Genomic DNA, 142,603 nt, shown 5'->3' on the forward strand with positions numbered 1-142,603 from the left:
CGATAAAGATGAAGATAAAGATAAATTATATGGATGCAAATTTTGTTATGTGTATAATGAACTGGAGTTGAAGGCTAGTGGTGTCACCATAAAAGATGCATGGCTTTGGTTTTACTACTATGACAAAGGACGCGTTGAAGGTGATGATGACGGTGATGATTTTAGCAACGCAACACATGAAGATGATCTTATCAAGTCTTGCTTCGATAGAGGGGATTATTTAAGAGAAGAGCTTAAAGAAGCTATTACGAAAATACTCGGTCATATCAACACGTTACACTTCTCGCGCCCTTTGGGGATAGTCCAATCACAGAGTATCCTCAACAAGTTGTTAAACTTATAAGCATAGCATACCTTTACAAAGATGAATACCTATGATTCCATCTTGTTTCTGCCTTAGGAGATGCGGGGCGGGGCGAGTCTAGGGGCCGTGATCAAAGATGGGAATGGGGCTTTGCTGTTGGCAGGAAACTTGGGGTATAGGGACTTGGTGCTTGAGTGTGATGATGCCATCAATGTGGTTCGTGTGATTAAACAACTAGCAACAGGAAGGAGCTGCTCTTATCTTCTTATTCTTTGAGGATATTTTCGGAATTTGAAATTCTCTTTATAGCTTCAATTGCATTTATGTTAAATGATCCGGTAATACAGTTGCCCACTTAGTTGGGACGATTTAGGTATATTTACAAAATTATTGTCCACGTAGGATCGAAAGTACGTTTAGGTCTATTTTATTTTTTAAAAGACAAACCGCTACTTTAGATAGTGGTATTCTAAGTAGCAGTTTTCCTTAATTTTTTATAATAGATCTTGTTAGATTCGTCTCATCATAAACTTTTTCAAACATGTAATTTTTATAATTTTTTTTTAATACGTAATAACAATAAGTAAATGATAATCAAAAGTTATGTTCTGGTCTGATCTGATCTGATCTGAATCTTTTTGATTTGGTCTGATCTAATCTAAATTTATTAAGCAATAAGCAATCTAATATATATAAATAAAATAGGCATTTTTGAAGAGCATTGGGAGCGCCACATAAGAAATGGTATATTTTCGACCAATTAAAAATTAGATTTCTATTTTATTTTAGAATTAAAAAAATCATTCGCCACCTAAACAAAAGTGACGAATGAAATTTAAATTTTTTGCCACGTAGGTAAAAACGACGAATAGTAATTTATTAAAATTTTAATTATTTAAGAACACTAAATTTTTTCATTTTTATTTGTTACAAAACTAACAATTATCTTTATATATAAGGATTTATATTATTTAAAAAACTAAAAATTATATTTTGATATTTAAAAAATATAAATTATCATTTGATGTTAATTGGTTAAAAGACATAATATTTTCATACAAAATTTTAAAATTATAATGCAAGAAAAAAAAAATTAAGAGTATCACCAAAAAAATATTTATATAAAAAAAGGAATATAAAAATTTCTGCATCGCACGCCACATAAGCAAAAAAAATATTTCAACCAAAATTAGAATTATATATTAATTTAGAATTTAAATTTTCATCGCTATTTAAGAAAAAATTAACAAATGAAATTTGAAAACAAAAAAAATAGTAATTTAAGCTTTAAATTATGAAAAAAAAATTATGAAAAAAAAAACAAAAATTATCTTTTTTATTATCTTTTACATTAGGATTTATATTATTTTAACAAATAATTAGAAATTAAAAAATATATTTTGATTTAATGATTTTATCTAACTATCCGATGAATGAGATAATATTTATTTCAATTTAAATTATAAATTCAAGTTCTATATATGTAAAATTTGAATAAGAATAATTTAAAACTTAACAAAATTTTTTACCATAAAAACAAAAAAATATTAAGAATTACAAAAAAAAATATATACAAAATGAAATATTTAAAAATCGTGCAACGCATGAAATTAAAAAATCACTCGCCACTTAAACAAAAGTGACGAATGAAATTTTAAATTTTTGCCACGTAGGTAAAAACGACGAATAGTAATTTATTAGGATTTTAATTATTTAAGAACACTAAATTTTATCATTTTTATTTGTTACAAAACTTAAAATTATCTTTAGATATTAGGATTTATATTGTTTAAAAAACTAAAAATTATATTTTGATATTTAAAAAATATAAATTATCATTTGATGTTAATGGTTTTAGGTAAATATCTAATGATATGATATTTTCATACAAAATTTTAAAACTTATAATGCAAGAAAAAAAATTAAAAGATCACCAAAAAAATTATTTATATACAAAGGTGTATTTTCGACCAATTAAATATTAGATTTCTACTTTATTTAATTAAAAAAATCACTCGCCACTTAAACAAAAGTGACGAATGAAATTTTAAATTTTTGCCACGTAGGTAAAAACGACGAATAGTAATTTATTAGGATTTTAATTATTTAAGAACACTAAATTTTATCATTTTTATTTGTTACAAAACTAAAAATTATCTTTAGATATTAGGATTTATATTATTTAAAAAACTAAAATTTATATTTTGATATTTAAAAAATATAAATTATCATTTGATGTTAATGGTTTCATGTAAATATCTAATGATATGATATTTTCATACAAAATTTTAAAACTTATAATGCAAGAAAAAAATTAAGAGATCACCAAAAAAAAATTTTATATACAGAATGTATATAAAAATTCGTGCATCGCACGCCACATAAGCAAAAAGTAATATTTCGACCAATGAAAAATTAGATTTATATATTAATTTATAATTTAAATTTTCAGTCGCCATTTAAGAAAAAATTAACAATAGAAATTTGAGAATTGAAAAAAAACAAAAATTATCTTTTATATTATCTTTTACATTAGGATTTATATTATTTTAATAAATAATTAGAAATTAAAAAATATATTTTGATTTAATGACTTTATTTAACTATCCGATGAATGAGATAATATTTATTTCAATTTATAAATTCAAGTTCTATATAAGTAAAATTTGAATAAGAATAATTTAAAACTTAACAAAATATTTTACCTTAAATTAATGTTAAAATAATAGAATAAAAAATAAAAACAAAAAAATTAAGAAATTACAAAAAAAATATACAAAATAAAATATTTAAAAACCGTGCATCGCACGGGCTTATATCTAATAAGCATCTAAAATAAGTTGAAGAGAACAAGTTTTTAATTTATGCATTAAAATTGAATAGTAAAATTGAATTGTCTCGCCAAAAGCTACAATTGTTTTTTTTTTTTTTTAGTACGGAGTAGTAAAACAATTTGCTTTCTTTAGCTGCCTTTATTTACCAAAAATGGGAAAGAGAAATAAAAAATAGTCATTTACTCATTTTGCAACAAGAAATGTCAATCAATTTTTATTTCTTAACGATGAACATTTGACTCTGGGTTCATAAACTCCAAATTACTTGATTTTCTTCTAAATTTTCTTCAAATTATAATCTTTTCTATGATTTTCTGAAGGAGGAAATATCCTACAAAATTATGGAGGATGAAAATACTTTAGTTGCAGAAAATTCGACCTTGAATGACCATTTTAATGGCGAATTATCCGAATTAAGCTCCTCTGTATTCCTGGATCGTGTTGGCGAAGTCAATTTCTCTCTTAATTCAACTGGATTATCTTGGAAACCTGCAGATTATTCGATTGATGTAAGCCCCTTTCTCTTAATAAAAAAAAAAACAATTAATTGGGTGAAAATTATTTGTCTTCTGGTTTATATCATGGAAATTATGATTCATGGAATAATGGGTATTGTTGATATGATCATATAGATTTCATAGTTCTTCATTTTTCACTCTATGATTTTCTAGGTGTGTTTAAAATTTCAATTTTTATTGCCAATTTAGTTTTACTTAAGCCTGTGTAATCACTAATTATGGGCTGTTAGAGTTATGTAGATTAGAGAATGAGTACTTTCCAATTTTCAATGATGTATGTAATACAGGAATTAATAGAAATTTAGAATTTCCCAGCTTATTGTTTGCCATTGCCTTAGGCTTCTATCTTGTTTTGAACATGGTGCAATGAGGAATTTGTGGTTAGGGTGAGGGTTGAACAAAATAAGGAATGAGAACAATCAATTCTAGGTTTATGCTCTCTGGCTCACTAAGCACCCATTTTAAAACAATAGCCCATTAAACATGCGCGCCTCACTAATCTAATTTGAGGACAAAGGTTTGTTAGACCTTACATCTCACTCCAGTCATTGGAAAAATAAGGGTCCAAATTTTCTCTCCCCTTCCCAAAATACATGAATTACTTGGGGTAAAGCTAAAGTCTCACCATGTTGGAATCTCCATGGTTTTGTTTAATGCCATAACATACCATTACCATGATACCTCACATCAAACTCCTTAATCTAGCAGGATATGGACAATGGAGTGGTCAATTGTATGCATTTTTACCTCTGCCTCTACGATTGCAGAAAGGTTGGGAAGTTACTTATTATAACAGTCTCTGTGCTACTAATTAAAAAAAATGTGGTGGTTCATGTTCAATGTAAACATTGATCTAGCTATCTATTTCACTCAAGATATTTTTGACTCAAGATATTTTTGTTGACTTAATAGTTTTTATATTGAATTTTGAACTGGATTCTGTGGGATTCTCGCTTAACCACCATCTTTGTGAAAGCTCATTTGTACAGTGAAAAGCTGTCTTTTTTCCCTACTTATGTAGTGGGGAAAGGTTTTGGTGTTATGATTGTTTTAGTTAAGTTATTCCACTGGGAATTAATGCTTTCCAAAGGGTTCCTTCATGATACCTTAAGGCTATGTATGCCATGGATTCTATAAATCCTGCTAGTGCTGTGATCTTGACTTGGTCATTTTATTGTTTATTCCAAGTTTACAGCTATTCAGAGTGGTGGCTCTAGTTTTTCCATTGGGATAGCAGTCTATTATTCTGTTGAGATTAGCAATTGAGTAAATAAACGTACTTGGATTTGCCATTATCTTTTGATGCGCTTCTGTTTGTATTTTTATTTCAATGTAACTGTGTACTCATGGCTGGAAGTTGATGATGGACTGTTTCACAGAATAAGTCATCATGTATTGGCCGTAAATATCACATTGAAAGTGCTGCAGAAATAAACTTTTCTGATGTATATGCTGTTGAGTCGGCTGATTGGGGATCAGTTCGTCAATCAACTAGATGCTGCTTTATGCATCGGGATTCAGAGGTTAGTTTCTTGTCTTCCAACTGTAGGTTTTTTTATTTTTTAACCATGATAGTTCGTTTATCAGTCTATATGTTATATTGCAGATGTACCTTTTTGTGGTACATGCTATGCAGAGATCAAAGGCCAAGGCATCTCTCTGGCACTTGGCAGAGTACACTTTTGGTCACAGCGATCAGCTTGTATGTAAACTGATAGTGAACAAAATAAAGTCGTATCTTGCAAAGCAAATTGGAAGACCAAAGAGCCTGTTGGTATGGTTTTCTTTAAATCTTTTTCTCTTGAAGCTCATCTACAAAAAGCTGCAAACTTATTATGCTTCTTTAATGTCCTAGGTCTTTGTCAATCCTAAAAGTGGCAAGGGGAATGGTCAAAATATATGGGGGATTGTAGCTCCAATATTTTCTCGTGCTAAAGTGAGAACTCAGGTTTGTCTTTTGATCTATTTGTTTAGTTACTTTCACTGACCTATATATTCTATTGGAATTTTTGAGATAATTGTTATTGTGTTATCTATGTTGATGCATGAAGACACTTTGTTTTTTGTATCTTAACATTGTAACATATGTATGACACTATGACCATCTTTGCCATTTTATACACATTCTAAATTCTTGTTATGGTTTGTTTTTTCAAATTTTCATGTTGGCTCTTCTTTCCAATCTTTTCGTCTTTTCTCTCCCTCCCAACTGAACCTTGTCTTTCCTCTGTCACTGTCTTCTCTCCGGATATGTTGTATTATGCTAGTCTCTACCTCAAGTGCTCTTCTATGCCTTAATTTCCTTTTGAGGTGAGGATGGAGGACAGAACTAGGTGGCTGGATTTGTTTAGTATTATTGTTCAGTAAATTGGATGCAACAAATTTGGTGTGTGTCTGGTCACATAGACAGTGAGGTATATTGATCCCAGTCTTTCTCATGTAAGATGACTTTCATGCGTACTCCAGTACCCCTTATAAATTTCTGATTACAATAATCATTTTAGTTGTTGACATTCTTGACACTTATTATTTAGAAATTTCTCTGTCAGAGGTGTCTTAGGTACTTGCAGGCTTGTTCTATGATGAATGTTAATATTAGGAACAATGATGTATCATGAATCTTGATGATGTTGAACAACAACACACCTTCATTTGATACTTTGAGTCTTTTTTTAGCTGAAGTATTTGGTCTGCAGCTAACATCTTCTTTTGTCTACCATCTGTTAGGTAACAGTGACAGAGAGGGCAGGACATGCTTTCGATCTAGTGTCGTCTATGACAAACCGTGAACTGATTTCATTTGATGGTATTTTGGCTGTTGTAAGTTTGTGATTTGTTCTTTAAAGTCTTGTTAACTGATCTCCAGGCGTCCTTGAACATTTGAATGGAACCAAACTGTTACCTTAGGGCTTTTTTAATTCCAAAGTTTCAAATTTCTCATATCTGTGAGGACTTTCTTTGTCTTTTTTTTCCCCTGTTTGGTTATGATGCCAATTGCCAAACATTAATTTTCTTATCTATAATGCCATTGGCGGATCTTAGCTGAAAATATTAGAGGAGCCGGGATTTAAATCTTTTACATCTCGCTTAAAACTAATCACTATTTCCCAGTATTTTATAGATAAAATAAGGTTATTTAAGTTCATTAACTAAATTTCTGAAAAAAAGTTCATTAACTAATTATTTATCTCCGTGAAAAAAAAAGCATTAACTAATTTATTACAATAATTTACTGGGGTCGAGCCCCGAATGGCCCCGGTGGAAAGCATTCTCTCGTTATTATAAACTTCAGTTTATTTTGGTTGATGCAGTTTCTAATTTCTATGCATGTACCATTGATTTGTGTGCTCATGGGGTAATCCTATCTTTATCCTCAATTGACTATATAATTCTTGTTTCTATTGTTTGCAGGGTGGTGATGGCTTATTCAATGAAATCTTAAATGGGCTTCTCAGGTCCAGGTTCAAGACCAAATATACCCCCCTTCCTCCAGATTTTATGGCTTCTCCAGGGGAAGAATCAAGTGCCTCAGTCCCTTATCCAAGTGAAATTAATGCAGGTACTTTTAACCCCAATGAAGACCAGTCCCCTCTGCTTCCAACTTCAAGACATTATGAATCTCAATTTCCAAGTTCCAGTATGTACCATAATTAGTTATATCATTGTAATGATGTATCCCAATTTCGGCTTTGTTCAACTTATTTAGGTGCTTCTTTGTGAATGGATGTGTCTAAAAATTGCAGGAATTGAAGATGGTGTATGCAGCACAGGTTGGTTTACACCAGGCTGACTTCATGTTAACTTTTAGTGCCTCACCTTAAGTCTTTTATGTGCTCTAGGGCTTTAGCTCTTTATAGAAGTTTATGTTGGCCAATTCTTTGACTACTTTCTTGCTTGTAATTTCAGCTGATGAAGATGTTGAATTTTCTTTTCCTCATGAAAGATTCAGATTTGGACTCATTCCAGCAGGCTCGACTGATGCTATTGTGATTTGGTAATCTTCGGGGAATTGTTACATTTCATAATGTAATTCTTTTTTTTTGTAGAAAATAATCTCTTTGTTTATTTTCTTTGCCTTTTTCCTATCTGTTTTCCCCTTCACTTTCTTTCTTCTTATTGAAAATGGGGTGGTTGGGGGGTTATGTGATTCTTTGTAGTGGGGAACACCTAGGATTGCTTTCAGGGGAGTAAACCAACAAGCCTGATATTCCTTTACCTTTTCTCCGATTTTGACCGTGTTGGTCAAGGTTATGACAGTGTAGTTTAAGTGTACCTTTCTATCTTAATCTCCTTTGATTTGCTCTAGATACAATTTTCATCCAAGCCAAGTCAATATGATCTCTAAATGTTTATTTCTGCTCTCAGTAAGTTGATTAATTGTCAGTCGATGACGCATGATGGTGCTAGTCCGTACTGTTGGTCCCTTTTAAATCACAGGCTTTGCAGATCGCCTTATCTATTTTGTCATTTCTGTGTGTCTTTTGTTGTGCTTGATTTATCTGAGGATGGAAAACATGTACAACATTATGTATGCTCCATGAATACTGATACTAACTTCACATATTCCCCTTACAATTTTTTTGGATAATGTGTAACTTGGTGCCCTTTGCAAGCTTCTAATTGTTCATTCATATCTGAATGTTTATGTCCACTTTTTTCCTTAAGAGTTATGATATGATTGAAACTTTGTGCTTCACTCTTGTATGCAGTACAACAGGAGTGAGAGATCCCATAACATCAGCATTACACATTGTCCTTGGGAAAAGGATTGGTCTTGATATAGCTCAAGTTGTTAAGTGGAAAACAACCATAAAGTCAGACATTGAACCCTCTGTACATTACACAGCCTCTTTTGTTGGGTAATTTACAAATGCTTATATGCTTTCAGATTTCTTTTCTTAAAGTCCCTGATTATTTTCCTGGCCTTTATATAAGATTTCCAGCATGTTGTGTCCTAGGTATTATGCATTTGTTCTTGTTTTATTGGGTTGTGGAAGAATCGGAATGGCTAGGTAGAGGCTTTATCTGTATATATTGTTCAGATCTTCTTTATATGTTGATGGCACTTTACTGAAGGACTGAAAAATTAAGTTTTGCATTCTTGTACAATCTTACACTCTCCATCCGTCTAAGACGTGTTTTCTTATAATCTTATACTGCACCAATTTTGTCTGCATGCCATATCAGTACTTCACATGCATGTAACTAAATTAGTTATAAAGAGAAAGTTTTCCAGCTGTTCGCTTGTTCATATGTTGCTCTGGTGAAGATTCTTTCTCTGATCAGTGAGCACCTTCTTGGCTTACTCTGATTCGAGATCTTAGGAGCTAGATCTTGTTTATATATAAACCGGCTATCATTCAAATTTTGATGCTTTGTATGTTGTGCATGGGAACCTTGCCTAGTCGTGGTCAATCATGGTAAATTATGAGAGTTCAGATGAGAAAACACTCGGGAGACTGCTCACCTGTTGCCAATCAAGGAGACTTAAGGAAATTTATGGGAAGTAATAGGTAGTTCTGTTCAATCACCTTATTTTCAACCTATCGTCCAGATCAAGGCACCTAATCCCTATCTGTTGAATCATTTACGTTTGAAGAACAGAGACTGAAGGTTTTAGAAACCTCGCTGAAAACACATTTCTTGCCATTTTGCATACTCCTTAATTTATTGTAAATTATACTGCTTAATAAATTGCTTCAAAGCAACCATTACAGGGTTAGTTAGACCTTGTTAAGCTAAGAGACTTTTCTGAATTTATACTACAAGAATAAAATTCATACCGAATAACTGAACCAACCACCCTGCATTGATGTAGGATTTTCACTTTTCTTAAATTGTCTCATCTATTACTATTATTATCATTTTCGGCTGTCTATTGTGAAAGCATTTGTTATAACCTGTGGATGTGTATTGTGATGCACCGTGACCTCATAGCCTTGGCCTTAGTTTCTTTTATGCTTTTGTGAGAGTGAAGTTTATTGTATACTTCAATTCTTCATCCTTCTTGTTGAACTAATATTAGCTAGAAAAATGTTGTAAAAAAAGAGAAGTTTCTTGGTATTCCTTCTTTATGCTATTTGACATTTTTTATGCAATTAAAGTATTTTTTAATGACAAAACGCTAAAAGCCTTGCAGTTATGGATTTTATGGAGATGTCATTACAGAGAGTGAGAAATATCGCTGGATGGGTCCAAAACGTTATGACTTTGCAGGGACAAAAGTTTTTCTCAAACACAGGTAGCTATCTTAGTTGTTTCAGTATAGCATGCATGCCCCCAGTGGACTGATTGTAAATTTTATAATGCGGTCTAAAACACTGGTTCTGCGTCGACTATACACTGGTTTAGCCTCACCGAGTATGAAATTAGGGCTTCCTATGAGCGGAGTTAAGCCAAACAAAAATCATATATGAGCAGGCTTGATTCTGTGGTCCCAATTTCAAGCTTGATAAAAGCCAAGCAGTTAGCCTGCCTCAGCATTTTATTTTAGATTTCAATTGTTTTTTTTTTCCCTTAAAATTCCCTTCTTAATTTCAATAAATCTCCACTCATTTTATTTCAAATTGATTCTCTTCATCTCTTGTGTGTTAGACGCATTGGCATAATCATATTTTTCTTGTAGTTGTTTCCTCCCTTTAGTTTAGTTTATGTTAATATACTCCTAAATATTGTTGGCGCTGCAAATATATTGTCAACCTGTCTATTTTAGTTTGTTTATTTGGTCAATATGTGCAAATCTAACCAATCAACTACTCCGAATTTATTTTCACTACACTACGATTTTATTGGTTAGTTTTAACTCATTAATTAGACTTGTTAATATTTGTTAAAAACCAAATATGGAAAATGTCCATAGGATGGGAGAATCTATTATCCTCCCATGCCACGAAGTAATTTGTTTCTATTGATATTTATATATATATATATATATATATATATATATATATATATATATATATATATATATATATATATATATATATATATATATATATATATATATATATATATATTCACAAGATTTCTATTGATTTTTTTTTTTATTTCATATATTTTTATTTAATCCTCTTAAAGGTCAAATGAATTAGCAACCCCATAAAGTAACTCATAATTTTTTAATGGAAAAGAAATGGCAAAATATGGTTGAATAGGCCTATGAGCTTTAAATTTTAACAACTTGTTTAAATAATTGCCAAGCCAAGCTTTTGACAGAGCTGAGCTAGAACAACTAGTGAGCATTTTGGCTTGCTGCCTTTTCTAATGAATGTTGTCATATAGTATGATATCTTGGATTTAACCACAAAAACAAGTATACAAAACATGAATTGTAAGGATAAATAAAAAAAAAAAAAAAAAAGTCTGGGTTCAATCCCTCTGCATGCTTGATAATTGATATAGCTTTTCACACTATCCTGCATTCTCGTTGATTTATTGATTATTTTTTAGGTCATATGAGGCTGAACTATCATACTTGGATGTCAAGTCTGAGAATACAGATCCAGATTCCAAAGATGATTTGATTGGGGGCGTGGAGTCATGCCAGGGCCTTAAGAGAAAATGTGAGCGAATAATTTGCAGAGCTAATTGCAAAGTCTGCAACACACCATACACGGGCATGATGAAATCAAAATGGTTGAAAACTAGAGGAAATTTCCTTAGCGTAGGTGCTGCTGTCATGTCTTGTCGAAATGAAAGAGCTCCTGATGGTTTAGTGGCTGATGCACACCTTACAGATGGTCTCCTGCATCTTATCTTGGTGAAAAATTGCTCGCATGCACTATATTTGTGGTAAGTTTGGGTCTCTTTTCTTGGCATGATTTTTTTTTTTTTTTTTTCGTGGGAATAAGCCATATGGGCAGTAGAAATTACAAATGGGGTGGTGGCATTTACACAATCCCTCAATCTTAACCACTAGGTCAAGCCCTCATTGGTACTGAAATTTTGTTTTGCAAATGACCATTTAGTGTACAACGGTCTAATCATTCTGGATTCTTTAGGTGATAGATCCTACAAAAAAATATCTGAGCAGGTCATCAGCTGTTAATGTATGTTGATATAGTCTGTATAAATTGTAGTATCAGTATCATAGGCAGAAAATCATCCCTATAATTCACAGATGCATCCCTAAGAGCTTAAGTTTTATTGAACACCCTTAAGCAACTATTAGACATTTGTTTTCCGCGAGCTGACAATTTGAATGGCGAGATCCTACAATCTCATAAATTGTAATAATCATGCATTTAGGTGGAGGGAGCATGTGAACTATATAAAGTGTAACTGTGTAAACTATTAGCCTTATGCCCTTGTTAGGTCTTATTTTAAACGCAAATTTTATCTGGTTCTTTGTAATATCTGCCTCAGAGGTTGGTTTCCTGACTAATCAGCTCATTTGGGGGGAATGATGTTTCTGCAATTTCTGAATTGAAAGTTCGAAGTTGAATACTGAATATTGAAAAGTTGCCACATGATTAAAATTATGTATTGATGCTGTTGCATGATCTTTGCAGGCACCTAACCCATCTAGCTAAAAAGGGTGGATCTCCCCTTGATTTCAAGTTTGTAGAACATTACAAGGTATTGTGCTCTGAATCTTTCATAATTTCCAGTTTCTTCTTATTCTCAAATGGATGCCTTCCTTATCAGTTTTTTTTTTTTTGTTTTTTGTTTTTTGTTTTTTTGTTTTTTGTTTTTTTTTTTTACAGACTCCTGCATTTGCTTTTACATCTTATGGCAAAGAGGGTGTTTGGAATTTGGATGGCGAGATCCTACGAGCTCATAAACTGTCAGCTCAGGTTTTCCGCGGTCTTATCAGCTTATTTGCGAATGGCCCTGAAGTGTAACTGAATACTGTACACTGTAAAGTTGTGACCATATTCTGTTATATACCAATATTAGAACACTTTAGTTGATAAAAGATGCACAGGTAGCAATTTGTGCTGAAATTTTGCCTGAAAATAAATCTCAGTTTTCACTTTGAGATAAATCTGTAATTCCAAGTTTCTGATTGGGCACAGTGCTTCAGGATTCTCATCAATAAGCTCTAAAGTTGTCAAAATTCAAAGTCGATTGTCTTGTACTCTTATTGTCTATTATTGTACCAAATCTCATTATGCGTGACACAAAGGTTATGGGTTCAGATCTCATCCACCTCCCTCCCCCCCCCCTCCAAAAAAAAAAACCACTTTCAAGTGGATTATTAAGCGATGGGTATGAAAAGACCTATGTTAAAGGACCATTTTAGCCATCAACTTAAGCTTTAGGTTGAAGTCCACGAATATGCTTTATATACTCTATCAGCATTTGACCATTAAGAAATTATAATTAAATTGCACTCCTTACATGATTATGAATTTATTAAATGGTTGTTAATGTACATGATGTAACTTAATTAGTAGGCGTTTATTTGTCCGTGCCCTTAAACATACTTACATAATTTTATACCAGTATATTACTATAGCTGATTACAATCTCATATGGTTCTACTAGTAGTATAATAGTAAAGTATTGAGTTTGTAACTTGTACTTTTCTTTTCATATTGTAAGCATCTATCAGCTGAATGGTGCTTAATCATTGAATAAACATTTCTTAATCATGAATATATATTAATTAAGCTCAAGTAGAGAACTTTCAAACTAAATATAAAAATAAAAAGAAAAGTGAAGTAGACAGGATAAAATTAGAATATTCCAATATTTTTTTGATGACATTTTATTTGGGTTGCATGTTGGCATAATATTGTGATTAAACGTACTTTCTATGCTAATATATACTTTAGCTTATGTTGTCACTAAACGTGCTAGCACTAATGATAGTCATTTTGTCAAACAAATCGTTGTCTTTGATTAATTATAATTCTTCAGAAAATGCTACTCATCCATATTTGACATAAACTTTGTAATGTATTTATTTAATTCTTTCTAATGTCATTTTCAGTGTTTGTAGTTTCTATAGTTTCTCAATTTTATATTATTTGACCACTTCCTTAATTTTTTTTTTATCCATCGCATATTAATGTGTTTTGTTAATACTTAATAACAACAACTGTTATTTATACTACAAACTAGTCATTTTTAAAACCAATACAATAGCTAACAAATTCTAATGATTTGTGTCCTTAAAAAAGCCAACTAAGCTACTTTGTAATAGAATGAGCAAAGATTATACAAAAATTGTTATATACATCCGGATGCACGGTGCATCCAAGTTTTTTTATTTTTTATTCTTTTTAAGCTTATTTTGATAATTAAAGATCGATGATTATTTCTCATTTAATCATCAAATGAGCAAAAACTAATTTTGAGTGCATCTTTTACTAGGATGTAAATAAAAGTTTTCAAAGATCATACTTCGTATTGTGGGTACGTAGGAGTATAATTTTTTTCAATTACATACATCTATCTAATTATATTGACATGCATTTTAGGTCAATTACCAGGGAATTGCTAGCAGCAAATTAGAGTAGTAATGAATGAACAATTACTCTAGAGGTTTTATACACCTTGGCTAATTTTTTTAAAAAATTCTCCATCCGTTACATATTACTCGCAACAAAGGAATATTATATGTCTCATAAATAATACCCCTTTAGTGCGAGTAATTCATAACGGAGGAAGTATAAGTTTATAATGAATAAATGAACGTGCCAATTTGTTTTTCCTTATATAATGCTGTAATACAAGAGTGCTAACCTTTAATCTTTAACCAGGTATCTTTGACAGTTCAACTAAGAAACTGTCAGAAAATTATAGCTGAAAATATGGAGGGAAATAGGGGGAAAAAATTAGTAAATATCAAAGAAAAGTCAGATCAGATGACCACTGGAGTAAATTCTCTAATAATAATGAAATGGTCATACTTCTCTTATACATAGTGTTAAGTTATGAATAATGGTAGTTTTCAAATTATCCTGCATGGTTCTGAGTTTGGGTTTCAGTAGCTAGTTTGAGTCAAACTTGTCCCTCATACTACATCATTAATATTAATATTGGGACGGATCAGATGACAATTCTTTAGAACGGAGGGAGTAATGCATAACGAACTAGCTCTCTAATACTTAAGTCAACAATTTGATCGACATAACTTGTTTGTAGTTAAAGGTTGGAATTCAGTATAAGGTGTGTTCTCGTAAGCAAAAAAAAAAAAAAAAGTTTCTTACCCAAAAATTGTATTATAAGGGTTTTTGGCAAAATTTTCCAATATATTAAGGTAAAATGAGATTTTTAGGTCGAGACAAGATTTATTAGTAGAATAAGACTTTTATTTTAAGACGGAGGGTGTAACTACTTTAATTTATTTTTAGGTTATTATTATTGTTACAACATAGTTTAATATTTTACGATATGGTGTTATTAATCAAAATCTGAACACGTAACCTAGTTTGCTAAGACAATTATTAGAAGGTTATTAATTACCAGTCAAAGTATTTGAGGACCACTTCATATCATGCAAGAGGTTACATTGCTCCCAAAAACTATTAAAAAAAAAAAACTATTGTTGGAATAAACAATTTTTTTTTAACAAACAAAAGGGTCATACACTTGTACATTAATTATTTTTAGTAATCAATTTACTTAACTAGTCTCTCTCCTTTTAGCTTAAGCTTTTTTTTAATTAATAATATATTAATATGCACTTGGAATGTTATATTATTTTTTTTTTAAAAAAAATGATGGCCTGAAAAAAAACTGAATGTGTTAAACTGCTCATTGTTCGTTAAGATTGTCTAATCTGCTAATTAGTAATCACAATCAAAGAATCTAACTTAATTTTTTATTTCATCCATATAATACATACCATATATTTCAGAGTGAAAACTTTAGTGAAATTCCGGTAGAGTTAGGTCGTATTTTAGATGAGGATACTAGAGGTGTGGCATTTCCACGATTTGTCCCTCTGTAGGTAGTATTTTTAAGGTGGTTTAGTTTTTTATTATTTGGTTATTTTGTTCCTCTGTTCTGGTTGGAATTAATTTCCTCTTTTGAATCAAAAAAAAAAAAACATACCATTATTTCATATTTTCATACTCAAGTAGCATCTCAAACTAACTATTAACAACCAAAAAAGACCTTATTAACCGCCCAATATATGGGTTGTGCTTTTCCATCTATATATATGATCTCAAATATGTCTCAGTGTATGTCCATCATGTATAATTAAATGATTAAACGTTATTTAGTAATGCACCTGTCTCACACTCATTACTGCTTTACTAATCTTATAAATGATGACTAACTACTAAATTGTAATCCTAATCCATATTTATTCATTTTTTTTTTTAAAAAAAAAAAGAATTAATATTCATAGTATGTAGTAAGGCAACTCTCCGACAAACTCAGGCATAGTGATGTTAGAGAAGTCCTTGACTTTTAATTAATTACCATTTTAATACCATTAATTTTTATCCATTTCAAAGAAATAAATAAAATTAAAATCTAGTTTATAACTAGTTGTGGCATGGAAACTAGGCAGTTAGTCACTAAATTAAAATTCCGTTAGACTAGTCGTTATCCGTTATAATATTCCCGCCAAAAATAATAAAATATTTTTAAAATGAAACAGTCAACTGTCCCCTGTTTACATTAGCATTCAACCATTAAATTAATTCATAAAAATTCATGGCATTTTTAAGAACGACGTGCTAAGATTTTTTCCTAAATACGTCATTAATGTCGTCATTATTCTTCCTTACTTAATAGTTTTATTCTTCAGCATTTCAGAATCTTCGTTTTTTTGGGGGGATTTTTTGAAGAATTCTCTCATTTCTCAAAACAGAGGAGAGTGAGAGTTTTATTTTATTTTTATATTGCTAATGTTTGATCATATAATTATTTTTCAATCTTCTTGTACTTTTTAATTTTAATATTGAGAGAGGAATTTCTCCAATTTTGATCAGGTTTGTAATTTTCTTCATGATTTCTTCAATTTATGGGTTTAGAATTGAAAATTGATATCTGGGTTTGCTGTATTAATCATGGGTTTTATTTAATTTTGTTGAATTTGTAATACCCATTTGCATTTTACCAAATTTTGAGTGAATTTATATGTTGTGCATTTGAAAGCTGAATTTTACTGGGTTTTTGGTGATTCCACTTGTTTCCAAATCACCAATGTAATTTGGTTAATCAGAAATCTTGTAATTATAATTACCATTGATTGATTCATGCTCATATTTTGGGTGCAATCCATGCTTTTGTTAGCTTCAATGTCGCGGTATATAATTTGCACATTAAATGTTTGTTGAATTGCCTGAGTGATAAAATGTTAGATTTTGAGCTATCATGCAAGCTATAAGTTAACACGATTATATAACAAATATGCAGTATTTGACATATAATGTGAACCCAAATACTCTATACATGAATTTAGCTGAAATATTTTGGTTGCTTGCAGGGTTTTTGTTAGGTAAATTAGGCTCAAATAGAGCACATAAATATGGATAAAGGAAAAGGATCGTCTGGTTCACGTGTGATTGCGATAGCCTTGAATGGGGGTGCTAAAAGCAAGTATATAGTACGATGGGCAATCGAGAAATTTATACCTGAAGGAAATGTTGCATTCAAGTTGTTCCATGTATTCCCTAAGATAACTGGTGTACCTACACCAAGTAAGTTTAACATCATCATTCCTTCCATTTTGAAATTAGTTATTGAGACAGAAATTTGGATGAAACTAAATGAATTATGTATGCATTTTTACACTGATGATCTCATATAGACTTTTTTCTTGACTGGTTTATTGCTACTAGTGGGGAATTTGATCCCTCTTCCACAAGTGCGAGATGATGTAGCAGTCGCTTATAAAAAGGAAATAGAGTGGCAAAGAACGGAGATGATTATGCCTTTCCAAAGGTTGCTCAATTCTAAAAAGGTTTGCACAAAATTTCAATGGAATTTCATCCTGAAGTTATAAGATAGATGAACATATGTCTAATTTTCCCCTTGCTTTATATAGGTTCAAGCTGAACTTGTCTTGATTGAATCAGAAGATGTTGCAATTGGAATAGCAACGGAGATTACTCGACATGGAATAAAGGAACTTGTCATAGGGGCATCTTCTAATGGCTTGTTTGCAAGGTATGGCCTGTCATTGCTGTTAATTTCCATGTTTCTATTTGATGACATAGCAATTGTTACTCTTGAACATAAAATAGAACCAATCAACTTTCCTCTCATAATATGCAGGAGAGTGAAAGGACAATTACTGTCATCTGTGGTGTCAGATTGTGCTCCAAAATTCTGCACAGTCTATGTTGTTTCAAAAGGAAAACTAGAGGCTCTGCGTCCATCAAATACAAATATGGAAACGAATGGGAACATTGTAGAACATGAAAGCACTGCAACTAATTCTACTAACAGTTCATCAAGATACACAAACAGCACATTTGGTAAATTTACATATAATAACCTCCCTCTTTAATTTCTAGCTGCAACAAATGCATGCCATCTTAATCTTATTGGTGTTAATTGTAATCAGAATTGTGAGGTATCTGAATTAGACCCTTCCCTTAATAGAGCCAAAATTGTTGGATTTTGTTACTATGTACTGCACACATACCAGCTCCTTCCTTTTCTCGAATTTGTTACTTTTAATTAAACCATAAAAAAACAGGCACTGATTTTTCTTGTAACTCAAATTTAATGATGGAAAAGGATCTTTACCATATAAAAATAAAATAAAAAAATAGAAGCAATGATCTAGCTCTTTTCTAATTTGGGAAGGGTTGAATCTCTAAGGATTTCTTATAGTAGGTTGCTTCTTAATTTTAAGACAAACATTACATTTACATTTGTAGTATTACTCTTATTTGGTTAAAATAACTCCCTAATCCCTATATAAACGATTCTAACAGACCCTGGATCGACCTATTCAGAGTCTCCTTCTTCCTCTCCTATTGGGTCGCTCAAGCACCCTGATTCTCTTTCCTGTGTGAAAAATGGATATAATAATTCAGGGATATCTTCAGCAGAACTTGCCAGTTTTCAATCTGCTAATACAAGGAATGTAGATGATGCTTCGATTTCATATGTTGGAACACTTACAAGTCAAAGATCTACTTTTAAAACCGTTGAAGCTGATACTGAGTCCTGGATCACAGATCAAGCATCCACCAGGATATCTAGTTCCTGCTGTGGTCAAGCATCTGCCTCAAGATCTCTACCAGCTTCATCTGTAACACAGGTCAGCCTTTCATATTGTGAATACCTCGTGTACTAGGAGAGTAGGGAGGATACAAAATCTTTTCTAGATGTTATTGGATATTTGTTCTTGTTTGTCCTGCAACTGTAATATATTTTGCATCTTTATAGGGGAATGTCAATTTAGAGCTTGAGAAGATGAGAATTGAATTGCGTCACATACGAGGAATGTATTCTATAGCTCAAAATGAAGCAATAGATGCTACACGGAGGGTGAGATTTTGAGCATCTTCTTTAGCAATTCTGATACCATACTAGTCAAATATGAGCTTTAAAAAAACAAGAAAATATTTATAGATGTTCTATCTATTACCAGCTAGGTGATCTAAGCAAGCTACGGAATGAGGAAGCAATGAAACTCAAGGAGATAAATGAAAAGGAGGAGAAAGCCAAAGAGTTGGCAAAAGTAGAAAAGGAAAAATTTGAAGCTGCAAAAAGGGAAGCTGATTATGCTAGGGAACGTGCTCATAGAGAGGTAATGCAGAGGAGAGAAGCAGAGCATAAGGCTGCCCGGGATGTCAAGGAAAGAGAAAAGCTTAAAAATGTGCTTGGAGAACCTGTGTACAATTACCAGAAATTCTCATGGGAAGAGATAGTATCCGCTACCAACTCATTTGATGAAGAACTTAAAATTGGAGAGGGTTCATATGGATCTGTGTATAAATGCAAGTTGCATTACTCAACAGTGGCAATAAAGGTCCTCCACTCTAAGGAAGGCGCTGAGAGCAAGCAATTCCATCAGGAGGTACCCTTATTTCCCTTTTAACTCTTCTCAGTAAGGAATTTAAATACTAAAATTGATTTTTAACTTAATTTTTTTCGATTTTAGTTGGAGATCTTGAGTAAAATCCGTCATCCTCATCTGCTACTGCTGCTTGGGGCATGTCCAGAACAGGGTTGCCTGGTATACGAATACATGGAAAATGGAAGTTTGGAAGATCGGTTGTTGCGAAAAAATGACTCTCCTCCCATACCATGGTATGAGAGGTTTAGAATAGCATGGGAGGTTGCATCTGCCCTTGCATTTCTTCACAACAACAAGCCAAAAGCAATCATCCATCGTGACCTAAAACCAGCTAATATCTTGCTAGATCAGAATTTGGTAAGCAAGATTGGTGATGCTGGTCTCTGTACAATGCTAAATGTGGATCCATCCTCCCTTTCCACGTTGACCTTGTATAAGGATACAAGCCCTGTAGGTACACTTTGTTACATAGATCCCGAGTATCAAAGGACAGGACTTATCTCTATGAAAGCAGATGTTTATGCTTTGGGAATGGTCATTCTACAGCTGTTGACAGCAAAACCTGCTGTTGGCATAACCCATGTGGTTGAGGATGCCATAAAAGGAGGCCGTTTAATGCAAATATTGGATAAAAACGCTGGAAGATGGCCCCTAAGAGAGACAGCTGAAATGGCTCTACTAGGAATTCAATGTGCTGAGCTGAGGCGTAAAGATAGACCAGATTTGAAAAATATTCTTCCTATACTTGAAAGAATGAAAGATATTGCAGAAAAGGCCCGTAATTTGGTTGCTATGATCCTAGTCGCACCACCAAGCCATTTTATCTGCCCTATACTTAAGGTATGTCCCTCTTGATCTTCCTTCCTTTCTTATAACCTAAGTAAGTCTCAGAAATTTAGTGGGAAATTTGTATTTGTAAAAACAAGATCGAGTTTCACTGCATTGCTGTAAGCTATTCATCATTTTTGATGAAGTCCAATGCTTCTTTTAGAACTAAGGTTTCAGAACATTGTCATTGAGTTGTTTGACCTTTTCTGGAAACAGGATATCATGGATGACCCTTGTGTAGCCTCAGATGGATACACTTATGACCGCAGAGCAATAGAGATGTGGCTTAAAGACAATGACACTTCTCCAACAACAGATTTTCCACTGTCAAACAAAAACCTCATACCAAACCACACTCTTTCGTATGCAATTACTGAGTGGAAGTCTAAAAGAAGAATACGAAATGGTAATTGTTGATAATTAGTGAAGATTCTAGTGCTACAGTTTTGTAGATGCCCTGCCTGCACAGATTGTAACCTTCATATTGATTTTATCAAGTATGATTGTTTGCTGTGATATTACAGCAACGAAATGGTCATTGTACAGTAGCCAGTCGCTCCTTTGTAACTGAAACCTGATTCTTAGAACTTCTTATACATAACCCGGTAGATGTTTGAACCCTTTATCTTTGTGGGAACTGGGGGGTTCTTTTTTTAATCCCACGTCTAAGCACAAAGGTTGTAGAATATCATGTACATCTAATACGAAGTACTCGTATATTTTTTTTATATGAAAGAGGAATTAATTGGAATAGTACTCTTCATATTAAGCTCTGCTGCAAATGGTGATATGATGAATATAACACAGGGCACACTGCACGTCTGCACCACAGTTGAAGTTGGACTCGGATACTTGATCAACCTCAGGAGACCCTCTAAGCAACGAGACCTCCACGCTAGCCACAACTGTATATGTGCCACCCACCCCTCTGATGATAACATTGATATACAAGTATGACTTGTTTTTGTAAGAATATTTTCAATCATCCCTTACTTTAATTTGTAAGGGTTGATTTTCTGAATTCTAATATTCATATTGTGGGTGATGATCAATTCCAAGCCCTCATAGTCCTAGATAAAGTCGTACTTTGAATACTAATGCTGTTGTCAATGTGATAGGGTTTACTATCCATTTTAGAGGTTTGTCACTGATGTGCAGTTGTGAACAATTCTCTTTCCTTATTCTCAAGATCAAAGAAGAAAACTCAATCACCAATCGATGATTCATATAGTGCTATCTTGGTATGATAACTGAAGTCCGTCTGTGGCACTAAATCAGCTACGATGATTTAAGTCTCAAGTCTGAACTTTATACTATTCTATGTCGTATTTGTTATGGTGTGTTGTATGATAATAAATTGAGGAGATATCCTTGCAAGAATCACTTGAAAGATCAAGTTTCTTAAGTGATATCTTTACCTGACGTGAGAATCAATATGAAAATCATAGACAATACCTCGTATATTCCAAATTGAAGGCTTCTACTTGAGCTCTAGGCAACATCTTAGCAAGTAATATTGGAATCAAAAGGATAATGATTAGTCAAGAACATAATATGGAGCACAATATTACAGAAAGTACTTTCACATGATCTATCTTAATTAGCTGATAAATATTAGCGGAGTCAGATAGGGACAAGGGAGGACAATTGCCCCCCAACTTTTTTTTTAACATAAAGAATAAGAGGTGGTCTAGTCAGGGGTTACTCGATATTTTTTTTTTTTTGAAAGAATGGACGGGGTTACTCATTCGGTCAGGGGTTACTCCGTCACTCATGGGCTACTTTGTTTGAGGTTACTCGGTTAGTCAGTGGATACTTAGTAAGAGGTTACTTGGTCGGTCAGGGATTATATTACCTGCAGGGGTTACTCGTGTGTTAGCTGGTCACATGGGGTGGTAAGCCACATACAAAAGTTGTTGTAAGTTTTCTTCATGGTCATGAGTCATGACTCATGGGTTCAATTCTTATGTCTAGCATTTATTGACTAATAGAAAAAGTGATGCATCTAAATTGACACTTTCATACATAAAAAGTGACGCATCTAATATCCCTTTGGAGGAAGTATAACTTTAAACCTATATACATTATTTGATAATTTGCATTGTATATGATTTGGTAGCTGATTCACATTTCAATTTAATTATTGATTGCTTAAAAAGAAAAAAGGCTCGAAAAATTAAAGAATTTGTAATTTATGTTTTTTTTTTAATTTCTTGGATTGTATGATGGCATTTTATGAGGTTTAGGGTTGTAATACATAATTATGAATATTAAACATACAATTTATGTTTTTAAGTATTTTTGTAAGGGTTTTAGTCAAATTATAGAACAACATTCTTAGACCGTCCCTCACGATGAAAAACCTAGCTCTGACACTACTGATAACCCATCAATATTGAAGGATAATCAACCACCAATATGGAAAATCAAATATATCAACAGGACACACATATCTTGTAGAAATACAAAAGAACAACATACATCATTTGTCTCACAAATAAAATGTCACAAGAAGATAATTACACCCTTACTTATTTTTCACACGCACGCACATTGCATAGACAATGACATAACAACCTGAACCTTAATATTCGATAGAGAATAATAAGGTTTTTAAAATATGACATATATATATATATATATATATATATATATATATATATATAATATATATATATATATATATATATATATATATATATATATATATATATATATATATATATATATATATGATCAGCCGCACTTAAAGTAGCAAAAGCAAGCCATCCCAAAACCATCCCAGTGGCAAGTTCCACTGTGTGCATTTTCCTTATTTTTGCAAGTTTTATTGCACTTTGAATCGCTCCCACACCATCCACTCCAGTTTTCGCTGTACTCCTTGCAGTACTTGACGCCTTCCACTTCCACTTCTGCATTACATCAAACCACAACACTTTTACCTCTGCTATAACAAATATAATGACGTATAGTACACATATAAAATATGACTAGCTCCTACATACTTGGTAGCCAAGATGATGAATATAGTACATGATGTAAGCCTAATCGATCAAAAGAACTAGGGATCAGAACACGGTTTAGATGGTGTTCCCTTTGTCTCATACTACCTCCGTTACAGGTTATGTGCAACGATTTGACATAAAGCAGAGAGGGAAAATGTCTAATCGTTGCACATAACCTGTAACGGATGTAGTAATAAATGACACTGTCAAAGTTTGTATACATGCATGCTGATGCACTAATTTTACTTTGTTTTCACATAAAGAAATACTAATGAAAATTATATATATAAAAAAAATTATATTATAAAACTTTATATCAAGAGCTATCTAATAACATATTTTATGATAACAGTTGTTGTTATGACAAAAGACATAACAGTTGTTGTTATGATATCATATAAATAACATATTTTATGATAATATTTGTTGCTATTATGATATCATATAAATACCTATATGAATAGCGAAATCTAAAAAAAGTCCAATGTGTCAATTATTTTAGGATAGATAAAGTACAATACAGACAAATATAGGTGCATACTTGAAACGAAAGATAAACTTATTACGACTTACCCATGTTGGAAATGAGAAAAAACGAGGCATAAAACCAAGAAATTGAATGAGCTACGACGAGAAGCCATTATTGTACTTACACTATTTTTTTTTTACTTGAATTGTAGTTTGAGGTGTGTATAACATGGCTTTAAGTGCTCGTATTTATAGGGGAGGATCTGCTAATCAGTCACACAATTTCTTGATTAGTTTATTATGTAGAACTAGTTTAAATTCCATCTCAAATTATTTTAATTATTAATTCAACATTTGACTTTCTCCCTTAGATGCTAAGTCTTATCCATGAGTGACGCCCCCTGTTCAAAATATGAATATACTTTTTTTTAAAGATGCCCATGTCAGTATCCGACTGGGATAGCGCATTTGGTTTATGATGGGCGAGTCTTCCAACAAGAGTTTGGGCATACAGCGAGGCTCGAATCCAGGATTTCCCTTAAGGAATATTAAGTTGCTTACCATTTGAGCAACTCTTGTTGGTGTTCAAAATATGAATATGAAAGATAAGAACAAGTTAAGTTTTGCACGTAAGTCTACTGTGTCATTCTTAAAAAAAAGACGTCATAACATGATGATGTGTCATGTTATAATTGGTCAATTTTTTAATTTATTTTAAAAAGCCTAAGTATAATTTTTTTTTTTGGAGGCAAGCCTAAGTATAGTATACATGTATTATGTAATTGTTAATACATGTATTTTTTAAAGAATACGTAACATGATGTGTCCTTTTTTTTTAGTCAAAAAAAAAATCTATTTTTATCTTTTTAAAGTCATTTTTGAAAATTTAATTTTAATTAAAATTTAGAAATTAAAAAATTATCATTATTCTTCATTCATGATCTTAATTAATCACTCCCAAAATCTTGTATAATCTATTCGAAACTTAGACCAAAATTCCGACCAAAACTACGTCCAAAGATCTTATTTTTTGGGTTATGAATCTGCTTCGTTCCATGATCCGTATACAAATTTCATTTTAGGGTATGATTGATAATTTTGATTTAGGTAAGAAATTAAGTTGTTTGATAGTTTTGAGGAAGAATATAGCCTTAGAAGCGTGTATTATGATGATCTAAAACAAAGATCTTTCAATTTTTTAACGATCAATGGACAACGAGTGTGTGCTCTGAAATTTACAGTTCAAAATTATTTTTTTTCGCAAACCAGTTTGATCCAAAATTGAGATCTGCAAAAAAAATTTAATTTATTTTTGGTTAGGTAATTACCTAACCCACAAACAAGTTCGATAAAATTTTATTACATTTTTCGCATCAATCAAGGGTTGCAAACAAAATAAAATGCGACCACTTCATCTTCTACTAACCTGATACTCTTTGTTCTTTGACAAAATTGCATAATTTGAGTCCACATAAATCAAATTTTCAAACCATTTAAAGCGGAACAAAAACCTAAAATCAAAAAGTGAAAAAAAAAAAAAGCAAAAACACAATTTGTTTTTGAATTTTTATCCCAGTTTTACTCCGAGTTTACGAATTTATCAACAACTAATATTGATTTTGGGAATGGGAGGATAATCTATGACATGATTGATGAACATACATGAACAATGATGAACAATTTATTTTTTGATTTTTAGTTATATATATAAATTTAAAAATTAATTAATATTATAAATATATATTTTCATAATTTATAATTATGTATTTCTTAAAAAATTACATGTATTTAAAAATACATAAAAAAAATACAATTTAATACATTATGGACATTAAAAATAATTTAAAATGAAAATAAAAATACTAAATACAGACCAATCAAATTTCGCCACATTAACAAGTTGTGGTGTTATTTTTAAAGAATGACATAGTAGAATTTTCAACATAGGTTTTAAGATCACTTTATTAATTCGAAGATTTGAATCTTTATTAGTGGCATCACATATGGGATGTGACAGATTAGCACAATTATGGACTAATTAAGTTGATGATGATCTAATTAAGGTCAGCATTAGGATCAATTCAAATTTCTCACCCAAAAAAAAATTAATTAAATAATGTAATTACTAATGTTATACTAATTCTATACTGTACTACTTTTCCTCAAAAAAAAAAAAACAAAAAAAAATCTAGTAGTTCTTTACTTCCCTTTCAAAAGAAAAATAAGCATTATACTAGATCTCCACGCATATCAAAATATTTCAATAAATATGTAGAAAATGATATAACATATTGAATAATTAGGGAACTTAAAGTGAAATTATAAAGCATAATTTAGCAATAATAATAAATCGAACCAATTTTATCATACATTCTTAAATTAATATTCTGTATCATATTAAAAAAATATTTACTATATGTTTAGCTCAAGTGGTTAGAGCTTTCCTCCTGATCCTAGGAGGTCTTAGGATCGATTCTCACCCCACCCTGTGGTTCTCTAAACACAAAAAAAAAAAAATATATATATATATATATAGTGATTGTATATATATTTTTTTATATAGATCTTATTGTGTGCAAATGTTTAAGTAACAAACTGTCACTCACCCACTCAACAAGGGAAAGTGTACTTCATGGCTCATGCACCTCTAACATCCCTGGTGTTCAACGAGAGCAATAATTTGTATTGTATAACCGGTTGTACACTTGTATGATGTAATATATATTTTCTATTCATATTTGTTATAAATATTGGAGGATTGGAGAAACTCCAAATGAGCGCAAAAGAATGAGTTTACATTGTGTACGTTACATTCATCGCTACTATATATCAAAAATTTTAATATAACGACTATACAAGGACAATTTAATTGTTCTTTATTACTATGACCAAAATTATTAACCAAACTCAGAGTTAACCATTTCAATGGATATATCAACTTTGGTGAAAACATAAAACCAATATTAGAGTATCAACTCACCAATCATCTAACAGGGTTGTTACAACAATTTTTAAGTTTGTACACCAAACAAAAAAATAAAAATAAAAAAAATCTAAATCTGTTGTTCTATGTTACATCTAATTCATCAAAAAATCACAAACAATGTGAATGAAAAATAAATCACATGTAAATTTATATATATATATATATATATATATATCAAGGGAATGTGAATCCTGTACCACCTGAACCCTGAGAAGAAGCTGAAGGTGGATTTATAGCAATGTAAAGTAAAGAGATTGTGATAGCAATTAGTCCTGACCAAACAAACACAATTGTAGGTGTTTTCCTCCTTCTTCCCATCAAACCTTTAGCAAAAGGGTACAAATGAGCCAACACCCAGAAGCTAAAGAACGCGCCGCCCAAGAACTTACTCCATGATGGGACTGAGCTATATATGGTCCTGGCAAATGCATAGCATACTGCTATTATGTTTACCATTGCTATTACTATGGGTGGGAGCATCAGTGAACTCCATTTCACTAGGTAAAGCTCTGCAAACACGTCGTCTTCATCTTCTGATGCTGACTTTGAGGTCAATGTGAATGAAATCTCGATACCTATATGACATACATTACCATATATGAGTTGTCCCACATTCAATAACGACGAGACATTGATATAGTTATAATGAATTGTGTACTTTTCATGGATTATGAGCAGGAAATTTATTGATTAATATGAAATTTATACCTGCAATAACTTTGAGAAGGCCTTGAATAACAGCAGCAAGGTGAGAACTAGTCCCGGAAATGAGCCAAAATTGTTCATTTCTCCACCATTCCTCCAACTCGATCCCTGACCATTTTACCTCCAAAATGGCCAAAAATATCAAACAAAGTGTCATGATCAACAAGTATATCAAGAATGTAATGCTAAGCGTCTGCACGATGAACTGTCCTGAGAAAAGTGACAGCGCCGGGAGGAAGCAGTACATGATGAGGAAAAGAGAGGTGAAAGGGTATATCCCAACATTGATGTAGGCCAACCTCTGTAGCAGCTTTAGGCGGCGAGTTCCTAAGAAGGCGTTGTTTCTTGAGAAAAAAATTTCTACTGACCCTGTAGCCCACCGCAGCACCTGGTGCAGCCTGTCTGTCAGATTAATTGGAGCAGACCCTCTGAAGGAGTCTCGTTTTGTGATGCAGTAGACTGAACGCCACCCACGGTTGTGCATCCGATAGCCGGTCACCACGTCTTCTGTTACTGAGCCGTAAATCCATCCTACTCTGTCTCCCCATTCTGTTTTATCTTCATACCTGTGTGTGCATATTTTTACAAAAGAGCTAGTATAATGACTTCTTTTTCATTAGTAATGCTAAAATACTGCCTGTGTTTGTTTCTGATACTAATTCTGACTTTTTTTTTCTGATGTAACCTCAAGTATGGAGTATATAAATTAGTGTAAGACGATCTTACCAGCAAGAGATAACGGATACAGCTTCAGCAACAATGCTAGAATCAAGGGGCTCGCGAGGTACTCTAAGAGCACCCGGAGGCCTTCCATACTTAACTGCAGGATGATCAGCCAAGGGACGCCCTTGATACTCCGCAATAGGTATTGATTCTGACAGCATTGTTGAGTTTCCGAACCTCTTAGGCAGCAAATTCACGTCCAATTCCGGGTCAAGTTCTGAAGAAGTTAGTGCTTGAGTCTCAGAATCTTTGTTGGTGTTAGCTATCCTGTCTGGATTCGGTGGGTCAAAACCATACAACGCGAATCTCCTGAACATAGTACCAGTGCCTACATAAACTGGACCCTGCATCAAGGAACAAAATTAATGGTTACAATTTTAAACATCATTTACTGAAATTAGCATGTTTATAATGTTACAATACAATAAAATACATTAGAAACTGCTAATTCAGGAAAAATTGGACCAGACTAGCTAAGGGATAATTATGTTAAATAGGTACTTAATTAGAAATCCGAGTGTTTAAACCTGAAGACCATCAAGAGCACGCATGTTCCCATCGAAGAACACGTTGTTTCGATTAGCATATCGATCAGAAGGATCAATACCTTCGAACCTTTGAGGGAACTGTATGTAACATATGTCTTCACCACCTCGATCAAGCATGAAGCACATACCTTCACGAATGGCCTTACAGTTGTAAATGTAGTGATCACAATCAAGATTAAGGATAAATGGACCGTTAGAGAGGATGGCAGATGATCGCACCAACGCGTTCATAGCTCCAGCCTTCTTGTTGTGATCATACCCTGGCCTCTTTTCACGTGACACGTACACGAACATAGGTAGGCGTATGTCAGTTTCAGAAAAGTCTAGGAGTTTGTCATCTGGTGTTCCCAATATTGGGTCTGGTGGTGGTGGCTTCAACATTACCTGCATTCCATTTGTGTTATCTTAATGGTATGTAACCTCATCACTAACTCTTATAGTTTCGTAAATAAATCAATAACTTTTTGTTAAATATAATACCATAAATATTGATTTATTTATGAAAATGTCATGCTATTTGGTATATATATATATATATATAAACGGTTTTTTTGTTTATTATAATGATGGGTCTTCAGTCTTCTTCGAAATAAAGTTAGTAGGCAAACCTGAAGGATTCCTGCATGATCACCCTTAGCATGTTCACCAGCAGAGACAACCCAAGTACCAGGCCAATGAGTGCCATCAGCCATCCAAGTAGCCTTTTGGGCTCGAATATGTTCGGACCGATCTCCACCATTATCCCTCATTTGTTTCATCATCTTCATCTCCTCCCTAGCATTAAACGCATCAGACCGCCTCCTAATAGAGTCAGGTAACCCATTAATTCGAACCTTAAACTCGCCGTATTCCCTCTTAATCTTCCTCCTATCTTTAACAAAATCAGGTTGCAGCTTATTTTTAGTAGGGTCACCCTTCAATGTAAAATAAGTCTCAGGATTCCTAGGCTCAATGTCATGTTTCCTACAAAATGGCACCCATAACTCAGCAAAGCTAGCTGCCTCGGCCATTGCCTCAAACGTTAGGAGCGCGCCACCATCATCTGACACGTAACATGCTATCTTCTCGACAGGATAATCAACTGATAAGATCGAAAGGATGGTGTTTGCTGTAACAAGAGGCGGTTCTTTTTCAGGGTCAGCGGTTGAAACAAAAAGATCAACACCAGGTAAGTCAGACCGCCCGGTCGGGTTCGATGGGGAAGGTAGCTCGAATTTTTCCCTTAGGGCGTGGAGGTCCGTGGACCGGTTTATAGGACATATTTTAGGAATGATGTCAAGAAGCCAAGAAAAGGCAAACCATATTTCACAAACAACGGACATTAGCCAAAGCCATACTGCTTCTTCATTTGGATTTTTTACACGCCATGCTAAGAATAGGCCTAAAAAGACCAAACGTATCACGATTAATAACCTGCAAAATTAAAATAAAAAGATTGATTAGAAATGGCAAATATATAAATATCTTAAAGACTACATTAATTGGATTATATGGATTATCAACCAAATCAATAATAGATAAAATTGTTACCAAATGAAACTAGTATAGGGACATAATGTGGTGCTACTAAACAATCTTGTGCCATTTTTTTATAATTATTTTGATGAATTGTTTTTACCTTTGACGATAAACAAGTTAACATGGATGATGTGGTGTTTAATTTTATGCTAAAAAATTATTGCTATTGCAAATTTACAACAAGTAATAAGTATTACGTGATAATCAAAGAAAATGGTCACGATAGTTAAATAAAGAATTAACCTGTAAGGGCTAATGATGCCACTAGGAATAGGAATAATCCTACTAAGAGGCTTAAAAGGCTTATCAGCAGCTTCAAGCACACCACTCATTCCATCTCCGTCGCCATCGTAAGCATCCTCGGGTGGCCAATAAGCTGTCCCATGTCCATAAGTCCCCTGTGTCTCATTGAACAACCACTTGTTATGGTCGAAATCACCACCTTTCTTCCTGCTCATCATTCGCCGGTCTTCATTCCCCTTGTTTGGAGCTGGCAATGGGAGAGCTCCACCTGAGAAATCCGGGTGTTCATCATCGTAGTCTTCTAGTCTATAGGGTTCCTTGCATCCTGGACACACTCCACTTCCTTTTTGAGCATCGATGAAGCAATCATTGCATATTGTAAATCTACATACAAAAATAATTTAGAAATTGGATATATAACACGGTCCAAATAAACATTCCAAACCAATAACGTACAATACATTCAAAGCCCTTTTTTTTAAAAAAAAAAATGTAAGAATAGCACGTTTCATTTTGTTAGCAACTTCTGAATATTTCGTATTTTATATCTTACAAATAATACCTTAACGTTGCAAATAATAAGAAACGGAGATTGATAAATACCTGCATTCACAAGGGTAGACACGATTTCCACGATCATCTTTCATGCCCTCACCATCACACACAGGCATTTGACAATAACCCGCCTTACCACGAGCCACATGATCCGGTGGGCATGAATCAGAATCAGTCACCTTATCCATAAGATGAGCCCTTGTAACACTATTGAACCCACCCGTAAATAAGGAATTAGACACGTATTGTTCCTCGGCCTTAGCTGCCACGGACGAGCCATCCATGGGTTGATTGTCGGGTGTAGGAGGAATATGCACGGTATAATTCATGTAATCCCCTGAAAAATCCCCTGACATGTCAAGATCCTCCCTCGAAAGAGTTACATACTTCCCACTTGATGTCCTCCTCGCGAACTTGACTGCTTGACCATTGCCACCGGAGGAGGTTCTCGTGTTTTGGGATCCGCCACTACCCGAGCTCCCTTGGCTTCGGATAGCCTTCTTCGAAGGGTCGGAAGATGGCATCATCTTGCTCTATACACCCTCTTGTTTTATGTTGTTGCTAGAGAGTGTGTAATAACATGAAATAATTAAATTAAACTATAGGATAATAGAGAATAATTATGTAAGTTAAATTATCTCCATGTTATTGTTGTTAATTTTTTTTGGAGAAATTATGGTTTTGGTGAAAATGAGGAGAACAAAGTTAGGGAGAAGACAATGAATTGAATGAGAGAGAATTGCATGGGGGGGGGGGGGGGGGGGGAGATTAATCCTAGTTGTTTTTAGTTTGTGCTTCCGCTAATTTTAAGGATTGACATTAGTGGACAAAAATATTTAGAAAGCTAAATAAAAATTTTCAACGTGAATCTAGGTTTCAAAATATTTGTTGGTTTTTAGCATTGCATGAAATCTTCTTGCTTATAATAATTATGCTATTTTAATGGTAAACTATGAACGTATATATTAGTGAATTGTGACGCCAAAATTTAGATGGTCAAACCTTTTTGTCATGATTCATGAAGATGAATAAAAAAAAGTTGCTTTTTTTAATTATTATAAATGATATAATTAGCTTAGGAAAAAAATTAAGTTCACAACAAAAACATTCTACAAAAAATATAGAGCAAAAACATTTGTTATATTAACACATTTTTTTACACATGTTTTTGTATAAAAAAAATAAATAAACATTATCTACACTAATTTATTTGTGTATATGTCGTCAATTTCAAAGTTTAGTGTGACAGGGGTTACTTATTCCAGGGTTACTCGGTCGGTTAGCGGTTAGGAGTTACCCTCACCCTCACCCTGAAAATGTGCTAACTGACTGAGTAACCCTAGAATCAGTAACTCTTGACCTACTAAATAACTCCTCCCTTAAATAAGTAACCCTGATCACACAGCGTGGCCAGCCACATAGAAAAAAATTCCAAATGTTTTTACCCTTAATTCTTTTTATATTTAGGAAATTTTGATATTTGCTAACACTAAAAACACTATGTTTCATATTTTCTTCCTATTTATTTTTTTTATTTTTTTTTACTTTACTACCAACCAAATCACACATTGTTAAATTTAGGGAAATTCCCATTGATACACTCCAGGTATTGACTTTTCTCAGCGGTACCACTTTTTTTTTTTGACTTCCTGCTGATACACTTGAGGTTTTGACTTTATAATTGACGTGATTAAGTCTGTTAATAAGACGTTAATAACTTATTTTATTCACATTTTAGGCTTAGTAATAGATGAAATGACTAATATACCCCCATTTTTTTAATCATTTCCCTCCAAAATTTCCCCCTTAATGTTGCTGTTATTTCCCTCCAACTTCCCAACCCTTATTCTCTCCCTATAAAACCCCACTTTCCCTCTTCTATTCTCCATAAAATTTCCCCTCCATTTTTTCGAGCTCACCTCTTCTTCTTTTCTTTTTATTTCTGTTGGTCCCTGCTGTTCTGACATGGCTGGTTCTGCAGGCAGTGGTTCCTCTTCTAGCAGCAGATTTGGGAGGTCCATGTGGGTGAGACGAATTCAATGCAATTGTAATCCACCAAGACTTGCTGATATTAGGGTGTCTGACTCAATTTCGAATCCAGGGAGGTCATATTACAAGTGCAGGCATTGTGGTTTGTTTATGTGGGTTCCTGAAGATCAAATTATAGCCAATCATGAAGAATCATCCAATTTGAGAGTATTAAGAGAGGAATTTATTGATTTCACAGACAAAGCATATGAGTTTGCAAGCTATGTTTATATGGTTGTTAGAATTACTCTTGTGATGTATCTTAGTTTACTGTTTGTAACCCTGAAATGAGCATTGTGTATTTAGTTGTCATGTACTTCAGAGACTAAGTGTACTAGGAACAAATTATAAAAGTAAGGTTGTATTTTCTTGGTTTTGAATGAAAATGGAAAAATAATTTGCATTTTGATTGAGTAAGGTTGTATTTTCTTGGTTTTGAATGAATCAATCATTGAGATCAATTTGAGGGGGTTGTTCATTTGAGGGTGCAGTATCAGAAGGTTGATCAATATGGAGTGGTTCAGATTGGGAAGGTGCAGCAAAAGGTTGTGCAGATTTGGACTTGTTCCTTAGCCTATTGGTCATTCTATTCAAGGCACTTGGTTTCTTAGCAAAACCTACCCAAATGTGATAAATCTCACACTCACCTAGGGTGTGAATCATCTTAAAAAGATCAGCATCATCTAGTAAAGGGTGATTCTTTTCATTGAAACCATAACCAAATGATGGGTTGACTATAGGAAACTCAGAGTTTACTGCAGCAGTGTCCTCAAAATCCATAACCAAATCAAGCAAATTACATCTATCTAAGTCAACAGCAAGATCAACATGCTTATCAAAGTAATGAAACCTTAACACAACATCACTCATTCTGCAAAAGAAGGTAAACAGTATACACACTTACAACATGCATATAAATTCAAAATCATATCCAACAATCCACAACATTCAAATAAATTCCAAATCAGGTATCCAATTACCTATAACATGCACATAAATCCCAATTCAGGTATCCAACAATCAATCAAATAAGCAAATACATTCCAATTCAAGTAAATCAATGAAACAGGATCATGCCATTTCATCCAAATTAAATACATACTCTACATAAATAATTGAACACACATAATCACGCACCTAATATACCTAAAAAAAACCCTAAAATCGCACAAATATACAACATTTACATCATGAATTTAACTTAAAATCGCAAAGAAAAAAGAACATCACAACTGCACCAAATCATGCAAAAATGAACAGTAGTAGTGCTAAAGTACCTGAATTGTGCTAGATTATCCTCTAATGATTTTGTAGACCAAAAAGATCAGCGCAATTCCCTTGCAAAACCCTTGGACTTCGTCGTGAATGATGCAGAGAGCAGAGGAGAGAGAGATTGAAATTAGAACAAGGAGTTTGTTTTGTGTCAAATCGACATAAATGGAAGGGGAAGGGGTTTAATTATGGGTGATGGAGGGAAGGATTAAAAGGGGGCATTTTAGTCTTTTCACCTAATCTCAACTTTTAACCTAGAATTACTAAGTTATTAACGTCTTATTAACAGACTTAATCACGTCAATTATAAAGTCAAAATCTCAAGTGTATCAGCAGGAAGTAAAAAAAAATGTGGTACCGCTGAGAAAAGTCAATACCTGGAGTGTATCAATGGGAATTTCCCTTAAATTTATTCAAAAAAGATTAAAATTTTTTTTAAAAAATAGTAACCCAACCACTCTCAACTACTAGTCCCATCCCGTAAGCCACCCCTCCCGGCCCCCTCCCCCCTGCTGGTGGCTGGCGCCCAAAGTTTCGGCCGGCGCCGGCGACCCCTTCCCTCCCTTTTCCCCACCTACACAACCCATTTGTTGTTGTTGAAGAAGCACGAAGATCCAATTGATTCGAAATAAACGCACCCACAAACCCTAATCTCCATTATTGTTGATTTAAGAAATAGATGACGACGGCGATGGTTGTAGTTGGTTCGAATTGACATCGATTTTCGAAGGAGAATCTAACAGAGAAAAGAGAGGGAGAGATAAAGTGGGCTGGCAGTGAAAGGGGGGGTGGTGGTGGAAGCTCAAGAATGGTGGTGATGAAGCTAAGGAGTGGCAGGGTAGGGGAAGGGGGTCATTTCCAATGGAGGGAACGGGGAGGGAAAATGGGAAGAGGATGGCTTTCGATTCGGGGCAGCAAGAAGGGGAAAAGGGAGGGGGAGTTGGATGCGTCGGATGCCAACAGAGGGGAGGGATGGCTAACGGGGAGAGTTGGCTAACGGGGAGGGGGTGGCTAGACTGTGGTTGGGTCCCACTAACAAAAATAGTAACGGTATTAGGTATCAGATAGTTAAATTTAACAATGTGCAAAAAGACTTGCGTGGACCTGGTCCACAATAATATTATTGTGGACCCGAGGTCTATACACACGCAACTGACATTATATTGAACATAGTGACCATTATTTTTAACATAGTAACCTTTATTAAAACTACTACAACGTTTAATAATATTGTGAACTTGAAATACGACGCTATTATCTTAATATTAACATAGTGGCCTTTATTATTCATATTGATCAGTATATAAAATATTTCATTACAAAAATAACCACTTAGGCCTATATATTACCAAAATGATTTTTATTTCAACATAGTGACCTTTTTTTAAATTATAGTGACCCTTTTTTTTATTAATAAAACAACCATATTTTCTTTAATGTTAGTGGTCCACAATAAATTAATGTGAACCAGGTCCATTTAAGAATTTGCAAACAATGTGTGAATTAGGTGGTAGTAAAGTAAAAAAAAAAAAAAAAATTAAACAAATAGCAAATGTGAATCAAGTTGTTTTTACCGATAACATATGTTAAAATTTCCTTATACGGAGTATTTATTTACCCTTAATTCTATTTATTTTATTTCATTTAAGAGTAGATCTGACGGTTGATATTATATGCGAGTCATTAATCGATTAATCGTCCTCTCATGCTTTGATTATTTTACCCCTTTGAAGCTGTTCGCTTAAACGCTGCACCTCCCTCCCTCCTCCATTGCAGCCTACATTGAGTTCTCCATTGAAGCAGCTTCTTAGCTTTCCTTCCTCCATTGAAAAAGCTCCTAAGGTAAGATGCAATTTTCTGTTTTTTCAATCATTTAATATATCAATTTCACAATCTAGGGTTTAGTTTCACGCTATTCTTAGTTTAATTGTCACTATAACCAATTTAGGGTTCTTCCAAGGTGGGTTATTGAACTATTGGTTGTAATTACTGAAGTAATGAAAGATTGTAACGAGCGATTGTGTTGCTAAAATTTACTATAGTGATATTCTTAAGCGAGAAGAATTTGTGTGATTTTTTTAGCCTAATTTGATAATTAAGTCTAATTTGGTTTCTAATTTGTTGTATTATTCATGTTTGATCGATTCAACAAGCTGAACCGAGAAATGCTTGGTTTGAGGCTCTTCGAGCTCGAACCGAGTCTACTTATATTCTGGTTTGTCTCCAAGGTTTAGCACCCCTAACCCCTCTTAAGAAGTTTGATGATTAGCAATTCCCCAATACCATTGAACCAATTTGATTGATTATACAGCCGAATCGCAAGCATTTGTTTATAACTCTTTAATGCTATTTTGGATTAATAAAAATGGGATTTCCTATTTATTCACCCTAAGTTTGATAATTAATGTTAGGCTGAGAGCTCTGGTAATATGTTTTTGACACTGTGAAGTTGTGTGATTTGTTGAGATAGATAGAAGGAGAAAATGAAGCCAGTTGTGGGGGTGGTGGTCTCAAACAAGATGCAGAAATCGGTAGTGGTGGCAGTTGACCGTCTTTTCCATCATAAGCTCTTCAATCGGTATGTTAAAAGAACTAGCAAATTCATGGCACACGATGAGCAAAACGAGTGCAACATTGGTGACCGGGTAATTCACTTATCTCACACGAGTATTCTCTTACTTGCATTGTTTTTATTCTTACATTTGGCTTATTTATTAGTTGCTTTGTGTAAGGTGCATTTAGGACAAAGAGAATTAAGACTAATTGTTCTTTTTCCCGTTGCTGATTTAGGTCCTCTTTTGTATGTGGATTGTTATACTGCCATTTCTCTGTTTGAGGTGTCCTACTGAAATATTTTGTGTTATCATCAAATCAAGTTTGTGTGATGAGAATGGCATATATTCTACCTTCGTAGTGGCATTGTAGTAGTATTGTCAAACAAAAGGCGGAATTTGTTAGGGCTGGATGGATTCTGGGCCTTCTGGGCCTCCTAAACTTTAAGTAGTCAAAACCTATATAATTCTGCAATTTTTGTCCCTGCTAATTGTTGGTGTAAGAAGCATTGGCATTGTCGCCAGTATCAACTTCGTTATGACCCATGACATCACCAAGATCACGACTTCATTAGTAGTCATAAATTTTTGTATGAGATTGCATAGTTCAAATTATTGACTCAGTGATTAGGTCTCCTGGTGAAGTGCTGGAGAAAGTATATGAAGTAAGTATATAAATGAGTAGCTGTAATTTTAAGGCATATTTACAACCAGATATAATACTAATTTATCATTATCAGTAAACTGTGCTGCTGTATATTATTTGTTCCTCAATCCAAGATCTTTGGCTTTGCAAGGAGATTATCCACTTCAAATTATTTATGGGCCTTTGCTGAACTTGACTAGGTTGAAAATTTGTAGCTTTAACATAGATTATATAAATGTACTTGTGGATCCTGCTTGTTATGCAGTGAAGGCACTTTTTTGGCTTTTTTTCCCCATAAGTAGTCCTGAAGCCTTGTATGGCCCTTGCATGTGGTAAGGGTCAATATGTTGTTCAGATTGCATTTTGCATTAATTGGGTCTCAGACATAGAGTCTTATTGAACATAATCTACCTTTGTGGTGATTGTGCTCTACATTAATTGGGCTTCAAAGTTCAAACATATTTCATATTTATCATAATGTTGAATAGGTCAGCTAATCTTTCAAATGAGTATTGAGCTATTAATGACTCGATAAGTAGATCTATAAACCATGGAAGTTTCCTTTGGACATTATCTTCTTTTTATCTGTTAGTTTGGAATTCAGTTGATTTATGAGTACCCATGCAAGGTTATTTGTAACTGCCTCTGTGTGGTTTAAACAAGCTGGACATTTGAATTTTCTAGGTGAAACTATTGTGATTTGTGAATTGGAATTAGCTTGTTGATATTTTTGTAATTGAAAGCACTTCTCATCAATAAGTGGCTGAAATGATGAATAGAGTTTGCATAGCAGTCTCTCTGCTTGTCTAGATCGGCCTCTAATGTTAGACTCAGCTAGACCTTCCAAGAGTCACTGCCAACAGTAAAATCATTACAGGGTGTTGTTTTTAGCTGGCTGTTTCTCTTCAATGACTGCCAAGATGAAATCCTTACGTTCTACTATGATTATACTCTTGTTATTTACAGAGTACTTCTTATGTTTTCTTTTAATGTACCTTGTTCGGAGAGGTGAGTGACTGTAGGAAAAAGGTGAAATAAAAATTAGAGAGAAAGGTGAGTGAGTGTAAGAAAACAGTGGAAAAAGTAAGAGAGAAGATGTAGAAAGGTGTTAATAATGTAGGTTTAGGAGGTAAGATGGTAAAATTTATTTGCCAAAAACTAAAATAAATTTTGAAGTGGGTACATCAAGTTAAAACACCTCAAAATAGAAAGTGGGTGCATCAATATAAATCTGAGGGAGTATGCTATATCATCAGCCAACTTTTTCTTTTTTTCTCCTGTTGAAGCTTCTTTATTTTGTCTGAAACCTTTTTAAAGATCTACTGTAAAATTTACTATGATGAGCATAATTGTATTTTCATGGTAATAGCATGCTTGTGTTGCCTTCCGAGTCATAGATGCTCTGTTTTAATTCGTTGTTCTTACCTAAAACTGTCATTTCTTTCCCCTTTTACCATACTGCATTGGTTGGAGTACGGTGCATTGATACAGTGTTTGAAACTATCTTGACTTGCAGGTTCGACTGGATCCCTCAAGGCCACTCAGTAAACGAAAAAATTGGACTGTAGCTGAGATTCTGAAGAAAGCACGGATATATACACCACCACCATCAGCAGGCAAATTTCCTCGATCAAACAGCAATACTGAAGCTTCCTCAACTCCTTCAGTATAACTTTTTTCAACCGTGTTTGTTTGCTACAGTGGTCTTGAGAGCATTTCTAGGCAATACGGCTGTACTTGGAAGTCTCAAAGAAGCAGATTGCGCTCTCTTTATTTTTATTCCTTAGAGAAGTGCCTTGAATTCTCTCAGCAGCAGACTGGATTTTTCAGTCTTTGTTCCGATTTTAGTAGTTCAACCTTGCGTATATTGTATTAGTAGGAGCTATATCTTTTGTGCTTTTAATGAATGTGTTTTGAGCTCACAAGTGCAATTTTCCGATTCTCTCTAGATATGAACAGAGCAACAAGTATGTTGTATTAGAATAAATAATTATCCTTAGATATGGATTAGATTGTTTGTTTAGCTGGTAAGACAAAGCCAACTGCATATCAATCCAAAACAAGACCTTCCTCTAAACAGAGTAAAAGACTGAATGAGGTCTAAATCAGTGTGCAACCTAAATCGCATTCCTTATAATATGGTATCAAAGTCTAATTTTGTTATAAAATCTAAATCCAGTAGTTAACAATTCAAGTACAGAGATTTTATTAAAAGTAAGCACTTAGCACTGCGATTACTTTCTTGTGATATGTAGAGAGATCTAAAATTAAAAGGATGATACAATTGCTTACTAAAGAGCCGTGTGAACGTAAACTACTGTAAAATAACAAATCTCTTGGTATAATTTACATCTTTGCTCTAACAGCTAGCCTTGCTCTCAGCTCCTGAGCCACAGCGTCAATGAATTCTTCAGTGTTCAAATATTGAGATCTCTTGACTCTGAAGTAGTGAATTGCACAAGTAAGACTCAGTGTTCAAATAAAGGTTTAAAGAGCATGGCATATTTAATTTCAGAAAATTTAGCAATTTAGCAGTTAACCACACACACACAAGAAGCTGCTTTCAATCAGACAACCACAAACACACAAAAGAAGAAGAAGAAACTGCTTTCAATCAGTCAGCCACCATTAACAGCAAAAATTATATAAAACCATAAGTAAGCTATTCCATAAAAAATCAGTACTTGACTGCAAAAGTTTGAAAGATAACTTGGAAAAAAATGGGAGTAGAGAATGGTTCCATGTAATTCTGCAGTTCCCCTCAAAAAAAAATAAAAAAAATAAATTTCTGAAGTGAATGTATTTCTGATGAGTTCAACTAATCGTGTAGCTGTTTGGCGCTGAACATAGGGATGAAATATCACTTGAGTTTAATTACTGCTCTTTCATTCCAGGTTTACAGTATAAATGACATATAACATATTTCCCTCTATTTAGTTACCTAGCTAGTTAGGCTAACAGACTGACATTTCCGATTGAAAACCCCGCCCCAAAATTTTAGGTGATTGTCTGCAAAACTATCTTGTGAAACTTACTTGGGCCCATGAATAAGGAGTGCCAGATCTTTAGTCATCTTCCCTGATTCAACAGTTCCGATACATGCTGCTTCAAGCTTACTTGAAAAGTCCGAGAGCTGAACATTGTCATCTAACTTGGCCCTGGTAATGTCTCCAACTCTCCATTCAGTTAAGTGTCATAAATTTGGAAACATAATTATTAAAACTTTTTGATACCTGTGTGCAAGCCCGCGCGTCCATGCAAAGATGGATGCTATACTATTTGTGCTGGTTTCACCTCCTTTCTGGTGAACACGAAAATGGCGAGTTACTGTTCCATGGGCTGCTTCAGCTTCAATAGTCCGTCCATCTGGACACACCTGGAGCAGAAGATTAAATGTTCAACAAATTTAATGATGAACACAGATGCAAAATTGAGGACGAATATCCATATATAAATGAGCACAAGTATCGACTATGGCACAAACCAAAACAGAGGTCATCAACCCAAGTGATCCAAATCCTGCAATAGTTTTACAAAAAAAATGTAAGAGGAAGTTAGAAAAATTAGTTCATGGGCTTCACACAAGCAGCTTAAGTTTACAGCAGAGCTGATTTCAAACCTTGAGCCAAAAAATCACTTTGGACATCTCCATCATAGTTCTTGCATGCCCAAACATAGCCCCCTTCACTCTTCATAGCATAAGCAACCATGTCATCTATAAGACGATGTTCATACCTACATGTTACAGAATATTAGCTACATTACCAGTCAAAAATTTAGTTTAATGCATGATGCAGACTGAGAAAGAGAAACAGGATCTCACCATATTCCCGTAGTTTCAAATTTTGACTTCCAATTTGCTTCATAAACTTCCTGGAATATATCCTTGAATCTTTAATGAAGAAACCAAAATCAACAGACTAAGTAAATGAGATTGTAATTTGCATGGAACAGACTTAGGGGGAAAAGAAACAGATATTGAATAGTCACCTCCCGTCATATTTCTTCAGAATAGTGTTTTTGGTGCTAAGATAAAGTGGCCAGTTCTTTTGAAAAGCAGTATTCATTGAAGCCTCAGCAAAAGCTCGTAAGACTGTCAAACAGATAAATTACATTAAAATAAGATATGGCAAACAGCTAGGATAAAGTGGTAGTAACGCAATACCTACCTCATCAGTATTATACATCGACATTGCAACTCCTCCTGGATGTTTAAAATGATAAACTTCTAATTCTGTCTTGTCACCTTCCCCGTCTGGAACTGCACATAGTATCACACTATTCTCACTTGAAGATTTTCAAGTAATGAAAAAGCAGCATATATTAAAAAGATTTCCAAAAAAAAAAAAAAAAAAAAAAACTGACAGAGAAATGGAAGAAGGCTAAATATTGCACTGGACAAAATTGTCAACTCAATTAACAGATTACATTCTTCAAACTTCTGCCGAGATGTGAAAAACAGTAAAATCTCAGCCAAGGTAGGAATTTACCAAATACCATTTTAAGAGTTCCTGCTCCTCGAATGATCTGTTCGGATGCACGGTACTGATCCCCAAAAGCATGTCTCCCAATGCATATTGGTTTTGTCCAGCCTGATACAGTTGGTTTTAGCATGTGAATATGAAGATGATTAGATATAAATTAGCACAAAAGGACTTTTTAGTTTTGATTACCTGGAACAAGCTTTGGAATGTTTTTGCATATTATTGGTTCCCTGAAAACCGTACCTGAAAGGACGATACAACATATCAGTGAGAATGATCCTAAAGCCTGATTATTCCAGTTGCAAAATAAGACAATGTCATCAGAAGTGAAGGGAAAGTTCAGCATGATGTCAAGAAGTTCCTGCTTCTAGTGGATCTTATTAACAATAAATGTGTTTGCAAAGAAGAGGACTTCAGGGAGAAAATAAATTTCTTATTACTATCCTTTTCTAGAAGGTAATGAAAGAAGCAGAAAAGAAATTAAATGAAACCTCCTTCTCACTGGATAGAAAATTTGAACTCAGGATCCCAAAAGGCAGACGTAGTTCAATTTTTCCTCAAAAAACAAATTTATACACCTCATGAATCTTCACTGACCCCACAAAGTGATTTAGACGTGGAGAGCAGACACTCTTTTCCTAACTGATCTACGGAAGACAGAAGACAGAAGACATATAGCTAGATATAGAATTAAAAAATGATGAAACATACAGTGTACTAAATTTCATCACTACCGTTCAAAAAAAAAAAAAAAAAATCACTATAGAAGCCACAAAAGCTAGACCTTGAAACAAGCAAATATGACCCTAGATAGAAGACTTAGCAAAAAAAAAAATCATGAGTATGAAAACATAGTCAGTAACTAGATGATTGCACATTGGGAAGTGAAGAAAAGATTATCACCGTTTAGGATGTTTCTGATAGTTCCATTAGGACTTTTCCACATCTGCTTCAAGTTGAATTCCTTAACACGTCCTTCATCTGTTGGACGACAAAGATACTTAAATACTAACACTATAGTATATATGTTCAACATGGAATTACATGGACAAACTCTAAAAACACTTTACGTTAAAGGTGTTGGAACATTCAATTCCAATATATAAATAGTTTTTTAGATAAGGAAATATTTTAATGAGACAATAAAAGAAACAAGAAGTCCTCCCTCCACCCCTTCATCTCTCTCTCTCTCTCTCTCTTCTACGTGATGCCTCCAATATTTTTCAAGATAAGAAAATAATTACTGAGACAACAAAATAGGATAAATAATCAAAGAAACGAGGGATGAATAATAGCAAAAGAATTTATTCCAGCCTCATTTCACATCATCAAAACATCACAAATTTAAACATCATCATTTCTCTATAGCCACAAAATGGACATGATGACGAGGCAAGCCACAAGCCTATCACCAAAGGAACATCGACCAACCCCTAGTTCCTCCCAAATCTAACTTAATTTTACCTTGGGATGGTAAGAAAAATTCAAATTCACCATTGATTATTTTCACTAATATCTAACAGATTGCCTCGCTAGTGTCGCTAACCAACATCATGTTACTCAATCCTAAGATAAATCCACTTTAGCACCAAGAGCATCATACTCAATAGTGCTGCACTCTGACTAAGCCTCCAGGCCCCATGCTGCCATGCATCACTAAATTCTGAGGCAGACCACCGTTTTCCCTGCTATATTGCCTTTGAAAACAAACCCAATTAATTCATTCCTAGATCAATAGTGAGCTTCCCATAACTATTGGTAGTTAAGAGAGTTTTGGAAACTGTACAAAGACAACGAGAGAGTAGTTTCAAACTAAATTCAATAGTGTCTTTTTATGGTGAAAGTAAATGTGGATCAAAACATTAGCACTATTAAAGTACTTATCCAGAGAAGTAAAAAAAAAATAGATACCTGGTGTTATAGTTGCACATTTGATTGCAACATTGTACCTGAAACAGCGAAATCAATACACCATTGTGCTAAAATCACAGACAACAGGAACAAATTTATCATAGTACAGGCATTTTAACAGTAACTGAAAGCTAACAGCATAGTTGAAACTTGAAAGTACATAGATAGTTTGGCATAATCAGCTTATAGCAATACAACTGTGCACAAAAACAGATCGGAATAGAAGATCCAATGAATAAGTCATATTATCTACTTGATCCTGCCGCAAATGTTTATGACTTAGGAGACAATTTTCGGTTGATTAACTCATCAAAGAGACTGTAATTGTAGCTTCCTCTAAACTTTACTGGTCTGCCAGTTCAAATGTTTTTAGTGCCAGCAAAGAAAATATGAAGCTTTTGTATCATATCAGAACAAATGAATAAAGAGTCTATTCCTTAAAAGTATACTCATGGTACTATGTGATTTGTACGGGAAATAAATAGTAAGATACTATATAGAGATATACTTGAGTGTAGCTTCTGCACTTTCGACTGTGACTTTATCATTGGTGGCCTCACGATTTGGGAGACCAAGATCAAAGTACTTTATATCAAGCTCCAGAAAAGGATATATAAGCTGCTCAACATCGGAAAAAATTGTAATTAGACGTCTTACAAAATTAAACTTCATATGAAGAAAGTGATGGAACTATTCAACCAGAGTGAAAATATATTCCCGACCTTCTCTTTAATGGAATTCCAAATAATCCTAGTCATTTCATCTCCTGACATGTTAAAAAAGCAAGATTAAGATTTATGGAGACGAATTCAAAAGGAATGAGCATCTTGTAAGCAATTTAAGGCCACTTGACAATCAATGTCGGCATCAGTTTAAGATCTAACTCAGTATGTCGTGTAGAACGCGCTCTAAGGCCTCTATGGCATATTGCATTGTTAAGGAAACCCAGATTACCAGAAAGAAACCCATATGAAATTGACTAACTACTAGCAGATCAGTCAGCTTCAAGGAAAAGCAGCGCCTTTCAATGTCGGAAAATCCGATAAACATTCTTCACTCACTCACAAACATACACTCCATACTAGTTTTAATAGAATGAGTTCATTATACTACACAATACAATCATACAACACCAAACATACATATTAATACCAAAATGAACAAAATAGCTGCAGAGTTAAATAATGCCTAGATTAGAACACATTAGGCAAATCAATAGATAATTAAATCTTCCAATTCTGGCTAATCGACCTAATAGGCCCAATACAATGTAAAAATTCCGACCTTATATTATATTGGATTGAATCAAAAAATAATCTATATTGTTATGAAGTAGTATGCCAACGAGGGTTCGTGCTTCAAAGTTCAATCTATGAAACAGAAGAAACAATCTTTCTCTAACAATAAACCATTTTATTAATTCCTGCAAATCATTCAAAAATTCCCAAAATGTAATATTATAAGCTCTCTCCAAGAATAAATTGAGCTAGATTAATTTGTTCAATTTGGATTCAATAACCCATTTCATATGTCAATTTCTAAGCTCATATTATCAAAGTAATCATCTTTATCAAGATTTTATACAAAGAAGGAATGAAACAACAAGAACTATAGTGTATGATTTACCCAAAATTGAATTCTTGCAGATTGGATTATTAATAAAAAAAAAAATAAATAAATAAAGGAAGAACAAGATAGAATTTTGAAGAAATTACCATCCATTTCAACGATTGGATTGGTGACTTTGATCTTCTGGGAAGCCATTGTTTTTCTCTGTTGATCGTTCGTTCTCTTTCTCTTTCTCTTTCTCTTTGTTTGTCTGACTGAAATTAATCAGTTGAGAGTCAACAGTCAACAACTCCTTAATTAGCTACATAATAAATCTAAACCCCATTTGGGTGGGATACACAGCCATTTTTCTCCATCCTGGATATTAAAATGTGTCATTGGGTTGGCACAGAGAGAATACAAGTTTATCTTTGTGATTATTAGAGGACAAAAGCATAATTTTTTGTAATTTTGCCTAAAAAATGTTAAAATCGCTATTTGATGTAAACAAATTTTGTTTATCATGGAGATTAATTGGGGCATCGCCGGCCATCGGTTGGCACAACGGCATGATTGTTTGGATTTTAAGTCTTAATTGATTTGACTTGGCTTGTGTAGATTTTTTTTTTTTTTTTTTTGAAACCATATACTGCGTATTTCTTTTAGAGTGATTTCTCAAAATAATGTAATAATATAAGCTAATTCCTTATATACATTGGTTTAAACATTATTTTCTACAATACCGTCTACGCAGGCTCGGTTTCAAAGTTCGATAATTGCAAGTGCATTGTTGGCGGTTTTAACTAATATAGAACCTATGTTTTAATTACCATCCATCTAATTTGGTTTTAATTGCGGTTTTACCATTAGTGATATTATATAAACTACCAGAAGTGCAAGCTAAAGTAAACGAGGTAAGCTTCAACTTAGGGCCTGTTCACATTTACTGAACTGAGCTGAACTGAACTGAACTGAACTGAACTGAACTGATTGGAGCTGAACTGAACTGAACTTAACTGAATTGAGCTGAAATGAATATTTTATGAGAGAGAGAAATTAGAAGCTGAACTGAACTGATTGGAGCTGAACTGAACTGAACTGAATTGAACTGAAATTAAGTAAATGTGAATAGGCCCTTAGAACTGCTTATGGTATTAGAGGTTCTGTATAAGCGGTTTTATATTGCAAAATTTCAATCCTAAGAGCCAATCCTACATGGACAATATTGCGAGAAATAATTTCTAAACCAAATTATATAAGGAATAAATTAGTAGTTTAGCATTATTTAGGAAAATCGCTCTTTTATTTTATTTAAAACTATCATTATAATTTGGAATCGCATAACTTTTTGGATTAAAGTCTCATATTATTATTTTTTGAATCAATTGAAATCTCATATTAATTGACTTGTTTTGTTTATATTTATTTTATGATTTAAAATTATCATAGTTTGATCCTGTTTCCATAATCTATTACTCCCGTATATTATACAAGGGTGATATTTGTTTAAAATTTTCTCAAAAAAAAAAATGAATATTCACTGTAAAATAATTTTGTCTAAAAAATTATTGGATATTTTATGTCAAATTATTTATGGAACAAAATCTTTTACTAATGTAATTTTGCTAGTTTTAATTTCACACCTTAACATTTATTATATATATTTTAACCTAGTCTTGTACCACGTAGTAAGCAGTTTTTCTTTTAAAGTAGTCATTATTGCCATTATACGTAGATGTAGTATACGACCCTTAATTTGAATGAACAAAATTCATTTAAAAAAAAAATATTTTTTAGAGTAGCAAAATAAAATAAAATTACAATGATATGGAGCTAAGGTAATAATAATAGATCCTAATCTTTCCCCTTATTAATTGTGATCCACTAGATGTATGACTTTTTTTTACAATATATTTATCGTTATTTTCATGACAAAGTTGCTACTTAACATATGTCATATGTGCGATAATTTATTAATTTATTCTATATCAAAGTGATAAGCGGAGACTTTCGTGATAGGTCATAGACACATAGTCGGTTAGGTAGAATGTTGATTTGCAAATTCTTTGGATATATAGAGAATTAAAAGTCAGCAACTTGCAGAAGAGTTTTCTAATGAAATATGGAAATTAATATGGAAATTGGGTATTTCATCAATTAACACACCACCACAAACAAAGTTTTTTAAAAATCGGAAAACAAGAAAGAAAGAAAAAGAACCGGCCAAATTGAACCCACACTCCCACGGTTCCTTTAAGATGACGTGATTATGTAAAAGTATGATTCTAAATTTCCCAAAAATATTGACTTTCCCACAATTTTTTTAATGAATAAAATCTAATGTATAGTTTTTCATGAATATACAATTAATACAAATATACTTTCTTTATTCTCCATTAGAATATGTTTGAGCTTGACCAATCCTGTTGATCACCATTTTCGGCCAATTAAATTTCTTCTATCCCAAGCAAATTTACTCTGTCAAACATACTCTGCAAAACTGCATTTCTCCCATTATTTTTTATCAATTTTAAACGCGTTTGATTTTATTATCAAATCCTAAACTATTTAAAACCTCATTATTCTATCTTTCATACAATTTGTATTCAATTTAAACCCCTTTTAAATTCCGATTTTCCCAAATTTTCTGATACCCAAAATTTCAAATACTCAATTTTACAAAACCCAAATCCCCAAATTCCCAAATTTTGAGATACCCAAATTCGTAAAGATGAAATCTTTGATGAAATTTCTTGTGTTTTCTCTGCTTTTTTCTCTGTCTCTTTGTTTCCAAGAATCATCTAACAGTCATCAACTCCCAAGAAACATGATTCTGGAATACCCAGATGATGGAGGAAAAGCAGACCAGGAAGAAGTGAATTTACAGTGTACAAGTTGGAGGTTTGCAGTGGAGGCTAATAACTTGAATTCATGGAAAACAATCCCACAAGAATGTGCTGATTATGTCAAAAATTATATGATGGGTAAAGGTTATTTATTGGATCTTGAAAGGGTTTCTAATGAAGCTGCTGTTTTTGCTAGAAGTGTGAATGTTGAAGAAGATAGCAAAGATGCTTGGATTTTTGATATTGATGAAACTTTGCTCTCTAATCTTCCCTATTATACTGATCATGGTTATGGGTAAGTCCTTTTTATGTTAATTATTTTGATATTATATTGTTTAGGATATTAATGTTTCATGAGTCATTGTCCTAATTGATGTGCCTTATGGAAATTGAAAGGTCTCAAAATTGTGTGTTTATGGATACTAATGTTTCATTGAGTCATTGAGTTTAGCTTCATTGTTTGGAGTCATTGTCCTAAATGATGTTCCTTATGGGAATTGAAAGGTCTCGAAATCGTGTGTTTATGGATGTTAATGTTTCATTGAGTTTAGCTTTATTTTTAGGAGTCATTGTCCCAACTGATTGTGCCTTATGGGAATTGAATGGTCTCAAAATTGTGCGTTTATATTAATATATCATTTGAGTTTAGCTTCATTGTTAGGAGTCATTGTCCTAATTGATGTGCCTTATAGTGAATTGAATGGTCTCAAATTCGTGTGTTTCGATGAATTGTTTCGATTTTGTTTTGTGTTATAATGCTGTATGTTGATGGTGGTATTGATGGATATATGATACGTGCAATGGTTTGTGAAAAATTGTAGTTTGGAGGTGTTTGATGGAGTGGAGTTTGATAAGTGGGTTGGCAAGGGAATGGCTCCAGCTATTGAACCCAGCTTGAGGCTCTATGAGGAGGTTTTAAGTCTGGGATTCAAGGTTTTCCTGCTGACTGGACGTAGCGAAAAGATGAGGGATGTTACTGCTCAGAATTTGATGAATGTAGGTTATAAGAACTGGGACAAGCTTATATTGAGGTAAGAATTTGATCACTATTCATTCTCATACTACTTTATGATTATTTTTAAAATGGGGTGAGAATTTGGCTGTCACATATCAATACATGTAGCTGTCTTTACTTTCTGCTATCTGTTTTTGGGTTAACTTCCAAGTTATTCTGGACAATGATGTATCATCAAAATTTATTTAGTTGACTCGTTTATTGACTATGCTATAATCAATCTACAGAATGAGATTGTGTAGGCCAAAACTAGCTTATCAGGTGTTTCTGATCCTTATTTGTTACAGTTGCTAAGTTAGCCTTATGAGGGATTGCTTTTATGTTATTGTTCTGAGGGTCATGTTTTTTACATTTAGCTGCTGCAGATCAATGTGCACAGTATGCTCTGACTTATCTTGTAGAAGATGATATGTGAAACACAGGAATTTTACAAAGAAATTTATCAAGAGGGTAGTATGATTTGGGTGTTTTGTTTCACTTATCAAAATGCTTGCTTGAGATTGAGCTTTCAACCTAGACTTTACCTAACGTCCTTGTTATTCTGATGTCTAGAATGATGAATTTTGAGGTTCTTATGTTGAATTCAACGTTGATGGACTGAGGATAGATTGGGAATATGAGAACTAGCAAATTTCCACTTCCTTCCTATGCTTGCAAGATTCAATAGAATACGTAACCATTAGGCCAACCATTATGATGTCTAATATGTGAAATACAATGCCGTATCACTGCCTGATCCCCACTTAGCAAATAACCTGAGTAGTTATCATTGGTAGAGTGTATACTTACCCTAGAAAAAGTTTATCTGGCCTAAGTCCCTAATCATCTGAATTCTGAGAGGCATTAGTAAGCATTGTTTATCTACCCTAGAATACCAAGTCCTTCTGCCCTAAACCCCTATATACTTTTGTAAAGATAGAGTTTGATTTGGTTTTGAGGCACATATTTATAAGTTAAATACGGGATTGGGACACCCTAATCCTAATATGATGTAAAAGTTAGATGACCGTTGGAGTCAATTTCTGACAGCGCCTGCATCTTGGATTTCTTTGTTTCCTGCTAAATGCTGCTAATATCCTGTTCAGTTGATTACTCGGTATTTGGTATTACATTAATTTGAGGGGCTAATATGAGTATATTATTAGAACATTGTGGTGCAGTGATGCACTTGGTTAATTTTCCATATCACAAGCTTTCGTAATTAAGGATATGAATCACTTAATTAATCAAACATTGTAATGTAATATGATTAGAACCCTGTTTTGGAGGAAGTGGGGATTAAGGGCCGAGAAGTTTATGAACAAAAAAAAAAAAAAAATTGAACTCCAATAGGGTCTAGGTAAGGGAGAGAAGTTGTTCCACTATACGTAATCAGCTAAGCAGGTTTGATACACTGCTCTCAGCTGCCTTCCCTGATTTGGAAACACAAGCATATATCGTAGCATTAATATCTGAAGTATTAATGCTGCTGGTTGATCATAAATCTGTCCTTATGTTTCTCTGTTTAGCTCAGCATGTTTTCTTTTTCGTTATCTTCTGAACATCAAGCTCTTCGATAACACACAAAAACCTTCATTTTCCTTGCAAAATGCTTGGACTTAAATTATCCCTTGCTTTTAAAAGTGCAGAAATTATGTTCTGATCTTTTGGTTCATGCTTGTTTGAACACTGATTTCTTTGTATAACATCCCAGGGACACGGAAGACCATGGAAAATTAGCAACGATATTCAAATCAGAGAAGAGGAGTGAGATGATGAAGGAGGGATTCAGGATCCAAGGCAACTCCGGGGATCAGTGGAGTGATCTGTTGGGTTTTCCAATGTCCACTCGTTCGTTCAAGCTCCCTAATCCTATGTATTACATTCCCTAGTGAAAGACCAAATTTATAATTATAAGTAAAACTTTAATAATGAAAATACTAGTCTAAATATTGGAGTACAACAATTGTACATTGTATAGAAATTAATGGATTGAATAGTAAGGACCTCTTATATAACTAGAGGTGCATTCTGTATATTGTGTTAGACTGTTAGCTGATTTGGTGAAATAACAGAAAATATCAAAACAATTGACTTCCATCAATCAGGTGTACTTCTTTACCTTGATGAACAAATGGTCTTAGTGAGAGGGATAAAGATCTTATTGATCATTTTATGATTATGTTTTATCTTAGTGATAATTTCTTAGACGAGGTAATAATAGAGAGAAATGTTGTCTGTAGGTCATAAAAAGAGATGTCCGTTGAATGATACGGAGTAATTTTTTATATACAAGTTACTGAGTTTCTAAAGTGTGTCCATGTTTTTTCAAAATTACAATTTGTGCCCTCCAACTTAAATTGTTTATCCAACAAAATATCTGTAAATCAATAATTAGTAAATACAAACCGCTACTTCAAGTAGCGGTTTCTAATATGTAAACCGCTACTTAAAGTAGCGGTTTTCAGTAGCACACCGCTACTTGAAGTAGCGGTTTTCTAATAAACCCGTTTTTTTTTGTTAAATTCCCACTGAACCGGTGACGTGGACGGTATGGTGGTAATTAAAAAAAGTCTAGCTGTAATTTGGGAATTAGATAATTTCCCAACATTATTAAGGGAAAGGAAAATAAAAAAAAAGTTGCTTTAGAAGGACAAAAGAAGCTTTTAATAGTGAATGCTGACTGGCATTTACTCATACACATCCAGTCAAAAATAATTAAATGCTAGCCTAGGACCATTTGGTCATTTACCAACTAAATTAATTTAGTCAGAAAAAACAAAAACGATGATTTTTTATGGGTAGATTTTGTCAAAAAGTTGACCAGATTCATGTTTATATCATTATATAATTTTGTTGAATCTAAGACAGACTGTAAGAATTACTACAATTCTCTATTTTATGTACTGCTAGGTTTTGTATTCATCACTAGAGACCAAAATCTGAAAACTAATTTACTTAAAAACAATGTAACCACCATTAAGTTGACAATTTCTTTAATTATGTTTAGTTCAATAGAATAACAAAGTCAGGAATAGATAACAACATTTCACCTACATCAGAGGATATCAGCCTCTCAAATTATTTGCATTGCCAGCCAAAGTATAGATTTCACCGAATTAGTTGGAGTTATCGTCCTTTCAAATGAGATCGAGATCCTAACTAATAATTGGACGGACCTATTAGTAATGTTGAAGACGAACATAACAATTTGTCGTCGAGTGGAATGAGAGATTCAAATGATCAGCATAGATTTAAACTACTACAGAGTAACACTTTACAACATAGTTCGAGTTTCCTGTGCTTTTGTTGTACAAGAATTTACTTCATTGCTCGAATTTGGATAGTTCGAGTTGAGTATAAATATCTACATCCCACAAAAAATACTATGCAGGCTTTGCCTCACCACCCCTAAAAAATGAATAGAGCAAAAATCATTCTGTTAAACATCATCATTAGCAAGATCTTGTTAAGCTTTCCTTTAGCCAAATTCTTGGGTAATCTCCAGACAAGAAGATCATCATGAGGGCCCCAATAAAATCCAGCATCCCATGTTTCCCTGATACTAGGCAATTAAATAAATCTTGGAAATTCCAGCAGCCTGAGAACAATTCCAATGGATTTCTTTGCCATCTGACTCAAACCTTCAACTTTGTTAAGATTGTGGGCACATCAGATTCATCAAAAGTTTGAAACTTTCCCTACAACAAGATCTTTGTTGTCCCTGTCCCGGCGTGCCCTGATTTTTATGACAATGAAAAAAATTGCCATAATATGATGTTAATCATTCATCAATCATTAGTGAACAAATGCCTGTGTTAAGTTCTTTTGTGTTGTAAAGCTGGTTCCTTCCCAATTTCCTCGATTTTCCTTAGGACTTCATTTGCTGGTGGTCTAAGAGAAGGCGATGCTGAACAGCAAGACATTGCAAGCTGAACTAACTTCAGGGCACGATCTTCTGTCCTGTGCCTTTGTTTTCCTGTTTGATTAGATACAATGTTGGGATGATACATGTCCTTGATCCGATGGTCCAAAATTGCAGTTCGGATGACATTAGGCAAGAAAAATTCCTGAGAGTCTGACGAGTTTACACTAATAGGCTCTCTGCCAGTAAGCAATTCTAGCAAGAGTATTCCAAGACTGTATATATCAGTACTTTCACTAACATCCTTCATTTTCATAAGCTCAGGCGCCTTATAGCCCTGAGCTGCAGAAGTCTCGAGCATTTCTAGTCCTGCTGTTGGGTTCAATACCAGATATAGACTGTAATCTGATATACATGGCTGAAAATCTGGCCCCAACAATACGTTTTTAGACTTGAGATTTCCATGTAGTAGGGGTTTGTGAAATCCCGTGTGAAGATAAGCCACTCCCTTTGCTAAACCGAGGACAATGCTATAAATCACATCCCATTTGTAGGACTCATTGTTGCTATCTGTTCATAAAAACACAGATACTTAAAATGCATGCTTTTGGAATATTGGAGTTAAAAGTTTTAGAACTTTGAACAACTCAACAACCCAAAAGTAACTAAATATTATGCATTAGGAATCAGGACAGGCAGCATGTAAACTGCAAAGAAGGCAACTAATTATCTATAGTGAGGGCAGAATATGAAGACGGGTCGGTTCAGCATGTGAATCCCTTTTTTGCTTCAAATATCAAACAAAATTTAGTAGAAGTCATAATTTATTAGAATACTAAATGTCAACAACAGAAAAGATGGGCTACGAAAAAGTTGTTAGCTTTGACCTAGTGTTTAATAAAGAATTACATCCCCACAACTAAGTTGAGCCGTCCTGAGACGGATGGTTCTTTAATGCATAAATTACTCAATAAAATGAGGATCAGAAACTTCGACACAAAGTTTAGGATAAAGTGGAAGACCAGTACAGAAATGATTGGGTTCAAAAGAATAGGTCCGGTTGACCTACCAAGCCAGATAACCTGCTGATCATAAATCACAGATTCATGGGCAAGGAATCGTTCAATGGAATGAAAACAAGGTAATTTGTTCAATAAGAGAGAAGGCCAAAAACACCCAAAAGGACCCCAGATTCTAAAACTTGACAAATCTGATTTTGACAGTAGCAGAGTTAGCTGGACTGAAAGAACATATTCAACAAAATATCAACATTAATGACATGAAGTGAATTAATGAGATGATTAGGACAAGTGACTAACAGCAAACCAGCAAGTAGTATATTTATCTTCGATTCACGGTGTAATTGTGTATAGATTAACAACAGAAGAAGAATCTTATGCTTTTTTGAATAGCTTAACCTTACAGCCAAATCTCAGAAGCAAAGTACTAAAACCAACATTGAAATAAGCATGGTTTATGACCAAGAAAAGAATAAAACAGCAAGGAATTCAAGCATTACAAAGATTCACTAATAAAGTCCCTTTTTTATATCACCAAAGGAAAATTATTCCTTTGTATGGGAAAATTTTGAGGAAAATGTGCCCGGATTTAATTAAAAAATGTTTGCCAATTTCTGAACAGACCATAATCTGCTGCATAAGGAAACCCACATAAATCAAAAGAATACAGGATCCATAGGATCAAATTCCGTCTACATCATTACTCTTTGTGCCTCTCTAAGCACCAAAAAAAACATTTTCAACAATTTGCCAATCAAACAAGATGATTAAAACAATCAACTTCAGCAACAAACATGTTTCAAACAAAAACCCAGCTCAAATTCAATTTTTAAGAACAAAATTAACAAGCAAGAACACTCTTCAGCAGAGAAATCCAGCTCAATCAAACTCCCAACCATACAAGAAAATTAAAAAGAACCCACTTCATTAAAAGCAACAAACAACAAATTAAGCCAAAACCCAGCTGAAATTGAAGTAGAAAATTGCAAAATTAAAGAAGAAAGAATCAAGAAAAATTACCTTTAATAAACTGAGCAAGATTTCCATGAACATAAAATGGATGAACCAAAAGCTTCTCACCTCTGGGACCCATATAAAAAGCCTTAAGAGGGACCAAATTAGAATGCCTGACCAAACCAATTGCATGCACTACAGGAATTACTTCTCTAATGGACCCACTACAAGCAGGTCTCAAAAATCTAAGCAACAAAACTGAATTACAATTATTATTTTTCCTAAATAAATCAGCTTTGTACAATGTACCATAGCTTGATTTTCCAATCACTTCACCAGGTGCATCTAAAATGTCAGAAACAGCTAGATCTTCACCCCCTTCAAAGCACATCAACTGTTCATCATTACTAATACTGTTAATTATGTTTCCTAATTCTGGGTCATTATCTGATTCACCACCTTCTTTCTGATTTTCTGGGTTTTTTCTCTTGAACAAGCAGATAAAGAGTATGAAGATGATGATTATAGATAATGGGATTATTAGAAATAAGAATTTGAGAATTTGGGTGTGTTTCATTTTTTTTTTTTTTAGGAGAGAGAAAAAAGGTGAGGTGTTGAAGAATGAGAATGCAAATGCAAAATCACATTTTGTTAAAGAATGTGGAAGTGTGGGGTGAGTTTAAAGAGTAGGCCATAAAAGGTAGAAAAGGGTGTTATGATCTGGGAATTCTGTATTGATTATGATAGCCTTGAATTGATAGGGGAAGTAGGGACATTTTTTCTTGTTGCCATGGTTTGGATTTTATATGCCACTACTAGTACTTGAACAAATATTTATTACCATTTAAACTTATTTTTGAGATTGATTTATTGCTTTATTTTAACTCTTTTCTTTGATGAGTTTGTGTTGTCAGAAAATTAATCAAATAAACTCTTGCCTGCCATATCCATTATCATAATGGCTTAATTCTCACTAAAAGAATGTTTCTTTTAAGTAATAAGATTGGAACTGAAATCTAGGATCGAATCCCGTCTATGTTATTGTTTTGTGTTAATAGCCTCGTTCTTAAATACATGGAATTAAATTCAGTCAATATTTTTGTTCTATATTAATCAACTCGTTCTTAAATATGCTTTTTTTTTTTAAAAAAAAAAAGGTAGGTCTATATCAACTATTTTGGATGCAATAGGTACAAAAATGCACTCCACGTCCATTCTTCCAATAGTTCATAGTAGTGTTTTAGACTCTTAGATAAATGTCAACTTACAAAGTTACAAGTTGAGGACCAATTTCTTGGAAATGAATACTAGTTGAAACTTGAAAGTGTAGGTTGTTAAACATTCTTAGTTAAGTACGGATAGATGTAAAGTGTGCTCGTTGTATTAAGAGTGTATAGTGCTCATTGTGCAACAAAAGAACACAGTCGATTGTATATTACAAAAAAAAAAAGAAAAAAAAAAAGTTTTGTAATCTTTGTAAAAGAACATAAAATACTACGTATATTTTTATAATTATAAATAGAAATAAGTACATCCATATTCTTATATTACATTTTGATGTTCTTAAACACGAATTTGTGTTTTTAGAATGCACTCTCACTCTCTAGCTTATACCATCTAAATTGCGCTTACTTTTTTTTTTTTTTTGGCTAAAGTTAGACTCACTCTATACTATCTACTTTCTTATTATCGACTTCCTTTGATAATATTGTAAAAAAAAAAAGAAGGTAGAGTAATAAACTGAATGGGAGTGAATTATACATACGTGTATATTTTATTTTTAAAATTTGATAGACTATTGAATTTTCTTCCCCAAAATAATGTTTATTTCACATAAAAATATCCTTGTAATATTTTTGGCTTCTGGTCCATATATCCATTATCCATAATCTTATAAAATCTCAAATAAATAACCAAATCATGTTATTCACACCCCCACCCAACTTTGGCCATACTAGTACTTTCCGTCTCAGTTATGCACTCCTCTGTGATGACATCGTATTCCTATAGTTTCCCTTTCTTTTCTGAAAGGAACAACACCCCCTGCTTAACTGCCAAAATATTGCTTACCTCCATGCCCTCATACTAAGCTTTCAACCCGATTCTCACCGGAGTTCCAACATCGCTCCCATCACCACCACTAGTTGTTGCTGCTCTGCATCTTGTTCCAAGTTCGTGTTGTAATCATACTTCTCAATCGTTCCCTAGTGATAAGGGAGACGGATTTTCTCATATAAGATTCAAAGTCATTATACTCATCCATCATCACAAGATTTTTTCACCCGTATATATATTAACGATTTTACATGTTTAAAAATGAAAGCAGATTTTTCTTTATTACAGACTTGGTGTAAATTCTCACCATAAATTGGATAACACTGATCTCACAAAACACCAGTTGTGATATAACCAACAAAAGAACCTAATAACATCAGTGCTAAATAAAGCAAATAAGTTTATCCGAACAAATTGAACGAGAAATATGGAATATAAACTACAAAGCAATGGGGCATCTTTGTTGCAAAAGTGACGTCTTATAAAAGATCATGTACATAGATTAAAGTATATGGAACCATATAATTAAAGAAACCCTACATCATGATTAAGGAAAATAACTTCTATCAGTGTCAAAAAAAACACTACATATATGCTGTTAAAAACCTTTACTACAAAAATATGACAAATCCATTATGAATTCTAAATGTCGGAGCAACAAAACATTGTCTATAGTTCTAGCATCATAACTTCAACGCGCATGATTGTTCAACCCAAATTCTATGCCATTATTATTTTGTTGAATTGAGAAGAGGATTCTCTAGAGGGCTGAACTTGAAGTTTCCGGAGAATATGGCTTCTTTATCTGCAAGAGTAACCATAAAATTGTATCATAAGATCAACGGGGATTAATGGTTTGTTTGGATAAAGAAAAGGGAAGGAAAAGAAGGGGAGGGAGGAGAAGAGGAGGGGAGGGAAGAAGGATGAGTTTTCCTTCCAAATCTCTCCATTGTTGGAGGGATCAATTTCCTACAATTTAATCCTTCCATTTCTCTCCCCTCCAATTCCCTCCCTTCCTCATTTGCTATCCAAATGAAAGATACTCCATCTCTCCATTTCTCTTCCCTTCCTTTCCCTCCATTTCCTTCAATCCAAACACACCGTAAAGTTCGTATACTAAGAGTATCATAAGATCAACAGAGCTTATGATAGACATGGTGATACTTTTGACATTGCTACATCCTATAGAACATCCTTACTTAGGAAATTGTAGGCCTGAGTTTTGATAACTGGATCAAAACACCTATGAATAATCAACTAGAGAATGCAAGTTTTATTTTGTTCAGACAACCCAGGACAGAAAGCAACTACTTAAGGACAAAACAATCATTGGATTTAAAAGAACAAGAGCATCTCAATCTATCAGCAGTAACACCTTCCTAAGTACCTAGCACACGCTAATATAAAGTATTCCGGCTCATCAAGGATCATGCAATACCCTTAAGAGCTTAGCACAAAGATGAAGCTATGATCTTCCTTCTCCTATACTATAGGGAATACACATAAGGCTGCCTGCTGCCTCATTATGCACAGTCGAGGTTAAAGCATTTATGTATATTGTGTATACAGTACCTTTCACCATATTTATTTGTTGAAGAAATAGAAAAAGGTGCTTCAAGGTGAATGTAAATAGAAACTCAGACTAATTGAGATAATACAAGTCACTTACCAGTCAGGGAGAGGCAACTAACTTCACGACGAACATACCGAGCCATTGCCTGCAAAGATTGAAAAACCCAAAAAAAGAGTATAAGAATGACTGAATGAGCCATATACACTGAGAAATATATACCATCAATTGTAGGACTTTGTGTTGTGGGTTTTAGAGAAAGGCAAAATGCTCACTTCCATTTTATCAGTAACATTTTACAAATTAATGTCATCAAGTCTACTCTTCAATAAGAGAATGAGAATGCACCTGAACAGGACGTCTAGCAGCATCACTTGGTTCTGACTCACCATCATCGGAAAACACATTCCTGCACCGTAAAGAAGTTCAAGTATACATACAGAATCAGAGAACTTTGTATCAATAGCAAAGACTTTTTAAGAGTAGTTGGTCTTATATACTCAATTTTTCAGAAATTTTACTTCATGAAACAAATTAATACAGTGAATCTGTGAATGGAGTAAATATTTGCTTAAGAATGGGGCCTCGACACTTCAACATGGGTATGGATGCTTGACACATCATTTTAAACCAAAGTCATAGAAATTTTTATAAATAGTTGAGCTGAAACTGGCATTTGACAATACGTGATTTGTGTAACATCACAGCAACAACATTAGGACAACTTCTGAATAATGCCAAGATTTCAAACCAACATTAGACAGAAGAGGAAGAATGAAATTACATGGTATTAAAGCTTCTACCTGAAAGAGATATAAATAAGAGTACTAGGTATAGAGATCTGGAAAAAATAAGGATTAAACGAAATCAAGTGGATAAGAGAGCCAAACACAAAGACTTGGTTAACAGTCAAAGATTTAAGCCCACTCATAAATAGCTACTTCCCATAAGTTGCCTTTTATCTCCTCAAAAACATCCTCTGGTCTTACAATTATTAAATTTTTGTCCCTCTTTACTTCTAATTTCTGTAGCTATTCCATATAGGGAAGAGATGAATAAAACTTAATGAAGTTCAACTAGTATAATGCCCTTGAGTGAACAATGAGGAGGCAAGATATTATTTCACTCATTACAGCTCATCTAGATTATGTACTTTCAAACTTCAAACACCCTTAGTACTCTCATTAGCCTCACCAATTTTCATCCTATTATAACGTTCATATAACTTGAATTCCTACCCATCCCTACATTAGCACCATTTCCTCATATTGATTACAAGGTCTTAATCCTACTGATATATGTGATTTATATTTACTGAACGGTACACCAACAGTCAAGCACAAGTAACTCGATAAGAAAACCCTTGCTTTTGGAAGTCAAAATGATACAATGCGATCAGTGTCACAACACACAAGACAATTGATTCCCAACGTTGAGAAGTTCCAGATCATCTTTTTCTGATACTATGTAAATGGAAGAATTCAGTGACAAATTTCAGGTGTTTATTCATTCAGCTTAGGGCCCCACACAAGAAACTTAAAAAAAGTAGACCACAACTCTATTGTAAGTGAGCTCCAAACTTAGGCCAATACCTCCATATGACATTCGAAAGATCATCTTTTCCAGCTTCGGAAAGTAAGGCAGCATCATATGCAACAAGGTTTCCATAGAATATCTTCTCCAAATCCTTCATCCACTTAGTCAATAGCAAGTTAACCTGACAATGCAGTAATATAAAGGAAAGAATTAAGCATCAATTAAATAAATAAGTACTTATATAAGAACATGATGACCTAAGCAAAATAATAAACAAATACCAGGAGGGATGTTATAATCTTGTTTACATAGTATCAACAGAGCCTTATTTACTTATTAAAAGATGAAAAGAAAAGAGTAACTAAGGCCTTGTTAATAGAGGTAGAGAGAGTCTTAAGGCTGGTTGTACAAGGAAAAGAACCTCCAACATTCATAAGATAATAAGATAGCTTTATCACCCTCTGTTTTCTTTAGTTCTTCCTATTAGAAAAAAGGACGAAGAATCAATGAAAACATTAAAGAATGGTAAGATTCCCACTTCGTAATAAAACGAAATTTTAAAAAAAAATCCAACAAAATAAGGCTTCATGAGATACTTTTCCATCAAGGCTTCTCATTATTATAACCCATGCATGCATCAAAAATACAATGATAATGAATGGGTGAATTTGGGCTTAATAACCCTAGGATTCTGTCAACTTAGATGTCAAGTTCGTGATTGGAACTACCTCTTATAGCTCTTCACAATCAAATCCAACAACAAATTCCAAAATAGTTATGTAATTAAACTAACCTCATTCTCAAGGCTATATAGACCTATTGGCAGGCCATTTATGGTTCCAAACCAACTTTTATGACCCAAGGGATGTCCCCCACAATTACTTCAATTTTGAAAAAAATTCCCAAAATTGAACCGAAAACGTGGGTTATTGCCTATTTAATTTTGGAAAATTTTCGATTTTTCCTTCCCTAAAAATGAAAGAGGTCGAAAACTTCCCACAAACCCCAAGAGACATCGTGAAGCCATTTGGCTGCTTGGAACCATCTATTAATCAATTATGTTTTTAAACAATCAATTTAGCCGATTACGTACACGCCTCCCTTCATTAACTCAAAGTCACAAACAACCTTAATGTGATTGACTGGTGACCATATTTGGTTTCAAACAACATTACATGACCCCAAAATGCTTCTCCTACCATCACTTTCGACACCAAGTCCCAAATTTCCGAACATGGCCCAATTTTGTTTAAGCCTTCAAATTTAACCTTTAGGGATTATTTTTGGATCTAACAATGTTATCCATTAAGGTGCTTTTGGCGGTTCTCAAAAGGCCTTGGGAAGCCTAGTTAATGCATGAAATCATCTAATTCATGTCTTAGCTCACTCGTCATTATCATTTCTTAAGATGCACTATTTTATGTTGTCTTGCCTTGATTTGGCCTTATGATCCCTTTCCTTGGCCCTAAGGCAAGCCAAGATGCTACTCCACCTAATAATGCCCTCCACCCATATCAACACACAAAGTGAACCTTAGGTCTAAAAGGAAGGGCATTGCTTTCACGAAGTAAAATAACATTAAAAGTAGAGGTATTTCCCTTGTGCCAAAATCCCACTTATACTACACCTCTCAAGTCATTTCAAACATTCAGTTAATCCTAGGCTACCATCAACAACTATCATAGTATCATACACTCCCTTCATTCCTTTTTATTCTTTAAGTATTCTATTTAGGGCGTTCCTATTCATTCTTAACGTTTTCTCCTATAAAATACATATATTCCAATTTAATCTCTACATTCCCACAAAAAAAAAATGAATCAATGATTATATTTTTCTTGTTCATCCATTACTTTATTTAATTAAAGTAATCATAAAAGCAAAATCTATAATTTTTGAACAAAATATATGTAAGTACTATTATCATTTGTTAATTCAATTGCATGATACCACATGTAAATAATTAAAAGGAATAGAGGGAGCCATACTAGAATGAGATTATTAAAATAAATTATTTTAAAAGAATTATGTAAGGAAATTTTAATAATCAGAATGCAAGGGACTGCATAGGGACTTTGATCATTTGCATTTAAATTTCTTGAATACATATTAAAAATTGAGTTATGATATGTAAGATGCACTAACCCCAGCCTTGGATACTCTCAACTCCAAATCATGATTGTAAATTTCGTACACGTACTGACCAAATTCAACACCTTCTTGCCCTTCCTCTTTCAACCGTCGCAAGCACATCCACATATGAAGCACCAGCAGGGAAAACGTAGTTTTAAAAGTCTTCTCTATGTTAAAAACTGCAAGAAAGATTCACCTTTAGAGCCATACAATGATACATACCCATGACCAAATAAACTCATCCTCTTAGAAAAGGAGGTGTGCATGGTCACAGTAAGAAAATTGCTCCTCCTAATACAGTTAGATTGCTGTTCATGAACTAAATAGGAGTGTATTGATCATAAAATTGTGTTTGCAATGTACACTATCTGACTAGCAAGGCTACAACTAATAGGAATTTTTGAAAAAAAATAGTGCAACAGTTTTACAAATGAATTATATGCTACCTTCATTCACAACAGTACCTAAGAAAAACTCTTGTTTCAGGACAGAGTATCTCAAAATATGTGATGGCAACAGATGTTTCACATTTGCAGTGTTTGTGCATGCACTGTTAGTCTGTTACATGATCAATTGACCACGAACACAACAATAATGAGCCTTGAATTTCAAGTCATTACCTTTTTACTACTATGGATGACAAAACTGAATTAAAAACCTAAGAAAGTAGCTTAACATACTCACAATTTCACAAAAATCAGATATGTTTTACAGAGAACAATATCAAGTTATGCATAACAAGTTATTTGTATCTCTTACAATATAAATGGTAAGAAACAAAGAGAGCAGTTTAAGCTCACCATTGTAAATAGCAGGTTTATCAGCCTGTGTAATTATGCGTCTGTAAACCACATTTGCCCCTCGAATAGATTTGCTTTGTTTACTGTAAAAGAGCATCAATTTTAGGAAGAAGCGACGGATGCCCTGATAGTCTGGCTCTTCAATCCTCAAAGGTGAATCCTTGGCCAAAGCTAATGAACATGGCTTAGACCAAAACAACTTATCTAGCTTTACCTTAACCAACAGAAATTAAACAGTCACTATCAGATTTAGAAGCAGCAAAACTATACACACACATCCGAAAATCTAACAGAAACAAAAAGTCTTTCCTTTCAACCAATGTACCCTCACAAAACAATCCGTGTTTGATAACCAAAAAATAACAGTCCAGACTATTATAGAACGTGTCGAATACATTCGATTCCATCCACCAAAAATCAAGCTACTGTAGGGCACTAATATTAAAATCAATCATACCCAATTACTCATTGTTTGCACAAGTCCAGATTATTAAACCAACAGTCCAGATTATTAAAAAAACGCATCGAATACATTTGATTCCATCCACCAAAAATCAAGCTAATGTAGGGCACTTATATTAAAATCAATCATACCCAATTAACCATTGTTTGCACAAGTCCAGATTATTAAACTAACAGTCCAGATTATCAAATAACGCATTGAATACATTCGATTCCATCCACCAACAATCAAGCCAATGTAATGCATTATTATTATTATTGAAATCAATCAATCAAAAGAAGAAGAATAAGAAAGTCATACAGTGGGAATGTTGGTGTTGTTGAAATCATTGGAATCAAGCGAAGAAGAAGAAGAAGGCATTGAAAAAGCAGCAACTTTAGCATAATTTTGAGTGTTTGAAAACCCTCCTAAAATCCTGCTTTGTGATCCACCTTTAGATATCTGAGCAATTGCTCTGCTCCATCTTGCCAACATTTTTATGACCTAAATCAATCAACCAAATCAAATTAAAATTATCAATCAAAGAAATAATCAATTGGGAAATTGGTAAATTAGGGATTTTAGAATTGTATACCCAAAAAAATTGCAGAGGAAGAAGAGAGAGAATTGAAATAAGGAGAGAGAATAGGAAAGCGTAGTGAAGTTGAAGGTGGAGTTGTGGACTCCTCTCAGCCGGAGAAGCTCGGAATCAATACTACTATGTGGTAATTACTAATTACTGATTTTTATTAAGTAGCAATTTTTGCATTATTAGGACTTTCATCATGTAATCAAAATCCAATTAATTGATTTTTTATTAGCAATTGCACCCAAAAATATATCCAATGAAAGGATAAAAAAAAAAAAAAAAAAAAAAAAAACAGATATCCAGTGAAAGGATAATTTTCTTTTTTAAAAAAAAAAAAAACAGAAGCGGAAAACCTACAAGTGAGGGTAATTACTAATGTAATAAAATTAACATTAACATATGATTATCAAAGAAATTTACCATAGGACTATGGTTAAGGAGTCTGATTATCGATTTGATAAACATAGGTTGTTTATTAAAGGAAATGTTTTAGGGTTTTACCCTAAAATTGCTAATAGTGTAGCAAGAACAATGCTAATATAGACTATTTATTTACGTGTTTTCACTAATGTCTATCAAGATGATAAATTTATATAGCCTCTAAGATCTAACCCTAGAAGTTATACACTTTTGTACAAACTACAAAGTAAGAAGTAGGGCATGTTCTCATTAACTGAACTTAGCTGAATTGAACTGAGCTGAACTGAAATGAATATTTTATAAGAGAAGGAAGTTAGGAGCTGAACTGAACTGAGCTGAACTGAATTTTAACGTATGAGAAAAGACCCGTACTATGATACGATCCAAATTTGACAATTTACAATGGGTAACATGAAATATATGTTATGCGCACGATATTCTTTACAATCGGACTTAATTGGTTCATATAACTAACATATTTACTCATATTTGCTATTTGTTTGCATTTTTACCTAGTAAAAAAATAAGTATAACTATTAAATTCTTTGGGTAGTCTTTACCCATGATAATATTACTCTAGTTTGGTGATTAGAGAACCGTCTTATACGAAATTGTGTTTTTATAAGACACCGTATATGAAACATAAACTTAAATTCCTTTCTTGTGCCACTTGTTTTCTTTTGCAACAAAAAATATGTCTTCCAACTTTCCAATGAAATTAGCATTCCATCTTTCTAAATGATGCCTTAAACTCTCTATCCTAACTTAACTCTCCCCCTAACTAATTGGGCTTTTAATACTTGTTTTAACTCATTTCTCAACTACTTTATCTTTCGCCAAATCATCATCTCTTTTGCCATGGCGTGATCAATCACATCATCAATTAAACACCCTCTACATGATATTGTCTTCGTTTGAACTTAACAAGTGACAAAACTTGTTCAATAAGAACTCTAGCAGTTCACGACTAATATTGCAGTTGTACATAAGGTTGAGAAATTCAATCTCACCCCTTTGTTAAATTTCTTTTAAACAAACCTTAGTTTCTTGTCTAACACGTTCGACCTTTATTGATTTCACATACTAACGCATTGTTTGGATACAGTTTTAGGAGGGAAAAGGGAGAGAAGGGGTAAGGAGGGGAGGGAGGAAAAAATTCACCTCCCTTGTTTGGATAGAGGAGAAAAGAAAGGTTAGGAGGGAAATCAATATTCGTAAGAATTCCAGTTTCCCCCAAGTTGAGGAGAGAGAAAATTTAAGCTGTTTTTTTAAAAAAAAAAAAAATTCAGTTTGTATATTTTATTTTCCTTTTAAATCCGTTTTGTATAATTTTATTTTCCTTCCAAATCTTTACTATTTTGGAAAGATTTTATTCCTAAGCAATTATTGAAATATTTTCTCCCCAAATCCTTTCCTTCCATTTCCTTCCCCTCCATAATTTACTACCCAAACTGAGGAAATTGCATCTCCCCCTTTCCTTTCTCTTCCTTTCCCTCCAAATCTCTCTATCCAAACAAGTTGTAAGTAATAATCTGGGCAATCACTTGTGTTTCGGGGTTTTTTGATGTGTCCTGCGGGAGAGTTACAATTCCAAGAATGCCCTTCGACGCCTGTGCCTGCAAAATCACGAAGACTCCTGGGGGTAGGAGCTCCGCCTCCGACGATAAAGTTAGTAAAGATACGGGAGATAGAATGCACGTAATGTAGAAGTTACTTCTCGCGTAATGGGAGAATTCTGCAATTAATATTGCTCGGGGTAAGTGTTTTTCTTTTTGAGGAGTATTCAATGTGAACAACAAATGTTCCAGCCTCCCATGGGATTTGTTAAACATCGCCCACAAATTACTACATAAAGCCCACAAAATTCACTTGGTTTCCCAAAATTGCCCTTGACCTTAAAAAAAAACACTCACACTCTCATCACTCACACTCTCATTGCTCATCTTCTTTCAACCTCTCTAAAAAAAAAAATTCAAAATAACGGCAATGTCGAGGCGGCAAGGCAAGGAAGTGGCGGCGGCGGCGGAGGGAAGGATGTCCCAAGGAGGAAAGGTATATTTTGTTTAAAAAAAAAAAAAAAAAAAGGGGAAAACCGCCGTGAACGCGGTGGGGCGCCCTGGCTGGACGCCCAGCCGGCGGTGGTGGCGCCAGATGCAGACGCCGCCACCAGTTGGCTGGCGCCTGGGCTGGACGCCACCGCCACGGTTGTGGCGTTTAGTCTAGGCGCCGCAGCCGTGGCTGTGGCGTCCAGCCCAGGCGCCAGCCAACTGGTGGCGGCGTCTGCATCTGGCGCCACCACCGCCGGCTGGGCGTCCAGCCAAGGCGCCCCCCCCCCTTTTTTTTTTTTTAATTTTTTTAAAAAATTGTTTTTAATTTTTTTTTTTTTTTTTTGTAATATAATTTTGAATTGTTTTTATATTTTGTTGTTTATTTTTATAATTTTTTTCAATTTCGTTGTATTTTTTCTACGTTTATATTTTGTTTACAATTATTTGTATGTTTTTAGTGTATTTGATTTGCGATGATGATTATTTATCGTATAAATTTTTGTATGTTTATATATTTTAAAATTTTGTGTAGGGTCGTCATGGTGGGGGGAAGAATATAGAGCTTCTTAGTAGAAGTTATTCAGTGGAGAGGTCGGGGCATAGACATGTCAGATCCCGTGGTATTTCGGCCTCAGTTCGTAGAGAACGGATCCACCGTCGGGATGAGGATGACGATGACGATGATGATGCTGAGGAGGGTGACCAGGAGGAGGAGCAGGAGGAGGGCGCAGATGAGGATGAGGATGTGGACGATGGCAGTGGACCGTATGATGATTACGGTCCATTCAGTCAGAGGGTTGATGACATGTACGAGACGCATATGGTGGAGGTGCGTAAGGGTAGGGGTGGTAGGTTTGTTAGTAGATCTGGCACATCATCTGCGTCCACTGTATCTGGGGCAAGCAGGAAACGGTCGAGGGCGGGTAATGATTCTTGGGTTGTTAGGAGTGAGGTGCCCGGTGGGCCTGTTGACGGGAGTGTGATTCCTAGCTTTCTAGGACACATAGCTGCCCGTATTTGGGAGGACCAGGAGAGGCCTTCAGTTACGGGGTTGTTGAAATGTCATACCCGGGAAAAGACTTGTAGTTTTTTGCGTACATGGGCTGAGGCCTGGCCGGCGGAGAGCGAGATGTTCGAGCGACTGGAGGGCACTGGGGTGAAGCACGTTCCTGCCACCATGCACGATAAGATTGACAGTACGCTGATCACGGCTTTCATTGAGCGATGGCAGCCGGATACAAACTCTTTTCACCTTCCGTTCGGTGAGATGACGATCATGTTACATGACGTCGAGGCCATTCTGGGGATTCGTGTTGAGGGTAAACGACTTTGTGCTGTGGCTGATGCGGATCAGGCAGATTCGCTGGCGGAGTTGTTGGCGGTGGACAGGGCTGCACTGTACACCGAGGCGCTAGGTGTTTGGGAACACGGAGGTGTGAAGATCGCATCCGTGTTGCAGCGGTGTTTGTACCCGAGTGCACGTAGGACGCCCGACGCACAGCTGAGTGCTTATGTTTTTCTACTCCTCGGATGTACCTTGTTTCCGGATAAGAGCGGCGGAAACAAGCTCAAGCCACGCGACATCGTAGAGGCGTGTGACCCCGACAGTGTAGGCCAGTTTTCCTGGGGATCGGCTACGTTGGCGTATTTGTATCGCCAACTAGGATTTGCGAGTCGGGCTGACGCGGCAGGTATCACTGGGTGTCTGACTCTATTGCAGACTTGGATATACGAGTATTTTCCTGCATTGCGACCACATCGTGACCCAGTTCCTATTGATGAGGGGATGCCGCGTGCTTGTGCGTGGAGTCCCCGCTCGGAGAAGAAGTCCGTTGACCGCCTCCGATCGATACGGTTATTGCTGGACAGGCTGTCCCCCTTAGAGGTAACGTTTATTTATAGAGTCTACATTTTATTATTTGCACATATTATATTCATGTTATTATATTTTATATGTTGTAATTGTACAGGTGAACTGGATGCCTTTCGGCCCGAACCCTAGTGTTAGGGTACCCAGGACCCTGTACACGGGACTCATTCAGTATCGTGACATCGTCGAAGCGTACATGCCCCAGCGATGTCTTCGCCAACTTGGATTTGTCCAAGTTGTCCCTCCTCCCCCGGCGTGCCCGATGAAGGCGGTCCGACCTGCATCGTCGAGGGAGTACGTCGTGGAATGGCCGGATATCATGACCGGGACGTGGGACCAGTTTCCGATGGTGGCTCGATTATGGACAGCGGAGTTGCAGCGGCCGCCCTCTGGGGTTACTCCCATGTGTGACCATTACTACATGGAATGGTTCAACCGGTATTCGCACCCGAGGTTGATCGCTGATCTCGACCACAGCGATGATGATTATGTGCCACCGCCTACTGCCACGGAAGCGGTATGTCTTTTATTATATTTATCGTTGTCTTTTAATTAAGTTTTATTTGTTGTTATTGTATTTCATCTTCTGTTTTTTGTTGTATGCAGTGGATGGGAAAGATAATGCAAGACGTTCAGAAACTCTCTCTTGAGAAGGACAGCATGAGTGCAACAGGGAGAGCTGTTGTTGATAGTCTGGAACAGACCCTTGCGCAGTGGGAGTCGTCGTCGAGGAGGGATTACTGATGGTTATTGTATTTTATTTATAGAGCATTATGTTGGACATTATGTTGTAAAATTGTAACATTTTAGATTGTTCTTTTAGCTTCCAACTTAAACATATTATCAGTGCTGTTTTTAAATTTTGATATAACCGTTCGTGGATCCGCGCAACTTACCCATGCAACATATAGAATGCAGTAAGCAATACAATATAAAATATTAATGTTCTCATTAAAAGAGCAACGTACAAATAAGATTACAAATAAAGAATGTAAACAAGAAAAACTAAAATGCAGCTAGGGTGTTCCATTCGTGGATCCGGTCATTATATAGCGCATCCCAACCCTCTACGCTCGCTGTGCGAATGTTGTACCACCGAGGTATAATCGGTGGCACCGGAAAATCGGTTGACATGTCTAGTCGGATGAAATGTATGTATGACGACCCAAGAAACGCAATAGCTAGCTCTCTGACCGGTGTGGTGACAGTCTCACGCGACCGCCAAGGGAGAACCGTGGTACAAGGATAATAAGCTTGACTATGCACTCCCAGGCCGAAATGCATGACTGCGCATTTGTAAATGTTTGCAACGGCAAACAGATCTAGGGGCGCGTCAAAATAATGATTTTCGCCGCAAGGTCCACCTCCCCACCGGATACGCCGGAGAGCGCCATCCAAGTCATCCTGGTACACATGACGATAAACATTTCGTTTAGAGGCAATTTCGCTGTACATCAACTCACGCACCAAACCGTAGTTGTCTTCGCCCATTTGAAAAACATCAGCCACGACCCGGAATCCGCAGTTACCATCTCCGATTACATCATTCCACCCTTCCAAGTACGACATGATGATCGCAGGTATCCTTTCCTTGTACGGAAACTGATCAACATCGTTTCTTCCTATTCACCAAATAATTAATTATAGACAGTTAAGAAGACAGGAGTAACACTTTAAAACTATGTGCAATAAAAACAACCAAAACGTACCAGTTCTCAGGGGCATATTCACAGACGATGAAGATTGACTACGACTAGATGACGATGTCCGACCACGAGAACGACCACGACCAAGACCACAGATATACTCAAACGCACTCCTGTTCCGCCGTTGTCGACCTCGAGGACGGTCAACTCCTTCGGGTTCCTCATAATCTAAGTTAGACGGGTGGAACATGTCATGAAGCACATGAGTAGCGTCACGAATAATAGAAGGATGGCTGGAGGACACTCGGTCGTACATCGAACGGAACTGCTCCAACTCTTCCTGTTCACGGTCGGCCGTTTGATTGTCTGCATGCTCACCAATAACAAGCGTCCTCCAGAATGAATGGACCTGATCAACATGTAACGACGCCCTTTCTTCTGTAATAACGCGATGAATGGTGCATGCGCAAGGTAATCCATGAGTTACTGAAATAGTACACCCACACCGAGTATACACTTCGTCAGCCAAGTCCCTCACCCTGTCCAGCTCAGTGAGAATCAACCCCAAGCAGTAGTGCGACACACGACCATGGAGAATCTTAAATATAAAATGGCTATACATCGTACCATGTCGTCGTCTGGAGTCCTCTAGAGAGTTCCTGATGTCGTTCTTCTGAGTTTCAATTGACTTGTTCAGTCTAGCGAACAGTGTATCCAAAGCAGCGGTCGATGAATAAATCCAGTCCTTGGTAGCTCTATGAGCGCTCTCAACTCTACATGTTGTAGTGTTCCCAAAATGAAGTACCTGGTTTGTCCAATATTTGACAAACTTTTCCCTATGAGGGACCCATTGATGCATCACATAGTCCACCAGTGCCGGACACCACTGGTACGAATCCCTGAAGTTAGCCAATGCTCGCTCATACGCTTCCTCTGTGGTAGCCTGTAGGATCTTCCGCCACTTACCATTCACCAATCTCTCTGCCATTTCCAAATTCTTCTTGAAAAGGTTGTAGGCTTTCACTTTCACGCAGTTGTTGATGTGCCATGTGCACAATAAGTGGTTCGATTCGGGAAACAGCTCTGCTATGGGGGCAAAGAGACCTCCCTCACAGTCGCTGACGATGGCTGCTGGATGAACATTAGGCCCGATGTAGTTTCTCAGCTTCTCCAAAACCCAATAATAACTTGGAGTCGTCTCATCCCTGATGATTGCATGACCAATCAGAAAGTTCTGGTTCGTTGGAGCCATCCCAACCATCTCAACCAGAGGGAACTTGTACTTGTTTGTCTTGTACGTTGACTCGATCAAAATCACAAATGGCCAAGACTTGATCATATCAGCAAAATCAGGATGCACAAGGAAAAGATGAGTCACCTCCGCTGTATCTTCATCAGAATCAAACCAGAACAGGTAACCACGTGATTGTGCCTGGTGTAGCAGCTGTTGTATAGGGTTCCTTCCCTCTGACCGTTCAAACCTGAGTTGCTGTCTGACGTTGTAGATGTGTCTTCGGTTTAGATGGTCTTCTGGAAATTTCTCTAACACAGATGCTAATATTTTAGCAGGCTTCACTTGAGCATCACTCATTTCTTTCACAACTAGTTTCGCAGCAGGACTTAAGCCGCTCAGTTGTCGATGACCCTCTTCATATACTATCATCTCATGGTTGTGATACCCCCATTTAGAGTAACCTATCACTTCCCAACCGTCACGACTCCGTAGTTGTCGAACCTTTACTCTGAACTCACACCCATAACCTTTCCGCTTTGTGTCAAACCGAGTGGCTGTACGAAAATGTCTTTCTTCTCTTTTGCGATAACGGTCACATATCAAAATGCGATCCATTCTACCATCCCGTTGAGATTTATGAGTTGCTACTACCAAGCAAAATCCAGCTGCAATTGCAACCTGTTTTGCCCAATCAATCGCCTGTTGAGCTTCTTCAAATGGACCATCATGTCCAAATATCTCACTGTAATCATTTCCGTCTCCACCATATTCCTGCATCAATTATATATTACAATAAATACATTTAACGGATAATACATTTAATTTCTATATTTTCACATAATTAACACAAAAAAAAACATAATTATATATAATCAAACTTAATTTTTATAAAAACCCAATTCGAATTTTCAAACTAAATTTAAAAATATACCATTTCGAATTTTCAAATTTAATTTTAAAAAAACCTATTTCGAATTTTCAAATTTAATTTACAAAAAACCCATTTCGAATTTTTTTAAAAAATCATTTTCGATTTTTTATTTTCACAAAAAAATTAAATAAAAAACAACAACAAAATCAAAAAGGAAAAAATAAAAATTAATTATTAAAGGTGGCGTCTGCCAGGGCTGCCACACCCACTGGACTGGCGCCTGGCAGGGCCGCCTCACCCAGTGGAGTGGCGTCTGCCCAGGACGCCAGTCTGGTGGTCTGGGCGTCTGGGCTGGACGCCACTCTGGTGGTCTGGGCGTCTAGCCTGGACGCCACTCTGGTGGTTCTGGCGTCCGGCTTGGACGTCCAGGCTACGGTTTGGGCGTCCACCCTAGGCGCCGGAGCCACTACGACGGTAAACCGTGAATTTTAGCGGTCACTTACCTCGTTTGCCGTCGACGACGACGTACCTCCGGCGTCCCCCGCATCTCCGGCCTGCCATCCGGTCTCCCCCGGCGAGCCAGCACGGCTCCACATTTTTTACACCGAGATTATCTCAATTTTAGCAAAAGGGCATAATGGTCAAATCATAACATATTTGTGGGATTTATATGGTAAATTGCGGGCGATGTTTAGCGTTTCACCCCATTAATGAGGGTCCTTCCACTATTTATAGTGGGGAAGGGATGGTTTCCCTTTTAGGGTTTAGAGGACACGTGTCAGCAGAGGATTGGAGCCCTGCTGACCAACGGCTGGATGCCACGTGTCACTAGGCCATTGGGCCACGTGTTTAGGGTATTTTTACCCCAAACATTTGCCCCTCACTGGTGCTGACGTGGCAGGGTGCCACGTGGCGCCAGTGAAAGTTTTTTTTTTTTTTTTTTTTTTTTTTTACAACTCTTCAGATTCTTTTTGAAGGATGGAAAAGCAGAAGGCGAAGAGTCACGACTTTTCACCTTCTGGGACAAATTCTATAAATAGGAGAAGATGTCCCCCGAGCTCTCATTTACAAACTTTGCCAAATTTCTGAAAATTTGAGAGCAGCCGGCAATTTGAGAGTTGAGAGCATTCGGAGTTGAGATTCGTTGAGAGCAACCGGTCTACAGACCGTCTGGTTCGTTGCAAGCTAGCCAAAGGTTTTCGAGAGGGTAATCAGAGAAACCCAGCCGGATTTTGAACCGCGTGCGTCTTCGCAAGCATCCCAAAGAATTTCCAGATTTTCTTCTAGGTACCGTCTCTATTCTTTCTAGCTTTTTCATGTATTTCCGTTTGAGTCTTTTACTCGCATTTTTGTTCATTGGTCCCATAAGTAGATGGACCCCTTATACCCATACCCGGAACCTAGCTGTGAACTCAGCCGGTTTATTAGTACGGCTGAGTCTAGAACTGGGTCTGCCGCCTCTGTTCTTTGGGACAACCCTTTTTCAACACCCATATCGACCGACTCTGTGTCTGTGCAGGACACAATGGCCAGAATCCGGTCTACTGCCAGAGATCCCAACTACAGAAGTGGGAGCTCAGATGAGCAGCCGCCTGAGGTCCCAGCTTCAGGCGGTGAAGTAGAGCAAGGAGAGGTAGAGCAGAGAGGCTCACCCGGGGGCGCTCCTAGCACCCCGGGTGATAGCATTTTAAACGAAGAGACTGCTCCCCTCCAGGAGACCAGAGAGCAGGTAGGCTCTGATAAGGAGGTCTCCAACTCCCCAGCCGGCTCTGATGCCGGTCACGTTTAAAGTAGCAGTAGCAGCTACTTAACCGAATCTGAGGATAGCGAGGAGGCGGAGAGGCCTTCTTGGGATAATAGGAACGATCCTCTCATGATCGCCGTCTCCTCTAAGGACTGCGAGCTCATGCGGGCTACGCTGCCAGATTTTATCAAACGGCGGCCGCTGGGGGGTGACTATACAATAAAAATCCCGGCTGCTCTGGGAACAATATGGTGGGAGGATGGACAACCGAACGCGAACGCTTGGTTCGGGTGCTACGAGGCGGCCTTCGTGGCCGGAGTCCGCTTCCCTCTCCACGACACAATAAAAGCCATACTTAGGGGGTATGGCCTAGGTCTCTGGCAATTAACCCCCAACTCATGGGTAAATATTTTAGGGTATATCGCCGCCTGCGAGATGCAGGGCCTCAACCCCGGCTGGGAGGCGTTTGCCCACATGCATTACTTGAGTAGGAGCCCAGGCGGCTGGAGAGCCTGGTATACCTTGACCACCCAGCCCAAATACCTTATGACCTTGGACAAGCCATCCAAATGGTCGGACTGGAAGCACCGGTTCTACTTGGTTAAGGCCCCAACTACGGCAGAGAACAGAGAATTCCGGATCTACAACCGGAAACCAAAACTCTTGGGGACCAAGTGATGCCTGCCCCCCGTCCCGGAGGATGATAGAGAGACCATCCTTGACTCCGGGTTTTTTGAGTTAGTTCCTGACACCCTCTCATCCGGAGAGATAGTAAGGGTACCTAGAAACTGGGTGCCCAAACATGAATTTTTTAGGGACGAATGCTTCTTGTCCGCTTGTGGTCTAAGCAGCATGTTTAAAAAACGTATGTATTCGGAACTCCGGCGGTTTCTTTCGAACCGGATGCTTTTATTTCCTTTCTTATTTATTATTCTAACCGTGTGCCTTCCTCTGCAGAAGAAGCCAAGAAAATGCTGCCCACCGAGAAGACACCGGCTAGGTCGGCTGCCGACATCCGGAAAGCCAATCTCGAGAAAAAACTTGCTGCCCATGCGGCGAGGAAGGTATAACCGTCTGATCCTTCTCGTTTATTTCAATCCTTTTATCCCATAACTTATATTTTTCTCGTTTACAGGACGGGAAGCAGATGCCCCGGTCCCTTCAAAAACAGGTCAGGCCTCCGCCGACCCAACAAGAGTTTGCATCCAAGGTGCAGAAGACAGCCGACCGGCAAACTACCGGCGGCAAATCAATAAAGGTCCCAGGCGGGCCTGGATCTGCGGATGTGCTTTCTGCCATCCCATTGAGGACCGCAACCGGTCCCTCTGAAGGCCGTTCGGGCCGCCAAGGTAACTTCGACCTTACACTGCTTGACCTGCCCATGCGGGTCAAGTCTTATTCACAGTCTCGATCGCAGCCGGGGGATTCTCCAATCAGCCGGCAATCTATAGGCAGAGCATATGCGAGTTTCTCACCGTCTGTTTCTGGTGCAGATAATTCTCCCCGCTGGCCGGACGGGGCACAATATGCCCGGGCCATGCTGAAAGCCGTCCCCAGGGACGAGAAGGAGGCGATCCCTGGGATCAACTCCTTTAATGCCGAACGGGTGTTGGTCGACCTGGCCGACGTATGCTCCAACAACCATGCGGTAATTTTCTTGACGTGCATTTTTAAATATGCAGTATTAACCGGCTGTATTTTTGCAGGCTATGCTGCGCGTAGAGGGGCTCAAACGAGCTTATACCCGCAAGTCTGAAGAGGTAAGGAGAAGCAAACGGGCTGTTGATGACGCCCATAATGTTGCTGACTACTCTTTGTACATGCATGGCTTAGAATCTAAATCTATACGCATGGAACAGGCGGAGAAGACCAAGGCCCTCCAACAGCAGATTGATCAGCTGAAAAACCAAGTTGACCAACTGCAGGCGTCCCTGGATGATGCCAATAAAAAGTTGGAGGAACAGAAAGAGCCCCTCCAACGGCTGAGCAAGGCGGAGACTGAAAATGGCCGCCTTGCCAAAGAGAATGAGCGCCTGCGCAAAGAGGCGGCTGCTGCCAATGAGAACTTCAAGGCCACCTTGGAGTCGGAGCAGGAGAGGCTCATTGAAGAGAATGAGCATGACTGTGCAAACCGGATGCAACGGGCGTTTTCCCTCATCCACCCGGAGGCGGACTTCACCGTCTGGGAACTCGCCTTCAAATATTCTGATCTTGCCATTCTGGCCGAGGAGGCGAATGAGCCGGGGCCCGGACCCTATGACGCTTGGGTTAGGGAGGAGATTGCGCGACGGCAGGCGGAGGCTGCTGAAGAGGAAGAAGTTGTTCCTGAAGCCGACGCAGCCGCTCACCCTGATCCAACCCAGAACCAACTGGAAGAGGACCGGTTCACTGTTCGCCTGGAGTAGCAACTACTTCCCGGCCTGCGCGCCTTGCATTATCTTGTAATAGCACCGGATGAGATGGGCTAAGCTGTAATAATTTTTATTTTGAATATTAACATTTTCACTGGCTGAGCCGGCTTTTGAATGCTTTTTATGTTTCTGCACTTCAATACTAGAATTCTTGTTATTTTTTTATACATATTTCTGCGAGGATAACCAAAAGAACCCGCCGGTAACACTACCGCTTGGGTCTTCGCAAACAGCAAAGAAATTTGCAAAGGTTTCCAAGAGGACCCCACCGGTAACACTGCCGTTTGGGTCTTCGCAAACTAGGCGAAGAAATTTGCAAGGGTTGCCAAGAAGACCCCACCGGTAATACTTCCGTCTGGGTCTTCGCAAACTAGGCGAAGAAATTTACTAGGGTTGCCAAGAAGACCCCACCGGTAACACTGCCGTCTGGGTCTTTGCGCAAACTAGGCGAAGAAATTTACTAGGGTTGCCAAGAAGACCCCACCGGAACACTGCCGTCTGGGTCTTCGCAAACTAGGCGAAGAAATTTACTAGGGTTGCCAAGAAGACCCCACCGGTAACACTGCCGTCTGGGTCTTCGCAAACTAGGCGAAGAAATTTACTAGGGTTGCCAAGAAGACCCCACCGGTAACACTGCCGTCTGGGTCTTCGCAAACTAGGCGAAGAAATTTCGACCCAAAACCAAACCGGATGGCGTCTGGGTAATTGCCCCTGGATAGCGGTCTGGGTCTTTGCAAGCCAGGCGACTATCCATATGATATAGCTCGAATATACACTAAGTTCCAACATTAGATTCGGGAGCCAGTCGGTTTATACTGAATTACCGGTCGGGACTTCGCAAAAGAATCACGCCAGATTAGGATGTCCATTCACCGGTTGGGCTTTTGCAAGCATACCCCTGAATGAATTATGGCCTAGGCCAAATGTTTTTAGGCCTGCTCTTAGAGAGTCAGGCGGCGGTATTGAGTACCGGCTGTCCTTCCAAAAAGTGAGTCGGCTGCAAGTTTGGGGTTGCTAGCCTGCCCTTTTTTGGTGCGAAGGATCGTCAGGCGGATTTGTCCGCCTGTGTGATCGCTTAGAACAATTTACCACCCAAATGGGAGATGTTCTCTTCGATGAATTCACCCGTATGGGTGTCACCGGATGAAAAAATTAGTTACTGGTGCCGCTTGTGGTAGGCACAAGACATGGCGGCTGTATACAAAATTGAATGTAATTCTCATTAATCATTTGAAAATTTTCAAAAGATGTACAATACTTAGAAGTAGTATTTTTTGAGGTTATCTACATTCCAAGTTCTAGGCAACTTTCTTCCGTCTGGAGTTTCCAGGCGGTAAGTGCCGTCTCGTACTTCTTCAAAGATCCGGTAGGGTCCCTCCCAATTTGGGGTTAATTTGCCTTGTTCATTGGCCCTACCGGTTGCCTCCATTTAGCGAAGCACAAAATCTCCTTCTTTCAAAGGTCTTTTACGAACCCGCTTGTTGTAGGCTCTAGTCATACGCAGACGGTAGATCTCATGACGCAAGGCAGCATTCCCCCTTCGCTCTGGAAGAGCGTCTAATGCCAACCGCATGGCTTCCCAGTTAGCCTCCTCATCATATAACATAATGCGTAGAGTAGGCTCATAATGTTCAATGGGAAGAACTGCTTCAGTGTCGTATGTCATGAGAAATGGGGTCTCACCGGTTGCCCCCTTTTCGGTTGTCCGGATAGCCCAAAGGACATGAGGTAATTCCTCTGCCCATAGTCCACCGGCTCTTTCTACTTTCTTCTTTATCCCGTCTGAGATCAACTTGTTAAAAGCCTCAACTTGACCGTTTGCCTGAGGACGGCCAACGGATGCAAAACAATGGGAAATTCCTTGGTCTCCCAACCAGGTCTTCAGGACAGGCGTTTCGAACTGCGGTCCGTTGTCGAAAACCATGGACATTGGAACCCCGAACCGGGTGATGACGTTTCTCCAGATGAAAGAAATCACGTCTTTCGTTTTAATCCCTTTTACCGCCTCTGCCTCAACCCATTTGGTGAAGTAGTCTACTGCTACAAGAATGTAGCGGCGGCCGCCTGATGCAGGCGTATAAGGTCCCAAAATGTCCATGCCCCATTTAGCAAACGGAACCGGACTATGGATTGCCGTGAGTTCTGTTGCCGGTTGATGTATCAACTTAGCGAATTTTTGGCACTTGTCGCATCTCTTTACTAGATCCATGGCATCCGCTTCAAGAGTGGGCCAGAAGTACCCTTGCCGTCTGGTTCTTCTGGCCAGGGACCTGCCGCCAATATGCGAGGAACAAAACCCCGCGTGCAGATCTTCCAAAACTTCTCTCCCCCTATCCGGGGTTACACATTTCAAAAACGGCTGCAGGTATCCCTTCCGGAGGAGTTCCCCTTGATGCATAACAAAACTTGAAGCACGCTTCTTGAGCGCTGATGCTTCTGAAGGGTCATCCGGCAAGGTACCATCCGTCAAAAAGGACCGGATGGGATCCATCCAGGTAGCAGTTCTGTCCAAGTCTCCAATGGGATCATTCTGAATACTTCGTTTTTCAATGACTTCCCAAAAGACCGTCCTAGGAGCATCACCGGAGGCTGATGATGCCAACTTTGAGAGGGCATCCGCCTGATTGTTTTCAGACCGGGGCACCTGTCGCAGATGAAATTCATCGAAGGACCCAGCCTCCTCTTTGACCGCCTGCAAATATTTGATCATAGCCGGATGGGTGGCTTCGTAGTCACCAAGGTATTGGCTAACGATCAGCTGTGAATCTGAGCAGGCGTCGACCTTTCTTGCACCGGCTGCCTTACACATGCGCAATCCGGCTAGCAGGGCTTCATACTCTGCCTCATTGTTGGAGGCTTGGAACTTAAACCGTAGTGCATATTCAAACTTATCCCCTTCCGGGGAATGACAGATAACACCTGCACCACAGCCGTTCACCGTAGAGCTGCCGTCTACAAATAACTTCCAGACCTGATCAGGGTTTTCCGGGTGCACCGGCCTAGTCATCTCGACAATAAAGTCGGCAAACGCCTGACCTTTCACTGCCCGCCTGGGTTCAAAAGTTATCTCAAGGCCTTGTATTTCAACAGCCCACTTGATCATTCTACCGGATGACTCTATAGCAGTCATCGTACGCTTGAGCGGCTGATGTGTGTATACCACAACCGGATGTCCCAAAAAATAAGGCTTCAACCGCTTGACTGCTACGAATAAGGCCAACCCAAATTTTTCGATCATGGGGTACCGGAGCTCAGCATTTTTAAAGACATGGCTGATGAAGTACACCGGCAGCTGAATGCCGTCTCTCTCAGCGAGGAGAACGACACTAAGGGCGTGATCAGAGACGGCTAGGTACATGTACAGAACCTCCCGGGGTAGGGGGCTCACTAGCCTTGGCAAAGAATGCAAGTGCTGCTTAAGCCTCTAGAATGCCGCCTCTGCTTCTTCACCCCATTCAAACCTTGACCTCTTCCTGATTGCCTGGAAGAAATAGAGGCACTTGTCACCTGACCGGCTGAGGAACCTCCCCAATGCCGCCAGACAACCGGTCAACTTCTGGACCTCTTTTACAGTGCGGGGAGACTTCATGTCAATTACCGCCTGTATTTTTTCCGGATTAGCTTCGATGCCTCTTTGGTCAATCAAGAATCCGAGAAACTTCCCAGACTCAACACCAAATACGCATTTCTTTGGGTTAAGCATGACCCGGTGCCGCCTGAGTGTGGTGAAGGTTTCTCGCAGGTCTGCTAGGTGATCCGTCTGTAGCTTGGATTTGACTATCATGTCATCGATATACGCCTCTACATTCCTGCCAATCTGGTTGATAAAAACGGTGTTTATCATGCGCTGGAATGTAGCCGGTGCATTCTTCAACCCAAACGGCATCACCGTATAGCAGAATAACCCCTGATCAGTGACAAAAGCCGTCTTCTCCTGATCTTTCTTCCAGAAAGGTATTTGATGGAAGCCGGAATAAGCATCCATAAAGCTCATTAACGCATGGTCGGCTGTTGAGTCGACTAGGCTGTCAATCTTTGGAAGCGGGTAGCTATCTTTTGGGCATGCTTTGTTCAGATCTGTGTAATCCACACACATCCGCCAAGTACCGTTCGGCTTCTTTACTAGAACGACATTTGCCACCCAATCCGGGTAGTAGCATTGCCTAATGAACCCAGCATCCAACAGCTTTTTGACCTCAGCCGCTGCCGCTTGAGATCTTTCTCCACCATGATCCCTCTTTTTCTGCCTAACCGGCTTCTTTTTGGGATCTACGGCTAGCTTGTGGACAGCAAGATCCGGGCTGACGCCTGGCATCTCTTCCACTTCAAAGGCAAAGATGTCTTTGAATTCCTTCAGCAGCTGGAGCAAGCCTTCTCCCAACCGTTCGAAGGCTACCGTCCCGACCTTGACTGTTCTTTCAGGACGGCTGTCATCTAGGATGACATCAAGGCAGTCACCAGCCGGCTGAGGTCGTTGGTCATCTGACCTTTCCCCGGCTAGTGATTGCTATTTCTCCTTTTTGACGGGTGCCAGTTGGTCCGCCTTTCTTTTCATACCGGCTGCCCTTGGAGCCGGGACTGCTGGGTCGCAGTTATCAATATCTATGGGCTCGCCCTGGCCGGCTGCACCCATAGTTGTCTTGACGTCAGAGAGATAGCACTCTCTTACCGTCTTCTGGTCCCCGCTTAGGGCACCGACTGTACCATCATCCTTTTGAAATTTGACCAACATGAGGGACGGGATGATGACAGCCTTAGATGCGTTGAGGGTAGGACGGCCAAATATCATGTTGTAGGCGGACAACTCCTCCACAACTAAAAACTTGACTATCATGTGGCGTCCTTGCCCCTTTTCACCCAGCCGGATCGGAAGATCTATGCTTCCGACCGGATGCACTACTCCACCCCCAAAACCGACTAGTGGGTGAGGAGCCTGGTGCATGTTACCGGATGTGTACTTGAGCTTGGTCAAGCACTGATAACTGATTAGGTCAGACGAGCTCCCGGTGTCTATTAGGATTCGGCCAACCTTCTGGTTGGCAACCTTGCATTCGATGACGATGAGGTCATCATGAGGCCGCCTGACCTTGCCCCGGTCCTTTTCAGAAATAAGGACCTCAGGAAAGATGTCTTTCGACGCCTGGCCCTCATCCACTGAGTTGACCAGCTTCTTGATGTTGTCTTTGGTGCCCCGGATGGTAGGACCCCCTCCGGCAAAACCGCCTGCTATTGTGAAGATGGTCTCTTCATCCGTCTCGGAGTTTGCTGGGCCGGTTTTTGCCGCCTGCCCTTTCTTGGCCTGGGTATTACCCTTAGCCTTGGGTAGGTAGGATTTTAGGGCCCCCTCATCTGCCAGACGGTCCAATAGCCGCCTGAGGCTATAGCAGCCATCGGTGTCGTGGCCGACATCCTCGTGGTATTGGCAATACTTGCTCTTGTCCCGTTTATTCACGGGGCTTTTCATTTCAGCCGGTTTGTCGAGAGACATCCGACCTTTGATTTCCAGGAGGATGGTGGAGCAATCTTTTGCGAACTCGTATTTGGGAGCATACGATTCTGACTTCCGCCTGATCTTCTGGGCCGGCTGTCCTGATCGGTCAGCTGCCCAGACCCCTTTTCTCTTTTCTTCCTTTCTTGCCGGCTGATGCTGTTGCCGGCTCTCTTTTTTGTCAGACTTTTTATAATCTGACGGCTGCTTGACAGCACAAAGCTCCGTCGCCTGTATATAGGCTTCAACTTCAATTAACGCCTCTTGGAGGGTAGCAACCCTCTTCCGGACGAGGTCAAACTTAAAGGTCGACCCATCCTTCAGACCTCGAAAGAAGTGTGTATAGGCCACTTCGTCTGATAGTCCTGGAATCTGAATTCTCATCAGATTGAACCGTCTGACGTATGACCGGAGGCCCTCCCGGTCGCCCTGCTGTATTGCCCCTAGGTCGAGGCTAGTCTTTTTGGCAGGAATATTCATTGAGAAATTTGACGTAAACAAGTACGCCAAAGTTCGAAAGCTGTTGATGCAACCGGCTGGTAGGTTACCAAACCACCGCTGGGCTATGCCCTTGAGGGTAGCTGGGAAGCATCGACACCAGACGGCATCATCTAACCCCTGGAGGTACATGAGGTTAGAGTAGGCCATTAGATGGTCTTCTGGGTTGGTGGTGCCGTCATAGGCCCCCACCAAAACATTCTTGATCTTAGGCGGCTGTGCCGCCTGGGTTATCTCTGGTGAGAACGCCGTTGGCTGTTCCCCCAAATTTAGCAGGCGCAGCTGCCAGTCCGTGGGTTGGAACGGCTGCTGCGCTTGCCCACCGAAAAGACCCGGTGACATAAAAGGGGATCCACCCAACCCATTCGGTGTGCCGAATAGGCCAGGCTGGATCACTTTGGGTCCAGACCGGGCAGAAGCTTCGCCCGTCTGGCTCCCAAGGTTCGTTCCCGTACGCCTGTGTGAGACGTCATGGAAACTGTCCGGGAAGGTCGACGTTGAGGCCGACGCAGACGCCTGACCTCGCTTCTCTTGGAGAAATGTGCGGGCGTCTGAGAATGTTTTCTTGGAGCCATCCGGCTGTACGTGCCGGATGGCCTTTCGCAGCTCCCCTTGAGGAAAACGGAGTCTGCTTGGATCAAACCTTAAGCCCTCCCCCTCCTTTGGCTTGGGATGAGGGGTAGGAACTCGTTCTTTGACCGCCTTCTTTCCAGAAGGCTTCTTGGCCGGCTGACCCTTCTTTGGAGTAGCTGACCGGATGAGGCTCTTGATCTCACCCTTGAAACTATTCATGAAAGACATGAGTTCGTTTCTTGTAACGGGGGCTGAGCCCTCCACCGTTTGGGCAATTCCAGCCGGTTGCCCGGCTGGGTTGCTGGGAGCAGCTTGGCTGATTTTCCGTTCTCTTCTATCTTTAGCACGAGGGTGCTTCGTTCTGAAAGACCCATCCGGGGCCACATATGTTTCAATTTTGTCTCCACTTTCATGGTCCGTCTGGACCTCAGGCTCGACCACAGGCCGTTTGCCCTGATTCGGTGACACAGTATCAGAAGTCATCTTAGAAGTACTCTCCCCACAGACGGCGCCAAATGTTTCGGGGTTTTTTTATGTGTCCTGCGGGAGAGTTACAATTCCAAGAATGCCCTTCGACGCCTGTGCCTGCAAAATCACGAAGACTCCTGGGGGTAGGAGCTCCGCCTCCGACGATCAAGTTAGTAAAGATACGGGAGGTAGAATGCACGTAATGTAGAAGTTACTTCTCGCGTAATGGGAGAATTCTGCAATTAATATTGCTCGGGGTAAGTGTTTTTCTTTTTGAGGAGTATTCAATGTGAACAACAAATGTTCCAGCCTCCCATTAATGAGGGTCCTTCCACTATTTATAGTGGGGAAGGGATGGTTTCCTTTTAGGGTTTAGAGGACACGTGTCAGCAGAGGATTGGAGCCCTGCTGACCAACGGCTGGATGCCACGTGTCACTAGGCCATTGGGCCACGTGTTTAGGGTATTTTTACCCCAAACAACTTGTATTTGTTATTGATGATCATGGATCAACAAGTCAAATGTCTCTCTATAACGATTACTTCAAGATAAGATGATGATTCCAATAAAATTACTACCATTATGTCATTTTAGGTAATTTCTTCACGCTCTTTTAAATTATTAATCAAGCCATAGGCTAAAAATACAACGTTAATAATCGTTTAAAGTTGCTTGAACTTGAATCACTCAACTCGTCAAAATTTGATAAACCTAAAATTTATAGTATACTGAGTATTAAATTACTAATGATAATACGGAGTAATTATTTTGATTAAATTGATGCAAATTTACACATTATCTACCGCTAAAAAATAAGTAAGAATTCAACAACATTATATCCCTTAGCTTGATATATCAAATTTAAATATGTTATATATTATGTGCAACAATTAGGTATTTTTGTATTCCAATTAATTGTTGCACATAATGTGAAACATCGGTAACTGATACTTGAAGCTTTTTAATGTTTAAGGTCAAACTAAAATACGTAGTAAAAGGGAAATAATGCAAGCACTCAATGCCCTGTTTGTTAATTAGCGGTTAGCTGATTGATAAAAAGCTGGTTGCATTAGCTGGTTTGACTAGCTTATTGTATTAGCTGTTTTAATTGACTAGCTGATTGAATTGGTAAGAGCTTATTATGTAGAGTTGTTTGGTAAAATTAGCTTATTAATTGTAGTTGTTTGTTAGTTGAACACATGAAATGACAATTTAGGACATTGACATTTTTTTTACTTGTAAATAATAATATCATTGCAAACTATAATACCATATATATATCCTAAAAAAAATTACTTTTTTACAAAGCATTTTATATGGTTCCATAATTGACAAATTAAAAAAAAATTAAAAAAAACTTGCTTAATACAATTATACAAGCAATTATTTTTTAACTTCCATAGACCTTCAGTAGCTTCATGGAGGAAAGAAGGAGAAATGCTTTGGTAAAAAAAAACGGCTGAAATGCTTCATGGTTGAATAGTTTTAGGGTAAGAATTTGGGAGGGCAGCGCAAAAATGTCATTTGACTTTTATTATTCAATCAGCTAACTCAAAAAGCTCTATTTTTTACTAGTTTTTTACAAATTAGCTGTTTTGCCCCAATCAGCTCATTTAAAAAGCTTTTTTTTTTTTTTTTTACCAAACACCCAAAATAGATGATTGGGGTAGTCAAACCTCTAAATTGGTCAAATAAGCTCTTTTACGGTCAAAACTCTAATTACCAAACATCCCCAATATATATCAAATCAAATTGCTATTTTACCTTTTTTTTTTGAATAAATATGTATTTTTTTTAAATAGAATAAATATGTACTTCCTTCTATTAAAGTCTTTAATACTACGTAGTTTATTCGATACAAAATATTAAAATTTGTCAAAAAAAAAACAAAATATTAAAATAAAATTTTTGTCTTTGTTACCGACTTAGGCCCCGTTCTTTAGAACTGCTTTGCTCTGCTTTGCTGAAATATGCTTTTCTCTGCTCTGCTTTGCTGAAATCTGCTCTGCTATGCTCTGCTCTATTCTACTTAAAATTAATACTTAATATTGAATTATTAAAATAATAATTAATATTTAATAATAATAATAAATAATAAATATTTAATAATAATAATTAGTATTTAATAAGAATAATAATAAATAATTAATATTTAATAATAATAATTAATATTTAATAAGAATAATAATAAATAATTAATATTTAATAATAATAAATAAATAATATTTAATAATAATAATTAATACTTAATAATAAAAATAATAATAATAATTAATTATTAATATTTAATAATAATAAAAATAAATTAATAATATTTAATAATAATAAATTATTAATAATAATATTATTAATAATAATAATTAATATTTAATAATAATAATAATAGTAATAATAATAATAATTAATATTTAATAATAATAATAGTAATAATAATAATAATTAATATTTAATAATAATAGTAATAATAATAGTAATTATACTAATAGTAATAATAATACTTATAACTATTAATATTAATTATAATAACAATAATTGATTTTTATAATAACAATTAATTTTAAGATAATAACTAATATTTAAAGATAATACTAATTATTAATTTTTAATAATAATAATAATTCAATAATATTTAATAATAATAATAATTATAATTAATATAATAATAATAATAATTAATATTTAACTTTAAAAATTTAATGATTAATGCGATAATATTAGTAGTAGTAGTAATAATAATAGTAGTAGTAGTAGTAGTAGTAATAATAATAATAATAATAATAATAATAATAATAATAATAATAATAATAATAATAATAATAATAATAATAATAATCAAATCTGCTTTGCTCTGCTCGGCCCGACTCGACTCTACTCTGCTAAAATCTGCTATGCTTTGCCCAGAAACTCAAAAGAACAGAGCCTTATTGCCACAAGCCTACAAGTCCACAACACTAGCAAGAGAATGCCTCTATTTTTATTTTTTTTGGGCAATAGGTCGGTAACAAAGACACAAATTTCATGGTTAGAATCATTAATCCATAATTACGAGTATTTTTTTTTTCCAAAATTTAAACGTGTAAAAATAAAAAATTGAAAAGAAAAGCCTGGAAAAAAAATGGTAGGGAATAGACACGTAATGCTGTCGACAAGGCAGTAACCAGTTAGTTTCCCTTCCATCGAAGCTCTTTGTATTCTCACCAAAGAAATTCGGAATTAAGAATTCCCCTTTTCTTCCTACAACCGCCTGTCCCCTCTTCTTTACTCTTAATTTTCCTATTATTATTCCTAATTCTTTTGATTTTCTAACTACCCCTAAATAACTGGGAAAAAATATCCCTTCAAGATAAGATTTTTCCTAAGTTTTTACACTTATTAATGAATTTAAACACTTCCCAGATAAAAATTATTTGGTGGGTTTGAGTTCAACTTCAATTCTGTTTTTGGGATTTTTTTTATTTGATTAATTTGATGGAAAACGGTATTGTTCTGGAAAACGGTGTTTGTCACAAGGATACTGGTAATGGAGGACAAGATGTCTGGAATTGTGAGAATGGAGTCTCTTCACCTTCTTCTGCTGATCATCTTGTTGTTATGGTTCATGGCATTCTTGGCAGGTTTATATTTTATTTATTTTTATGCATTTATTTTTGTAATTTGGTAATTTTGGGGTTTTTTGATCTGATCCTGTATATGATCATAACCTTGATTCAACTGGGTCAAACTTAGTTTCATGTTTGTATACTTTAATTTTGGTTAATTGTTGGAAAATTCATGAAATTTTGGTTTGTTTTGATGAATTTTGAGTTGGTTATTGTTGCATTTGTTACTAAATTTTGGTTCTTTTAGTGTTCGAAATTTCTGGAAAACTTCCTACTTTGGATTTTTAAATTTAAAAAAAAAAAAAAATCATGTTATGTGATTCCATATTAGTTGGAGATAATTTTGTTTGTATTCGTCGGCAGATTTAGTTTATGTAATTAGGTTTAAGCCCATAAGGCCATAATTGAACAAAATTGGAGTCAATTTCAGTCCACTTTCTATTTATGAATTGGTAAATTGTGAAATTACATGGGATTTAGACTAATTTTTAATGATTGGGTATGTTCATGTCTGCAGTGCTGCTGATTGGAAGTTTGGAGCGGAGCAGTTTGTTAAAATGCTCCCAGATAAAGTATATGTTCATTGTAAGGATAATTTACCTTTATCAAACTTTGGTTTTATGCTATAATGTAGAAGTAATCATGTATAGCTATTTTTAGATTGCTTGGTAGACTTATAGCTTTTTCCTCTTTTGATCATCCTGCTCTCTGTGCTTGTTTCGGGCGTTGTTGCTGCTTTGGTTACATATGAGGATAGAAAAAGATAGAACCGGAAAAGAATGATACGAAGTATTACTCAAAGATGGGGGGATTTTTTGAGTGATTGAACTATGGTGAAGTTGTCCTGCAGAAATTTTTACCTGATTTATCATTCTTTTTTCAGGCAGTGAAAAAAATGGGGCTACATTGACGCTAGATGGTGTAGACGTCATGGCTCAAAGATTGGCAGCAGAGGTTGGTTTGATATCAGCCTTACCTATATTAGCAAAGCTTATTATAAAAAGATATTGGCTGACTTTATGTCATTCTGTTTTCTATTTGATGTTTATGATTGAGCTTATCAATGCCAGGTGTTGGAGATCATTAAACAAAAGCCCAATCTAAGGAAAATTTCGATTGTTGCACATTCTGTTGGTGGTTTGGTTGCAAGATATGCAATTGGTATTCTGTATCAACCTCCGAAAGGTGTTAATGTGGAGGATTCATCCACTATAAATTCTAATGAGAATGCAAGAGGTACCATTGGTGGTCTTGAAGCAGTGAACTTTATTACTGTAGCTACTCCTCATCTTGGTTCACGTGGTAATAAGCAGGTAACAATTTCTGGGATGCTTGAATACCTTTTTTGGTTTCCAATTTCATAAAATGTTATTCTTAAATTGGAAATCATACCTTTGTACATTGGCTTTCCTTATCTATGTTATATGGCTTGTTATACGACTAATGGGGTGATGATGTCATAGTTCTTCTCATGGATCTTCTTAGTGTTCTTCGGTGCTGTTTTATGATATATCCAAGAATCTCTTTAGAAATATACGAGTATTATTTAAGTCTTGTCTCAAATTCAGAAAAGTTTTTGGCAGTTCATTCAACTTTTGTGTTTGCAATAAGGGTTTAAAATTGAACCTGTCTCTTCTTGCTAAGTGAACAATATAAGAGACTGTTTAGACTCTGTAGTCAAGAGGAACAATATTAGAGATGAAGTATGATGTCTATTAATTTGAAGATTTTAGTGAAACATCCTTAATAGGACTGTGTTTCTGGTGATCCATGCTCTCTGGGTTTAGATGGGATAGACCTAATGTCTGTGGAATAAACTTATGGCTTTGTTTTCGTACTTGATCCAATGCATTCTCCCACATCTTTTTTTGATTCAAATTTTGGCCTTTTTAAGGCATTTCTTGACGGATTTGAAGGTTGCAGCACAACTGACATTCATGTTTTACCCCCTCGTTTCCTTACCCTCTTGGTTCATGTATCTTGTCTTACTGTTATGGTTCCTTTTATTTTGTGTCTGACTCATGCATATGATGACAAAGTTTGCTAATTCCCTTATAGTTATTAGTATTGTCATCCTCGTATTTCTATGAATTTAAGCCTTTAAGGTAATGTAAGCTTGTTGGTTGATACAATTCTTATTTATTGCTGGGATTGCAGGTACCATTCCTCTTTGGTGTGACTGCTATTGAAAAAGTTGCTGGCCTTGTGATTCATTGGATATTTAGAAAAACAGGTAGACATCTTTTCTTGACTGATGGAGATGCTGAAGGGAAGCCTCCATTGCTTAAACGAATGGTGGAAGACAATAGTGAATATCGTTTCATGTATGTGTTGTAAATTTATTTATATAATCTGTGTGTATTATTTTGTCCTTACTTGCACTAGCGTGAATTGAAAACGGTGTGCTGGCCTTTGGTGCAGATCAGCTTTGCGGGCATTCAGACGTAGAGTGGCATATTCAAATGTTGGATATGATCGCATCCTTTCAGTGTGATAGGAATTTCATTTCATTCCTGTACCTTATAGTTACTGTTTTTGTTATTGTTATTTGTATACACTATTACTTTTGTCTCCTTTAACTATGACCTTTTAAGATATTGTGGGCTGGAGAACATCTTGTATCAGACGTATGAGTGAATTACCTAAGGTATTGTCTTCTGTTTTGCTTATACTATTATATGTTTACTATTTATATTTAATTTTTATAGCATGACTGACACATAAATCAATCTGGCCAGTGGGAAGATTCACTTAATGAGAAATACCCTCATATAGTCTATGAGGAGTTTTGCGAAGCACGTGAACCTAATCAAACTGCATCAGAGGAAGACCAATGCTGTGACAAAATAGAAGGTTCATGAAGCTCTGATTTGAAATGTACTTTGCTGTTTGATTTCAAGCTTGTCTTAGTCATCTAGTCTATTTGTTCCCTATGTGTTTGTGTCTCTACTTTCATCATTTGCTTCTTTTGATTTTTTTTTAAGTAAATTTATTTTGGGAAGGGGCCGGCGGGGGTGGGGGGGCATGTTTCCTTTTCTATCCGGAGTATGTGCAATGAAACCATGCATAGTGATTCGAAGAGAAATGAGACTGGGACTTATCTTCTTAGCAGCCTGAGATTCTTTCTGTGTTTGTCCAGACTCTGATATTGACTTAGGTTGAGAGGATAGTTACCCAGTCAAAAAATATGTGCCAGTATTGTGTGGAGGAAATCAAAGATTGTGGTACAAGGGGGATATGAACACATTTATACTAAGATGTAATCATGGTGTGGATATGAGGGTCATAGGGGTCTTTCTTAGAGTACAAATTAGTCATGAGTTTGATCTTCTGTTGGTATACGCATTCTTTGAACAAAATCCATAACCCATTAGCTACATGGATTAAAATGAAATATGAACTTGAATATCTGTGAACCTATAAACTTCATGCACTAAGCTATTGTTTGCCTTCTAATGCCTTTTGGAGTGTGAATTAATCACTTTCTTTATCTCTTTCACTTCATGCAAACATAATGAAAACAACCCCTCGAGCATGGAGAATTGTGCAAGTTATCTACTCTGCAATGACTTTTATCGTATTTCCTTACTAGTTCATCAAACATTTTTGAAGTGAACTCATTCTACTATTTTGGGCTATGTTACTTGGACTCGAATAATGTGTCAAATTAGACACGGGTGTCCAAGCATCAGACTCGCCCATTTTCTAGAAAAAAGTTGTGTTTTTAGTTAAAAATGAAGTGTCCCAAGTGTCGGTGTCGGTGTCCGACACGTGTCGTGTCGACACGGACACGTGAGGTAAATGAAAGAGTCCGAGTAACATAGATTTTGGGTCTGGTGTACTTAAGTAGGGGAACCATTTTATTTTACTTTATATATTTCCTGCTTCCTGCTGTCGTGAATTCTGCCTTTTCAGTCACCTGAATCTTTTGCTTTGGATTATTATTTGCAGAGGAACTTGTGACAGGTTTATCTCGTGTTCCATGGGAGAAGGTTGATGTCAGCTTCCACAGCAGTAGACTGAGGTTTGCTGCCCATAGCGTGATACAGGTCATTCATTCTCACTTTCCTTCTAGCCTACTGTGTACAGTTGTCTGTGTGTGTTTATATTTGTTTGTCCGTGTATTGTAGAAGAGTAGTTCAGTATTACATGTATGTTTAACCTGAAATTATAACAACACTTAGGCAGGATCTATGAGTTCAGTATTACAGTGTGTTTTTATCACATACTGTAGGAATTCTAATCCATTCGTCGATTACAATTTTGTATACCCAACAAAGCTAGTTGCTCTTCAATTTGATTAGTTCAAGAACGTATTCACTCTTTCATAATACTAGTCCCTAGTGGGAACGTCGACTCATCAGGAGACATCATTTGATCATGCATTATCCACAGAGGATTGCTATTACATTTCTGATTGGTCCACGCAGTATGCAAATGCAACCATATTTGTAAAACAAGGATCTAACATATTCTTTGTAAAGCAAGGCATTTCCCTTCCAGTATTATTTTAAACTTCAGAGCAGAAATCAAGAATCTACTTTTTTTTTTTTTAGTTGTTCACTTCGATTTTGTGTTCTTGATTTACAGGTAAAAGAACATTACATGCACGCAGAAGGTGCAGATGTTATCCAGCATATGATCGACCATTTTGTCATCTAAGTGGTTTTGGATGTTACGCCTACATCAAGTTGTATGTTTCTTCAAATTCCATTAATTCGTGCAGCTGATTTGCCTCTTGCATTAAACGATAGACATTCCAATGGATTTTCCTGTGGGAAATTTACTGCTTTGTCGAATCTTGGCTGGTGCAGATCCCTTTGGAGGTGGCCAATATATTTATATGTTGATAATTGGGACCTATTCTTGTTTATGCTTAAATTTTGTTGATTCATTATGGTTCAATTGTAAATGAATGTTACATATAATATACTAAGCATAAAGGGAAACTCAATTTGTATCTGCTGCAACAATTCAATGGATTAAAAAAGTTCAATCGAATTTTTTTTTTTTCCTTCATTGTACTTGAACTCAGCTATTGGGTGTTGTCTAAGGCGAATTTCTAGTTGGTAGTATGCTCGTTTAAAATTCACCCGAGCACCGTTACATCTTTACACTTAGGGGAATAGCATTAATTTCATTACTGTAATATTCATAATAATTTTATGTATTTTTGTATCTAACAATTATAATTATTCCTTCTTTTCGTTAGCTACATCAATTACAGATGTCAAAATTTTCTAAGTATTGGATACCTTAGCTATTTCTAAAAGTAATTTGTATAGAATACTTCATACATCGTCTGTTTCTAAATATTTTACAATAATTATTAAATTAGAAAGTTGTACAGATATTAAAACATTTTCTTATTGAAACATGATTTTTCTCTTTTCTTTTTTTCTATCACATGAGTCTCTATCTTAATTTATTTTTATCTCTATTTTCTTTTTAAACTCCACGTTTAATCCATATGTTACAATATTTGGAAAACGGAAAATTTTATGTTTTTTTTAATAATCTATTAACTATTACTAAAACAAAACTTTGTTGATGTTATTACTGTCCATATGTCACTCTTATAATAAAAATTTTCCCGCCTAAATGCATGATGATGATGTCTTCTTCTTTTTTTTTTTTTGAGCTATTATATTTAATAGATTTTGAAATTTGAATAATAGAAGTTTCTATATTACAAATACAACTTATCAATTTATCCTTAAAAAAATGTAATTATTTTAAGTTGTACACTAATAAATAGACTCCTATATTAAAATATGTAATAGGCAAAATTGAATAGGTATTATATCATAATTTTGATAAAAATTTAAAATTTTCAAAATACAAATATTTTGTACAAGGTGTATATTCTTATTTTTTATATTTAACCATTTTTTTTTAAAAAAAATATATAAATTATAAAAATAAATTTTATATAAAACGTGCATCGCACATTCGCACGGGTTCTAACCTAGTAATAATCTATAAACGGTTTGGATGTGAATGTGAATTGTAAGACGAAATACTTTTCAATGAGTGTGAAATAACCAAAGACTAATTAAAATAAAAAATCAAAAGTTGGAATTATTAACAACAATATAAAAAAATGCGTGATAAAAACAAAGCATAGGAAAGTTGGATACTTCATCTTTTATGGGCAGTACACAATAATGTAGGTTTACAATGAACATGCTTATGACAAAAATGGATACGTGTTACCTTGAAAGAATTACCACACACACTTACATGCAATTCCTGCATGATAAGCTACCCAACACGTGCCTCTCCTCTCTTCTCCACGTGCCCCCTCCATCTCCTTTATAAACCATTTCATTCTTTCCTCAACTCATCATACTACTACATCCTATCTTACCTTTCAAGTTTTCTACTTTAAACAAATTGTTTACTACATACTCTTGTTATATTTTCTTCCAAAGATAGAATGGCTGATTACATGCAACACGGTGGTCAACACATGACCTCGCGTCAGTACCCGGGGCAGCAGCAGCAGCAGCCACGCGCTCACCAGGTGATCAAGGCGGCCACCGCGATAACAGCCGGTGGATCGCTGTTAGTCCTTTCGGCGTTAACGCTAGCCGGGACCGTGATTGCGTTGACTGTAGCCACGCCGTTGCTGGTTATATTCAGCCCGGTGTTGGTGCCAGCAGCTATCACAGTTGTGCTGTTGATCTGTGGGTTTTTGTCCTCGGGTGGGTTTGGGGTGGCGGCGTTGTCGGTGTTGGCTTGGATTTACAGGTACATGACGGGGCACCACCCGCCCGGAGCTGATCAGTTGGAGCAAGCGAGGATGAAGCTGTCTGGAAAGACGAGGGAAGCTAGAGAAAAGGGTGAGCATTTTATTCAGCAGGCTACTGGTGGAACTCATGCTACCCAGCAAAGTTCTTGATTTCGAAGTAAATAATTAAGGTTCGTTGTTGGATGTATGCTGCTACCTACCTAGCTAGCTAAGTTGGAGATAATGGCCTCGAATAATAACTTTGACGGCGGATCGAAGAAAATGGCGTGGTGATGATCGAGGGGGTTATGGTTAGGTTTTGGGGGGAATTGAAGTATTTATTTTGAGGGTTTATAGATTGTGGTTTAATTTGTTTGTAATTGTGTTTTTTTTTTTTTTTTTTTTTTCTTTTTTGGTATGTTGAATTTCGTTCCCCTCTTAGTTATGGTTAATTTTTGTGGTTTTATCATCTGCATTTTAAATTGTTAATTAGCTTTTTTGAATAAACAATGTTAGGATCTTTTTCGTCAAAAAAGAAAAAATTGTTGAACTTCTTAGATTGGCACAAAATGCTACTCTTTCGATTCATGCTCATATCTTATGCATGATGTATTGATATTGTCGGATTTTAATTTTAAACTATTCCTTTAATAACATGATTCTACTCCGTGGTATAACAAATTTTAAGATATATACTCAACAATTTAATTCGATATCAACAAATTGGAGAAAGGATAACATACAATCATCATACTCCTTTTCGCTCGATTATTTTTTTTGGTAGGTCTATTATGTTATCAAACACCTAAATTTTGTTAAAAATGTGAATTATAGCCTTTAATTTTAGGAATTTTTTAACTTTTTAAAACTCAAAATGATGCTTTCCACGGATCCTACAAGAACATAGGATACTACTTTATAAACCGGATTCTATCAGGCAAGAGTAGTACTAAGATGGTGGGGACTCGGTGACCTCTTGGAAAGTAGTCCTGGCGTTAACGTTGTACCCCAAAGAAAATTTATTGGTGTGGGACACAACTTTTATCATTGACTCATAAGTCATCTTAATTGAACTCCTAACCTCAAAGTTGAAAGGTGACAATCTTATCAATAGATCAAGTTTAGCTTAGCTTGGTTATCTCACGACTTTATGTGACCTACTGTTTGGCACATAGTAGGGATGAGTATATATATCAAGGTACCTTGTAGTTAAAATTCGTGGAACCGGAACCAAAATTTATTACAACAGATTCCTTAAAATGAGAATTGGAACCAAAACTTGTTGAACAGGTTCGTAGAGATTGAGAACTAGTTACGGAACCAAAAGGGTTCGGTTTCGATTTTGGGTACCCCGTCTTTTAATATATTTATTAGTAGCGATTCCTTGTCTTTTAATATATTTATTAATAGCTTTTTGCAAAAGTATTTTAAATAAATTTGAATGGTCACTAATTTATAACGTTTACAACTCGTAAACATAATAATAAATTAAGCCAAAAGTAGTTTACTTTTTTAGCAAATTCAATTAAATTTATACATATATTTATAGTTGTTATATTTATATTTATTAATTAATATTGGGCTTGAATTGGTGTTTAAATTTTACATAAGTGAATATTTTATCAAGTTAGGGAACTTCACAATTTTCGGTTCAAAAAATTAAGAGTATGAGCTTAAATGGAAACTTATTGCAATAGGTCTTCAATTTTACAACCTATAACCAGAACCGAAATTAAACCTGCGGTTCCTAACAAGATCTAGTTCCAATTTAAGGTACCTTGATTTTTTTATATGATTTTGCAGCCCCATACACAAGGTCTCAAATATTAAAAAATGATATGATACTACTCCCTCTGCTTTTTTAAGTGTCTTATTGGGAGTTTTGGCACTATATATAATTCACTAGGCCTACTTTGATCATTGTTTGTGAATTATAGTTTTGTGAGCACTCGTTGGAATCGTTCAATGAGTAGATTTTTTTATCATCCAATTGTTATGATATATAGTATTGATAATTTAAGATATTATAGGTCAAAGTTTTACATTGACATATATACCATGTTGCTATGGATACATAAAATATATAGGGGAAATTATCAATGGTACACCCAAGGTTCGGGCTTTTATCAATGGTACACTTACTTAACTTTTGTTTATCAGCGGTACACCCTAGATTTCACACACTCATCTACAGTAACCCTAATGTTAATCAAACGTTAATTTTGGTTTTTTCGATTTTCTTAACTTGAAAAACTCCCTTCTTTTTTTCCCTCTTCACTTTCCCTCTTTTATTTTAACTAACCCACCCACCCCCTCTAATTGTATATATATTGTTTCCCTCCCTCATTTTTTTCCCTCTTCACTTTTTTCCTTCTTCACTTGAATTTCCCTCGTTACTTTCTTAATTGAACCATGAAATGCCTAGCTAGTGTTGGTGATTGGGACCATCATTTACAAATCTTGACCATCATTTCAATAGATTTTACAAGTACCCATGTCGTAGGATTAACTTGTTTTCCAGACTTTATAACCCTTTTGGTACGTCTAATAATAAATATATGATTTTAAACCAACTTTTATTATCAAAAAAGACATCTTTATAAAAAATAATATTTGATTTGAAATCGTGGATTATAGCCTTTACTTTTAAATATTTTTAGACTCATGTTTGAGACTTTATAAATCTTTTGTGCAGAATACTTTAATTGGGTTCCAAAGAAACTAATTTTATGATTCCAAGATACTCCACACTTCCAATTTAATTTTGTTTTTTTGTTTTTGTTTTTTTTTTTCCAAAATTAGTCCAAAAACGTGAATTATACTTAAAGAATATTTGCCTTTTTCAAACCCAGAAAAGATAGAAGATGAGGTGCTTCTCATGGATCCCAAGAGACCATGGGAAGCCACCTAAGTGATTGGAACCATCTATTTTACTTTTTAACTATCTATTCAATTTGTTTTGTACACAATTATCTGAAGAATAATTCAAAAATTAAGCATTCGTAAGACGTAAGTTGTAACCCATGAAAACATTTACATGCATACTTAATTAATGGAAATTCCAAAAGATTATTACAAACTAGTGACTGAATTACAAATCACATATGAATATATATGATACATTATTATAAAATCATGTAAGATGTAAACATGAAGAAGTGAGTCATCAAGAGGGCCACGACCTACGTTACATGCATGACATGCATGAATACATGCCTATCTTCTCACGTGAAAACTGCATCTTTGTTTCCCTTCTTCCATATCCAGTTTTACTAAATCTGTTACACCTACCTTTTTAAACGCTAAAAAACAACCAGCATAACAACCATCCTGTAATTCAAAAATTAAATTAATGTTAAAAGAAAATGTTAATAGTAACTAGCAAGGAGAAATTTTAGTATAAATAAGCTAGGATATTACAAACACAAATTGTAAAAACATAGATCTATAAAAAATCTCCTGAAATAATTTGTTGTTTACCTTACAATAAACCCGATCATTCAATCTTTAGATCTACCTTCAACCAGCCAACAAATCCGACACCCAATCGAATCTCGGCCCGTCCGAATTCACGTTTTCTCTATCAACGTTGTGGTTTTGGACCACTTGATTGTTGTTGTAGACCTTGTAGTAGTCATTAATACTAAGCATCCTTAGAGTCTCCAAAAACTCTAATTTTAATTCTTGAGGCCTTCCCGTTGGTGGGGCCCTACTATTAATATTACTACTAGGAAGTTGAAGTTCCCATAAGGCCGAGGTGGGCGTGGGAGTAGTATTGGACATCCTAGGGCGTCCAATCACGCCCACCTCACGTCCGCCACTAGTGCTGCTATTGTGAGTAGCAGCATTAGTGGCGGACAATGATGGCTCAGCAGGCGGGGCCTGTAAATCAAGTTTTTGAGTACGGAGGGCTAGTCGGACCCACTTAGGGACGTGGGCCATTGGCTCAGCTCGAAGTTGCTTCAATGAGTGGGCGAAAAAGCAGATTGGACGGGTGCAACGGTTACCAGCATTACAAAACCGGGTTCGGTACTTGGTTGGGTGGAGCCAGTACTCGAACACGCCGTGAGCGTATTCGCAAAGCTCGCCCCTTGGGCAGTTTCCGTTTGAGGCCCGATAATCCGGGCAGGAAACTGCCACGTAGAGCACCTTCTTTAGGTCACGCCTTCTAGCCCGTTCGCCTTGGTGGGCGTACGGGCAGACAGTCCAGTCATGTGCCCTCATCAAAGGGCATCTCTTGACCTTGAAGCTGTACATTCTGAACTCATCCGACTCGAAATTATCGGGTTCAAAGTCTGTATCAGCAAACGGGTTTGGGTATCGGGTTCGGTTATTGTAGGCGTTGGAGTATTCTCTTAACATGTTCTCCACGTCTACTCTATACATGTTTCTTTCTTTAGCTCAAACAAATGCAAAATTCTTTTTTTTTTTTTTTTGAAACTTTAAGAAGATGATAGAAAAAATGTAGTATAGAATAAATGATGTTACTATGTTAGAGATGATTGAGAAATCGATCCATGACGATGAAGATGAACATACAAGGAATGGAATGAATGATGAAAATGAAATAATGTATACTTAGAATATACAAAAATGTGAACTAACAAGTTTATATGAAATGTGTTGTGAAGTGATTGAGAAAGTAGAGCGAAGGAGTACGTTTATATAGACAAGTAAACATTTTGTTTAATAGAATGTATTAATTGGTGTGGTTATAAATTTTTAAGGTTTATTGATATATTATTAAATAAACATTTCATTAGATATTGTAAGGTAGAGTCTAATTAGTTATTTATTAGTTAATTATATCTTGATTAATGAACACCGGGAAACAAAAATTAACCAATGAATAAGGTTTATACAATTCAGCGTAATTTGGAATCAGTTCATGTTATACAGTTCAACGTAATTTGGAATCAGTTCATGTTTCGATAAATGCAACATATATGTCTCATATCGTCAATCCAAGTTGAAATTTCCAGAACGAACTAAACGATGACTAAACACAATCTATTACGTCTGTAGTATATATGTTTGTTGACTATTACCTAAACTTTTCCGGATATGAATCGGATATTATTCCAAAAGGAAATAACGGATGTTGAATCTTTTTGTCGTTGATTAAAACTAAAATTAACTACACTAACACGAAAATCTTGCAATTATTATTGCACGTATGGAACATTTAGGAACGAAAGCAATGCAAGTTTAGGGTGTGTTCTATTCGCCTAATTATATCTTATGTGTTGAAGGAAATTCAATGTGATTCACAAAAGGAAATTTAACCCGTCTCCAAAAAAACATTAAGAGTAAACTTTTGCCATTCTTCATAATGCTTTATTGTCTTAGCAATCTTTGTCATTGAAATTTAGTTGTTCTCATAATTATATCTTATATGTGAAATAATGCAAGTTAAGGGTGTGTTCTATTAACCGTATTTTCACTTATCTTATCTTATCTGCACTAATTTAAACTTATTAAACTTATTGTAGTTGTAATTTGTACTTGATTAACCCTTAAACTTATTGCACTTGAAATAAGTTAAAATAGGGTGAATGAAACTAACTCTAAAGGTGTGTTCTATACACTTGACCTTCACTTAATTATCTGAACTTAACTGAACATATCTAATCGAATTTATTAAAACTTATTTTAATTAGTTGTAATTTCAATAACTTGGTAACCTTTATCAGAACTTATTTAAATTGGACTTATTAGACTTGAAATAAGTGAAAATAAGGACATTTCCTAGCTTCATGTTAGGATTTTTTTTTATTTATTTTATTTTATTTGTGTGTATATTACGGATTACTCAAATTTTTGCCATATTTATATAAGAAATTCTATTATCAAAATCCTAAGGTGTTAATTATTTATTTATTGCCAATAAAAATAAATAAAGAAAATACCTAAAGGTGTTCAACTTCTTAAAATACACATGAAAATGGCTCAAATTTAATGGCCTGGTTAGCCACATAACCACATTCTAGTATTCTACTAGTACAAAGCCTAAATTAAGTTGAGTTTCTTTTATGAATCTTAATGTAAAACTAACTTGCATTAAAAGTTCAAATGTTACTCTTTTGTTTTTGTTTTTATTTTTAAATTTTTTGATATATAACTTATAAGTAAAGGAATATATAAAGCATAGAGTAGCAAAAAGCCATAGAAAACTAAATAATTAATTAACAGTATCGTGTGTGATGTGAATAGTTAAGCTGATCCATACTTTTCATTTAAAAGATTGAATGTTACAATTAAACTTTAACTTAGGATACCAGTGAAATTTCCAGGTTTTCGAATTGGTTGTTATTTTTGTATTAAAATAAAATTAAAATCTACCAACTTTAATTTGAGGAAGACAAGTTTTTTAAGCTACTATAAAATAAAATTTCCAAGTTTTTTTGTATTGCATGAACACGTATTTGAGAAGCCATAAAAAAATACAACAAAAACGTGAGTAACACGTGTTAAGGGTTGTTAATCAAGCTTCCAAAATTGCTGACTCGTTATTACCGGCCATGCATGCAATTTACGGAGTACCGGAGAGGAAGCGTAGTCAACTTATCCGAGCTCCCGTAAATAGTGCATGCGTTTTTCTCAAACCCTGGACGGGCCGGTTTTCTTTTAGCGAGCCTTTGTGTCATATTAGTTGCACCATTCTTTTCATAAAACAATCTCAAATCAGTTGTAACATTTCTATGGAGTATAAAAAAGCAAAAGATTGACTTTTTTTTTTTTTTTTTTTTTTACTTTTGCTTATTTTGAACCACTTTACTTAATCTTTGTGTTTGAAAACGGTAAATTTGAAGGATTTTTACTCATATTCCTTAAATGACTATGGTACACTTAACTCTTAACAACACGCAACATCGCAACAAAATTAAAAAATTATGTGTTAGTGAAACTAATGTGACAAATCGAATAGGAGTACTTTATAATGAGGCATTTTTTTGATGACATTAGTTGATGTAGACATAAACTGCCTGCTTAATAAAAAGCAACACTCTACATTTAGAAGATAAGAAGATGATAGTCATGTACAATATTTCAAAATTTACTTTCTCCATTTTCCAAAAATTGAGACGACAACTTTGCTTTATACAGACTTTGGGGAAAAATATTATTTCAAATTACACTTAGACCTGTTCTGAATGACTGAACTAAATTCAACTTTGAACTCAACTTATTGGAGTTGAGCTGAATTGAACTAAATTGAATATTTTACGATAAAAGGAAATTAAGAACTGAACTGAACAGAACTTATTAGTAGTGCTGTCAAATTTCAAACCGAAACCGTTTAACTGTCCGAAACCAACCGACCCAAATGAGAACCGAACCGATTAAAAACCGATTTTGTAAAACAGAAAACCGACCCGAACCGTATTTAAGTAAAACCGAAACCGAACCGATCCGAATAATGTCAAACCGTATAAGAACCGAACCCATTAACAAACCGAACCAGTTTTAAACCGAACTGAAATCAAACCGAACCGAAAAAGAACCGAACCGTTTCTAACCCAAAACATTTCCAACCCGAAACCGTTTGAATCGAGATAAAAACCGTTTACACCGAACCGTTAACAAACTACAACCCGTTTGCACCGAACCGTTAATAAACCGAACTGTCTATAAATCAAACTGTAATTTCGATCTCACAATAACTCATCAAATCATGATTATGACACATCAATTAGATGATTGAATAAGAAGCAGCTAACAATGTGATAGTAAAACAATAATAATTCATTAATACACTAAGGGGGCGTTTGGTTTGAAAAGTGGAAACGGAGTGGAAAGGAAACAAATAAGAGGGGGAAAATGAATCATTTAGCTATTACCTTTTCATTTGTTTGGTTTAACCAGAGAAAGGGTATTTGTTAAGAGGAAGGTAAAGGTATTTGTTACCACAAGTTTTTGGGAGGTAACAAATAAGGGGTAATCATTACCCTTAGGTAATGGTAATTGTTACCATGTCTTCAAACCAAACACATGGTAACGATATTGGTTTAATCGAATCCGTTTCCAATTCAAAAAATACACCAACCAAACGCCCCCTAAACTTTTATAATCTACGTTACTTCGTAATAAACTAGTAACATCAGTATGACTAAACTTGAAAATAACATGATATGTATTTTTAAAATTGATGAGAATTTGTATATAATATAATGCCCAATGCCTAAATATGAAGTGATGAAGTCTCGGCTTGATATAAAACTTGCTAACGAGCAAAAGGTTAGTTAGCAAGTACTATGAAATTTCAAACCAAAATTGTTTACCTGCCCGAATCCAAACGACCCGATTAAAAACCGACTTTTTGAAATAAAAAACCGTTCTGAACCATAATTTAGTAAACGTGAAATGGAACTGATCCGAATAACGTTAAATAGTATAAAAGGCGAACCCGTCAACAAACCGAACCAAAATAAAACTAAACCGAAAAAGAACCGAACCGTTTCTAACTCGAAACCGTTTCCAACTCGAAATTGTTTGAACCGGTATAAAAACGGTTTACACCGAACCATTAACAAAAAGCAACCCGGCTGTACCGATCCGTTTACTTCCCGAACCGTTTACAACCCGAACCGAATTAAAATCGCTCAAGAATAAACCGAAACCAAATCGAACCGATAACTATTTAAACCGAACTGAAACCGACCCGCGATACATTTAAACTGATTTCAAACCGACCCGATTTAATACCGAACCGAACCCGAACTGTTAAACCGTTTTGACAGTGCTACTTATTAGGGCTGAACTGAACTGAATAGAACTGAAAATAATCTGAAGAGTTTAGGCCTTTAAACTCATCCTTGTTAATCCATTATACCAAACAACTTCTTAGTAGGATGAATGATCGTTAAATCCCATTTTGTGACGATATATAATTTTATAAATTTCAAACGATAAAAATAGAGTATACAAATCAAACATCAAGATTATACTTCAATCGAAATTCGACTTTCGTATTTGGGTACATACAAACTTGATCATCAATACCTCTATAATTTTTTCAAAAAACGGGAGCATAATACCTCTAGAGAGATACAGGAATAATGTATGAAGCACTGTTGCAGTGATATGTACTGCACTACTGCCAGTACCAAAAATACTGAGTATAAATGCTAGTACAAATGTACCACTATTTTAAAAGGCCATCACTACACAAGTAACCAACTTGGGAGGATTTTTTTCAAGGAGATGCCAAAATGCCCACTAGTATATAGACGACAAATCTATTCTCTTCAGCTTAATTTCAATTCAGTTCCTAATTTCATTCTCTCATAAACAATTCAATTTAGCCCAGCTCAATAAATCAGAACATGTCCTACAAACTTCGTATCTGTAATAGTCAATAATTTGTAGCAATGGTAAAGAATGAAGTAATTCAGAGTATGTTGGCTTTACCCCTCCTAGCTTAACACATCCATGTAGTCATAAATTGTTGCAATATATTTCATATAACAAAGAGAAATTTGAAACAATAATTACATGGCTGATAGAAAAACAAATTTACAAGTTAATCGTTATCAAAACAGCGTCATGAATTATATTGTCAGCCGGCCAAAAGAGCAAGAGCATTAGAGCACTTTCTTTCTGCTCTGTTGTGATTCTCAACCTTTTCAGTTACCACGGAAAGCCAAAATTGATGCACATAATGGTGATATCTTTGGCAGTTTATAAGATCCATGAAAAAGTTGGCAACAAAATTCAAAAAGAGTACACTGGCTCAAAAATGCCACTTCAAATTGCCCAAGCAAGAACCCAAGATACCAAATTTTGATCTAGAAACTTTAGAAGGGCGATCTCGGTGGAGCTTTTAACACAGGAGTTGTCTCCTGCTTTTGGCATTGCTCAAGGATTATGCTACAGTTATTCATGGTGCGCGCATCAAGAAGTCCAAGGTTCCACAATTTGATCATAAATAATCTCCAACACCTGTATATTAAATAAGAAAAACAAATTCTCAATACAAAGTAATAAACCTATGTATTCTACATAAACTCTCAAGGGCAGAAATATTGAAGATCAAAATATCCCCAACCCTGAAAGTAGACAAACAAAAGAGAGCAAGTTTTTGTTAACAGTAGAAGAGCACATCTTGCAACCCTAATGGCTATATCTATTCATAGTCAACCTAGTGGGGTAGTTTCTAGTAGTTTGATAGCAGTGCATGTAAGGCTTTTTCATGTCACTTAAACATTGCATTTAAAAGCCTTAACCCAATTTAAGCTTTCTTCAGCGCTCAAATCAACGGGCGCATAGTTTCAATATCAGGCTTTATAATGAATACAAACCCACACTCTTGTAATTATAATGCATTCCTCTCATTCTCATACTAGTGCCCAGACCTCAAGGAAGTGAATAGACACCACTCATAAACGTAAGCAGCTTAGCCAAATTGTATGATGAGTTGAAATGGGGAGGCATTACAAATTAAAAGTAGCTTAACCCAACACACAGCTCAAAAACTAATGTTCTACAGTAATATTCAGATGCAAACAATGTGATTCTACTCATTTATGGCAAACATACTTCAACACCCATACATGTTTTAGTTGTTAAATTACTAAATCATCATCCTAGGCAAAAGAAATAATAGCGATATTTTCCAATTTTTTTAAGAAAAACTACTGATTGTCTAGCATAAACAACTCGTCCCTTGAAAAGAAAAAAGGTTTAACTTGTAAATGGTCAACAAAGATTATAAAATACCAAGTCCCGATTCAAAATAGTAAATAAAAATAAAATACATATTAAAAAAAGAAAAAAGTAACACATAAAAAACAGGATGGAAAAAAAAAACACACAATGAAAATCTTGTAATATGTTCCAGACTATAAAAAAACACCTGCAAGAGCAAAAACAAGAAAAGCTTACCATATTAGAGCAGGAGCTTGCACAAGATTATTCCCATGCGCACGAGAAAACGCCTCACAAGCCCAAGGGATATGACCGTCGGCAAGTACCCTGTTATAATTCAGAAACAGAACACTTCAGTAATGAGACACCCCATCTGATTATCAGAAACAAAGCTTGCAAAGATGGCCTTAAATGGTGTTTTTATCCATCCCCTCTAAGGCTCATACCCTCAACCAAAAAAAAAAACAAAACAAAAAAAAAACATCTTGGACATGAAATATATGGGCCAAATTATACAAGTCTACAAATATCAGGGTAACATACCTTCCAAAATTAAACAGCAATTACAAGAAAGCTACCCTTATATAGGGCACAAAGGAACTCTTAAGTTAGTTCCAACAGAAAATGCCTTTTTTAAGCTCATCACCAACTAAGAACAAAACTTTATAGCAATATGACATATTGACCAGATTATACTACCCGAAAAGGTTTTTAGAATGAAACAAAGAAACTTGAAGCGTATATGATAGCACATCTTCACAGTACATATATCATTTATGAAAGGCAAGTAACTTAAAAATTGGCTCAATACATGAAGTAAATGAATCAAGGACTATCAAAAGGCACATTTTAATTTTTCCTTTCTCTTACCATTATTAGAAAGGAAGTAGGACAAATGAGTGAAGGATTATCAGCAATATTGATGGCTCAAACTGAGTGAGTGAGTGCATGTGCAAGTCTGTGTGTGTAAGAGAGATAGCAGATCAGCAATATTGATGGCTCAAACTGAGTGAGTGAGTGCATGTGCAAGTCTGTGTGTGTAAGAGAGATAGCAGAGCCATGAATAATTTATGCAAGGAAACAACCTAGTTATTCAAATCCATAAAAGGACAGTATTCTGCCTCAAGAAATGGCATAGCATATTCTAACATCGTTCTCACATGAACTCTAAACACTATCCTAAGTTCTGAATATTCTGATGAAGCTGAAAATTCAGAACTTGATTGATTGGGTCACTGTTTGTTCAAACAAAAAAAACTTAATTGGGTCAGACAAATAAATAGATGATGAGCCACAAGAGAAGGCACACTGACCAGCATTTAATGGTACATCATAATTTCAACATACTTGAGTTGTGGCTACCAAGAGATGCTCAAGCTTAACATATACTTGAGAGAGTGAATGTGCAGCAGCAACAGAAATATGTCTTGTTATAAGCATACAGAGAATTTGGCATAAACATACCTTTGTTTCCTGGCAAAAGAGTTCCAAAGATGCATGATTTGTTTCTCATCTTTGCTGACATCCACAAAATCATCCAGCATCTGCAATTATTATTTCAAACCCCAACATCAATAATAAGGCATAGAATTACAATCCTTCACATGGCAACTTTGTGTGTGCACTCACACACTCACAAATCAATCAAAAGAAAAGGTAAAATACAAAATCATCACCATACTGTATTTTCCACAACTCCCTTTCCCCCCTCCCAAAAAATTAAAATAATGCACTTTGTAAAACTACAATGGCCACTGGCAACTTATAAAATTCAGTATCCCAGCAAAGGCAACGTAATATACTACCTCAGTTTCATATTTTATGCAACTTTTGCCTATTTTATGCTACACATTATTTGCAACTAATGTTTTCTTTCCTTTTTAGATTGCTGTTTATCTCTCTCTCTCTCCTCATTACATGCATTCCTGTTTTTCTCTCTCAATCTTACACTCACAAACAAATTTTGCCTAGGAGTCCGTGCACCCTTCAAAGTTGCAAAAAATATGAAACAGAGGTAGTAATAGTGTTAACTGATTACAACATAGATTGCCACTTCTATCAAACATGGCTATGTTATGAAATTTTGCATGTATTTGGTGACTTGGGTCCAAGTGTATATAAGCGTCATACTCGTGTGTTGAGTGTTGATCATCCGACAGGGGTACTTGACAGGAAACTTTAGGTTGGAGTGCCATAGCTTGTTAGTATCCTTAAAATCTCATCAAACCCAACAAATATACAACAACTCGTTTGGATAGGTGGGTTTGTAGGGAAAGGGAGGAACAAGTAAGGAAGGGATACAATTTTCTTTGATTATCAAATTAGGGGGTTGAGAGAAATGAAGGGAAGGGAAATGGAAGGGCTTTATTACCTCATTGTTTAAGAAATACATCTCTACAAAATGGGAAAGATAAGGAATATAGAAACATAGTGTATAACAATATTGAAAATGCTTTTCTACCCTTAATTTCCATTGTTTCTCTACTGCTATTTCTCACTTTTTCATTCCTCCCTATTTTGTTCTTCATTCTATGTTCATCCACAAATGCATTATTTCTTACTCACTCCTTGTATCTACAATTAATCATGTCAAACTATTTCCCCCAATTCAAAAATAAGATTCTAACAATCTAACTGCATCTAGGATCAAGCAATCATGCTTCTGACATAAACACATCGAAGGTTAATAGATATTCAATGTATTAATACCGATACGTTTGAGGGAAATGGCCAAAGGGGATTTTGATCAGTACCCCAACATCTAAAACCATTGCCAACAGCAAGGAATTGGAGAGGTAAGAGAAGAATCAAAGGAAATGATAAATTTGGAGTGTTAAATCTGACTAGTTGGTTTTTTTGGAACTGCATATCAATGGATACTTTCTCCATTGATGGTGTACTTGAATTAGTAGGGGCAGACTGGAAAGATAATCTAAAGCAATGTTCCGTTTCCGTCACCTTCCCTCATGCTCTTGTTAGTTAATTAAAGGAATTTGTTATCTTCTTCCTTACCCTCACTTTCCTTGCTAAAAAGATATCCAAATAAACTGTAAAAGAGAAATTCAATCTCCCAGCAAAAGTGAGAACGAGGGGGTGGACTGTGGAACTCAGGGGAGGATGACTAATACACCGCAACCATGAAGAAAAAAGAGCTCAAGTTCTTCAGCATGCCTAGAAAGAGACAAGCAACAGTTCATGCGAGGTAAAAAGTAAGGTGAGGAAAGAGAAAATGGAGAGAAACTGAGAAAGAACTGAAAAAAATAATAAAAAATTGGGGCTAGGAAAGGAATAGCTCAGGTGTAGGTTAGGGACAATAAATATTAGTTAATTTGTGACAACTACCATACTACCAATACAATGTCTCTTTGCTACACAGAACGCTGCGCTACAATCTTCAGAGAATTTGGCCTACATCAAACTAGATTGCAGAATTAAATTAAATTCCAATTAGGCTGGAAAAGGCTGAAAGACCAAATAACACAACACAAAATAAGAGCGTTTAATATAAGGCTTCCAGCACATGTAACTTGAGGGTTAGGTTCAAGAAAAAGCTTTGTAACTTGACAATGACCTATGAAACCGTTTATTCAATAGCTACACTGTTGCAAGTTTCCGTTTGTTTAAGAAATTTGAAACCGTTCATAATTTACCGTATGCGCAACAATTAAAGTAAAGGGGAGAGAGAGTGTAAAAAGGTGGGTGAGTGTAAGAAAAAAGTGGACAAAGTAAGCAGAGTGTGAAAGGTGTAAGTACTAGGGGTAAGGTAGAAAAAAAGAATTGCCAAAAATAAAATAAAGTAAATTTGAGAAGGACATTACAAAACGGACAAACAACGGAAAATGTTAAAAACATTATGTGACGAAGGTAGTAGAATAAAGGCGCAATGCACTAGCCCATATTAGAATCCCAGAACCTAGAACTTATTCACCTTAAACTCTTAGCCATCATCTGTCATTGGCGTCATATATATATATATATATATATATATATAATATATATATATATATATATATATATATATATATATATATATATATATATATATATATATATATATACTATTATGCTAAAACCCAACACCGCATTGAACGCTCTCTCTCTCTCTCTCTAAAATCAAATTATACACACCAAAATGACCACCTCTATATCTTTATCTATGAAGCTTGAAGATATATTCTTCCACTCATAGTACACAATATGATCCACCTATTTCTCCCAATACCTGCAGAGGAAGGGCATAATGGGTAGTCTTTATTCTGTCAGTAGTCATTAGTTTTAGTATAAACCAGGGAGAGTAGGCATTGAGAAAAAGCATTCAGAATATTTGAGTTGTTATTTTGCTAGCTTTAGGAGAGGGTCAAGCCTTACAAATACTTGACAATTATCTTCAGTTTTCTGAAAACTTAATAATCAGAATCACTATTTTCATCTATTTGGAATCACTCGTATTATGCTACAGTCACACAAAAACAAATATTCACCAGAAATAGAATACAAATAAGGCATACCCTTCGATCTTCTAGATCAGCTACATCATCATCAACTTCATCTTCACTATCATGCTCTGAAAATATCTGCTCCAATGCCATTGGCTACAGTCACAAAAAGAAGTCATCTTATCAGCTATTGCCGCTGCTAATAACTTTGTATATTTGATTACAAGACTTTTCAAAAGTTGACAGCAGTAGATCAAGAAAATGTGATGTGGAAAGTCTGGAAACTGCAGACAAACAACAGTAATAAACCAAATTTATTGGGATTCGGTGCCATTTCAAGTTTGAAAATAGGTCGTTAGAGATTACAAAGTCATATCTTTGCATTTTGGTGTGGTTTGCTTTAACATTATAACCCAAAAATTCTACAATTAGAACTATAAATGTCATTTATGAGCCTGGGAATCAAATACATATAAAATACATTTGAATCTTTAGGCATGGAATGTGTTTGGCAAGCACTTGAACCATCAAGTCTTTCTATATAGACTTCAACTAACTACTTAACCTTGGATGGTAAATAATGATTAGATCTCAGGCAATTATTTGCAGTATGTGCTGCTAAGGTTTGGATCAATAAATGGTCAGGAGCAGCTTACACATCATAAATCAGCATTTACAGATGATTACTAATTGCCAAAAACCAAAGTATGCGGTATGTGAGATTGTGAGGACCTCTTATAAACTAATCATTATAAGATACCCAAGTACAAATGACCAAATTTGATAAATTACAGAAGCTTTCAGCTTAGCCTATACGTTAAACAGTAAACACATAGAGACAGAAGAGGAATACTGAAATGTTATATTTGTTACTCAAAAGTCAGAACCCTTCAAAAACAAAGAAGTGGAGCAGTAAAGGTTAATACTAAACTACTACAGACAAGATCATTTAGAATGTGGTATATCAAGATAAGTGGTAATTACAGCAGCTGTAGATCAAGATGCAACAGAAAATGCTACATACAATTTTCAGCAATAAGCTGAAGTTTTCTAGATTAGTCATCGTTGGGATAGTTTATATTTTATAAACTTTGAGCTATGTATACAAGTCTCTTTAATTTTTTTACACACAAATTTGTTAACCAATCTCTGCTATGGGTGATCAACAGCCTGTTGAAAAGTTTTAAATTTGACACGCATCTTTGTCAGTCAATCTTTGGCTAGGATAAAAAAACAGCCTGTTGATATTTTAAAATGTTGCATCTCAATGAAACCGATCCTACACATGTAAATTGTTAAATCATTGGTGGCAATAGAATCGATATAATAATGGATGTCAAATCATGTCCATGTCTTGTAATTAACCCATATCTTCTCAGACTTATTCATTGATTGACCTTCAGTGCAAAATGTCAATAAATATGTAGCAGTAAACAAGTGTTGATGACACAAGGCTAGTCACTAGGCAATAGGAAGAAAAACAATGATGGTGCAATAAAAATAAATTAAATTAGGCAACATTTAAAAAAAAATTAAAAACAAAACAAATTTAGATTGACATACTTGTGCTCTGTGAGAGTGAAAGAACTGTCTCTTCTCCATTACAGCACGACTAAAGACAGCCAGAAATAAAAAGTAAGCAAAATTAATCAGACAGAACATCACGTCTAAAATTACAGGATATAGATCTATAAGGACAATCAGGATTTACTATCCAAGAATCAATCTTTTTTTTTTTTTTGTTTTTTTTTTACCCATTACTCTATAATAAATACATCCAATTGGCCCGATCGAGTCAGAATCTTGCACAAGTGAATCCAGCCAAGGGTAGGGGCAAGGAAATCCTACCCCCAAAGAGCCCTCTAGGGAAATATGATCCTACAACCTCATGGTTGTTGGATTTAAATCTTTAATCTTTCGACTAGGCCCCGCCTTGCTTGGTAGGATAGCTCACTTGTTACAAAGTGAATTTCAAACGATAGCTAGAGTCATAGATAATATAAATTCTGTTATTGTAATGATAAAAATTATAATATGGTGTTGGATAATAGAGGAAACTATGGTGAGGGGATAGGGCAGTGTGGAGGAGGAAAATTCATGTCAACGACGTGTCATGATTATATATATACTTTTGTTTATTTTAACAACCAACAACACTAGGGACAAAGAATAGTAAACAGGAAAGTGATGAACCTTCTAAAATCAGATCGTTCCATCGATAGCTTTCTCGTCTTTGCAAACTGGAGCAGCGCCGGTGGAGCAATACTGCTTCCTGATACAGACTGAATGCAATCTGGATCTGTAGAATTGTAAGATATATAAATTATAGGATGAAGAAATAAATTAAAAATATTGTATGTTTAGACGTGGGGTAAAACCTGGGACAGCATTTAGGGAATCATTGACACTTGAACTCCGAGCTCTTTCAATTTTACTGGAAAAGGCATCTAAAAAGCATGTGAGCAATTAAATTCCAGAGCGTGCATAGCTATTACAAAAAAGCAGAAAAAACTAAAGAAGAAGATACAAAAAAAAAAAAAAAAAAAAAAAAAAAAAAAAAAAAAAAAAGAAGAAGAAGAAGAAGAAAAAGATAGCAAGCCACAGCTAGCTACATATCAACTGACAAACATCAATGCTCATTCCTCCATCACCACAAAATACAAAGAAGAAACACTCGGTCAAGTTACCGGACTTGTAAATCTGGTACATAATTTTACTCAAAAAAAGAATTTATTTTAATCAGCAAAAAAATGAGTACATAAGACAGAGAGGACATGTTTATCAGAAAAATCTGTGACAAACAAGACAAAAGCATAACCAATAAATCACCAACAAGAAGCAATGATATCTGGTCAATACAATTTAAGGTTCGATTGATGTTACCAACTTACCATGTCATATTACTCATCTATTTGCCCTTTGCCTTTAAAATAGACAGAACAGATAAGAGAGAGTATACTAGGAGTCTCGGAGGGACTAGTTTCTATGTCTTATTCTCCAAATTACCCTAAAACTTCTTACAGCTAATGCGTGATTGGTTTAATAAGTAGTGAACTCAGAGTCATTTCCACAAAATTCCACCTCAAGTAATTTATGGTTACTACAGCATCATTCATAGGTTATAGATATACTGTCATCTATTTATTAAAAAAAGAAACAGTAGAAACAAGATATACATCCTCCAAAAGACAAGCAAGGACATTGTCAGTTTGTCACTGTTAAGTATATGAGTGTAAAGTATAATTAAAACAATAAACTTAAGCCAAAAATTCCTGATAAAACTCAGGTTTTGATAATTGGATCGAACAACAAATCCATCGTTACAACCTGCAAGCTCAGCTTTATATAATGTTACTATCTGTTCTAATTGACTTGTACTGTTTTAAATTAAATATAAACAGCAGAATTTTCCACCATAGCAGAAATTATTTTGATTATGAGCTGAACTTGAGCTCACTTTAGGCCCTGTTGGTTCCTTTGATTTACTAGTATAACTTTAAGTCAAGCAACTACAACCACAACTCAATCAAAAAGCTCATGAGAAGGTCACTTTCTTTCACAGTATTTTTCCATGTCTAATATTAATATACTCCGTAACATACCTCCTTTTTTTTCACTTGCAACATTTCAATAGTGTAAAATATACACATATAGGTTCAAATACATTTCATAATTAAGATTTTAAGAAAAACATAATCATATGGGATATAGTTGGGTTCGTAACAATGTCTATTTATTTTAAATCTAATTTTTTAGAAATGCATAATTACAGACAAAAATGGTTATTGGAAAATGTGAGAGCAAGAAATTTCGCAAGTAAAAAAAATGAAGTATATTTTAAGTATTGTGAATAGTTTTATTAAACCCGATATTTGATTGCAATTTTCCAAAAAATTTCTCATTTTAAAAGTTAATAAATTCTTTCAACCTCTCCTCCCTCCATCCCCCCCCCCCCATCTTTATCTCTCTCTTTTAACCTAACACACGTCCAAATCTTATTTATGTTTCTCTCCATCATTCAATAGCTTCACTCAATTCAAATTATAGCAGTAGGTCTGTACATCTCTTAACACTTATCTGATTCCTCTCCCTGCTAAACAAAGTATGATATTTCATCAATAATTTCTCTTCTTTAATAGAGGCGTGTCGCCGTTGGATCAGATAAGTCAGTGGCTCATACAGATATCCGCTAATGTTCTAGCATTCCCTCATTTTCTCAATCAACTTGCCGCTCGACTCTTATTCTATATCCACTTACTGTCAGATGAGAAAGTTAAATCATAGAAGTAATATGAGAATTAACAGGTGTAAAGTTTCGCACCTAGTTGCTGAGAACAGTTCATTTTTTGTTCCTAACTGCCAAGCTTGGTCCAGCAAGTCAGCAACTTGAGGCAATCCTAGAAAAAATGTATCGCAAGCCCATGTCAAGGTTAACTTTTCAGGCTCACAATCTCAGCAACTTGAGGCAATCCTAGAAAAAATGTATCACAAGCCCAGCATGCTCATTACCAATTGCTACCTCGGAAACCTCAATATGCTCATTAGAAACTCTACCTCGGTAACCTCCTCCCTAAAAGTTCTGTCAAAGTTCAAATCCTATTTCGAAATAAAATTCCTGACAGCACTGCAATTGCTACACTTAATTGGGAATCCTATGTTTTTATGGCACTGATTTCTATGTTATATCTAGCCAAGTCAAAGAGGCCAAGCACAATAGCGAAAATGAAAATTTTAAGCAGCCTATACATTTCTGTTGGTCAGTTCTTAAAGAACAAAAAATATCTAACACGCAAAGACAATTCACCAAAACGACAAACAGGAAGTAATATTAAATACAATAATGATAAAAAGATATTTCAGCAGCATATAGGCTATTCTAGTATATTAAATCCTTCATTATTTGTTAACGGATAATACTTCATACAGAAGATTTATTCATATAAACAAAAATTACAAAATAGAGCATACCATCAGCCTTATTCAGAAGATCACTTGCAGCAACACCCACATCCGATGTTAAAGTCAGCGGTTGTACATGCTTTGTCTTGTCAACTAGCAATTTGGTTGTTCTCCTATTTTGCCTTTTAAAGCTTCAAAACACAAGTTTACAAGAAAACAATAAAGCTGGTACAGTTACTAAAATCACTAGAGTCAACAATAAGTAAGATCACAGACAAAGTAAACTAACCAAAGAAAAAATATAAGCTGTTTAGGATCAACTCCATCTGCAACAATCTAAACAGAAAATATTAAGGATAAGGGCTAAAGGTTTCCCCAGACAATAGAAAATAATACAGAAACATTAAAAAGTTTATTGGCTGTTTTCAAGATACATTCATTGAAAGCATCTGGCCATGACAGAATCTAAACAAACAAGGACCATACACTTGCAAAATCCAGATACTTGGTTTGAGGGATGTAAGTCATGTAAAGTCTGAATCCTATAGATGGATCTAACATCAATGATTTTTTGACCCAAATATGAAAGACAAAACTATTTCTTTTTTTTTTTTTTTTTGACGAAAAAAGACATCACTATTTCATCATAATGCAGATACTAATAATAAATCCTCAAAATCCTACTATCCTAGCCTTTAATTGATGTGCTCATTGGATTACATACATCAATGAATATTAACAGGCTAACAGCCATTGTTATCAGTGGAAAGGGAGATCATGATGTACAGAGATCAACTCTTGGTTCTTAACTAGTCACCTTACAAAATACTGAGTATTTATGCTATTAGGTGAGATAAAGCACATTGCTCAAAGACCTACAGTGATTTATGACAACGTATAATATCTGTACTTTTTGACTAACAATATAGCGGAAATTTAAAGGTAATGTGCAAGCACAAAGGGCTTAACACCTTACTTAGTGCTACCATAAGATACAAAGAGTGTTGTTCAAAGCTGCCAGACGTTGAAAACTGCTGACAGCAAAATTACCTGATAAGACTCTCAAACAACTCCGAAACATACAACTAAAACAAGGTGCTGGAAACGGATAACTTACTATTTGGTATGATTTTAGGGTAGTTTTGAATCTTGATTTCGTGGAAAAATCAACATCTTAGTTCATTATTTACTCTAATTTTATGCAAATTTTGTGCATAATATGCTTCACGGGTTTTGTTTGTCTTTTTGATGCATTTTAGCGCTTATTGGCACCCATGAAGTCTATGGAGTGATCGAGGACATAAGGACAAGGAATGAGGCAAGCACGGGTTGGTGGAGAATGAAAGAAACATGAAAGAATGTCTTGGAGTGAAACAAGAGCATTTGGGAGTTAAGAAAGGATTTTTGCACACAAGGGTCAATTTCAATGACCAATTAATACTCAACACTTAGAGTGTTTCAAATTGGAGATTAAAGTTCACCACAAGAATCCCCTAAAAAAAAAGGTTTACCTCAAGAGCTTTCCAATGAGTGGTCACATGCCTTTTTTTACGAGTAATAAGTTATGTCTGTTTGAAGATTTCATTCAAGTACTGACGTGTCTTTTGGATAGGTCGCGCCTCCCAAACATTCTACCCATCACCTGTTTTAAGGAGGCGCAGCCTCAACTTTTCTACGATTTTTTCTTTTTTTACGGAGATTTCTATGGAATTTAAGGGTGATATAAATAAACCCTTTAGCTTAGTTTTAAAGGAGGAAATTTTTGTAGTTTTTAGCTTAGTTTAGTAATTTTAGAGAGACAAACTCATTTTCTAGAGAGAAAAAGTGAGAGAAACTTGTTGAATTCTTGAATTTTTAAGAATGGAAGGAACTTGAAGATTTAAATACTCCTTGCAAAATCAATGAAAATTGCTTACTCTTTTTCTTATATTTTATACTATAATTACTTATCTGTATAACTCCGTCAGTAGGTCTTCCCGTCGCTAGTTCAAAGCCTTGATAAAGGAGGAGGAGGGTTTCAGTAGGCCAACGTAAAACTTTGTCACATCCAATGACATAAGCCAAACTGATATTTTCATGGGGGGTGTTCCCTACTCAGGATTAAGTCGGGGTGGCTTAAATGGAGAGCGGCTACAAGAGTGTTATGTGACCAAAGCATTCCCTTACTGTTGAAGGGAAAATTCTACGGTACTACCATAACACCAGTGTTGCTCTATGGTACAGAATGCTCTATGGTACAGAATGTTGGGCTTCTAAGGAGCACATAAAGAAAATGGAGGTTACGGAAATGCGTATGTTAAGGTGGATGTGCGGGAAATCGCATGCGTTGGTTTGCGCATGTAAAACGAAGACCCGAGGGTACACTGGTTCAAAGAGTGGAAGAGTGGTACCGTGGAGGGGTTAAACGAGGGAGATTAAGACCGAAAATGACTCTGTTGGAAGGAGTTAGGAAGGATATGAAGTATATGAATTTGATGAGGATAAAGCATTGGATCGTAAGGGATGGAGGAGAAAGTTTTATGTGGATGACCACACAGAATAATCAGTTTTGGTTCATGTAGCCGTCCCCACTTATGGGATTAAGGCTTTAATTGTTTGAATTACTTAATTTTAGTTATTTATATATCTTTTCTAGTTTTATTACTTGTTCATATTAGATTAGGATTTCTATGTGCACTCCCAAATGTCTTGGGGGGCTCAGTTTTCGTGACATGGCTGTCTTCAACCAAGCTTTGCTTGGACGCTAGGCGTGGCGCCTAGTGCAAGCTCCCTCCTCTTTTTTTGCTCGAGTTATGAAATGCAAATATTTTACAAATTCGTCATTTCTGGAGTCCTCTCTGGGTCTGAATGGTAGTTACTCGTGGAAGAGCATTTGGGGATCTAAGTCGCTGCTTAAGGAGGGTTTAATATGGAGGGTTAGTGATGGCTCTAGTATTGATGTATGGAGTGAACCTTGGGTTGCAGATGACTAGGGCAGGTTCATTACCAGTGACAGAGTAGAGTCCATTTCTAATGTCAGAGACCTTATGGATATTCCACGGAAGGAATGGAATTATGAGCTTGTGGCATCCTTGTTCAACGAGAGAGATACTAACTGTATTATGACTATCCCGCTCGTTTCTTGCAAGGAGAAAGATACTTTGACATGGGCATTCACTTTAGACGGAGTATACTCTGCCAAGACGGCATAATTGTTGGGAAAATTGTGAAATCTTGACAACTTTCACCGAGCGTGGGACTCAATCTGGAATTTAGATTCCACCCCTAAAGTGCAACATTTTTTATGGCGTCTTTGTACTGAGACATTACCTGTGCGCACCCTGCTTAAGAGAAGGCACATGATAGACAGTGACAGCTGCCCTTTTTGTGCTAGTTCAGAATCAGTGCGTCATGCTTTATTTGAATGCCATATGGTCAGGAACCTTTGGGAGGAATTTGGCTGCGAGGAGATGTGGTGAAACACTGATAATTTGAGCACTATTGATCTGGTGGCTTCGTGGGAACAGGTGGACAGCAAGAAACGCCAACTTGGGGCTGCTTTGATGTGGCAGATTTGGTGCAGGAGGAACGATATGGTTTTCAACAACAAAGACACTCCTCATTAGCTCATACTTGATAGAGTTAACAGACTTGTTGCTGACTATAACAAGTATGCTACCAAGATTTATAACTGCAAGTCCAAAGCTCCTAAGCGCAGTCCCAAGCGATGGATAGCTCCTCGTGGCGAGGTCATCAAAATTAATTGTGATGCTTCCCTCAGTGATGAAGGGTGGGTTGGCCTTGGGGCTATTGCTAGAAATGAAAAGGGTGATGTTCTCTTTGCTGGTAGCAGACGCATGAGGGGAAGATGGCCTCCTGATGTTGCTGAAGGTATGGCAATGAGGTTTGCTGTGACTCTGGGACGAAGATATGGGATCAAGCATGTAATTGTGGAATCTGACAGCAAGGGTCTTGTTTCAAGACTTAATGCTGCTGCTACTTACTTCTCGGATCTAGACAAGATTTTGGATGATATTTTAGTGTTAAGTATGCATTTTGACTTTATTAGTTGGTCACATGTCAATCGCGAGGGCAATTTTGTTGCACACCACCTCGCTAAGTTAGTGCCGTTTCGGGTAGAACAAGTTTGGGAGAATCATTGTCCGTATGAGATTTCCCCGTATGTACTCTCGGACGCTTTGTCCTTGAACATTAATTAATAAAAGCACTAACTTGATTTCAAAAAAAAAAAAAAAAAAATATATATATATATCAGATTAGGATTTAATTTCATGTTCTTAGTTGCTAATACTTATAGTTTTGCAATCTATCATGATTTGTGACTAGTTGTTTTGCTTGTGATGGTTGAAGCCATTAATGAATTCACTAATACTTGTTTACATGTGTTGATTAGCTAATGTGGGGAGCTAATTAGATGAGCCTAAGTTGTTTCATTGCTAGTTCTTGTAAGTGGCCCATGCTTTCTAAGTTTTCCCAGCTAAAGACCTAGACATGGAACTTAAGTTAGCTCTCTTATGCTTAACTTAAAATGCCATGAGAATACGATTTCTAGTCAAAGGATGTTCATGTCATCGTGATTATGCTTTAACACTTATTTCTATGCTTTGTAACCACGAGAATAGGTTGTTTTCATGACTCAAAGTAATCCCTCTAGCTCGAGAAAGTAGTTGGGTGCATTAGATGACTTCCCCTAATTTATCCCTAAAATGTTATATCTTGCATGTTTAATTGTACTTTGTGAATGACTTGATAGGTGGATACCTTCCCAAGATCCTTTCTAGTTTCTACAGGTTTTCCCAATAGCTTCAAAACCAAAAGTAAACTTTGACTTATCACAAAACGATAATTGTTAGTGCTCCCATTAGTCCTAGTGGGATCAACCCTTACTTGCCTCTTTTACCCATGAGAGAGCAAGTTAGGGTTTTTATCTTTGGTAAGCTCGACGAGACGACGACATCCTAACAAATACCCCCCCCCCCCCCCCCCGTTTTTAGAATGAAGAAATTTTCATTACAGAGAACACAAAGAATCAGTCTCAAAACATTAAAAAGAAATTTACAGAAAAATCCCTTTGGCATTATTGCATTGATCCAAAGGACTGCGAATGTACTAAAGGTCTACATCTTACATAATAATAATACTTCTACTTCCCATACAAAACATCCACAGTATTTCATAAAGGCGCAACACCACAACACTTTTCACCACTGGTTTCTCCAAAATTTCCCTAAAAAATTTGCAAGTTGCCAATGACTCCAAAAATTGACGGTGAACAACCAAAAAATCCCTTTCACATCAAAGAGTTTATCCATAAAGAAGAAACCATGTGGCAACGTAAAAACATATCTTTATTGGGACACCAAAAGTCCCTTAGTTTAAAGCTGAGCAGTACAAAAACATCAAAAAAAAAAAAACCATAGTAGAACATGACAACAGGGAAGATACATGCAGCTATCACAGAGTAATCATGCAGTCCTAAAGCCCATTATTCTACAAGTACCAAACAGGACAAACAATCTTAATTAAAGTGAAAAACCTTAGTGAACGAGTCATTTGGAAAGTTTACCTCCAATCTCAGTGGATCAATTTTGACTGAAACATTCACAGCTTGATACTCCTGTGTCACCTAAACAAGTTAAGATTAATGAGATGAAGCAATGGAGAGAATGAACATCATAAGGGCGTATTCCTGAAGCATACTGACCCAAAATTCAAAGTTGAATAGATCATGACATGAGAGCAAGTGTAACTTCAGGCCCTGCAAAGTTTTTAGTAATACAGATGTATATCAAGCCTGGTTCAACACACACACACACAAAAAAAAAAAAAAAAAAAAAAAAAAAAAAAAAAAAAAAGGTGTAGAAGTTACCAACCTGAAAACTTGCACATTTAACCAAGCAGAAAGGGCAGGAGAAATCTTCCGTAACTGCATGTTCAGGCAGGATTTTGGGTCCAAATTTCAACATGTGAAATATATACCTCAAGACTCGGACAAAAAAAACAGCGAGAGAAGATATTCCAAACTAAAATATATGTTCACAATCTTCACACATAGCATAATGAAAATGGCATGTTAAGATAAAAGACGCTAGAAAACTAGCTTCTGAAATCTCTTACAGCCTTTACCTAGCAAAAATAGACATAACAAGGGATGAAAGACCAATAAGGAGACAGATCATAATACTAAATCAGACATTGAGGCCAAGTATTGGATGTGAACCACTTGCAGCAGACTAAAACTAGTAGAAAATGAAAATGTAACATGGGTAGCAAGTCAATTGAAAGATGTGCACTGCACAGCCACATTTTGGAAATCAGAACACTACTTAGAAAAACTAAATGAAGTAAAAACTGATTGCACTCCTCACCAACAATATCAAAAGCTGATTTTTTTATCCCATTAAATTCAAAAGGATTACCTTCAGTCCTCTGCAACTTGTTGTGGTAGTACCTGTAGTTGAAAACTACATTGCCGGTCCTCAACCTTACCCATAAAAAAATAAATAATTAAAACATCAACTTGGCTTTCGAACAACTATAAAAGACATTGAAATGTTAGCAATAATTATGCAATAATCTACAGCAATCATGAAAAGAAGTTTCCCCCATGGCCTCATAGGTTCTCAAGCTATGTAATCATTACAAAATTGGTTGTCAACACAGTTTCTCACTTGAGATTGAAAAATAGATACAAGAGATATCAGGCATTACCCCAGAGCATGAGAAGATAAATTGGGAACGCTGTTAGATGTACAGGGAGAATAGGGTGATTTTTCTTTTGCCCCTCGCTCTTCTGCAGATATGTTGACTTGTGCATGCTGCAAGCTCTTTTCGAGCAGAAACAGAAAATAAATAAGATTAAATTGTAAATAGCTTAAACCGTGTAGAAAAAAGCAGAAAATCAAAGACAAATTTGGAAGGATCTGGAAGTGGATCAGTGGATGAACAAACCATGTAAGTAGAACTCTTAGGCATCTGAAATGAGATACATTTCTCCTCGCCCAAGACAAAAGACTGCAAACACAGAAAATCCCATTAATAGCTTTGAGAGAAAACAGAGCCCAAAGGGCAATAAAAGACAAGTTGAAACAAGGAAGCTTTTTTGGCTAAAATAAATCATAATAATAATAATAATATCACAGAGAAATCAGTGACACAGACCTTCAAGTGGCAAAATCATTCAAGTTTACCTAATATTTTGTTCCCATTTTTTCTATCCTTGGATTGGGAAAGAAATTTTAGCAAAACTGAACAAGTGATAAATAAATTAGAAAAATTAAGTGAATATAAATATATAATCACTGATAAAATAAGATTTACCTTTAGTAATAGAGGATACAATGTATATAAGGTAATAGGTATATAATTCTTCTCTTTTTTTTTCCCGTGTCAAGGAAGAAATTAAAGCTTAAGTTTGTTAGTTTGTTAATGACAATGATAAAATTAAATTGAGTTGTGAATGAATTAAAAATAAATAAATAAAATAAAAATTGTTACTTCAGATAAAATAAAATAAAAATTCTAGCCATAACTTAATAGGTAAGACAACTCTAATTAGAGTTAAATTCACAGAGATAATTCCTCAAAAATATACTATTATGATAACATAATTACATAGTTTTTTTAATAAGAAAAATGGGATATGACAACCACACACCCCACAAATTAACCAAAACAACCATGTCTCTAGCAGTGCTTTTGCTCCCTCTTAGATTATATATCTCCACTCTCATAAATAAAACAAAATAATTTCCAAAGTGATTCTTCTATACTATATAGCTTCTCTTGCCCAATAGAGGGATGAGATTCCCCTTGTTTTGAGTTGTCCAGCTTTTGTATGTTCATAAAATCACGTCCATACTTGAACTGGACAGCATAGGATTTAGGAGTAGGCCTTGTCAAAAATTCATAATCCACAAATGTGGTAAAGATCCTCCTGTGCAGATTAAATTCTTCCACTTTAAGCAAACAATCCGCTAATACAGCTGAAAACTAAGTTACTCCTCCAATTCACCTCAAGTGCCCGTTCCATTTCAGGCAATAGTAGGAAAATTTTACATAAAGTGGCCACGTTTAGCAATATTGGACACATGTCTGACACTTTTGGTCAAGTTTTACATAGCATAGACTAGTAATTAGCAAAACTTAGAGCAAATACTACTGCTATAACAGATGCCCTCCTCTAATTTTATTTAAGACATATACTTCTTATACAGCAAATTATATATTTACAAATTTTGATATAATAGCTAATTTTTTAATATGAATTTCATTTTAATTATTTAATATTAGATTCTTATATCCAATAAATTAACCATGTAAATCAATATTATTCATAAACAACATACCCAATGATAATTTAAATTTTTAAAATAAAAAATATATATATATATATATAAAAAATAAAAAAAAATAAAAAAAGTCATGTAAACTTTCACTATTCATCAAAATTACAGCAAAAAATTTAATTATTCTTTTTTTTCTAACACTACCCTTCAACTGATCACTACTCAGTCAGTTCACCCCTCATACAAAACACAAATCCATTATCTTCCATTCTTCATAATCTTTTGACAGGGTTTTCCAAAGATAGAGAGAATAACATAGACAAAAAAAATGTCCATGATTACTGACTACTAATGCTAAAATACAAGTTATACACAGTCAAACAGTAATTCTCCCCACCAAAGTAAGATAGCATACCTTCAAAAGACAGGGACGCAAGTCAATTGTAGACAACATTTCAACTCTCTCCCCTCGGCTCAAATTTGGAAACTTTTCCCAAGATAAGAATAGCGACTCCATAGATATTTTCCCCCATAAACAGGACTTCTCAACACTCGCTGCAATAGAGAGAAAAGTTCAAAACCAACTAGCTTTTGCAGTCAACTCATAAGACATGTAAATGTGCAACAGAAACTCATATTCAAGATAACTACATAAAAGAATACGGTCAAAGAAACAAATCAAGATCCAGAGATATTACAACTATGACAGGTATTGTGAAAGAAAAGAAATTTTTATGAAAACTTTCTTTTTAAAAGTTTAGTTCTCTAAGCATAAAACGAGTAATATATACACATAAACATACACAATCTGTAACTAGTACTACCTACTAGTTAAAAGTATCAATCATAGCTTTTGTAATAAAAAAGAATAATATGGAAAATAAGGTTTAAGAAGATACTTTAAGCCCGTAATTCCCCCGTAAAAATAAATTTTATCTAACTTCTCAAAACTGAAATTACTCGTCCAAAATTCAGACTCAGAAAGAAACTATCACCAACAGAGTTAGACAGATAACAATGTCTGCTCGGTCTACCAGACTTCCTAAGACATAAGAGAATGGTCTTCTTTGCCTGGGTCAATTTGGTTATATAAAGTACCATTTAACCAACATCAAATATAGAAATTTAGCAGGAGAATATGCTAACATACTCCACATCCACTAAATGGTGTCCAAATTACTGCCTGTTAAAAAGTTTTGAATAATCAACAACAGGACAGAACTTCGCTCCTCCAGCCCTCTCCTTCATTCTGTTCCTCTCCAAAATTCTAAAATCTCAATCATATAGTTCATTATACCTCTTCTTTAATACTTTCATTGCATCAATACAATCAATCAAAAAATGTATCTACAACCTAAACAACTTTATTGGTTCACTTTGATCGTCTTAGTCTTCCCAGCCACCAAATTTCAAATTCCACTTACAAGTCCCAAAGAGAAACATCTTACTTGAAAGGGATATGTTATCCACTTTAGATGAATCAAATCCATATGAAGTATACACCCCAGCTGCAATTGGAACAAGAGAATAAGTGATCAAGATATCCATACAGCATGCAATAAGAATAAGAAGAGAAATATGATGCCATGTCAATACATCTGAATAGCATGGCTAAAATATTGAACTGAACAACATACCATAGCTAACAAATAAGATGAAAAGGGATCCAGATTTGGCTTCCCTCACAAGCTTATTCATCTCAGGTAGAATGAATTTGACTCGTGCTACATTGCCTCCTTCAGTCCTTGGAGATGTGAGCAGTCGAGCTTTAGTGTAGCGATAAACTGCAGAGTGCTATTGACAACAGCATTACAAAAACGAATTGCTACAAGTTTAATCACACACTGATATTAGGTACTTAAATATCATGCAATGTACGAAATTCAACCACAGACTACGACAAGACAATGATTGCGTAAAGCAGCTTAAGACCAGTAGTACTTATGGCTGTCACAAATACAGCATAAGAATTATGTATTCTAAAATTCTACCTCCACGTCAGATGTATCAGATAGAGCCTTAGCCAATATGATATGCATGGGACACAAACTGCGCATTTGTAATCCATCATCCAATGCCCCTGACAGAGAAACTGTCATTTGTATCCTACACATCATCAAAAAAACGTTTTGTTATACTACGGAATGTTTCTGAACAAAAACAGGAATGGGAAATGCAGAATGATAGGCAAGTCCAGTAACAGCAACAGCAATGACAGCAAGTTGATGATAATATCAATCATCAAAACATCAACTATATACCTTCTGTGGTGCCTTGTCTGTACTTTGTAATGTAAGGACCGTTGAAGAAATAATGGCTGCAACAAATTGTAAATTGTCAGGAACAATCAGTAAAGAAAGGCTGCTTGTCAATACGGCTATAAGACATAAAAAGATCCAACAATGCACGTCCAAAATTGTCTTCCTTTTTAGATAAATTCATCATGTACTTTTTATTATGGTAAGGGGTTAAGGCTTTGTTGTTGGTGGTGAAGTTGTTATTGTTGTTAAAAAACAAAAAAACTTGAAAAAGTAAATAAGGATACTTCAAAGATAGCCAGCTTCATATTAGAATAAAGTCTCCCACAGTTTTAACCTATTTCAAACTTTTTTGTACATATATACAAAAAAAAAGATATATAATAAACTGGAAAGAGGGAAACAAAAAAAAAAAGGAAATTCTCACCGGTAAGACCCAACTTTTGTTTTTTCTCAACGGTAGAATGCAAAAAAAATTATTATTATTGGTAATCACCAATTAGTAATACTAATTTACTGGTAATATTAATGAAACATTTACCTAATTATTGACTAACCATGGATTAATAATAACACAATTACAAACCTACCCTTCTAAAAAATCAATTCCCTCCAAAGTTATATGCTACTTTCCCTCCTTAATCAATTACCCCTTTATATAAACCTTAAACAACCCAATTCTATTCGTACTCCTTGTTCTTCTTCTTCTTAATTTCTCTTAATACTACCATGGCTAAACAAAATGCTCCAGCAAAAGGTTCTTGAGACAGGAGGTCAGCTATAGGGAATGAGTCACCGTGATCTGCGACAATACTCAATTGTTTTCCAGTTAGATTAACAACAGAATTTGCAAGCTGACTTGCAATTAGTATACTAGATGAAACCCTGAAGTTATTTGATTAGACATAAGTGGTTAAGGGAAAATTGGGGCAATTGAGTCATTTCGTAGCTAATTTTCCACTTAACATAGTAACCATGGTTAAGGACTTAGGTAAAAGTTTCATTAATGTTACCAGTAAATTAGTAATACTAATTGGTGATTACTAATGATAATCCAAAATATTATATTCTACCATTGAGAAAAAACGGAAGTTGGGTATTACCGGTGAGAATTTCCCAAAAAAAAAAAAGGAAAGCTAATAGTGCAAGATCTATTTTTAAAACCTAATATGTAATACACCATTACACCATAATCGTCCCAGCACATTGAAGGAGAAATTTATCATTTTAGAGGTTTATATGAATAAGTTAACCTATAAAAAAAAAAAAAAAAAAAAAAAAAAAAAAAAAAACAGTTTTTGAAAGATTTTGGACCAGTCAGGACCAGAGACTGGAAAATAATAGTTTCTGTCTCAGAGACCAAACCAGTTTACTGCAATCCTGTTCAGTCCATATTTTTGCAATACACCTAACTATTACAAAAGTAAAGCACACAACTCAAGAAATGAGATACCTTTTTTAATTTATTATTCTTAAGTAAAAGGAGGGCATGCTAAAATCGTTACGGCAGCTTAGACTCAGAATTTAAGCTAACTATCTAGCAAAATGATAATGTTGCCTGGTTTTCTAAAAAGTTCTTACTGTGGCAATTTCATCAAACTCAAATTTCTCCCAAAAGATAAATAATGTTAATACTAGTATGCTACTAGTTCTTAGATTTGTTAATCTACAAACAAGTGCAGGAAATGGGAAGAAAGAATCAAAAGCATTTGATGGATTATAGGCTCCATTCCAGCCAGGCAATAACCTTCTTTTCAAACTGTTTTCTTCCCGTTTGTGTTTTTCTTGTCCATGTGCATATAATAATCCAACAATTATAACACCACGACATAAGAATGCCAAAAAAAAAATTGAGAGAGTTCCAGACTTCCAACAAACAAGGGTACAGAAATTGCCAGTCCATGTCCATTTAATAATCCAACAACTATAACAAAATGAGATAAGGATGATAAAGAAAAAATGAGAACGAGATCCAACAAACAAGGGTACAGAAATTACATTTCTTCTAGCACGGCGTTGAAGAATGTTATAAAGCTCTACAGGTTTGCAGTATGCAGATAAACTCTCCTCAGCAGCAATTTCCTCCTCAGCAGATAAATGTACCCGAGAATCTTGACGGCACGACTGATCTCCATTTCTAGACTGGCTGCTATTAACAAAAAAAAAAAAAACACTACCTTAAAAACAAGATCAATTACCAATGATATAAAAATAATATACAAACTGACACTCTCCCCAACAATATTAGTCAGCTCCAACTGCCTAAACAACGAAAATGATCATATTATATGTGCTTTACATCACCAACAAATTGCTTGAATGAAGTAAAACCGTAGCTGCTAAAATTTAAAGAGGCGACACAATAAATGCAAATGCTTTAAAGCCGTACATTGTTTCTCGAGCCACAAGAGGTATGCCAGGCATTTTCAAATAGCTGCTACCACAAGCTCACAAAACGTACAAAGTATGGAACAGCCTGCAACCAACACCATTTGACCAGTCACCAAAAAATGCAGAATCCATATGATAATATGAGATAAACTTACGCATAAATTAACATAAAATAATTAAATTTTAACAAATGGCACGCTTAATTTAGGCCACATTATGCCGCAATATGTGAGCTAAGAAACTTAGCAAACCTCGGTTTGAGATAAATCACAAATGCGTCTATTTGTAACATGCATTTCGGCCTTACGGGGCAGATTAACGATCAGAATTAGGTGTTACAAACGTACAATGAATCGTCTAATATCCGATCATTTTTGCTAATGGTTTGGTATGGGAGTAGGATAAGCTCAAGGTCAATAGAATATAGGCAAGCTCGGTTCGGCTCCAATAGCCACAAAATTTATCGAATTGGTTCATCGGTTCGATTAAGCTCAAATATTCATCACATAAACAACCAAATGTGACTCAATTATGAAATTAGGCTAGAAAAATCACAAAACAAAACGAAAAAAAATAAAAATTAAAACTCTTCTCGCTTGAAATTTTCGACGCAAATTGCACATAGCAAAATTAACAACAAATTCGCTCGTTGTAATTTTTCATAACTTGAATAATTTGCCTTAGAAGAACCCTAAATTGAGTATACTGACAATCGAATTGACGATAACGTAAAATTAAACCCTAGATTGTGAAACTGAAATTCGATGATCAAAAAAACATCTAACCTGAGAAGCTGCTTCAATGGAGGAGAGAAAGATCAGAAGCCGCTTCAAGGGAGAGTTCCTAATGCGCTTCAGGAGAGAGACAGAAAGAGGGGGATTGCAGAATAAAAGTGAAAACTCCAAAGACAGTAGTAAAGTAGTACTGTATTAAAAGTTAGTAATAATCCTCTGATCCTCTCTAATTATTAATATTACCTTATTATACGGGGCATTTGACACGTTTTGACATTAATATTGTTTATACTTTATTTTTCCGTGTTTTGTGATTATAGGTGTAATCCCCCGTATTTTTAAATATTTTATAAATAAAATTTTATTTTATTTATAATATTTATTTGTACTTTTCCGGAATTTAATTACAAAAGTTTCAAATTATTAATATTGGTCAAAAATTATTTTAGCACTAACTATTTTATGAACCTATGTTCTACAATTCATGATCACACAAACAAAGCCTAGTCCATTTAATTTACCTAATTGACCCAATAATTTTATGAGGCCCAATCTTCTTACTTACCCTACAACATACTCTCCTATAAATACCCCATTAATCCCCAAAAATTTCCCATACAAAAAGGTTAGTCTTATTTTCTCTCTCTCCTTTGTTTTATTAATTTGTATAATTATAATTATTGATTTATGGATTTTGATTTTATTGTTTGAAAGTAATTTAATTAGTATCAAGTTGTATTTTGATGACTAAACTTTATAATTTCAGATTTTATAAGTATCATAATTTTCAGATTTTGTAAATTTTATAACCTAGGGTTTTTAATTATTGAAAATCATGATTTTAGGGTTTTTATGAACAATTAATTTAGGGCTTTTATAGTAATGATGTTTTGAAAATTTGGTGATTATAACTAATGATTAGTTTAGCTTAATTCCAGATTATTTTGAACATGTAAATTCGTGTTTTAATTTTTAGATTTTCGTTCGTTAATATTAATCCTGTTTTAATCCCGATCAGATTCTGAACTCAACCGATTTTGATGAAAAAGTAGTGTTTTTCATGTGTAAACAACGTTTTAAGAAAGATTCACTACCAAAGGTAGTGAGCACCACCCTCTCGTGGCCAAATTCAGCCTCTAAATATGATTTTCTGACAGTTTTTTATTTTAACGAAGTTTTTTTTATACTTAAAATATTATCCTTGAGTTTGATTAATAAAATTAATTATGTTTAAAGTTAATTAAGCATAAATATATGTTTTTATTGAAGTTTTAAGTGTTGGAAATAGTTTCTAAGTACTACTTTTAATGTTTTATAAAGAGGGTTTAATCACCCATTAAAAAGGGAGTTTTTTAGGGGGTTTTATATAATTTTCAGATTTTTATTAGACTTTGAACTTGCTGTAATTTCATGTATAAGAGTGTATTTTAAGGTTTTTATGAAGAAAATTTAAAGAACTATATATAAGCCTTTAATTTTAACTAAAGGGAAGGTTTTAAAGTGTTGTTTGATTTGGATTTTGAAGGTTTTAAAGTAAGTTAGTATTGCTGTAAATTTGATTGATTGGGTATTGATTGAGATGTTATTATTTGGCTTAGGAGAGGAGTTTATTGAAGGTGATTTCTAGTTAGTAAAGTGGCACACCAATTCGTTTGCTCAAGGTACGTACAAGTTACAAAACCTTTCTTTTAGGTGCATGTTTAAGGACGACGGATCGAGAACTTAGTATCATGTATAGGGATGACTGAGTTAAATTGTTTGGTTATACATTGTGAATTTCGTATGACGTGCACTATTTTATATTGCAAGTATTATTTGTGTTCTAATTATGCAAGGTGCGCTTAGAGGCAAAGGTATATGATTGGTGTAATGATTAATTTATTACTCATTCATGATTATGCAAGCAGGATGAGTAAAGGAAGAATTTAAGTCTTCTAAGACGAGGTTAAGGTTTTGGGGTGCCTTATGCACTCAAGGTGTTTATACACCGAGGTAGTAAAGGAATAAATAATAAATGTTGCTTGCCACTAATAAATCAAGAATTGAAATTGAAAAGTTATTTTACTTGATTGAATTGATATCGGATTGATTGTATTGTTATGCATATGAGTCATCACCAAGTCTAAACCTGTAAATCACGTAAAGTGCAAGATGGATGAGCAATAAAACTCTGGATTGGTGCACTTCTAGAATAATGACAATCAGGGGTTGGGGTACATGGGGTATTAGTCGTGTACTTTTCTCGAGGCCGTCTGATCTACGAGTCTCTTATTTCAAATATTTTTCAAAACTAGGAGTTAGGTGAGATCTCATACTAACTACGGTCACGGAGTCGCGCCCGTGGTCGTTGGATGTTTATTGATGTTTCCGAAAGGAGGCATTGGGTTTTTCTTTTATTGATGTTCCAAATGGAGCATGGGTTGGACAACCTTGTCTATTGCGTAATCCAATGAATAAAAATAATGATTTACCTATTATTAATTAATGGTGTCTTAGTAATATATAAATAGTTGTGTCGTGTGTTGAGTCTATAATTTAATGATGCATGATGATTGATTATTAGTAGCATGTTATGGATTTCTTAATTTATTTCGCAGCTTGTATGTACTCAGTTTTGCTGATTGCGTGCTTTGTGTGTCTTTCTTTGGTCATGGCCTTCGCCTTTCAATGACCCTGTGACGATCCAATTTTTACACTTATAATATTGGGGAGCAGAATTACCACAGGTTCTTACACATGCAGCATTCATCAGGGTTGTGGGATCTTGAGTAGATAGTTGGTTGTTTGCATTTTATTTCTTTTGCAAGTTTGAATTTATTTTAATTCGATTTTATTCGACACTATTTCTTTTGGGTTTGAATTTATTTGAACACTGAATTTAATCACTTACTACTTTTATTGGGTTTTGAATAAGGGCCTTAATGGTTCCAAGTTGTATGACTTAATTTGGTTTCATTCGTTGGTTTTGAAACTTATTTATAACTGATTTAGTTTTTCCGCTGCTATTTTCTGATAAAGCCTTAACGTTTGAACACGTGGCGGTAACACGTCAGTAATTCTCTTGAATATTGTTCAGGGTCCTCACAGGTTTAAAGAGAGAATTATTGGAGTGTTACAATAGGTAATGAAAAATGTAGTTCGGTAGAAACTTTTTGATTCATCGCCATATAGTAGTATATTTTCAAAATATCAACTTATTACGGATTATGATTTTTACGATTTTAATGGTTAAATTTATATATTGGCAAACGTTACAACTAAATGAAACAGAAAAAGCAGTTAACATTACCTCTATTTCAAAGCGACATTTAATATAATGAACTAGTGTATAACCCGAGCGATGCACCGGATTTTACTAAGAATATCAATAAATATTAATTAAGCTATAAAATATAAACTTTGTAATTAAAATAAAAGTTAATAATAATAATAATAATAATAATAATAATAATAACTATGAAATTAAATAAGTGATCTCAAATTGTTATGCAATACAAAGTATTTGGTACTATTATAATTGAAAATGATACAAATTAAAAGATAACAAATATGGTAAGGACATAAATTCATTTCTTAGTGGTATTGCGTTCAAACCTTGTAATAGTTATTTTTATTGCCATTTTACATGATTAAAACATGTTTAGAGTATAATGGATGATAATGGCATACAATACATGTGAAAAGGTGACGTGGCATTGATCTAATACATGTAAGGGGTGCCATAGCACGCATTTTGTATAGAACCCTTTTTTTATTATTCGAATAAGGTACAAGACTAAAAGAGAAATAAACAACCAAAAGCATTAAAAATATATATATATATATATATATATATATATATAAAAACTAGCAGCTACTAAACAAACACCTAACTACGGAGGGACAAAGAGTAGCAACGACACTCCCTTTGTATCCTCCTCTAAAATACGATTAAGTTCTACCAGAATGTTATTAAAGAAAACAAGTTGAGAGTCTTGAATGACTCCGCGGTTGGCCGACCAATCCACTGCTCTATTCCCTTCGCGATACATATGTGCCACCTTTTAGAAACGCTTTTGTAATACTCCGTACTTTTTTTTTTTTTTTTTTTTTTTGCAGAAATATTTTCTTCCCTTTTTTTTAAACTTGTCATTTCCTTTGATCACTCTCCTCATCACATACAACTTTATTGTTCTCCCTCTATTTACCGGTCACAAAAAATATTTACTTTAATATTTTGATGAATGTCACATCATTGCAAATAATTTGAAACGAGAGTAGTAACTTAAATTTATAAACAGTTTTGGTTGGAGGTAATCACGAAAGGGAATGGGAATCAACTGACCTGATTCCCTTAGTTGATGTTTGTTTAGCACTTTTATTCATTCCCTTTACCCTCCTCATTACCCCAAATCATTCCAACTCCATTCCCCACCCCCCTAGACTTTCCCATTCCCTACCCACCTTCACACCTACCAACACCACTAGAAAACCAGCCCAGAACACCGCCGCCCCTACCCTGACCACCGCCGAGCCTCCCCCGACCATCGCTGCACCTCTACCGCCTTCCCTCCCCTCGTAATTCTTCACCCAGCCCCCCAAAAAACCCTAAAAACTCCCCTCCCTCCCCGTAAAACCACTAGACGAGCCTCCCACCACCCTCGAAACCCTAGGCGCTAGGGTTTTGAGGGTGGTGGGAGGGTAGTCTAGCGGTTTTACAGGGAGGGAGGGGAGTTTTTAGGGTTTTTTCTTGCTTAAGGTAGTTTTTCGAGGGAGGATGTGTCGTGGTGGGGCCAGCGAGGGGTGGGGGAGGGATGTCAAACGGCGGCGAGGGGCGGTGGAGGGCTGGCGAAGGGCGGTGATCGGTTTCTTGACTAGAAAATATACAAAATTGAAATATGTGGTGGTTGTGGTGGTGGTGGTGTGGTGGTGGGAATGTGGGATTGATTCCCTTTGTTTTTAAAACAAACAACAAAGCAAAAATGAGGTATTTTCATTCCATTCTCTTTGTTCATTCCATTCCGATTACCCCGTGCGAACCAAACGACCCCTTAATCTTTAAAGATATTACATGATCGTGTTTTATCATACTCCATTAGACCATCAAGGTAGTTTGTGAAAACTAAAAATATTTTCCAAAGTTGATATTGTCATATATAGTGTCTTCTTTTGTTTTTCAAAAATACTGTTCTATATTTCATTTACACTCCTCTCACATTAAAAAGAAGTAAAATTGTTTGGAGACCTGAGTTTTTTCAACTATCATAAAAGGGGTAAGACTTATAGGGGTTACGACAATAAGTATTAGACAGTAGGGGTTAGGGCCGCCATGGGATGCAAGACACTAGTTCAGCTCCCATCGATGGCGCCAGGGCCACCATACAAGTAACAACATATATGTCACATGATTAGCTTAAGAAAGGGGATCAAACATCTCATTATTCAGAAAGTGATGGTAAAAACATTTATCTCCAATCTTGGACGAGATTATCAGCAAGCATTTGCTATTAATAATTACTGTACAAACTAAACAGAAAAGCAGAATATCATGTTTCAGAACTCTGAAATGAATAATGAACACCCGACAGAAGTCATTCCAGTTTACTAGTAGCACATAAAATTTCTGATAGACTACATAAAACTGTACAAGAAGTAATACCCAACAATAGCAAACTTAGATTAAAGAGCATTATTATAGCACTGATGTAGTAATGTACAGAAGAGCAGGGGTTTCCCCAACCTCACCCCCGCTATATTTCTACGGATGGATGAGAACGGAATTTACTGGTGACACACAGATTTCTTTGATCTTGTAACCTTCAGTAGCTTTTTTAATAAAAGTAAAAAATTAATGCTAGACTCCAGTAACCTGAAACAGAGGAGTAAACACATTTAGCAAAGCCAGTCCAAAATAGCAAAGTTTTAGTAATATTGGCCAAAATCATAGACAGGCAATGACAAAGGCCATCTAAATAATGTATCATTTTCAGCATATTAAATCAGCTCTAATTGATTCAGCTCAACATAATGACCATGAATCAAAATATCTAGTACGTATTTATTGTGACCTCTAGCTAAGCAAAATGTGCCTTGTCAGCTTTAAAAGTGTATAATTCTAACAAAATACAGCAACATCAAATGACTCTGATTACAGTTCATTTGTTCTTGCTTATAGCTTCTAATTTATCTCAATGTACATAGAAGGTGCCTCCCTGACAAGATATATAAATTAAATTTTCTCTTGCATCTAGATAAAAGTCAAATTTTGAATGTTGAAAAGATTTCCATAACAGTGATAGATAATGCAGGTGAATCATTAGTTTATTCACCTGTGATCAACTGCTGCTTCCCATGTCGAAATCCATTGTGTAATCATATTCAATAGTAGGAATTACTGATGCCATAAATTTTAAGAATAAGAAGAGGTACCTACACAAATCAGAAGAGGCCATTAAAATTTTTAGATAACTCAAATACATTGCAGAAAACATGAACACATGACACCAAGTAAAACGCCTGGGAAGGGGAAAAGATGAGAGGAGCATGCAAAAACCATATTAGAAATATATAAATCAATTCAAATAATAGTGTATAAGAATTCTAGTAACCAGCAAGTTAGCATATCATTAAAAGCCCTTATTATTACATTGGGAGCATTTACGATAAGATAAACATTTAGCTGACTAATCATCAACAGTTTTTCAGAATCATATTGTGCTAAGATAAGAAAGAAAAAAAATTAGCTGCAATTGCAAGATAAAAGCAAATATAAAACAAGCACATAAATGGTCAAGCCTATCAATTCGTCAAACTCAGCCAGAAAGAAATCAGGTCAGAACATGTGTTGCTTTAAACAGCTAAAGAGCAAGAAATTTTATACAAGAAAAGGGAACTACTTGTCAACTTCTGGCTCAACCCCACGTGACATCAAAACATCAATAATTTTCTTCATCACTGCACCATGTTTGCATGGATGCACAGAAGCATGCTTTCCAGGTAAATGAGGATGATCTTCTATAGTCACCTGTAGTCAAAAATGAAACTGTAAGGCCAGTGCAGAGTATAATCAAATGATTGTATCAGAATATTGGGTGCACCTCAACTCATTTGATACATATATCAACGGAAAAGTTAAAACCTTCAAAGAATATTCAAACTAATAAACAATAATCTCTAGCAAATAGCAATAGAGTTTAGGCGCCTCAAAAAGAAAAAAAGAAAAAAAGGGGTTTCGACCTTTGTTGCTGCATTCCAAAGCTAGCACTAAAAAACGGTTATAAATAGCTTTTTAAAAAAAAATCCTGCATTTATCCTACAACCCTCTGCCCTGCTCAAATCTATACATGAAGCATTATTCTTTGTTTTACTTCTTTGCTAGAACAAATTCAATAAATTCTACATTGAATGGAAAGAAGGGTCAGTGTCCCATGAACCACAATAAGATATTTTTGCTGTTGGATGATTCATAAGAAGAAGCTTACCACAATTATATTACTATTAAAAAAAAATTCAGTGAATAAATCTGAAATTAGTTGATGATGTTATTTTTGTACGCAGGCAAAATAAAAGATCCTACTTAAAAAAAAAAAAAAGAATTATATATATATATATATATATATATGCATTGAAAGCATTTGAATTCACTGAAGTACTTATTTTTAAAATAAGCGCTTTTTAATTCAAAAGGTAATTACCACCCAATTTTTCTGTTGGCTCATAAATTCAAAATTAGTATCAGGCTTCAAGTTGTACCGGTAGGCTAATTTAATCTTTGATCAATTGCTATTATTTTACTTATTTTGAGCCTTTATCTGATAAATAGAACTAATCCCACATCATATAAGCAACACTATGGTTAGTGTACTAATCTTACATGGAGCTACCGCGGTAGAGAGAGAGAGAGAGAGAGAGATGCTATCAGCCAAACACAATCCAAGGAGCACAAATAATACATGGCATATCATGATTAAAAATTTCAGATGATTGTCATCAGAATGCAGAAACATAAGGCCTAAATATCAATTAAGCACTGAAAAGAAAGGCTAAAAGAGAAAGCTGATTGCCATCATTGAAAAAATCATAATCTAACCGTTTTGCGAGCATGGTCTTGACTAACATCTTCAAGCACAAGCTCTGGTTGCAAAAGCATCCTTGACTGTATCAAAAATGCAAAAATGCATCTGAGTGAGTAAAGCATGCACTAGAAAGAGTGGAGACCATTTTTATCAGAATACAGAAATAACACCATGGAACTCAATCTCCTCCCGTGGTACGCCTCAAAGATTAAATTCATTCAAAGTCATACATTCTATTCTCAGACATATAATTTGAACTGATGTGATATGTGGCTTGTCTTTCTACAAGTAATTAGGCAACAGGCAGGCATATTGTGAAGCCTTATATATGTGATAGCAGGATATTTACCAGCAGTATACAAAAGATAACAAGACAGTTGACTGACCTCATCATATCCAGTTAGCCATACACGAGGAGTTTGATAATACTTGTCATACCTGAGGAATCATACAAAATCCTTGAGAATTGCGGGAGAAAAAAAGGGAAAGAATTACAGCAAGAAATGAAACAAAAAGAGTTCATCTTTACATGAACTTACATCACATTGCAATTAGAATAAACTACATGTAAAATAAGCAATATCACATATGTACACAAAAAGAACACTGCCCACATTTTCTCATTAACAAACAATATGCATATGAAATATTGAGAGTTCCAAGGTCATACAAAAGAAAGCAGGAAGCCTATAGATAAGCCAACATATGCCCAACAGTTACCTACGTTCCAATTCTTTATTTTAGGATCTTTTCTATATTGAAAACATTCAGACAGAAAGGTCCACTACCAACAAAAATTCACCATTTTCCCGGAATCCAGGCTAATGCATTGGAGAAAATCAATCTGCCATTGGTAAACCGTAAATGACCCCAAATCTAAAATATAAAGCTGATTATTTCCCATGAGTTTTAGAATGCATACTAACTCAAGACTGTTAAATTTTTTACACACAAAACTAAGCAATTTTCTAATGATCATACTTTATGCTGGTTTCATATGTATCAGTCACAGACTCACAAGCCCACATGCATCAAAGCAATTTCCCCAGAGTCAATTTTTTAACGGTGTGGACTATGAGTCACACGATTTACAAACCAAAAGATGACACAACCTTCAAATCATTCAAACTAGGATTTCTGCTTGCTTCTCTCACAAGAAACCAAAATCAGGCCGGTAGCACTGCGAAACCCTTCTACCCAACTTTCCCTTTCTTTGTTTAAAAGTTGGTGATCATTATTTAACAACATCAATGAATTATCAAGCAAACTTTACTTACTGATGCTTTCAAAATGTTGCAGATAACTAATCATAAAATATAAATAAACAGCTACTAGTAAAGATTGCATCTTACGTAATGCTGACATCGTATGTACGAGTTCGTAGTATATTTTCTTCATCAGGTTCTTCAGCAACTAGATATGTGGTCTGAAGAGTAGCCTGAAATAAAAATTAAAAAAAAAAATCAAGAAATTCTTCAACAACTTTGATTCCATTGGCCCAGAGAGTTGCAATCAGCAGTAATTATTGAAATCAAACCCAATCAAATATTGTTATGTCAGAAAGGGAATTGGAGGAATCCATCAAAATATTAAAATAGCAAGAAGAAAGCTCTGCTATGCTGAGCTAGAGGAGTCACTTATCTAGCACAGTGACATTCAATTTTGTGTAAAATCAAAGCATATCAAATTGCAGGTTTGAGTAAAACAGATCATCTAAACCACTGTGTGAGTGTGTTCTACACCAAATTTAGCTGATTACAGGTACATGGCATAGGCAGGACCCACATTCTCTTACTTGAAGCTCCCACACTCTCCTCACAAAGGTATTTTCCTTATAGAAATATGGCATTAGAAAACAACTACCGTGTGCCAAAGATCAGCCTGTAAAGCATACATCACTATAAACTATCCCAATCCAAACTTATAAATTACAATATCTTTATTACTATGCATTAGTGCAGTACAGTAGTATAAACTTACTGGATCTGCTTCAATGACATTATCTTGTCCTTCATACTCTGTCATCTCAGGAATATCATCGTCCTCTTCACCTCCAAAATATGAAGATATAGACTGTATAGGTTTGTTTTCTGTGATTTCTAATGACTCCATTGAGGGCAAGTTTTCCTCCTCATCGGGCTTAGGTTCTGCAGAAGGTACAGCATACATTACATACATTGAGTTCAAATCAACATTACAACAATTTAAATGTATCCAGATTGATAACAAACCTTTTGGTCTTCCGTGAGTAGCTAACCAACCATCATTATCTTCATCATCAAGCAGAATTTCCCCCCCGGCAGCTTCATATTCTTCCTCCACAGATGCAGCCCGACGAAGACAAGGAACTGTTAAGGAATACATAAACTTTATCATCCCATCTTAATTGAAGTAAACAAGATAATGTAACAAACTACAGATAAAGCTAGAAATCAATAGTCCCCAGCCATACTCTAGTTAAAAACAGGTGTCGTCCCAAAGAAAGTAACAAAAAGATATTCAAATGCAGGCTCAGCGGAAAAGATTACAAAATGTCTATTAACAAAACTTTCAAAGCATTTTGTACACATTGACAAGTTTAAAGCATGCAGAGTAATGAGAAGGGATAAAAAAGAGCAGGCCTCACCACTTCGAGTTATTAAAAATTGTTTTTCAGGAGGCAAGTAATGCTTCCTCTTGCTGGGTTCACCTGATTCCCTGTCCAAATCATTGCAGAATTTACAACAGTTTCTAAGTAAGTATTCAGATTGAAAGCTAGCAGTCGTCCCAGGAAAAGGTTACAACAGTAATCACTCATAATTTGTTTAAATAGCAAGATAAAAGGGAATGGAAGGGGAGGGAAAAGAAGGAAAGAGAGGGGAAAAGAAAAGGAGAGGGGGTGGAACTCTCCCCTCCCTACCCCTTCCCTCGACTTCCTAACAGTGTGTTTGGGTTAAAGGAGTTGGGGATAAAGAAACGAAGGGAGGAATTTTCCATTGTTTAGATAGTACAATAAGAGGGTGAGGGAAAAAGAAGGGAAGGGGATGAAAGGAAATTGTGTTATTTGATATTTAAGAAAGTAATCACTCCAATGTTGGAAAGATTTGGAAAGAAAATGGTAACATGACTAACATCATAAAATTCTGCATCTACTCTTTCATCACTTCCTCTCACCTGCTTTCCCATGCTTCTTTGTCCAACCCTTTACAGTTTCCCTCCCGTCTTCCCCACTAATCTTATCTCCTGTTATTCCAACACATATGGCCCTGTTCTTAGATTTCCCTCCCATCCCTCCCTCTTCTCCATCACCCAAACAATGGAATTAAATTTCTTCCGCATTCCCTTCCCCTTCTCGCCCTTTCCTTTCTAATTCTAATCCAAACACTCTCTTTTCCCTCCCTCGACCCTTGCCTGAACAAGGGATCCTTCTCTCTCCCCATTCCCTCTTATCCAAACAAAGTGTCAATGTCAATTGTATCTCTAAACAAAGGTCACTTACCCATAATCAGCGCGCTACAAAAATCATTATTTCCAACGTTTCCCCAAAAATATAAAACATCCTGACTCTTGAATTCCTCCAAATGAATAAATTTCAAAACACATACTTTGTAAAAGAGTTAAAACTATAACCATCATCCATCACCAATTGATCACCCAAAGTAAACCAATCAAACCCCTCTTTATCACTTAAGAGCTAAATATATTCAATCAACAAACATATCCTCCAATTTCAAAAAAATTATATTCGTGCTTAGGAATTAAACCCAGAAATTATCGTAAATGAAAATATAATTGTAATATTAAATTGAAGTCAACAAGGTGAAATTAAAATGAAACAATTGAAATTAAATTAAAAAAAAAAAATATACCAAGACCAAGTAGGGCATTTGGAGACGAGATTATCGCCGGCACGGATGAATTCGAAGACACTGAGAACGCCTTTCTCTTTGAAAGCGGAAACAGTGCGGGGCCCAGTAATACGCTCGACTGTACCTTTGAATGCTTCGTGAATCTTCTGTGATAATACCATCTTCTTCTTCTTCTTCTTCTTCTTCTTCTTCTTCTTCTTCTTCTTCTTATTCTTGTTTGTAGCAGCTAATGGAAGGAGAGAGAAAGATTGAATTGATTGATTTGCAGAAACAGAAACAGAAACTGTGTTTCAATCAAGCAACCTTTCCGTCTTCCTTTTTCTTTTTTATTTTTCTTTTTTTATTTATTTCAACATATATCCCTTGTATGAGTTGTATCATGAATTTATGACTTGTACCTTAACCCAACCCAAATGCCAACCTTCCTATTAAATCCTGAGTTTGATTATGTACACAAACAAGCTCTGTATCGCGTACCCTAAAAAAATATATATTTTTTAAAATTTTCTATTTAATAGGAGAGCACATTCTAAGTTCAATCCCCACTATTATGATAAGTTAGAGATGACATTCCATTACTTTTTACTCTTTTAGCCTACAAAATTGGGCTGGGTTGTAACCCGTGAGAGATTTTGGCCCAATAGGCCCTTTCAGCTTACTTATGTGCGCGAAAAAAAAAATATATATTTTAATGTATAATATTACTCATATAAAATAAAATACAATTACAATAGTATTATGATGTACAGTAGAAATCTATACCTTTTGTCTATTCATAGTAAGGGCTGAGCAAAACTACCCAAAAATCCGAACCGTAACCATTTCAAAAATTAGGGTACCTGATCCGATAATCATAACGGTTTGGGTTACCCATTTCGATAATTTTTTATTGAGTATGGTTATTACTTATTAGGTATCATTTTAAAATTAACGATTACCCGATCCGATCCGATAAGCATTTTTTTTGTTTTTTTTTTCCCTACTTTAATCTATTTGGTTTAAATCTATACTCTTACTTTACTTCCTAATCACTTTATAATATCAATGATTAGTAATATTATTAATAAGTTGGTCAAGATCATATAGTATTGTTGTTAATTAGTTGTTAATGATATCTTAATAACTACTATTAAGTTTAATTATATATCATTATTGGATATATTATTGGTTAGTCGATAACTGATCCAAAAATCTGAGTACTTGAAGTCTTGGTACCCGAACTTATCGGTTCGGGTTATGGATATCACTTTTAGTGATTTTGGTTATCGGGTACCCGAACCATTAGAACTAATGGTACGAGTACCTGTCCCATGCTCACCCCTAACTCATACTATAGTTATAGAGTTGCATGTTGATGTGCAAAGAGCAAGGACTTAGGGCCTGTTCTGATTTACAAAACTGAGCTGATTGGAGTTGAACTAAATTGGTTGGAGTTAAACTGAAATAAACATTACATTTTATGAGATAATGAAATTAGGAACTGAAGTGAACTGAATTGATTGAAGCTGAGCTGAAATGAAATTGAGTTGAAGAGAACAGACCCTTACAAGTTTAATTATGTATCAATATCAAATAGGGAAATATGGACCAAAAGCAATAAAATTATTCTGTATAAATATGCACATATTGAAGGACGGGTTACAAACATAGTTAATAAATTATAATCTTCAAAAACAAGTTAAAATTTAAGTCTATCACTTGGTGTCATATAAAACGTGACGGTATTTTTGTTGTGCACCATCTCGCTAAGGTAGTGCCTTTTGATTGTGAACAAATATGGGAAAACCATTGCCTAATGAAGTTTCCCTGTATGAACTATGGATATTTTGTTGATTATAATTAATACGGAGTATTAGCTAGGCTTCATCTCAAAAAAAAAAAAAAAAAAAAAAAATTTGAAAATGAAAAGGGTATTAGCATCATCCTTTGGTCATAGTTGCGTTATAAGCTGAAGTAAAAAAGCAGAGAGCCCTTATAGCAATACTATTGGATTTGATCCACAACAGGAAAATGATCTGAAATCGTGGGCCATACAAATGGGCTTTAATCGAATCAAAACGAACATAATAGGTGAAGATTGGTCATTGGATCTGGCCCACATTGAAAAAGTTTGGCCCACATGTTTTTTTTTTTCTATAGAAGTCCGAGCCAAAGAAAGAGGCAAGTAGAAGAGGATTTATGTTGTGAAAATGATGACGGTCAATAGTTAGGAGTTAAAAAGAGAAGAGAGGTGATCTTCTCCCAATCATGAAAAGTGGAAAGCTTATTAATGGTTTGAATATTCTTTGCTACTTCACACAAGCAACTAATTCAACCTTACAAAGCAATTTAATAATTACCCCTTAATATTTTTTTAACAAGTTTTTATTTTCTTAAAAAATAGAACACGATACATGAGTGATTATCAAATTAGCTTATCATTGTAGATTAGTAGCTCTTCCTTGTGACTGATCTTGAGCCAAAATTTAGGGGTGGGGGGAGGAAGACAAGATTTGATCCACTAAGCTTTTAATCAAAAATAACAATACTCAACCAATATTATATAACTTATAATCAACAATTCAAAAAACCTTAGGGGAGTTGAGCCCCCGGCCTAACAAAGATACCCCCTCCACCCTATACCAAATAGCTCTTATTATGTTTGATTTTGGCAACTTCCATATATACAAAATATTGTAATTCACCTTGTCACATTATATTTCAAGGCTAACACATTTTTAAAACTACTCCAAATACTTCGTACTAAATAAATAATTAACCCACATACAATGCTTTATTTGTAGGTTTTTTTTTTTTTTTTTTTTTTTTTTTTTTTTTTTTTTTTTTTTTTTGAGAAACAATGCTTTGTAGTTTGCATGAGTTATTTTGTTATTTTCCCCGTCCTTGCAGCTTTGTTGAGCTACATATGCTTGTGAATGGATTGATTATATTTTTCCCTCTCTAATGGTAAGCTTGCAGGTATATCAAATTATCAACTATTTTACCTTCGGACCGTATTATATGCAATTTTAGAATCTTTTAATA

General features: G+C 35.5%; 14 protein-coding genes across 25 annotated transcripts; 7 read left to right on the forward strand and 7 right to left on the reverse strand.

Moving 5' to 3' along the window:
• Positions 1-3,201: 3,201 nt before the first annotated feature.
• Positions 3,202-12,720, forward strand: LOC110689306 (ceramide kinase-like). Of its 6 annotated transcripts, none has more exons than XM_021866058.1 (14): positions 3,208-3,647; positions 4,365-4,427; positions 5,036-5,179; positions 5,263-5,430; positions 5,512-5,604; positions 6,384-6,476; positions 7,068-7,293; positions 7,400-7,426; positions 7,563-7,650; positions 8,366-8,515; positions 9,796-9,897; positions 11,106-11,447; positions 12,167-12,233; positions 12,362-12,720. In XM_021866058.1, the coding sequence occupies exons 1-14, from the start codon at positions 3,480-3,482 to the stop codon at positions 12,497-12,499; spliced, it is 1,869 nt and encodes a 622-aa protein (XP_021721750.1). In that variant the 5' UTR covers positions 3,208-3,479; the 3' UTR covers positions 12,500-12,720. The 6 variants fall into 6 exon arrangements, with proteins under 6 accessions (XP_021721754.1, XP_021721751.1, XP_021721750.1 ...); XM_021866061.1 differs by having other exon boundaries at positions 7,068-7,215; XM_021866062.1 differs by lacking the exon at positions 6,384-6,476 and having other exon boundaries at positions 3,202-3,647.
• Positions 12,721-16,397: 3,677 nt separating this feature from the next.
• On the forward strand, positions 16,398-21,569 carry LOC110689305 (U-box domain-containing protein 35-like). 2 transcript variants are annotated; one of them, XM_021866056.1, is made up of 10 exons: positions 16,398-16,552; positions 17,050-17,263; positions 17,405-17,526; positions 17,611-17,732; positions 17,841-18,043; positions 18,509-18,837; positions 18,966-19,067; positions 19,171-19,599; positions 19,684-20,439; positions 20,644-21,569. In XM_021866056.1, the coding sequence occupies exons 2-10, from the start codon at positions 17,092-17,094 to the stop codon at positions 20,842-20,844; spliced, it is 2,436 nt and encodes an 811-aa protein (XP_021721748.1). In that variant the 5' UTR covers positions 16,398-16,552; positions 17,050-17,091; the 3' UTR covers positions 20,845-21,569. The 2 variants fall into 2 exon arrangements, with proteins under 2 accessions (XP_021721748.1, XP_021721749.1); XM_021866057.1 differs by lacking the exon at positions 16,398-16,552 and having other exon boundaries at positions 16,952-17,263.
• A 5,089-nt stretch (positions 21,570-26,658) lies between these two features.
• LOC110689564 (cellulose synthase-like protein D4) lies at positions 26,659-31,705 on the reverse strand. The gene is made up of 7 exons (XM_021866337.1): positions 31,227-31,705; positions 30,624-31,007; positions 29,471-30,275; positions 28,842-29,246; positions 28,318-28,658; positions 27,595-28,157; positions 26,659-27,461 (listed from the first exon to the last, which is right to left on the reverse strand). The coding sequence occupies exons 1-7, from the start codon at positions 31,703-31,705 to the stop codon at positions 27,061-27,063; spliced, it is 3,378 nt and encodes a 1,125-aa protein (XP_021722029.1). The 3' UTR covers positions 26,659-27,060.
• Positions 31,706-36,961: 5,256 nt separating this feature from the next.
• LOC110689501 (30S ribosomal protein S17-like) lies at positions 36,962-39,348 on the forward strand. Its single transcript, XM_021866285.1, has 3 exons — positions 36,962-37,123; positions 37,211-37,315; positions 39,193-39,348. The coding sequence occupies exons 1-3, from the start codon at positions 36,962-36,964 to the stop codon at positions 39,346-39,348; spliced, it is 423 nt and encodes a 140-aa protein (XP_021721977.1).
• A 422-nt stretch (positions 39,349-39,770) lies between these two features.
• LOC110689308 (isocitrate dehydrogenase [NADP]-like) lies at positions 39,771-45,904 on the reverse strand. The gene is made up of 15 exons (XM_021866064.1): positions 45,787-45,904; positions 44,794-44,837; positions 44,580-44,689; positions 44,072-44,109; positions 43,064-43,141; positions 42,350-42,403; positions 42,167-42,268; positions 41,842-41,937; positions 41,667-41,769; positions 41,500-41,568; positions 41,296-41,411; positions 41,161-41,195; positions 40,910-41,052; positions 40,712-40,834; positions 39,771-40,116 (listed from the first exon to the last, which is right to left on the reverse strand). Exons 1-15 carry the CDS (start codon positions 45,833-45,835, stop codon positions 40,023-40,025), a joined length of 1,254 nt encoding a protein of 417 aa, XP_021721756.1. The 5' UTR covers positions 45,836-45,904; the 3' UTR covers positions 39,771-40,022.
• Positions 45,905-47,683: 1,779 nt separating this feature from the next.
• On the forward strand, positions 47,684-51,641 carry LOC110689309 (acid phosphatase 1-like). The gene is made up of 3 exons (XM_021866065.1): positions 47,684-48,760; positions 49,287-49,496; positions 51,174-51,641. Exons 1-3 carry the CDS (start codon positions 48,351-48,353, stop codon positions 51,349-51,351), a joined length of 798 nt encoding a protein of 265 aa, XP_021721757.1. The 5' UTR covers positions 47,684-48,350; the 3' UTR covers positions 51,352-51,641.
• A 971-nt stretch (positions 51,642-52,612) lies between these two features.
• On the reverse strand, positions 52,613-56,870 carry LOC110689310 (putative kinase-like protein TMKL1). The gene is made up of 2 exons (XM_021866066.1): positions 55,364-56,870; positions 52,613-53,894 (listed from the first exon to the last, which is right to left on the reverse strand). The coding sequence occupies exons 1-2, from the start codon at positions 55,872-55,874 to the stop codon at positions 53,278-53,280; spliced, it is 1,128 nt and encodes a 375-aa protein (XP_021721758.1). The 5' UTR covers positions 55,875-56,870; the 3' UTR covers positions 52,613-53,277.
• Positions 56,871-57,780: 910 nt separating this feature from the next.
• Positions 57,781-64,578, reverse strand: LOC110689311 (ubiquinol-cytochrome-c reductase complex assembly factor 1-like). The gene is made up of 8 exons (XM_021866068.1): positions 64,429-64,578; positions 64,155-64,337; positions 63,392-63,605; positions 62,604-62,770; positions 60,515-60,639; positions 59,271-59,331; positions 59,022-59,070; positions 57,781-58,157 (listed from the first exon to the last, which is right to left on the reverse strand). Exons 2-8 carry the CDS (start codon positions 64,326-64,328, stop codon positions 58,084-58,086), a joined length of 864 nt encoding a protein of 287 aa, XP_021721760.1. The 5' UTR covers positions 64,329-64,337; positions 64,429-64,578; the 3' UTR covers positions 57,781-58,083.
• A 10,564-nt stretch (positions 64,579-75,142) lies between these two features.
• LOC110689565 lies at positions 75,143-76,021 on the forward strand. Its single transcript, XM_021866338.1, has 2 exons — positions 75,143-75,604; positions 75,749-76,021. The coding sequence occupies exons 1-2, from the start codon at positions 75,403-75,405 to the stop codon at positions 76,009-76,011; spliced, it is 465 nt and encodes a 154-aa protein (XP_021722030.1). The 5' UTR covers positions 75,143-75,402; the 3' UTR covers positions 76,012-76,021.
• A 10,738-nt stretch (positions 76,022-86,759) lies between these two features.
• LOC110689312 (putative lipase ROG1) lies at positions 86,760-92,302 on the forward strand. 2 transcript variants are annotated; one of them, XR_002504887.1, is made up of 10 exons: positions 86,760-87,306; positions 87,809-87,876; positions 88,175-88,245; positions 88,362-88,604; positions 89,449-89,615; positions 89,713-89,768; positions 89,886-89,938; positions 90,030-90,168; positions 91,243-91,340; positions 91,882-92,302. XR_002504887.1 is itself a non-coding variant. In XM_021866069.1 (10 exons), exons 1-10 carry the CDS (start codon positions 87,161-87,163, stop codon positions 91,951-91,953), a joined length of 1,089 nt encoding a protein of 362 aa, XP_021721761.1. In that variant the 5' UTR covers positions 86,767-87,160; the 3' UTR covers positions 91,954-92,302. The 2 variants fall into 2 exon arrangements, 1 of the variants encoding a protein (XP_021721761.1); XM_021866069.1 differs by having other exon boundaries at positions 86,767-87,306; positions 90,030-90,144.
• A 1,319-nt stretch (positions 92,303-93,621) lies between these two features.
• Positions 93,622-94,589, forward strand: LOC110689313 (oleosin 1-like). Its single transcript, XM_021866070.1, has one exon. It carries the CDS (start codon positions 93,731-93,733, stop codon positions 94,193-94,195), a length of 465 nt encoding a protein of 154 aa, XP_021721762.1. The 5' UTR covers positions 93,622-93,730; the 3' UTR covers positions 94,196-94,589.
• A 2,954-nt stretch (positions 94,590-97,543) lies between these two features.
• LOC110689502 (zinc finger CCCH domain-containing protein 23-like) lies at positions 97,544-98,410 on the reverse strand. Its single transcript, XM_021866286.1, has one exon. The coding sequence runs from the start codon at positions 98,408-98,410 to the stop codon at positions 97,544-97,546; it is 867 nt and encodes a 288-aa protein (XP_021721978.1).
• Positions 98,411-103,376: 4,966 nt separating this feature from the next.
• On the reverse strand, positions 103,377-127,877 carry LOC110689314 (polycomb group protein EMBRYONIC FLOWER 2-like). Of its 4 annotated transcripts, none has more exons than XM_021866072.1 (24): positions 127,729-127,877; positions 126,942-127,028; positions 126,551-126,698; positions 124,556-124,611; positions 124,286-124,400; positions 123,932-124,088; positions 123,743-123,802; positions 122,710-122,849; positions 120,958-121,020; positions 120,718-120,833; positions 120,426-120,490; positions 119,880-119,932; positions 119,711-119,764; positions 119,573-119,632; positions 114,296-114,342; positions 114,076-114,197; positions 113,429-113,504; positions 111,486-111,541; positions 111,301-111,406; positions 110,671-110,719; positions 109,180-109,263; positions 106,136-106,215; positions 104,909-104,998; positions 103,377-103,966 (listed from the first exon to the last, which is right to left on the reverse strand). In XM_021866072.1, the coding sequence occupies exons 2-24, from the start codon at positions 126,974-126,976 to the stop codon at positions 103,822-103,824; spliced, it is 1,977 nt and encodes a 658-aa protein (XP_021721764.1). In that variant the 5' UTR covers positions 126,977-127,028; positions 127,729-127,877; the 3' UTR covers positions 103,377-103,821. The 4 variants fall into 4 exon arrangements, with proteins under 4 accessions (XP_021721764.1, XP_021721765.1, XP_021721763.1 ...); XM_021866073.1 differs by having other exon boundaries at positions 119,573-119,623; positions 126,551-126,701; XM_021866071.1 differs by having other exon boundaries at positions 126,551-126,701.
• Positions 127,878-133,069: 5,192 nt separating this feature from the next.
• On the reverse strand, positions 133,070-140,037 carry LOC110689315 (autophagy-related protein 3-like). Of its 2 annotated transcripts, XM_021866076.1 has the most exons (11): positions 139,789-140,037; positions 139,580-139,755; positions 138,358-138,428; positions 137,963-138,079; positions 137,712-137,878; positions 137,084-137,169; positions 136,118-136,169; positions 135,746-135,811; positions 134,553-134,680; positions 133,986-134,085; positions 133,070-133,525 (listed from the first exon to the last, which is right to left on the reverse strand). In XM_021866076.1, the coding sequence occupies exons 2-10, from the start codon at positions 139,738-139,740 to the stop codon at positions 133,992-133,994; spliced, it is 942 nt and encodes a 313-aa protein (XP_021721768.1). In that variant the 5' UTR covers positions 139,741-139,755; positions 139,789-140,037; the 3' UTR covers positions 133,070-133,525; positions 133,986-133,991. The 2 variants fall into 2 exon arrangements, with proteins under 2 accessions (XP_021721768.1, XP_021721767.1); XM_021866075.1 differs by having other exon boundaries at positions 139,580-140,036.
• Positions 140,038-142,603: the final 2,566 nt, after the last annotated feature.

The sequence above is a fragment of the Chenopodium quinoa genome, unplaced genomic scaffold (genome assembly GCF_001683475.1).
Source record: "Chenopodium quinoa cultivar QQ74 unplaced genomic scaffold, ASM168347v1, whole genome shotgun sequence".
Lineage (NCBI taxonomy): Eukaryota > Viridiplantae > Streptophyta > Magnoliopsida > Caryophyllales > Amaranthaceae > Chenopodium > Chenopodium quinoa.

Coding starts and splice junctions, on each gene's coding strand:
- LOC110689313 (XM_021866070.1), top strand. CDS start 93,731: ATGGCTGATTACATGCAACACGGTGGTCAACACATGACCTCGCGTCAG.
- LOC110689501 (XM_021866285.1), top strand. CDS start 36,962: ATGAAGCCAGTTGTGGGGGTGGTGGTCTCAAACAAGATGCAGAAATCG. Junction 37,124..37,210: donor AGTGCAACATTGGTGACCGG/GTAATTCACTTA, acceptor GCTTTGTGTAAG/GTGCATTTAGGACAAAGAGA. Junction 37,316..39,192: donor CTGCCATTTCTCTGTTTGAG/GTGTCCTACTGA, acceptor CTTGACTTGCAG/GTTCGACTGGATCCCTCAAG.
- LOC110689308 (XM_021866064.1), bottom strand. CDS start 45,835: ATGGCTTCCCAGAAGATCAAAGTCACCAATCCAATCGTTGAAATGGAT. Junction 44,838..45,786: donor TCCAATCGTTGAAATGGATG/GTAATTTCTTCA, acceptor TTAACATGTCAG/GAGATGAAATGACTAGGATT. Junction 44,110..44,579: donor AGTGCAGAAGCTACACTCAA/GTATATCTCTAT, acceptor TCGCTGTTTCAG/GTACAATGTTGCAATCAAAT.
- LOC110689309 (XM_021866065.1), top strand. CDS start 48,351: ATGAAATCTTTGATGAAATTTCTTGTGTTTTCTCTGCTTTTTTCTCTG. Junction 48,761..49,286: donor TATACTGATCATGGTTATGG/GTAAGTCCTTTT, acceptor GAAAAATTGTAG/TTTGGAGGTGTTTGATGGAG. Junction 49,497..51,173: donor TGGGACAAGCTTATATTGAG/GTAAGAATTTGA, acceptor ATAACATCCCAG/GGACACGGAAGACCATGGAA.
- LOC110689312 (XM_021866069.1), top strand. CDS start 87,161: ATGGAAAACGGTATTGTTCTGGAAAACGGTGTTTGTCACAAGGATACT. Junction 88,605..89,448: donor GTTCACGTGGTAATAAGCAG/GTAACAATTTCT, acceptor CTGGGATTGCAG/GTACCATTCCTCTTTGGTGT. Junction 89,616..89,712: donor AATAGTGAATATCGTTTCAT/GTATGTGTTGTA, acceptor CCTTTGGTGCAG/ATCAGCTTTGCGGGCATTCA.
- LOC110689314 (XM_021866071.1), bottom strand. CDS start 126,976: ATGCCTGGCATACCTCTTGTGGCTCGAGAAACAAT. Junction 119,933..120,425: donor CAAGTTGCAGAGGACTGAAG/GTAATCCTTTTG, acceptor CTGAACATGCAG/TTACGGAAGATTTCTCCTGC. Junction 106,216..109,179: donor CTGATCTAGAAGATCGAAGG/GTATGCCTTATT, acceptor TAATAATTGCAG/ATGCTGGATGATTTTGTGGA.
- LOC110689310 (XM_021866066.1), bottom strand. CDS start 55,874: ATGAAACACACCCAAATTCTCAAATTCTTATTTCTAATAATCCCATTA. Junction 53,895..55,363: donor TCTTGCTCAGTTTATTAAAG/GTAATTTTTCTT, acceptor TTTTATGAACAG/ATAGCAACAATGAGTCCTAC.
- LOC110689502 (XM_021866286.1), bottom strand. CDS start 98,410: ATGTATAGAGTAGACGTGGAGAACATGTTAAGAGAATACTCCAACGCC.
- LOC110689564 (XM_021866337.1), bottom strand. CDS start 31,705: ATGATGCCATCTTCCGACCCTTCGAAGAAGGCTATCCGAAGCCAAGGG. Junction 28,659..28,841: donor GTGCTCTTGATGGTCTTCAG/GTTTAAACACTC, acceptor TCCTTGATGCAG/GGTCCAGTTTATGTAGGCAC. Junction 28,158..28,317: donor GTATCCGTTATCTCTTGCTG/GTAAGATCGTCT, acceptor ATGCACACACAG/GTATGAAGATAAAACAGAAT.
- LOC110689306 (XM_021866058.1), top strand. CDS start 3,480: ATGGAGGATGAAAATACTTTAGTTGCAGAAAATTCGACCTTGAATGAC. Junction 7,427..7,562: donor AGATGGTGTATGCAGCACAG/GTTGGTTTACAC, acceptor TTGTAATTTCAG/CTGATGAAGATGTTGAATTT. Junction 8,516..9,795: donor TACACAGCCTCTTTTGTTGG/GTAATTTACAAA, acceptor AAAGCCTTGCAG/TTATGGATTTTATGGAGATG.
- LOC110689311 (XM_021866068.1), bottom strand. CDS start 64,328: ATGTTGGCAAGATGGAGCAGAGCAATTGCTCAGATATCTAAAGGTGGA. Junction 63,606..64,154: donor ACAACACCAACATTCCCACT/GTATGACTTTCT, acceptor CTGTTGGTTAAG/GTAAAGCTAGATAAGTTGTT. Junction 62,771..63,391: donor TAAACCTGCTATTTACAATG/GTGAGCTTAAAC, acceptor TCTTTCTTGCAG/TTTTTAACATAGAGAAGACT.
- LOC110689305 (XM_021866056.1), top strand. CDS start 17,092: ATGGATAAAGGAAAAGGATCGTCTGGTTCACGTGTGATTGCGATAGCC. Junction 17,264..17,404: donor AACTGGTGTACCTACACCAA/GTAAGTTTAACA, acceptor TATTGCTACTAG/TGGGGAATTTGATCCCTCTT. Junction 17,527..17,610: donor GGTTGCTCAATTCTAAAAAG/GTTTGCACAAAA, acceptor TGCTTTATATAG/GTTCAAGCTGAACTTGTCTT.
- LOC110689565 (XM_021866338.1), top strand. CDS start 75,403: ATGCCCCGGTCCCTTCAAAAACAGGTCAGGCCTCCGCCGACCCAACAA. Junction 75,605..75,748: donor AGGCCGTTCGGGCCGCCAAG/GTAACTTCGACC, acceptor TTTCTGGTGCAG/ATAATTCTCCCCGCTGGCCG.
- LOC110689315 (XM_021866076.1), bottom strand. CDS start 139,740: ATGGTATTATCACAGAAGATTCACGAAGCATTCAAAGGTACAGTCGAG. Junction 137,170..137,711: donor ATGTCATTGAAGCAGATCCA/GTAAGTTTATAC, acceptor TTTTTATTTCAG/GCTACTCTTCAGACCACATA. Junction 136,170..137,083: donor ACATACGATGTCAGCATTAC/GTAAGATGCAAT, acceptor ATGATTCCTCAG/GTATGACAAGTATTATCAAA.